The following is a 144,179-nucleotide window of genomic DNA, read 5'->3' on the forward strand; positions in this document are numbered from 1 at the left end:
ACTGCAGGAATTTGCTCTGGTTGGCCTGTGGGAACACACCTCTCTTCCTAAAAGCGAGAAATTCTTGAATTGGGCCACCTCTATCAGCAGATAGGTCCCTTTTATTTGCCATTCTATGGTGATCTCTGTAGCATGTTGGCCACTAATTTCTTTGTTTCTGTTTCTGTGTAGTTGTTTCCCCTCCATACCAAAATGAGGCAGACAGGAAGGAGAAAAACAGCCGGACTGGAGGAATTGGACACTCAGCTCAAGGCAGTTTTTTATTGGATTAGTTGCATGGGGAAGCAAATCTTCCCACAGGCAGCAAACACGGGCATTAGTGTGAGAATCCAGAGGAGAGAGGCGGGGAGGGGGGACATGCAGAGCTCTCTCTGAGGGGCTGTGGCTCATCTGGGGGGAGCTGCTCGGACACCCCCATATGTGCAAAGCGATGCTCACATCTCACTCCTCTCTGAAAAACAAAAGGTGGGGAGAAGGAGGTCAACGGTCAGCAAAAGTGGTCAACACCTAGATTCTTATCAGCTAAGGAAGAAAAACAAAATTCCCGGTGGTTTTCTGGCTCCCCTTTGGGTTCCAGCCGGAGATACAGGGCTTCTTCTGCCCATGCTATGTCCCCTGTCCCTTGTCTAAGCCCCAGGGGCTGCTGGGCCCTGGGGGGGTGCCACAGGACAGACCCCCACTTACCGATTCTTCTTGCGGTATTCCTGCAGTGCTTTCTCGGCCACGGTGTCCATAAATTTCGGGTTGTCCCTGGAGACCTCTTCCGGCATGATCACCGTGATGGGATCGGAGTCAAAGAGCTTCACAACCACCTCAGTGGCTCCAGATGGGGTGTCCGAGTCAGAATTGTGGGTCGACACCTAGACGGGAGAGGAGAAGCCATATGGTGTCACAGTCATGGGGGAGCAGTCTGCCACCATAGCCAACAGCATGGAAGTGCCCGGCCCCTCTGGCAAGACAGGGACAGCTGACTCCTGGCTCGGCACTGATTTAGACTCGCAGTGGAGATGCTTTGAGTCAGACACCACCTGTTCAAAGGGACAGATCCTATCCTCAAATGACTAGCACCGGGGCACCCAGAGAGTGAAAGTGGTTTGCAAATGTTTCCTTTGTGCGATTGTTGGCCAGGCTGGGGTTGAAAAGGAATCAAGGAGGAAAGTGGTTCCCAGGACTAGGAGATGATGTTCTGCCTACAGAGACTGATGTGCCACCAAGCCGTGACCATTCTGTGGCCCAGAGCAGTAAGGTAGATAAAGGAAGAGTCCAGGTAGCCAGGCAGTTCTAGTGACCCAGAGATCACTCGCAGTTCTCAGTCATGGAGAGCTGTGGCATCCCTCACTTCCTCATCCGGGAAACGGGCGCGTGGTATTTTACCTCCACGGGTGGTATTTTACCTCAATGCAATAGTCTGCACATGGCCTTTGTATTTCCTGCCTTATGGTTAGTGCCCCATCAAAAGCAGAAGTGCCCCTCTGTAACACCTGCAGCGCATCTCACCCTGGGAGCCTCAGGTCCCCTCCATCTTGGCCGGGACACACAGCACTCACCGTGGAGACATGGAGATAGGCCTGGTCGTCGCCCTGGGTGAGGTTAGCCAGCCGGGACACCCAGCTAAACTGGTCGTTCAGCTGGTTCAGCAGGGATGAGGTGCTGAACATCTTGCGCTGGTAGGACTGGAGCAGCTCGTTGTACTTCTGGGTCAACAGCTCAGCCACCTGGAGGGAGTCGTTCAGCTCCTGTCGCAGCTTCGCCTGTGCTGGGTTGTTGGCGGAGCAGTCTGCCCAGAGGTGGAAAAAAAACAAAAGGTAGAAAAGCGCAAGGTTAAAAACACTGCTGAATGGAAACCAGCACCCGCAGCGAGGCGCTGCTAAGTGGCATGCTACTAACTTTGCTCCTGACCCCCCAATAAAACGTAAGACTCCCCAAAGAGTAGATCAAGATGCTGCTTTCACCCAGAGTCTTGCCATGGATGAGGAGGTCGGCGACACTACACAGTGTGCTGAGCACCCGACTGAATCGCCAGCAGGCCCCAGAACTCATGCCTCCTTGGGGACTGGACACCAAGAGTGTTGGCCACACTTTAATACAAGGGTCTCAAGGGTGCCCCATCCTCGGGCCTGCTCTGTCCAGCCACCTCGTTCCCTGGAGAGGGGGAAGGTGCTAGCTCTGCTCTCCAGTGCACAGTGCTCTCAGTGTCCCTGTTCTGTCACAGTCACATCTGTTCTGATGGAAGCATGCTTACCCCTATTTTGCCAATAATGAAATTTAACACAGAAATCAGGGCCATGATCGAACTCAAGTCTCTAACTCAATCCTAAGCTCTTCCTACTCTGAGTCTGTCTGTGGTTCTAGAACCTTCTTCAGCATTATCTTTGGAGCATGTTTGGTTGATTCTGGTCCTGAGAGCCTATACAGCAGAACAGCTGGACAGGACCTGGGTAACAAAGCATCACAGTTGGGGTCCCAGTCCTTGCTGGCCTCCTGCCCTCCCACAACTGGCCACCAGAGGGCAGCAGGGAAAACAGAATTCATTCTTTTTGGTCCTTGAGCTCCCACTGCAGGTTGTTAGATTTGTAAGAAACAAAAATAAATAAATAAATAAACAAACCACAACTTTTTTTTTTTTCAATGCTACTGTTTTTCTCCCCTTGAGTTACTTCAAAAAATATACAGAAGAAGTACATTATCCCAAACAAACAAATCAAGAAAAATCTCTGCTCACTTCAGAGGGAGGTTGCAATCCTCAATTGTAAATAATAAAGAATTAGGTAGAATATAAAATAGAATTAGTGACAAGAAGCCAGGTCAAGAAAAAATATGATGAATAACCTCAACTCTCTTACCTGGAAATAACTAAAAATCAGACTACTGTTTGAAGACCGAGGAGGCTCAGTCTAGAACTAGAGACACCCAGTAAGTTCTGAAGACAATTTTGGTTGTCACACAGGGGAGAGGGCTGCTTCAGGCATCTAGTGGCCAATGGCCAGGGGCATTGCTGACATCCTGAAATGAATGCAGAAGCCAGCTCCCTATACGGCAGGGAATGACCCCATCCAAAATGCTGACAGGCTAAAATCTTGAAGTCAGGAGCTGGAGCATGCTCACACAGTCACCAGCACTTGAGGGTAACAGATAGTGGGTTATTGCTTCCTCAAGGTAGACCAGAAGGTCATTGCTGAGCTGTCCTATGAATGGCCACCACTCACCGTGGTGCAATCATCTGACCCAACCCTAGGTTTCTATTCATCTTCTCTTCTGACCCTGAGCTGGCTTTCTAGTGATGAAGTACTATGCCCCTGATGTTATTGTGATTCTTTTTTTGCGGGGGTGGGGTGGGTTACCGGGAATCAAACTCATGGCTTCGCGCTTGGCAGGCTGGCACTTATGCCGCTGAGCTAAATCCCCAGCCCTAGTCTGTGACATTTTTATAAGAAAAGCCCACGAGGCTAGTCTTATACTCATCTACAATGTCTTTATGCCCCAGCTTCTGATAGCACTAGTATTTATTGTACATTGGCTCCTAAGTTCGCAGGAGCGAGACCAGGAATATTTAAAAAGACTCCAAAGGCCTGGCCAGGCAAACCCACATGTTTTAAGAGCAAAGCCACAGATCAATAAGCTACAAGGGCACACAAGAACTTTCCTGAGCAGGTCTAAAGACTCTTACAGCTGTGGCGCCAAAGTAGGGAGAATTTAAAGTGCAGCCAGAAACGATCAAACAGAGGAGAGCAGCTGGAAGGAAATATTTCTTTGCTTAGGGGAACAACTCAACAAAGGGAATCCTGCTGGGACCCCTAGTTATAGCCAGTAACTCGTGTAGATGGAGGAACCGCTGGGCTGCTCAGGAAAACAGCCCCAAGCCCAGCCTGCGTAAATTGCTTAATCCCCCCAAGGACTGGGCTTCCTCTTCTGCACGAAGGAGCTCAGCTCACAAGGAAATGGGCAAACCCTTGTGAAGAGTTTAGTCCTTGGCCCCGGGCAAGTGTTTGTAACACAAAATGCGCACCAGGATGTCACCATCTGTGGAGGAGGCCTAGGCCTTGACTGTGCCCTGCGCTCAGGGGTAGAAGAGCTAGGAAGTCAAACTGAGGTGGTATTTTCCTAAAACCTCGCAGCCCCCATGGGGACTGCCTGTACCCCACAAGCCAGCCACCATGGCATCAAGCACAGAGCCAGACTGAGAATAAAGGCAGCCCCGGTGAGGTACTGGGGAGCCAGGAACAGAGGCAATGTGCAGCGCACTCCGACTCACCCACAGACAAGATCTCCCTGCACTTCTCGCACTGGTCCTTCATCCGCAGGCAGCCAGTGGAGTTGCGGCGGATTTCCTTGCACACGGTGCGGTTATCGGGAACCTCTGGGGAGACATGGGGAGAAAAAAGCAGGTTAAGGCCCACTGCAGCACAGAGGCGGCCTGCCGGCCTCTGGGAACCCCTCTGTGCTACTGTTTGTCCCTGGAGACCGAACAGTGGCCAGAGCAGATTGGAACTCACTTCTTGCTCACAAGTATGAGCCACACTGGGGGTGCCCTGGTGATGTACTGTGGCCCCTTGGCCGGGTCCAGCTACCCTCCATTTGGCAAGACCACTCCTGCCTCCCTGTCCCTTGCAGTCACCGTAACCACCTGGCAAGTCACAGACAGGGTGGCAGAAGTGCGTTCTCCTTGGAGCCCCCGCCACCACTGTGCTCCATCCTTGACAGAGCTGCAGGAGGTGTGTACTCTGTACAGGGCCCTCCCAGGTTTCCAATGCACTCCAAGCAAACTCAGGTGCCCACCAGCTCACACCATGCAGTCCAGCAAAGTGAGGCTAAAGGAACAGAGTCTGACCCTAACCCTAAGTGCTGGCTGTGTGTGGTCACTTTCCCCTTCATTCTTTCAGAGGAGCACTTGGCACTGAGTATCCACCTCGAGCCAGGCCCCAGGGTCCCAGCCACAAGGACATGGGCTGTGACATAAGGCACTGCCAGGAAACACATACATGACTCCCACACCAAGGGCCCAAGTTCCCAGGGGGAGCAGAGGCCCTGATCCTACAGGAAAACCAGTCAACGTCACCTAGCAGTTGCTTAAAGGACATAATTGCTGGCTGGAAGGAACTGACCCAAACCTGCAGGGCTCGCTGGAGCAGGCTGGATTGGATTTCCCTTTGTCTGTCAACTGTGAAACCTCAGATGCGTTCCTTTATCTGCCTGACTTGTCTTTTGCTCTTTAAACGGGAATAAGACCAGCCTCATGGGGTTGCCTGGAAACATAAAGCTGACACCCCAAACCTCAGGCCAGCCTAGCACCAAATGGGTTGCCTCTCACCCCTCCTTGGAAAGAAAGAGTCCCCATTCTAACCTTTCGTGAAGTCCTTGCCAAGGGGCTGGAAGGCCGGCCTGTGGAAGTGGGGCTCCATGGCCTCCTGGGCCTGGTGTATCATTTCGAAGAAAGGCTGGAACATGTCGTCATGGAAGCCCAGGGACCCAAATGGGGAGAGGGGCAGGATGCTCCTGACCAGGCGGGACTTGGGGTAGAGGAAGTGTGGCCACCTGAGAAGGAGGCCGAAGCGGGAGAAGTAGTGAGTGTCCTGGGGCTCCTGGGTAAAGAACCTGTCCTGAAAGAGTGTGTCCATGATGCCGGACACCCGGTTGAAGCTGTCCTGCATGGCATCCAGGACGTGGGTCTGCTGCCGGTCGCTTTCCAGGAGGGAGTCAATGCGATCACCATTCATCCAGAAGTAGGCGGGAGAGCTCTGGTTCAGGAACTCCTCGAGCTGGGGTACAGGCAAGAAAGTCAGTGAGAAGGCAGTTATCAGGGAAACCCCCTGAAGCCCATCTCTCTCTCAATGTGGTCCTGTAGTGACCAAGTTCTCTGCTGGAACTGGGCCCCAGGCTCCCAACTGTGAGACCAGTGCCTTCTGTCTACCTTGACAAAGGGTAGAGTTTAGAGACCCCTACGAGGTCACAAGACTCAAAAGTTTCCTGAGGACACCCACCCCTACTCAGCTGCTCAGCCTTAATGGCAAAGTTCAGAAACCCAAACAAGTGGGCACTGACATTTCTTCATTCTCCTCCTTAAGTAGGGGAGCCCTGCCATACCAGCAAGCTGTTTATTATGTTTTATCCAGATAGTCATTTCTGGATAGAGTCTCCTTAGAAATGGCAAACACATAGCGTGCATACTTGTGATAGCTGCACTCATGGCAGACATCACCAATCAATTATAGCACAGTGGGATGGGGGAGGAGTGGGGCAGGCAGCCAGCTAGTACTAATCAATTTTTTCTCGAGTATGAAATGGAGTGTACAGTATTTCACTGGATTCCCCTTACTCCCCACTCAGAGCCTGGGCCACGCATAAACCCCCTTTCACCTGGCGGCCAACCAGGCCTGAGCCACTTCTGCAGACACGTGCGTAGAACTTCATGCAGGTCTGCTTCAGGCAAGGCTTGCACTCTTCCCAGAGGGCCATCATAGTCTCATTGCATACTTGCGGCAACGCCTTCAGCTTGAGCTCAGAATCCTTGGTCTCCTCCAGGGCATCCTGCAGGGAGACACCAGGCCTGGTGAACCACACAGCCTGCAGGCCTCACCAGGCCAATGCGCCCAGGATCCAGGCCCTCTGCACCCACAAGCCTCGACGTGGTCTGGTCTCCCATGCGCTCCTTCCCAGGCTGCTCCAGCCCCGGCCCCAGCTACCTTCGATGCTCCCCGCCACACCCATGCAGCAAGGTATATCTGCTCCCCAGCCTCTCCCGGCCTCTACAACTCACACAGCACCGCTCACTGGATTTCACTTTTATCTCATTTTCTATTCTCCACTGCCAGTGTTTAAATCTGGGGGGTGAGGGGGTGCATGATCAAAGTTTGTTAGGTGTGTGCACAAATCTGCTGAAAGGAAGGCCATTAACCTGTTACCACCAATTTCAAAAGAGTGGGAAAAACAGGCAAAAGGAAAGCAGAAAGGTAGCCACCAGAGGGTGGTGCAGGAGGTGGGGCGGTGCTGTTTAATGGGTAGCGTTTCTTATCTCCAAGAAGAAAGAAACCCACAACAGCGTACCGTACTGTTCGCTTAAAAGTGGTTAAGGTGGCTGAGTAGACGTATAAAGGGTTCAATTAAGAAATGTAAATAAATGGGGGGAAATAAAATAAGATAAAGTGTCTCTTCCAAAGCAGACAGAGTCTCCCCGAATCTCATATTTCTGCTGCGTGCCAGGGGAATCAGCAGCCTGTCAAGGCCCAACTCGCATCAACCACCAGACCTCACTCATGCACCCGTCATCCAACCCGGTAACTCTCCAGGAGCTTATCTCAGGAGGCTGCACCAATAAAAAAAAAAAAAATCTGTATGCCTAGAGACATCACACTACGGTATTATGCAAAAAAGAAAAAATAAATTAATGATTTAAGTATGTATACATATACATACACATACATATCAGAATCAACTCAAAGCAGATGCTCAAAATAGAAGAAAGTTAAATTGTGGAACTGTAGGTCTCCTGATCAGCAATTTCAGCTCTCCACAGGTAAGCACAGTATTACCAAAAACACTACTACAGTGCAATGAGAAATTAAGATAACTGTTCTATTTTATTACTATTTTTGTATTACTATTTTATTTTATTATTATTATTAATCTTACTTGCCAAATTAATAAATCTTATCATATACATTATCTCTCTCTCCATATATATATATATATATATATATATGTGTGTGTGTGTGTGTGTGTGTGTGTGTGTGTGTGTGTGTAAAGAAATAGTTTGGTACTATCTGTGGTTTCAGACATACCCTGGGGTCTTGGACCATCTCCCCCATGAATAAGTGGGGCTACTTTGTACAACAGGAAGGTAATAGATGTTTACAGTAAATTTTAAATATTACAGTAAGCATTTTCATGTTAAAAATCCATTGCTGGGCATGGCAGAACACATCTGTAATCCCAGCACTTGGAAGGCTGAGGCAGGAAAATCATTGCCAGTTTGAAGCCAGCCTGGGCTACACAGTGAGACCCTGTCTCAAAAAAAAAAAAAAAAACCTGAAATTCATAATTTTGAATATAGCTATTGGCAAAAAAGTATAGAGAAAAAGAAGGGCAAGAAATAGATCAGATATCCTTATTTACATTTTTAGTTTCTCACACCAGAGAAACAATGTGATATTTACATGTGTGTTTGATTTATTTCACTTAAGAGTATGCAACTATTTACCTAGAAATGTCTCAAGCATGTCCTTCTTTATGGCTAAGTAGTACTTCATTGTATTATTAAATACATCTTTATCCATTCATTGACTGATGTGCATTTGAGCTGTTTTCAAGATTTGTTTGTTACAAACTGTTGCCATAAACATGGATATGAATATATCACTGTGGCAGGATGTTTTTAATTCTTTCAGGAAGATACCCAGGAGAGAAATAGCTGGGTCAAATGGGGCCTCTACTTTTAGTTATTTGAGGAATCTCCACACTGATGTCCACAGTGGCTGCACCAGTCTACACTCCACCAACAGTGGAGAAGGGTTCCTTCTTCCCCAGGCCCCTCCAGCATGTTATGGTTCACTTCTTATTGACAGCCATTCTTTCTGGAGTGAGGTAGAATCTCAGTGTTTAATTTATGTCTCTCTAATGACCAATGATGTTGAGTGTTTTTTCACATATTTATTTACTGTTTGAGCTTCTTCATTTGAGAAGCATCTGTCCATTCATTTCCGATGCCCATTTTGGAATAGGGCCTTTAAATTTGGCGGGAGAGTATCTGATAGTTTCCAATTCTTTGTGTGTTCTAGATATCTGTCCTTTGTGGAGCAGCTGGCAAAGATGCTTCCCCCCTCTGTGGATTGTCCCTTCACTCTGATCCTGGTTTCTTTTGGTATGCAAAAGCTTTTTAATAAGATGAAATCCAGGTACTGCTTGTCTGTAATACTTCCCATGGTCGGGGTTTGTTCATAAACTCTTTGCCTACACCGCTGCCTTCAAGAGTTCTACCTATTTTTCCTTCCAGCAGAATTAGTGTTTCTGTTTTAATATCGACATCTTTGATCCATTTTAACCAAAATGTACACCAGATCCTATGAAAAAGGAAGAAATCGCTCAAAGGGGAAGAGGAACTAGGCAAGAGGGAAGGGAAAAGAAAAAAAAAGCAAGGAAAGAAGGAAAAAATGTGAACAAAGCTTTGTGAATAAGGAGGGAAAGAGGAGTTGAAGGGAGGGAAGGGGAATGGGAAAAAGGAATCAAGACATCATGCCCAGGTGGAAATTCCCTATGATGAATGTGATCATTATGTCTATTGAAAACGTAACCAATAAATTAGAGACTTTCAAAAAAAATCAGTTACTGGTGTGTTCCACCAAAGAGAGAGGAAAAAAAGAAAGGAAAGAAAGAGATCAGATGTGAACAGCAATCTCCCCACCCTACCCACTCCCTCCCTAGAGGCACCCTGGGAGCCCTGCTTGGTCCAGCTTTAGAAAAATCTATTGAAATGAATCTGGGCACCTGGCCTCAGGCCAAACTTGTAACAAAACCAGATCCCAGTTCTCATCCCCTGAGGCTTTCAAAAGCAAATAAACTTTCCCTATTTCTCCCCTGCAGCGGCAGCACCAGCTGACACCGCCCAGAGAGGACTGCGACTCACCATGGCAACCCAGGAGGGGACCCCTGCAGGGTCCTTCTCTTCCAGCAGGCAGGGGCAGGGTGAGGGCCCTGCTCTCTGTCACCCTTACCTCTTTCTTCTTCTTCGCCTTCTCTAAGGTGGTCAGCAGGGTCTTGCGTTCCTCATTTGTTTTTTCTATAAGGTTCTTTATCTCCTTGACCCCCTTGACAGCATTCTGGATTTCCTTATTGATGTACTTACTGCCCTGGTTGGACATTTCTGCAAAAGAGAAAGAAATGAAGTTGGGGAGAGAAGCAAATGGTCAGAAAGCCTGTTAAAGCTGGGGACCCCCTAGCTCCACCCCAGGCTGGCAGCTGTCTGGCCCCTGCCTTGTGGGACACAGGTTCAGATCACAAGCCTGCGCAGTCACGCTCAGTGGGAGTGCACACGGCAGAGAAGGGATGGCAGTGCTGTGCCCATACTGCCTGCCACGTCACCCTGGAAACCGGCAGGCAATTTTCAAGGAACACACACAAAAGTATAAATGTGAAGCATCAAAATATACTGTTATTTTTGCCACAGATACTTTTGGAACTCAGTTTAATTGATCATCTGTGCTTCTCTGTCCTAATGCACAGTGGCAGGTGACAGGGAGATGACACCGGGAGAGTGTAACTGTCACGGAGGCACAGCACCAAGTGACAAAGGCAGTAAGACATTGTCACTGAAGCCCCACTGAGCCCAGTTGGTCTCGTGTCACATGGAACACTTCACATGCATTCCAGGGTCAGGAAGTGGAGGAGGGAGGTGCGGGGCAAAGAGCCTTTTTGTACAGTGAACCTGGTTCCTCCAGTACTGCAGCTGTTGCTGGTTGTTCTGTACAGTACAGTGCTGTAGCTTCATGTTCTATCATACACTGTATTGCACGTGAAAGTTATGCAGATAAAAAAGAAAGTCATCAAGTTGCAGTTTCCTTTGACCATTTGTTTGTGCTGAATATTGTAATGGTCACATGATCTACGCTCATTTAGTGACCAAGGCGCCTAACAACCAAGTCGCAGGATCAGAACCAGGTCATTATAGGAGTGATGTCTGTACAGTACTCATCACAAGCATGAAAGGAAGCTGGGTGAGGGGAGGGATATGCTGCCCAGCTGGATGGTGGCAACTGTCCTCCAGGATGTGCGTGTATCAAAGCATCAAGCTGTCTACCACACATTATGGTTGATACCTTGTGTCAACTTGACCAGTTTACAAGTTTAACTAAGAGACTCATCAGGAAGCCAGGATCCTTATTTTGTAAATATTCTCATCTTATGCAAGAGGAGGGCACAGAGATTTTGCCAATGCTGTATCTACCCTGGAGGAAGGGTGGCCTGTATACAATATAAAGGAGGAAAAGAGGCTTGCTCACCTCCGCCTCCGTTTTGCTGGCTGCTGCCTTGAAGCGCTGCCCTAATATAGTACCACCTTGCCTTGGAGCCAGCTGATTATGGACTGAAACCTCCACAAACAGTGAGCTAAATAAACCTTTCCTTTCTTCATTTTGGGTGTCAGGTATTTTGTCCCAGCAATGAGAGAAAGGATACCATAATAGATAATTTGTCTTTGCCAAACTGTCTTTGCCAATGATAGCTCAATAATGCTGGGATGTGGGAGAAGCATGAGATACAAAAAAACCAAGATAATAGTTAAGGATCTACAGTTAGGCAAAGGCAAAGCCAAGTCTGAATGTGAAGTCTGGGTGTCTAAGACACATAATTGGTCAGTTAGGAGCAGGAAATGGGACAGAAAAAGGCCAGGTTTCAGAAAAGGCCTCGGGAAGAGGTGGCCTCTAGCTGATCAGTTCTTCTGTCTCCTGGAGGCAGAGAAGTAGAACCTGGCTCTTGGGTGGTCAGGTCAGGACACATGGTAAGAGTTGGGGACACCACAAAGAGGAGAGGGACAAAGGCTCAAGGGCAAAACATCTCAGGAGGAGGTGAGGCAGCCAGTCTGGGGGACAGGGAGGGAACTGCTGAATGACAGGCAGCAACCAGAAGGGCTTGGAACATGCAGACCACAGCCTAAAAGGCCCTTGGGCACAGGGAGTCTAAGCTGGGAGCTGGGACAGAGACCCAGAGGGCTGGCACAGGGCCATAGACCCCAAGCTTTGCAGAGGTTGCTGAGCAGAGGCAGCAGCCAGTCCTGGGGCTGCCTGAGGGCCACACATGGTCTACTGACCCTGGAGTTCACTGTCGGAGACCAGTGGGTCACACAGAACTCTTCCATCTTCCGTGGCCAGCAACAAGGCCACACACAGCAGCAGGGTCTTCATGATGCCGCCCTGTCCAACTCGAATTCTGAAAGGTGTCTGTATGGAGAGAAAGGAGACTGTCAGGTAACAGTTAAGTCTGCCTCTTGGTTTCCTGCCACAACTTCTGGGAGCCTGAGGGCATCAGCTGCAAGTTTATCCTTGAAAAACTTGAGAAAAAAAAAACCCAGACCTGCCACAGACACCTTCAAAAAGCCAAGGGAGGAACCACAGGACAGCGGTGACAGGGAAACAGGATCCCTGGGGTCAGAGGAACTGGGCTCCAGCCCAAGAAGCAGGCTCCCAAGAAGTCCCTCGGGAGGACGAGCCCCTTGGCTCTGCCAGGTCCCTTTCACACGGCCCACTCCCTCTAAGCCTGCACCAGTGTGCTCTGCCAAGGTGCCCCTGCCACCACCGGGCTGGCTGCCCTGAACCAGGGGACATGGGCCACAGCCTGGGTCTTACACAATGGACCCTTTCCCAGAAGCTGAAGTTGTTGCATAAAATAGAAACCCCTCCCCCCAATACCCCTACTATATTCCAGACTGTCCATGGGAGCTCACCCACTTCCCATAGCAGTAGGATCAGTAAGAGAGGGTCCCCTGGTCCTGAAATGGGTCACATCTGAGAACTGCTCTCAGCCCAGCAGGCCCATCTGGATGCACCAGTAGATCATAATAAAGAAGGCACTGCTGAGAGGTAATTAGATGCACAGAGCAAAGGCATCGTGGGAGAAGAGTAGGCTGGCACCTCCCCAGTATTGGGTGGGTGGCTGGGCTAGCCAATTTCAGGTCTACCAGGCACACGGGCCCTGGCCAGCTGCTCTCTGAGGCCTGCAGTGCCTCTAGCAGGGACACAGCCTCTGTTATGCTAGAGCCATAGAGCTAGCCAAGAACACCTTTCCAGAGAGGACCCAAGAGCTTCTGGGAAATTCACTCCTGGTCCTTGGAAACAGGTTGGGACCAGCAGGGCGGGAGTCGGGCTCTAAAGCCAGAAGGGGCAGGGTCTAGAGGTGAGCCTCAGGATCAGGTCTGCCACTGGGAGGCTGGGTCTGAGGAGCTGAGAAAGGGCAAGAGCCCAGCTCTCCGGGCTCTTAGTCTAGAATTTCTTCCTGGGCGTGGAGTCATTGAAATCTTTGAGCCTGTTTCTTTGGCTGTAAAATGGCTCTAATACAAAACTCAGAGGTACGAACTCATTTTCACAAGGATCCTTCATGTTCCTAGTAAAGTCTGACTACTAGGCCCGTATTTATAGCACTCGGCTAGGCTAGCGTATACCCCCTTTGGGGCTGGCTGCAAACCTGCATGACTCACTCCCAAAGAAACTTCAGGATTGAGTGCGAGCAGTAGTAACATCTAACTGTAGCATCTGGAGAGGGGCAGAGGCTGCCTGCCTCCCCCACCACCCCAATCTTTAGTGCAATTCCCAGAGGTCTTGTGACAGTGCTGATAAGTTCGCAGGCAGAGTGGAGGCCCGTGGCCCAAGGACAGCACAGGCATCACTGTGTGGCTGGCTGCCCTCCCTCTGCAGACTGCCTCCCCTTATCTTGGCGGCCCCCAGCCCCACCACGGCTACCAACCTCCCTTCCCAGCCTCTTTCCTCTGTGGTATGCAGCCCTCTACTCCCTATGCATTTGTACACAAGCAAGTGTTCCTTAAAAGCACCCTGTTGAGGCTGTGTAACAGCAGTCTATTCACAGAAGTGTTAGAGTTTACCTTAACCATTCTCACAAGGCTGGGCACTGAAATGGCACTCTCACAAGGATCCTTTTATAGTATCTGTACTGACTCTTAGATTCCTATCCTGTCGCTTTAAAAACATAAAGTCATCATAAGCTTTTTTTTAAAAAAAGTATTGGGGCCAGAAGTTCTAGAAGGCCCAGGGGTTTCCGTACCCTACCCCCAGTTCTGTCTTAGTTTAATGCTGGAGTGGAGCCCTGTTCCTCTCCAGGCCACACATTAGATGTCTGAGGCCTGGTGGAGCTTGTGACTTCTCATTAACGCATTTGAGTGCATTAGAAAGAAGACTAAGCAGGATTTGGGTGGCTGTTGGGTTTACTTAAATCCTCAATATCGTATTTGTAACGCGCTCTCGGCAGAAATGGGAGACACTGACGCCGCACCCACGCAGCGCCAGCCGCAGCCAGGATTCGCACCCTCGCGGAGCGCAGAGAGCTGCAGGGGGCGCCTCGGTCAGCCGCGCCCCCGCTCACGCCCCTGCTCCTGCTCCGGCCACAGGCCTGAAGCTCTGGGTCTCAATTTACCCGTCTTTGCAAAAAACAAAAACAAAACAGGATCTTGTACGAGTGCCGAGTGACTGCTGTAAAATCGTGGAGGTAACGCGCACAGCGACTCCTGAGTTCCGGCCTGCGCGCAGTCCTTGCAGCTTGGTCCCTGGCTCAGCTGCCGGCCGACGCAGCTCTGGCTGCCTCCCATCCCCGGCTCCCCAGGGGCTCCCTGGAGCTGTCACTTCTCCCCACCGGGCGGGGGGCCAGCAGGGCCCCGTGTGTCCCTGCGCGGGGTCTGGGAAGATGGGCACAGCTCACCGGTCCGCGGCGCCTGCTCCCGTGCGCTCCTCCTGGCGACTCAGGGTGGTGAGCTCGCTGAGGCCCGTATTTATAGCACTCGGCTCGCGTACACCCCCTTTGGGGCTGGCTGCAAACCTGCATGACTCACGCCCAAAGAATGCCACAAAAAGCACGAGGAGCTTTCTGGAAGCGGGGAGGGGGTGCGGTGCAGCGCCCGGCGGGGGGCACCTGGGGGCGCATCCGTACTGCGAATGGCGTTTCAGTCCCCAGGGAGGGCGACCCTCCAGTGCAGCTGGTTCTACTCTGGGTTCGCCAGAGGCTCAGAGCTAGGGACTGTGCTCCAGAAAGAACCAGCCTTTGGGGTGCCTCTCTACATAGGGTTTGGGGTGCGAGAAAGCTGCTCTATCCTGGCTGGTTCCCAGTACCCAAAACCATCTCAGAGTCGCTTGGCCCTACTGGACGTGAATCTTTCGCATTAAGCATGCTCCACTTAGCTCGTCCCCTTGAAACAGTAATAATGAGGGTGAGCTGGCGAGGGCCATCGTGTGAGGCTGAGTATGAAAATGTGCAGATTCCCTGATCGGTCAGGCTGAGGTGAAGATCCTGGGCAGATTCACTGGGCCAAGTGGAAACATAAATGCTTATATTTGGGGGACCAAAAACCCTCTCCAGTGTCCATGATCTGTGATCCATGCAGCTTAAGCAATTATTATCAACCTCCACTGGGCACCCAGTCAAGTAGGGTGGCTTCATGGGCGTGGGATCCCTGCCACACCAGCCTGGGTTAAAGCACAGTGGCCTCAGACTTGAACTTCTCACTGGTTTGCAGTCACACTGAGGCATGCATTTCACAGAGCCCTCCAGTAGCTGATCTGTGGGTCCGGAAGGATTCAGTCATCCTCTACTGCCTTTTGCTGAGAGCAGGAACATTGTCACAGGCACCCAAGCCTGGCAGAGAAGGGACAAGTTCACAAGCTCCTGACGTGCAGCTGCCTCCTAGGGAAGCAGTTGAGCCACCTCACTGTGGACCAAGGATGGCTGAGCCCTGCCAGACAGGGAAGATGGGTGGGAGATAGGTCCAGGTAGCCTGGCTTGCAGGAGCAGACTTAGAGAACCTTGTGAAAGCAAAGGGCTAAAGGAGAGCTCTGTGGTCAGGGCCTGCATTTCCCTCTCCCTGTCTACTGAGGCACAGCCTGCAGGCCCCGGAGCTACTAGGACCTCCTTCCTTTTAAGGGAGACAGCTGGGGAAAACTTCTAGACCCATAAAGATGTGCAGCCCTAGGCTGGTGTATGGACAGCTGACCACAGTCCCAGTAACCTTGAACTAATAATCTCCTTGCCCTTGGGCCTTCTCCCATTTGGACAAGGAAGAATCTAGAATGTATCAACTCTAAGGCTTCCTTCTGTCTGACCTGATACAGTGCCAAGCACAAGATCATTGGCTTTGCGGGGGAGGGGGGGGCACCAAGAACTTGGAGCAGGATTTTTCCCCAGGAAGAGGCTTTGCTTTGTTTTCTTTTATAAAAAAAATGGAATTATCAGTAACAGCTACATTTTCTTTGGAAACTGCCTTCTCTTTAGCCTATCAATGCCTGGGGTCAGAAGAATTGTTTTGGAGATCGCTCCTTGTAACTTCTGTTCTATAGCTCCCCCAGCATCCTACATCCGGCACAGGAGGTATACATCTGTGACAGATTTTTAAATGTTAGATTTTGAAGGTCAGGCAGGGAGCTCTGCCTTCTTCAGCTGGGGGTAGGGGAGTAAAAGAAAGTAGTGTGATTCACAGCCATGACCAGGTTTGCTAGCAATAATTACTTGATTCTGCATCAAGCAAGGTGCAGAAAATTAAGTGGGGGGATCACAAATTTTGAAAGCACAAGAGCCAAGGAGATCATGAGTCAACTGGTTCAGCCTCCCCACACCACTCCAACACCTCCCCCCGCCAGGTGGTCATCCTACGTTGTTTGAATGCCACAACAGATTCCTCAGGGACGCTGTTGACAGAGTCAGGTCTTCCTGTATGGAGGCCCAGTTCTGCCTCCTGGATCCACACAAGAGAAAATCCAACCCCCCTCTTCCTCTCTGATGCCTTCTGCTGACTTAACCTGCTTCCTTAGTGACCTCAGAATGGTGGTGCCTCACCTCATCACCAGCTGCAGACCCCTCCCCAGTCCTTTGCCTTCTGGACCTTGTCTTTCTTGAAAGCTGGTGCCCAGCACTGGACCGCCAATGCCAGGGGCAACCTGACCATGCGAAGCAGAAAAGGATCACCATCCCACACTTCCTGTGCCCTAAGCACTCCAAATGAGCTTTTATCTAGATGCTGAGTCACGGACTGATTCATACAGAATTCATCACCATTTTGGCAGATGCTACTGGTTAGTCACTTCTCTCCCAAGATGGACTTTCACAGCTGGACTTAGGGCTTTAGCTGGGTTTCTTTCCTTGAGTGTCATGGGGCAGGGTCTTGAGAGTCAGAGGAGCAAGAGCTTTAGCAGCTTCCTCCTCTGGCCTCCATTAAGAATCGCTCCTTAGGATATGACTGTTTAATGTGTGCATCCCGTGATAAAAACTGCAGATAATAAAATCATATAACCAGCCCCTAGACGATGTAGTGGTATCCGTGGCTCTTTCTGGACCTCCTTAAACTCTATCACTTGATCTCCTGGCTCTTTCCACTTAGCATTTTTAGAGGAAAGGCTCGAAGTTAGTAGATTTTGTGTTGCTTGTCATGTGCCTAGAAATAGACACATGGTACCTAACTTAGCTTCCCCATGACTCCTGGTATAGACTGGTCGTGTGGTCTTGATTGCTCTTCAGAAATGTACAGCTCCACCCTGCAACTCCAACTGTTAGACTGATGAGCCTGGAAAGAAAAACTGGCCCCTGATCTGCCTCAAATGAAACCCACTTTTTCCACAGCTAATTATGATTCCCATCAGTTGCTAGTTCTCAGAGGAATTACACAATGGGTATGCAATGGAATTACCCAGGGAGCACTAGAAATTGCAGAAGTCCAGACTCCAGGGGCTATAACTGAATTAACCTGAAGCCAGCGTCAAGATTTTTTTAAGATTCTAAGTAAAGGCATAAAAAGCTAAGGAACATTGCTTTCGGATACACTGCTGGTTTGTGCTTTATCCTGTCTGATCACCACCAGCCTCTGTGTCTTCCTTCAAGTGTGTGGTTATTAACTCCCATTTTACAGAAGACATGGGATGGGGAGAGGAATCCTAGTAGGCTTTTCCATTCCCTGAGCTGAAGTCAGCCTCCTTACGACTTCTTCCCTGGGTCTTCCCTTATTTTTCAGGCAACATAGAGTATGGTATCCTGTCCTCTAAGATAGCCCTTCAAGCTTTTGAAAATCAAAGTTGTATTTCTTCTCAAATTTATTTCCTCATGTAGACTCTGACTCATTGTCATTCAATGAAGTTGCACATAGCTCACTCTCTTCGCCATTACCCCAGAGAGGATTCTCTTTGTCATTGTCTCTCTGATGTGACTTTCAAGTCTGACACGTGAGAACGCTCTGGCTGGCCAGGTGCGAAGGCAGCACAGTTGGGATTTCCGCTTGTGATTTGACACGGGCTCCCGGCATCCCCCGGCTCTCTGCTTGCTTTTTTATAATCTAATAAACTGTCATGCTGGTCAGATTGGGGCAGGCTGAGGGACCGAGGCACATGACACTGGCTCCAGGTTTCCCCAAAGATTTAGGGAAAAGGGCTAAAACGTAGCAAATAATCCATCTTTTTGTCTTTATCTGTTTTATTGCCAACTCTTCTTTAAATCTCATGTATCTGAAGTACTGGGTATCTATTTATATACAGATTTATATTTAGAAGATATGTATATCTATATTTATAAACAAATATATACAAAATAACATTTTGCTCTTTTATCTTCTTTTAAAAATAAATATTAAATCATATGATCCATATCCTGCTATAACTGACCCTTTTCCACTTACTAAAATACTATGACCATCCATCCAGGTCAATATGATACATAGGAAGAGACCTCACCCCATGCTTTTCCGTAGCTATGTGATGTCCCATAATAAGGCTAAAACACGCTGTATGCACCCTCTCCCCGCTTCTAGTGTTACCCTAAGTGCTGCAGTAAACAACCTTCTGCCTGAATTCTATCTTTCTGATGACCTCACTGCTTTATATAAGGTAACCAAGTTGCTGCAAAAGAGAAATGACATATTCTGAACATTCACGGGTCTTGGCTTTTGGCTTTTCCCAAAGGTTGCCATGGCTCCCAAGTCTCTTGAGAATGTCCATTCCCCTACGATCATCACGCTCAGCTTGAATCTATGCCAATTTGAGGGATAAAAAATAACATTTTGCTATTCTAACCCCTTCCTGTGTCCACTGTTTTCAACTATTCATTTTTAATTACAATTTTCTTTTCTGTGACTTCCCTCTTTGTATGGTGACCTCACTTTATCAGGTGACTTTTTTTTCTGTCAATGTTTCAAAGCTCTTTAAGTAAACAGAGAAAGCAACTCTTTGTGTGTCGTAAATTCTTTTCCTAACAGACTTCTTTATTTGCCTTTTGTCTTTCAGTATGAAGGCTTTTTGCAAATTTTTAGGCAAGTGAAATTTGTATCTTTTTGTTTATATTTTCTAGACCTGTGCCTTGCTTAAGAATGCCCCCTCTAATTATAAAATACAGCTATTCTAATTTTTTCTGGCTTTCTGTAGTGTTAACTTTTATATTTAGATATTTAATCAAAATGGCATTTGCAGAGGGTATGAGACAGGGAGGGGATTTCACATTCCTCCAGGTGTATAGGAGAAGCGTCCACCCAACTATTGGACAAGCTGCCCTGTTCAGGCTAAGTTGAAATGGCACTTTTTATACACAAGTTTCTTAAATAATGGGCTCTGTGTCAGGATGTTCTGGTCTATTCCTCTGTCTTTGCAATATATCATTTTAATTTTGTAGCTTTAAAATATGATTTAACATTGAGAAGCTAATCTTCCTCACTCTTCTTTTTCAAATGATCTTGGTTATTCTTGGACATTAATTCTTCAGTATGGATTTAAAATTAATTTTTCCACATTGAAATCCAGTTATTATAATTGCATTATTTTTACTTATTAGTTCTAAGTTTTCACATTTTTATATTCTATCTTATATATTTGTTATATTTTATATTATTTTTCCCTCTTTAGGAGCATATCAGCTTTTAAGTAATTTAAATGAGCATTTTTATTTTTAAATGAATTTTTATACAAATAGTTGATATTTTATTAAAAATACCAAATAGTGTAAACATGCCAACAGTCTTTTCTCCTGCCCACTTCTAACCATGCCATGCCTTCCTCGTTCATCCAGAAAGACTATTATTTTTATATCGAAAACAAATGCTCTTCTTTTCTTAGAATATAGGAGACATACAGAATAGCAGAAACCAAAAGATAGAAACACCAAAGACATCCAGAAAGAAATATGCAGTGTGCAGGATCACACTAGAGACTAGACAAGGATCTCTGCTAGGTTAACGTCTCGTGTCAGCCTAGCTGGGCGCTATGCCAGGCATCTGATGGAACCCTGTTCTACATGTTTCTCTGAAGGTGTTTGTTAAGTGACAGCAACAATTAAATCAACAGACTGAGTAAAGCAGATTACCTTTCACGATGCAGATGCAGTGGCAGGCCTCAGCAGGCAGTTGAAAGATGTAAGAAAAAATAAAAGACCATGCCAGATACGGTGGTGACACTTGTAGTCGCAGCCACAGTAACTGGAAGATTGAAACAGGACAATCGTAAGTTTGAGACCAGCCTGGGCCTACTTTCCACAGTTTCAGCTACTGCAGTCAACTGTGAGTCATAAACATTAAATAGAAATTTCCGAAAGAATGCATACACTTTAAACTGCAGGCAGTTCTGAGCTGCATAATGAATTGTCACACCTCCCTGCTCTGTCCCTCCTGAGTTAGGAATAGTCCCTTTCTCCAGTGTCCCCTGCTGTGCCTGCTACCCACCTGTGCTTATGGGGAACACAGAGGTATTTTGAGAGACCACATTCACACAATTTTTACCATATGCATCCTTGTAACTGTTCTTAGTAATCTGTTACTTCTTACTGTGTCTGATTTATAAATCATAGTTATTCAGAGGTGCATATATATATATACAGAAGAACATAGTGTCTGTAGGGTTTGGCACTGTCTGTGGTTTCAGGGATCCCCTAGGAGTCTCAGAACACATCATTGGGGACACCAGCGACAGTGGCTGTGTAGACTTCCTCCTGTTGGCTCTTTCTCTAGGGCTCTGCCTGGGACGTGTTCTTGCCACAGAGAGGCGACAGGTAAGGCCGTTACACTGTTAGCTGACCACAGGGAAGAGAATGACTTCTGTGAGCGCTGAGCCCTGCTGCCACCCCCTGAGGAGACTTAGAGGTGTGATTCAGAAGGGAGAAGGGGCCACTGCCGGGGGTGGCAGGCTGTGGGAGAGGAGCTGCTTGGGAACTGGTCGAGGTGCAGGTCCTGAGTGTTAGGAGGAAAAGGGATGTTTCTAGCCTGAACAGAAGAGAGATTGTGCCTGAGGGACCCCTGGGGGCTTGCAGTAGGGGACAGGTGAGAGCCAAAATGGGCAGCATTGCTTCCAACAAGGGGCAGACTCCACTCTCCTGAACCCATGGAGAGCACCACACCCGTGATCCCTGTTCTCTAGTTCTCCCCCTTTAAAAATCACCTCTGCTCTGTCTTTTTCCCATACTGGCAATTTGAGCCCAGGCCTTCGCACTAAGCTAAATCCCCAGCCCTTTTAAAATTTATGTTTTACTTTGAGGCAGGGTCTTGCTAAGCTGCTAAACTGCCCAGGCTGGGGCTGGAACTTGCCATTCTCCTGCCTCAGCCTCCCAGAGTGCTGAGATCACAAGCAAGAGTATTCATACTGCATTTGATCCCTGCTCTTTCCCATCGCCTTCCACCGCACATGGCTATGTGCAGTAATCAGCAGCCCACAGAAAGACAATGCTCCAGGTGAAACTAATTCTAGACAGTCTGCCCTCTGGGCACCCCACTCCACCCAATGCCTGCCACCTGTGCCTCCACCCTGATCTCCCAGCTTTGCCAGGTCCCGAGGTCCCCAGGTTTGAGCACCAGGGTGGTGTGGACCTTATAGTTGACCCTAGGTCCACCCCTGTGGCTACTGGTAGAACATTCCTGAAACTTCCCTCTGCACTGGAAGGTGGTCCCCCAAAGGCTAGGTGACTGTTAGGGGTCCTGCCTCTTTATACTTGGAGACTCAGCCTCACTCCTGTGCATCTTCCTCTTTCTGTCTTCTATGCTGTGACCACTCAGGTCCTTTGGCACTGCTGTGTCTTAACGCTGCACCAGCCCTTTCCTGTCACTCCACAAAACTGGGCACTTCTCTGCGGAGTCCCTCAAAACTTGGAGTTTATCATCTCCCACTGCAGGGCTGGGACTTGCTCTGCTCACCCAGGGCTCATCCACAGCCAGAAGCAACAGCTGCCAGGTCTTTGCAGATTCATCTGCGTGACCACAAGCAACAGTCCAGGGGCCAAAGATCCCAAGAGCCAGAGAGACAGTGGGAATGACACCCTTTACACCAGGAGTGGCTAAAATCCAGTCTTTTTTTTCTTCTTTCTGCGCACAAAGCCTTGAGCTCCTGTCAGCAGAAGCAGTGTCATCTCTGCAGCAGAGCACACATGTCCTGTATTTGGCCTGGCTGGGTTCAAACCCCAAAATCACCACTTAGTCGTGACCTCTAAGCACATCCTTTGGCCTCTCCACATTCAGTTTTCTCATTGAAGATAGAAGGCAGTGGTGCTCCTTATCTCACAGAGCTGCTGTGAGGAGTAAACAAGTAGATACACAGGGACACTCAAGGCAAAGTTCCCTTCCACCCTTCCACAGATGCGAAGGGCTCTCTGGGGTTTACCAAGCAGTTCCTGGGCACATTCCAGGATCCGGCAGTCTCAGGCTTATACGGCCAATTCGGAACCCCGATACCAGGCCTCGAGAGCACTTGGTGACTACACCAGGCAGGGGGCGTCCGCTCTGAACCCATCTCCTCCCCTGTGAGGTGGCCAGCGCAGCCCCTGGCCTCCCTTCATCAAGATCACTGAGATCACCCGAGAATGCGCTTCTCAAACTGTCAGCTTGCCGGGCAAGGTAGGACAGATGGGAGACAGCAGAGCGGCTGACTTTTCTGATCTACTAGGCATTAGGACGGAGCGGCTGTCCACCCTCCCGGTGGCTTCACTCCAGCCATAGATGGGGTGAGCCTGGAGTCCCCTTTTGTCCCTATGCTAACCTCCATCCCTCCTCTGTCGCGACAGTTGCTGGTGTAGTTTCCCTGCTCCCTTACCAGGCTGATTTTGTGGATTCCTCCACCTTCCCCGGTTTTCTGTACAACCTGGGACCTGGCAGGTACTCAGCAAACTGCTGAGTTACTGAAGAGCGTCGTTGGAGGTGCGTTTATGACAAGAGCCAACTCCCTGTTTGAGGTCACTTCCCTTCTGAGGTCACTGTTACACCTAAGGCCCACCAGAATCTGGGAGCTCAGAGGCCCCATTTCCTCTGGCGGGGTTCAGACACATGAAGTGGGTGCCCCGTAGTCACTGGGCTCCTTGAGAAAGCACCAGAGTGACCCAAGGGTGACCGAGAGTCCTAGTCTGTGATGGATGCAGTGCTGGAGCAAACGCACCAGCGGGGGCTGGGGCTGGAAACCCAGGAATCCTTCCAGGTCCCTAGGGATCCCTGGACCGCACAGATGGGTGAGAAAAGAGAGCAGAGATCAAATCCGGGGTTCCGCACCCCGCGCCCCGGGCCCCCAGCCACTAGTCGTCCGGGATTGAAGTCGCCACGAGGGACCTCGACCTCTGGCCCCGCCCCGCGCGCCCCCCAGCGCAGCCTCACAAAGAGGCCCGGCCGCGGCAGTTTTGAAAACACTGAGGAAGTTGATCTGGGCCGGGGCCCAAGGAGTGACGAGAAGGGAGGGAAGGAGGGAAGGAGGGAAGGAGGGAAGGAAGGGGGAAAGCGGCGGGGGAGGGGGGAGCGAGCGATGCGCGAGGGCGGAGAGGCGGGCGCGGGGGCGCGGGGCGGCGCAGACCTCGGGGTGCGGGCGGGCGGCGGCGCTGGGCGCCCGGCGGGGTGTCCCCACTGCGACCCGCGGGACCCTCGCCACCTCTCCCCGCGCCTCTCCGCGCCTCGGCCCCAGCATGACGCCCGCGGGCGGCGCGTAGGGCGGCGACCCGGGGCCAGGGGAGGACTCGCCGGCGGCATCTGCCAGGCTCCAGTCGCCCGCTGCGGGGCCCTTCCGAGGCTCCGGCCGAAGGGACCATGAAAGGTAAGCGGAGCTGAGGGGCTGCGCCACCCGGAGGACTGCTGCGCCCCGGGTCGGGCCAGCGCACCAGGGGGCGCTTTTCCGACCCGCAGGACTGCGTGGGAGCGTGCTCGAGGAGCTTAGGGGGACAGTGAGGAGCCCTGAAGTCCAAGGGCGGAGGACTCTGAGAGGAGAGAAAGGGGAGCGATCGCAGCGCCCCTCTCCTTTTTGCTCTCAGACCCTCACTGCCATTGCTCTGTCCCTCAGAAACAAACTTAAAGTCCAGGAAAGTTTGATCCCTTGGCGGGGGGGGGGGGGGGGGCGGCAGCGCAGAAAGGTGTCACCAGCCGAATCTCTTGTGCCCTCCCCGAGGACCCTTCCCAGAGGCTGCTGCAGCCCTGCCTAGCCCTCTGCCAGCCCAGGGCCCGGGAGTTTCCTCCACCATCTTCAGTTCCTTCCTTCCTTCGAACCCTGCCTGACCTCCCTACCCTACCCTCTGACCAGAAACAAAGCAGCAGGGAACAGAGCTGAGCTGTCCTTAACAGGGGTCGTCACCATGGTGACCCTGACAGCCAGTTCTTGAGGTGGAAATTAGAGTCTGTCTGACCCCATGGTCCAGGGTCCCAAGCTCCTAAGTGGCTGAGCAGTTTCTGGCTGTGGCTTCTCTGAGGCCCTGGAGTGCATGCTTGGTCTTCCACTTCATTCTCAGGCTAAAGTAGAAGCAGACTCGGGAGACACGTGTGGGATTTTTAGTGCCTCTCCAGAGCCTGTCAGTGGTCCTGAAGTGGCCTGCACAGTGCTAGCCATGAGAACCTCATGGCCTGCTCATGATCTGCTGAAATTTGAAACAGAATGACTTTTGCCTCTATGGACAGGGCTCTGAGCTATACCCTCAGGTGCTGCTGACAAAGGCCTGGGGACAGCAAGGTGGGGTCCAGGCCTCCAGAGCCAGCTCAGCCACAGCAGCTTTGTCCATAATGTGAATCTGAGGGTGCATTTGAAGGAAGGACTCAGGAGACAGAGAGCTTTCTGCATATAGCTTTCCTCTTTGTAGAGCTGACGAAGCTTGATGGATATGTGACCACTCAGTCCACAGGGCCCCTACTTGGCTACATGCTCTGGGGTGCCATCTTGAAATTCTTTGTCAATTTACAAAAAGGGACTTCTCACTTTCATTCAGCACTGGTCACCACAAATGATGTAGCTGACGCTGTGCGCAAATGACTTGCTTGAGCCCACAGCTAGTTGGGGACTCTAGAGTCCAAGGATCTTGACTTCCAGGCCAGGATGCCCCCTGCCTCTCTGTTGCTTCCTTCTCTCAGGGCTGGCCCCTTATGCCTATGCATCCTGATGGCTGCACCATGTCTGGGGTGAGCCATGCAAGAATATAATCAACCCTGAGGAGTTCTGTTGGCTGGCAAGGGAAACCTCACCCACAGAAGGCCCACTCCTAGCTGACACAGTCCGGAGGCTTAGGGCAGGCTATTACCAGAAGGTTCTAGAAAGTTCTTAGGTCATTATCTTACCACAGCCTGCAGGCCACGGGCTGCCCTGGTCCTTGGCAAGGATGGTAAGATGCTGCACATTCTCAGAGTGGTTTGGGCTCTACCAACATTCCAGACAAACACTGTAGGAGAAAATGCAGCGGTAGAAGACAAACAGGGGCCACTGTAGCCTGTGCAACAGAGCTACACGGAGCTGGAGTGAGTGACACAGTGGGAACCTCCGGGCTGCTGGCAGGTAGTTGTGGCTCCTAGAAAGCAGCCCCCAACCCGCTCTCTCATCTCCCTCCCCTGCTCAGAATTGCAGTTTCCTAGGTGCCAGCGGAACTCCCAGCCACTGAGGCTTGCTTGAAGCTCGGCTCTTGGGAAACCCTCAGTGATCTCCCATGACACCCCAGGGCCCTCAGAGTACATAGCTTCAGGGGAAGGCAGGCTTGGTGCCCAGCACACCTCACTGCCAGGCAGCCAGGAAGAGCGGCCATCTCCACCTGAGATGGAACTGGCAGGCCCAGACAGCAAATATTTGGCTTTGGGAGTAGAGAGAAGTGGGATTTTTCTGACTGGAGTGGGAAAAGCAGAGTGCCCCTCAGAGCAGGGCGGGGGCCACTTCCAGAGAGGCCTTTTTTGGAGGGAGGCCAGCTTCTTGTGCTCCTCCAAAGGCCGCACCAATCTTCCAGTTACATCTGTTGGCAAAGGGTCATGGTCCCCTGCTCAAAACAAGCAGGGTGATGTGATGTTTTTGTGAGGGAAAGGGCAGCAATGATCGTGAAGGTGCTTAAACAAGAAAACACCCTCTGAGTGGCACCGCCCACCAGGGCAGAGTGCCAGGGCCCTCTCTGCCCGCTTCCAGTCAGCCCTGCCCACCCAGCTCCCAGGCAGCTGCCTGTCTGATGCATGCTGGCATCTGGCCCCTCTCACATGTAACCCTAGGAGGCTCACAGCTGCCTCAGACCTCGGTGACCAGCCCACCTCAGAGCTCCCCTCTGATTTGTGTGAGCCATTACTGGCCATCTGGGGGATTGTTTCCACACCTCCAGTGACAGGGTCTTGACAAGAGAGCCCTCACAGATCCAAGAAGCAATCTGGGTGGCTGCAAAGATGATTGATTTGGAGTCAAAGCCGTGGGCACTGGTCATGATTCTGTCATATTCTCTCTCGGTGCCCCATTCTCCTCCTGGGTGGTCCCTGAGGCCCAGGAGCTCTGGGTGCCTGCACCACTTGGGGACAGAAGGATGGTGGGAAGCAGGGTTATTATGGGCCTTAGCCCCAGGGGATGTGTGCTCTGCGGTGACACAGTCATGCCAGGCGAGAGAGGAACAGTGCCCACACTGCATGGCAGAGTACAAGCAAGGAGAGAAGGGGTCTGTGAAAGTCCAGTCTGGCATCCCAGAGACGTCTCCACCCACTCAAGGGTGAACAGTCTGTTCCTCTATTCCTCTATTCTTCAGGGAACCAGGGCTGCAAGACAAGGAGCTGGCATTGCACATGGCCCAGCTCAGGGCACTGATGGATTAGGATGTTGGAGATCAGCTCCAAACCCTTAGTCATTCCCCCACCACCCAAATGGTCACCCTGCCATCCAGCTGGGATAATTTAGTAGCGGAAGACTCCTATCCTAGGCTAATTCGTGAGACAGGAAAAGGGTTCTACTTCACACTAAGCGTTGGTAGATAGATTAGCAGTTTCCATGGACAACAGCTGTTCTGGGCATGACAGCTGACACCCAGGGCAACAGACTGTGCCACTCGTATATGCTCTACCTATGCTTGGTTAGTGTGTGAGTGTGTGTGTGTGTGTGTGTGTGTGTGTGTGTATGTGTGTGTGTGTGCAGGGATCCCTGGAGTCCTGAGGTCAGCCTGGTCCTATCCCATCTTCAGCTTCCTTCCTAGGATAATACTGGACTCTGGACCTCTGTCCCCTTCTCCAAGCAGACTGACTCACCCCAGTGGTCGCAGGGTATGAGCTCCATGAGAGTGGGATCTGTGTCTATCTTTACTCTGGCCTCTAAAGATGATCACTGACATTTACTTATTGTACACATCTGGGCTCCCCACTGGGCTTTAGGCAGGGATCATGCCAAAGCATCCTGTCTCCGAGTCTGACATAGGCATTTGAGTCTGTTTAACATGTACTGACCAACTGTCAGATGCTGGGATTTGTACATCTACAGATGTCTAACTGCCAAGAAAGTGTCAGGATACTTAAAATTTGTGCCCCAAATTATTTGAAAGAGACAAAGCATGGTAAGTGGTGTCATGCTGGATTTCCCAAGGGCAGAGTATGGGGTGGTACTGGTTCTTTTGGAGCTCTTCTGGATATGGCATGGCTCCTGGACTTTGAGGTCCTTACTAGACTCTGTCTCTGGGAAGTCTCTCCAGTCTCGCCCATTGGGCATGTGGGGATAGGCTGAGCTTCTGACCCAAATTTCCAGTTGCATCCTCAACCTCTCTAGCTGGAATCGTGCAGGTACCTCCTTCATGGGTTAGAGGAGACTCCTCAACCTCCAGCTGCATCCGAGCTGGAAAGTTAGCTGGGGTGTCTGCATGATTTTCAGCCAGCCAACATGCTGCATGGGTTACCTGTTTTGGGGGAGTAGGCATGCCAGCTGGAAAGGAAACTTCCTGCCTGCAGAGCAGAGATGAGACAAGCACACCTAAGAAGAGAACTGAATAATCAAGATGGCTAGAACAAAAAGACAATCAGTGGCCTGGGCACTGCATTCAGTAGAGTCCCCAGATGGCCAGGGAGGATTTCAGAAAGACTGCAGGAAGGAGCTGCAGAGTGGGGGGAGTAGAGTCAGGCCAGGCAGGAGAGACAGGAAGAAGTGTTGGTGATAGCCAGACTTGAGGTCCTGGAGAAAATGTGTTTAGTGATGATGGCAGGAGAGATTTGCCTGGAGTAGAGACAGCAACAGAGGTGGCCTTAAGTGCCACCTAAAAGACTTCTGGCTGCGTCTTGTCAGCCTTGGAGAGTCCGGGAAGAGTACATCAGGAGACAGTCTATTGGATGCTGCTCCTTCAAGACATCCTTTGTGGACTTTAGCCTACCTTGGGAGCTCTCTGCTTCTAAGGAGTGGGAGGAAGAAAATGAGCTCGTGAAGGAGCCAAGAGGAGTGGTCACCGACGCTGGCGGAGAGCTAGAAGGCCCGTGTCAGGGAAGGTGAGCAGAGTTCCAGGACGCAGGAAATGGCCCATACATTGACAGCTGGTCCCCGGACAGCCTGAATTAGCTGCTCAGGGAAAAAAAGAGCCAGTCTGCAAAGGGGAGGGTAAAGACAGAGGCTGAGGTAAAGATCTGGACACCACTGGACTGAGAAGCTGCTGAGAAATGGGAGTTGGTGGAGGGAGAAGGGAGGTCAGGGAGAAGGGATCTGCAAGGTCAGGGTAGCACGTGTGATGTGAAGGCAAAGGGACAGTAAAGAAGGAAAAGGGCAGGCTGTGGCAGTGAAGGAGGAAGGGAGTGGAGATTTACCTTGGGGGTCGGGAGTGTCTGTGCTGGGACCTAACAAAGAGGGAAATGGACAGGCATAGACTTTTACATTCCTAGCTGCATCTAATCTGTGTATGACACATATTATTTCTGGAAAATTTAGGAATTCAGAAAAGAGAAAAAATATAGCATGCATATGTGCATCTACTCAGGAATAAGTGGCAAGATGTAGACGGAGATTCTTCCAGCAATCGTAGTGCGTACGTTTACACACGAACCTTTCCACACAGGCTAGGTGATCTTACCCATCTTATTCTGCTATACATATTGAATAATTAAATAAAAGCACCTGCATGGAGCTCAGTGGTGGAGTATATCCTTTGCTTGTACAAGACTCTGGGTTCAATCCCCAACACTAAAGGAATTTTTTTTAATTGACAAAAAACATAGGCATTTCTCAGACAATAAATATAGATTTACAATATTTTTTAGAAGGTTGCATAGCATTCTGTAGTTTTTATTTAACCAATTCTCTATTGATGGACATTGCAGCTAATCATGTATTCCCACAGGCTTATCACAGCATGCAGTGATCATCTCTAACATGCCTATGTCTTTGCCTAGTGTATAGTTATCCTCTTAGGAAAAGTTTCTAGAAGGGTTTCAGGAGTCAAAGGGTATTCTCTTTGAAATGCTGGCTGCTCCAAATGTGTGCAAGGGTCTCTTCTTGCATCCCTGCCCAGTCCTGGGCATGAGGTGTAGCCATCTCCAGAGAGGTCATGGAAGTCACAGGAGTTGAGACTTCATGGTCTTGATCTTTTCAGAGCAGGAGGAAGTGAGCTCACCTTTGGAGGGTGGGTGGGCTGAGGGGGGAAAAAACTCAGGAGTCAGAAGTGAAGATCCAAAGGGCAGGATTTGCTCGGAGCCTGGTCTGTACCATTCTCTAACACACTCCCATGCTGCAGAGCTGAACAGCAGGCTGAACACCGACTAGCTCCCCGTCAGGAGTAGGGAGGCTGAGCCTGCCTAGTAGCACAAAGACAGGAGCTGGAGACAGTGCAGGTGGAAGAGCTGTGAGCTCCAGAGAGGCCGGACTGAGCTCCAGCCAACGTGGAGATGAGACCTGCTGATCCTGGGTCAAGGAGCCAAAAAGAAGACATAATCCTGCGCTGTCATTATCCAGGACTGGGTCATCCCAAGGATGTGTGCCTCTGAACCTTAGTTCCATGGGGTTGGTAGGAGTGTCGTTGTTCAAGGCTGACAGGAAGCTGGAGGCCCAAATGAGTCTGAGAACAGGTATAATTTAAATGGGCTTTTTTTGCAGGCCTTTCCAGAATTTGCTCTGACAGTGTGACTCTCAGTGACAGCGATTGAGTATGCAGCATTTTTGCAACTCACTTGACCAAAGAATATTTTAGAATTCATGTTCCACAGGATGTATCTTGAAAAATGGGTATCTTGGAGGCCGTGTGGAGAGTGATAGGGTGGGGGCAGATGACAGCAGTGACTGGAGTAGAAAAGGAAAGTGACCTTACTGAAAGCCACTTATGCCCTTACGCATTTACAGTGTGCTGGATTTTCACAGGGGCCCTGGGAAGTGGAGGGGTAGCCCCCTACCTTATACACGGGGACTAGGAGGCTCTGAACAAGAAGGGAGACCCAGGACAGCCTGCACAGACCTCAAATGGTAAGAAGCAGGGCTCATAGAATTCGAGGGACCAGAAGGGACAACAGAGGCCATCAAACTGGCAGCTGCCCCAGTCCCATCCCACTAAATTTATAGGGTTCCTGAGAGCAGAAAAGAGGCTGGTCCCACTAGTATGGATGTGCTCAGATTCGCAGTTTGTGTGGAGTGAAATGTCCAAGCCCTGAAGCAGAAGTGATCCCATCCTTTGAGGTGCTGCTGGCAAATGGGGTCGACACATGGGGGTTTCCCAGTGGCCTGGGCTTGTTCCTGGCACTTAAAAGCAAGGCCAGGGTGAGGGTAAGAGTGTGTATCTGTCATCCCAGTACTCTGAGAGGTGAAGGCAGGAGGATTACAAATTCAGGCCCATTTGGGGCAATTTAGTGACCTGGCAAGACCCTGTCCCAAAAATTTCAGAGAGGGGAGGGGGCTGCTGGGAATCTAGCGCAGTGAGAAGGCTCTGAATCTAATCCCAAGTCTGTGTACAGCAGGTGATCAAATCTGATGAAAGCTTGTACAGCCTAAATATGCAAGTGAAAAACAAACAAAAAAAAGTCCAAAGACATCAAAAGAAAGGAAAGTCATTTAGGATAAGAAGGGTTTAGAATAGAGGGGACGACACTCCTACCAACCTCTGCACTTAACCAAGCACACAGGGGAAGGTGACAGAGAATTCAGAGGAGGACCCAGGAGAGGAAGCCCCTGTCCCAGGTAGCAGTTGTGGGTTTTAGGAAGGAAGAAGGAGCCTAGGAATGGGGAGCCAAAAGGAGGTGAGCAGGAGAGGAAAGAAAGGGCAGGACCACAGAGGGTGTGGGTCACAACTCGCCCGCCACGCCGGAGAATTCAAGTGGAGCCTCAGCCTCTCTGGAGTGGAGAGGGGTGGGTGGATTCCCACTGGGGTACAGATGAAGCCACCAAGGATGCCCGCAGAAGGGGCAGTGGCGGGAGGGGACTAATGAAAACAATTTTGCAGCCTTAATTACAGGATCTGCAACCTTAAACTACAGCTCTTTGCAACTTTAAATATAGCATTGGCTCCTGAGAAGATTCCAAAATCTTTATTTTCCCTGACCCAATTGGCAGTTTTGAAACTCGCTATGTGAACTCTGCTGAAGATAATCATCAAAATATGTTTCTTGAAGTGCCCACAGAAAGACCTTTTATTCCGTTCCTCGAATCTCTCTCTCCCCAACACCAGCGGAAGAAAGCAGCCCCGGAAAGTTGAAAGAGGGAATCAGCTGCACACTTTTGGTCAGTTGAATGAAAGACAGCATTTTTGAGGGTCTGGTCCATTTGCCACCCCATAGCAGCCAACGTGACCCAAGATCAACCCCGAGGACTGGGGTGTGGTGGTGTTTCTCTACAAGCTGAGCGTTTTGATAGGTGGAAGGAGGGAGACCATAAGTTTGAGCTCAACAGGGACAACTTATTTAGAGATTCCCTATTTCAAAAAATAAACTAAAGAGGGCTGAGGATGCAGCTTAGTACAGAGGCCTTAGGTTTAATCCCTAGGACTGAAAAACAAAAGACACATCAACCCAAGAGAGTCAGTGGCCACCAGAGCCCTGACCCAGGATATGTACTTTCAGGAAAACTTTTTACATGACTCTGGGAAGCAAAGGTTTAAAAAAACAAGCAATTCCTGCACTGCGGCTGTCCTCCCATGTTGGAGTGGAGGATTATGAGTTGGGTATTACGACCTCAGATTTAGGAGGAACAGAAGCCCTTTCAGGGCTCCTTTGGCTACCACTCTGTTATGGATCTGGGCTTGCAACATCAGCCTTTAAAGGCTTTTTTTCCCCTAAATACACTGCCTGCAATTTGAGCAATGATAGCCACATGAAGACGGAGCCTGGCAGCACTGTCTCTAGGAAATCTATGGGGCTGGTTTCCCTGTGACAGGGACTGAACCCCTCCCATGTCACAGCTGGGGTCTCTTATGGCCTCAAGCCCGGTTTAGAGTCTTAGAGGTGGGTTCCTTCGTGATTCCCAGAGAAGCATTCCATTCCAGCTGTGTCCCACAGAGGGGCTCATGAAAGTTTATATGTTTGAAAAATGCAATACAGTAAATGTTTGAGTTTTTAAAAAATATTTATGGCAATAAAGTACACATTGTCATTAACCCCTCTCAGAATCCTCCCTCTCACTTCAGACACACACTTCATGCTTGCCACTTTCTGAGGCAGTTCTGTGCTCTTTTGTGAGGGTCTTCATTGGTGTGTTCATGCTGCCGTGATGCCCTGAATAGATTAAAAACACCAACCCTTCATAGTCTTGACTTCGACTTCAGAGGAGAGCCAGATCCAGGGAATAAGGTGAGTTCCAAGATGCTTTTGAGGGCCTCTTGTCCTTGGACAGCACCTAAGAGCAGCATTCACTGTATCTTTAATCACAGCATGTAAAGACCCTCACGAAAGAGGACTTCCAGAGCTGCTTCAAGAAAGTGGCCAGAATGACGGGACAAGTGTGTTCATGTAAGGGGGAGTATTCAAATTCACAGCAATATGTCTTTTACTACATATATTGTTTGATCATCGCTTGTCTTCTCCAGTGTCATCACCCAAGCCACTCCCTTCTGCCCTAGCTCCTGAAATCAACAAAACAAGAACCAGGAGGAAAATGAGAGTGTGTATGCCTACATCTGCCACAGGGGCCCTTCTACCTCCTTGTGGTCTTGGGACACCTGCATCTATTTGACTCTGGGTTCTCCTCTGCCATCAAGATACCCAGCCACATGCATGTGTCTCACTCAGGTGCTCCCCGGCTTTGGGTATCTTCCAAGTTGTGAATTTTGTGTGTGTTTATGTGCAGCGTAACCAACAGCCAGAGAGAGCCTCTTCTCAGGAAGCTGCAGGATTACAGGCAGTATTCTAAGTGATTAACTGGAACCAGGATGGGAAAAAATAACCCCCTATGCCCAGACAACACCTACATACTCTATCTTGAGGACAGGACCATCATAGCCTTTGCTCTAGCACCACAGAGGAGAAGGAAGCAGAGCCCTCAGTCTTGCCTTGCCCCCCACTATTCTATTCGTTCCTTGACAGCTGGTTAAAGCCTCAGGCCTCTGTGGGCGTATTGTGTGTCTACATCTTTAAACCTTTGCAAACTCCAGGTATCCACACTCCCTAGACAACTCTAAAAATAAATTGAATTTAAACCATATTTTAAGCAGTTGATCTTCATTTTTTAGTAAAAATGAGCTCACAACTGCAAGGGCAGAGGGTAACAATTAACAAAGGTTACAGGCCTTAAAGGATCAGTGAAGCACTGCACTGAACACCCTCAGTGCTGAGAGGGGTTTGGGAGAGGGTTACCCAACCTCAGGAAGGCAGCAGACTGGGGGTGGGGGTTGTGGTGCATAAACAATGCCAGGCTGAGAAGGGCATGTCTTGTCCCAGCTCTGTGGCCTTCCTGAGGGTGTGTGACTCTGCAGACACCCCACATGCATAGTTGGGTCTCACTCCGGGTTCCTGAACATCTAAGCACCATTAACCAGCTACTGGGTCACTTACTGTCCCTGAGCCTCTGTACCATGACAAAAGTGGGGTCTGGAACTCCCCTCCTACTCAATCAGCCTGTTGTTCTCCACCTCTGCAGTCACTTCTGAGATCAGCAACATCAAAGGCACAGGAATAGGCACAGGGCAGGGTAAGAAGTTATCCTGCCTCAGGTGACCCTGCGTGGTCCAATGCCAGGGAGGTGTCCAGATCCCTGTCCATTCAATCAGCCCCTAGTAAATCACAACCCTGTCTTCTGCCAAGCTTTTCCCATTTTTGTGTCTGCATGTTTATCCGTTCTCTGACCGGAACAATCTTGGTGTAATGTGAGTACGCTGAGTTTGTGTTTGCAAAGGGTCCAGCCTCACAAATGCTTTGAATTATGTTCTCATTAACAGGAACGAAGCTCAAGTAGCAAATAGCTGCAGCATTCCAGACATAGGTGAATTGGGACTCCCTGATGTCTGGGGCTCTGTGCTGGAGAGCAGGAAGTCCGGGATTATGAAGTGGGGATGCTGTCTTTGGGGACAGGGAAAGGCTGTTGGTGCGAGAATGATGGCCAGATACTCATGAGCCCCTCATCTGGAAAGAGCTGAGCTCCAGAGCTGGCAGGTGTCACTTCCTGTCCCTTGGGCCACTCTTCACAGTACTGGCAAGCAGTCATCATTAATTCCTACTTGCTAACAATAGGTGGTTTAAGGGGCTCTCATTCTGAGAGGTCCAGGGCTGGGGGAGGTGCTTGCTGAAGGCTGGTGTCAGCCTTGCTTGAATTAAGTCATCCCAGAGTCCCTGCAAAGACTGTAAACAGGGAGGTGATGAAATTGGCCCTGGAGCTGGAACAGGGAGAGGCCAGTCACCAGGGAGGGCAGAGCAGCACCATCAAGCCCGGAGAGAAACGAGGCTGGGGGACCTTGGAGGTCCCAGCCTCTTGTTTCAGTGCCAGAAGAGGCCCAGGCAGGCTTCAATCAGACCGGCATGGAGGGCTCCAAGGAATTCCAGCCCACCTCTCCGGAGGAGGCATCGCCATATGGGAAAGAGATCACAACCCTATAACCATGCCGGGGCAGCTGTGCTTGTAAACTGCTGGCAGACTGATGATGGGCTGGCAGTGCGAGCTGCAAGCCTTACCAGCCCTCACTAAATTGCTTACTGGCTTAGCTGCACGCCCACACATGCACTCAGCACGCAGACACACTAGTGCTGTCAGGAAAAGCACTGCTGCTAGGGAGAAGAAAACCAAGATTCAGGAGCTCTACCCTTAGCTGCTCTACAAGTGTAATCCGGCGTTAAAGACTTCATCGTGGGCATAGGCACAGAAGCATGCACACACCAACTCAGTTTCCTCTCGTCGAATCAGATGACTCATTTCCCACCCAGTCTCTGCCACAGGCTAGTTGGAAGGGTCTGATGGGACAGCAGAAGTGGGAGTGCTTCCCAAGTGAGGATCCTTGACCTTGGTCCCTTGAGAGGCTGCCAGTGGCTCCAGGTGTAATACAGGTGTAATCCAGGCTCCAGGCAGAATACAGAATCATTCATCTACTGGCTCAAAATTGTGTTTGTTCCTTCCTCTGTGTCTGCCACCATGCTGGGGACTTTGGTTAAAGCAGAGAACAAGACCCAGGCTATTCCTCTTCTCAAATCTCACTTGTACAGCCAGAGAAATGTGGAGAGGTTTCTGCAGCCCTTAAAGACATAAGTCACAGAGCACAGGAACCACAGGCTGCTGTGAACTTGCAGAGGCTGGGGGCTCAAAGAAGATGTGGCTGCAGGGCTGAAGTCTGACCTGGAGGCTAAGCCGAAGGTCCTTACAGCAGTGACTGTGGCATCTTTAGTCAGGTGCCTTCCTCTGTTCCTGCCCTACAGCATCCATTCAGGGTGGCCCTTTGCCCATCAAGTGTTCTTGCTGGCTCTGCATCTTGACTTCCAGGCTGACCACAGTGGTTACAGTGCAGGATTCTGGGAATGAGGTTGCAGGTGCTGAAGAGTCCCAGGGTGCAACTCAAGGTGATCATTGGTTATTGCCAGTGCCCTTGACGTTCTGCACACCTGGTCACGACCTTTCCCTCCTCCTTTCTACTGACTCACCTGTGGGTGTAGAGTTGGGAATGCTCATACTTTGGAGAACATCTGCTCCTTACCTTGAGTCTCAGTAGCTGTGCTGGGAAAGGTTTCCAAGGGTGGTCCATGGATTTCCTTCCCACTTACACTCTGTGCACTATTAATCAGCCTGCCTAGCTTCTTTGGACCTCAGTCTTTTTGCCCATAAAAGGGATACTTTAGAGTTATGAAGTTTATAGAATTTTTGTAAAGACAACCTTTGAGGCAACACCTAATACTTCATTACATTTTTTTAAAAAATGGAAATAAAGAAAAGCAAACTTAGTGCTTCTGTTTCTAGTATTGTCAACCTAGAAATATTCTTCAGCTATGCAAGTAAGCAATTTAGTGAGGGCTGGTAAGGCTTGCAGCTCACACTGCCAGCCCATCATCAATCTGCCAGCAGTTTACAAGCACAGCTGCCCTAGCATGGTTACAGGACTGTGATCTCTTTCCCATATGGCGATGCCTCCTTTAGGTATTAGATAAATGGCAAACACACTACTTAATGCACTGATTAAGCTTAATGCACTGATTATGAAATAAGGAGAATCCCTAAGGATCAAATAAAAGAAGCACAAGATAGAATTAAATTAGGAGTCAAAACTACATGGGGGAATAAATACAGAGACTGGATCAGGGACATCGAGTCTTGGATGCATGAGGGGGTAGGGAGAGGGGAGCCGAGGCCAGGAGTGGTACCAGGAGGTGCCTCCCAGGCTGCTGTCACACTGGGATGGCCCCAGTCCCTCTTGATTGGTCACAACCCTCCCATAGATAGCTCAATGCCTAGCCCTCTCTGTTGGTAAAGATTCTGACTCAGGTTGTGGATTTAGCTCAGCAGCGTAAGTGCTTGACTGGCAAGCCCAAGGTCATGTGTTTGATTCCTGGTACCAAAAAAAGAAAAGAGTTTGACTCTCCTCTCAGCTACTCTTGGGGAAAAAGGGATAGAGCAAGAGGCAGGGAAATAAGATCCAACTTCTGGAAGCAGACCAGGAAACTTGATCTCTCCAAAGACTCCAGACAGTTTCGCTAACCATGTTTTACTGCTATTTTGTGATTTGGTTTAGTTTTGGTGCTAGGGATTGAGCCCAGGGCCTCCTACATGCAAGTACACACACTCCCACTGAGCAATACCCACAGCCCTTGCATGATTTTCAAGTGAACGGGATAAAATGTGGATATCTCTTGAGTTTAACTTAAATTGCATTTATTTTTATGTTATATTTTATTTTTATGTTAATACTCATCAGGATGGACTGATATAAGCTATGTGGGTTGAAGCATAATTTATGTTCTTTTTTTAATGGTAACTTGTTAATTAAGCAGAACATTAAGATGATCTTAAAATCTAATCTATTATATTTATTTTTAAGAAATTGAAGAAAATCATGTGTGCATAACATTTCATGTGTAAAGATTTTCACTGTAGTATTACACACACTGAAGTGTTATCATGCACACACAGGCATGTATATGCACATATATATGCACACAATTTTTTCTAAAGCATATAAGCATAACTACAAATATTATATATCATGATCCTTTATCTCTAAAACATGTATTTCCTAAGAATAGAATATAATCAGAAAGCAGCTAAAAATTTCTAGAATTTATTTTGGTACTTTGTCTAATCAACTGTTCATGCTCCAGTTTTGTTGGTTGACTGCATAATAACCCTTAAGAGTTTCCTCCTTCCAGCACAGGGTCCTGTTTGTGGTGAGGTACTGCATTTGACTGTCGTGTCTCCTTCACTTTTTATTTGATGGATATGACAGTTTTGACTAGCTGACTTTTCAAAAATAGGATGATCCTGGTCTTGTGCTTTCCCCACTTCCTTGTACACTGTTGGGTGCCAAAGCACTTAGGAGATGGTAACTGCTTTCCATGATGCCCAAACATCCATCCTAGGTAATGTTACTTTGTCAAGGAGCTTTCTGATCTCCCCAGTGGATCAGCACTGAATTTCCCCCTCCCTTGCAACTAACAAAGAATCATGTGTCTTCATCAAAATGACTTTTAATGACCTTTAAAGACAAAATCTACTGATGATTCTTGCTGGCCTAGTTTTTACCATGACCATAACATGCTGACCCCAGAGTTACTAGAACTCCAGTGCTGCTATAAGGAAGAGCTATCCCTTCTCCCTGTCTGTCTCTGAGTGTAGGTTCATGAATTTCCACTTTCAGAGTTATAATTGTGTTATTATACTGTGTTCCTTACCTTTCCATTACTAAGACAAAATAGCTGACCTACACAATTTACAAGAAGCTCTTGATTGGTCACAATCAAGCTCACAGCTTCAGAGGGTTTGGTCCATGGTTATCTGGCTCTGAATGAGGAACAGCATGGTGGAAGGGCACAGCAGAGGAACACTGCTCACCTTGCCACAGCTAGGAATCAGAGAGAGAAAGAAAGGGCTGGGGACATGACACACCCTTCTAACATACCCCTCAGTGACCTGCTTCCTCCAGCTGGGCCCTGTCTCCTAACAGCCCTTTCAGCTATGACCTGATCAGTGGAATAATTCATTGATGAGGTTAGTGATCATGATCCAGTGTGAAAGTCCCACCTCTGAACATGGGAGACTTTGGGGAAACATTTTAGATCTAAACCTGAACATATATTTAAGTATTTTAGTACTGAAATTGTCCCAGGTTTGGCCAGTGGAGACATTGTCAACTAGTTTTGGTGTTCCTTGTGGTATTTCATTTTCCCCCTTCTTTTTTTTTTTTTTTTTTTTTTTTTTTTTTTTTTTTTCCCCCTTCCTTTCTTTACTCCTTCCTTTTCTCTTGTTTTTATTTTAGCACTTCTTTGGAGGAAGTGTTCCAGGTCCATCGTCTGCCTTCCCTGATCTTTCTTAGTTACTTGCTTGTTGCTGGAGCACAATATGCAACACATACAGCTTAAAAGAAGAGAGATTTATTTTGGCTCTCAGTCTGGAGAGATTTGAGTCCATCACTGGCTGGCTCCAAGGCAGAGTGGCATGGCAGAGGAGGCTTGCATATGGCATGGCGGCAGAAAGCTGAGAGAGATCAAGGAAGGTGGGAGGGAGACAGACCCATCTAGGCTGTGTCCCCAGTGACTCACTTTCTCCAAGCAGGCTTCACCTTCCAGCATCACTTAATCGCTGTTAGTCACTGCCTTCAATATTCCACAAGGCAGGTGAGGCAAGATCAGCTGATTAGGGCTGGTGTTCTGATCTCTAGTTTTCAAGGCTAGGTTTTTTAGCTAGGTCTTGTTCTGGGGGGAAAGAGAGTTTTAGAGGTATACATTCTGGGTAAATTCACAGAAGCACAGTTGTAAGGTCAAAAGTAAATGCATGTATCCAATTCTCCAAAAGCCATGGCCAGTTTGCAGCCCTTCCCCCAACTTCCAACAGCCTAGCCAGCAGTGTTGCGTTGCTAATGTTTTATTGTCAGGCATCTGCTTGTTGCCATCCAGATGAGTGACAAGTGTCATCACAGTGTGACACTTGTGACAGATTGCATTGATCATATCCGCAAAGTTGAACATTTTTTCATTTGTTAAGGGTAATCATATACTTTTTGTTTGTTTGTTTTGAGACACGATCTCATTGGTCAGGCTGGTCTTGAACTTGCAACATTCCTCCTGCCTCAGCCTCCAGAGTGCTGAAATTACAGGCATGTGCCACCACACCCAGCTCTACTTGTTCATAAATTGTGAAGATCTTTGGCCAACTTTTCTATAGCATTTTTAGTTCTTTATTTCTTTGACTTTTAAAAGCTCTTTGTAAATTTGGTATAGTAGTTTTTTGTCTGTAGTATATGTTGTAATTTTTTTCTGGTTTGTCATTTGTCATTTAATTTTTCACTGTGCGTATGGTAGATTTTATTCTGTGCAAAATGTTTCCTTTTACTGCCATTTAATTAAATACACTGACCTTTGATTACCCCTAGATTCAGACACATAGTTTGACAAATGTCTGCTATAGACCTCTCCCAAGCAATTGAGGTTTCGTCATCAGCTTTCATCCCACTGCCCAGAATGAGAGCTCAGGTCAGAGGTCAGCTCTCATTTCTCAGGCGCCCCTTTGGGATTTGGTTTATTCTGCCCTACCTTAGGCACCTTCCTTTCCACTGTCCCTAAGAGGCCAGGCCTACCAGGAAAAGGAGCTCCGAGATGTCTAGGAAGGACAGACAAGAGAATGAGGAAAGGCACTGTCACCTAACGTCTTACGTAGGGACCACATCACTGCAGGGAAGAAGCATCTCCCTGGCCTCCTCCCAGGATTCCCTTGGGCACCCTGACACCCGTTGGGTCTGGAGTGAGGTATATATACAGCAGGCAGAGCCTGGTGCCTACTTTATCCCATCCCACCTCACCCCCTCTTCACACTTCACCCCGGCTGGATACCGAGTCTTGATGGGGACCATGCTGGACCCAATTCTGCCTCAGCCCTGGCAGAATCCTGCGTCTGTTACCATGTGTCAGGGCACGAGAGGACACTGAACCAGTTCAGTCAACCAGCTCTCATCTCCTTTACCCACCCCCCAGGGGCCTGAGAGAGATGTAGATAGAGTAGCTCGTGGAGTGGGCCTGTGTGTCTTTCCCAGCTGAGGATGCAGAGATGAAACCGGAGGGGTGGGAAGTCCTCGAGTATCATCTATGCCCTCTTTTACTCAGCTTGGACAGCTGGAGCTCAGACGGGCTGGTTTATTCCCCAGGGCAGCGTGAGCATAGGGTGTGGGGACTGGTCCTGGTGGATCAGCTGGAGAGGGTCCAGCCTGGGGCTGATGGCACTTGCTCCATTGCAGTGAGGTCGGCTGGTAGTGACAGGGATGCACTGTGCGTTACCGAAGAGGATCTGGCCGGCGAAGACGAGGACATGCCATCCTTCCCAGGCACACAGGCGGGTAAGGACACCAAGGCCACCCCGGCCTCCTCTCTGGGCTTGAGAGCTCCCTGCCCACTCGAGGCTGGGTAGAGACTTCTCACCATGTGGCTTCAGACTCCAGGCTCTCATTTCCTATCAACTCCTGGAGAGGGAAGGACAGAGCTACGTGACCCTGGGCAGTTCAGTATGGCTCATGCCAGCCTTTTGACAGAAACGCTACCTGTCTGTAGGGCAATCCAGAGGAACCTCTGCCCTCTCCCCCAGCCAAGCTCTCTGTGCTCCAGGGCCTGTCTTCCAGCCACCCCTTACTTTGGTCTGGAGGGTGAGTCAGGCACCAGGGTTGTCAGTTGTTTCTAGCGCTCCTCTCAGGCAGTCGAGTTCGAGTTCACAGAAGGAATTTCACAGCCATGACCACCACTGCCTTCTCGTTGGCCACTGGTCACCTGCCAGAGTTTCCAGGAATAGCGGCTCCTTCCTCCCTCCATGCTGGTGGCCCGACTGCTGGACTGTAAACTTGTGCCTCATTTCCAGGAAAATATCACCTACCCAGTTCAGGGACTGATGGCCAACTTCTAGTTTACCTGAAGGGGATTCCTCAGGGTGAAGGACTTTTACTTTTAACAATGAGTCTCTGCAAACCACCCTGCTTTGCTCTTACTGAGAAGTCCCCAGGATAAGAGATTTTTGGTGCTAAAATCTAGAAAGCTCGGGGTGAATCAGAACCAGCTAGTCACCCAATGAGGCTGCCGTGTTGTGTGTCATCAGTGGGGGCCGCTGCAGAGAAGAGTAATCTCCTCACCTGGGAAAAAATGGTGAGAATTACCATGGTGATGAGCGAGAAAGCTTTTGGTGGATGTTTTTGTTTTTGTTTTTGCAGTACTGGAAATTGAACCTAGCGCCTTTCCACTGAACTATACCCCCAGACCTTGTTTTGTTTTGTTTTGTTTTGAAAATAGGGTCTGTATAAGTTTGTTAAATTGTCCAGGGTTGGCTTGCAATCCTGCCTCAGCCTTCCAGAATGCTGGGATCACAGGTGTGTACCACCGCACCCAGCTAGCAGTTGGCACCTCTTTACAGAAGGGTAGGATGGGTAGAGAATGAAGGTGGAGAACTCCTGGAATGAGCCTAGTGATGACCCTGACTTTTCAGCTCAGCCTTTACCTCTGCCCTCTTCCTGTCCCCCACAGGCCAGCCAGGACCCCGCTGCAGCCGCTGCCAGAAGAACCTGTCTCTGCACACATCAGTACGGATTTTGTACCTCTTCCTGGCTCTGCTCCTGGTGGCCGTGGCCGTGCTGGCCTCTCTGGGTGAGTCCAGGGTTCCTCCAGCCCAGGCTGCAGAGGGATGTCTTCTGGGCCCCGCCCCCAAACTCCTTGTACCCAGAACCTGGGACCAGCATCTTTTCCACTAGAAATCTTAATGACTAATTCACACTGGGAAGACTGGTTCCAAATTTCTTCCACTGGGGCTCCTGAGCCCCACAGGTAAAATGAGACAATAGGAGGCAATTGGTGGTCCTCAGCTTCAGTTCCAAATAAGAATCCCTTGATAACTTGGGAAATACTGATGTCTGAGTCCCACTTGGGCAAAGGAACTAATGCACAGTCCTCCAACTCTGTGGGTGACTCCTGTGTGCACCCAGGGCTTTGGTAAGCTTCTTTTTTTTTTTTTTTTTTTTGTCTTTTTCCTTTTTATCGGTACCGGGGATCGAACTCACGACTGCCTGCTTGTAAGCCAGGTGGCTTATGCCACTGAGCTAAATCCCCAGCCCCTGGTAAGCTTCTGAGGAGAAGGGTTTGGGCTTTGGCTGCAGACTGCTGCTTTCTCATAACATGCGTATTAGAGACCTGTTTCTCTGAACGAAGACCCCGACCCAGTTCTCATTTCTCCCTGCAGTTTTTAGGAAGGTAGATTCTCTCTCTGAAGACATCTCCTTGGCCCAGTCCATTTATAACAAGAAGCTTGTGTCAATGCAAGAAAATCTTCAAGGACTTGGTAAGCATCTACTGTCCAAGTGTGGGTGGGGCAGGGCACCCCAGTGCATGGTACCAGAGCAGAGGGGCTTCACCAGACCAAGACAAGGACAGCTGTGGTCCCTGTTTCCCTCTCCAGTGAGCACTGTCCATTCAAAGAGGCCCTGGTGGACACTTAGGTCCCAAGCAGGGGTTTCTGTGTGGAGCAGATATCTAGCCAGAGTCTATTGGCAGAGAAGAAAGAATACTCTGTTTCCAAAATGTTCTCATGAGTGAAATGAGTTTTAAGACTTTCCAAAAGCCTCCTGCTGCATCAGCCCTTTACTCAATTTGTGATGCTTTTTACCCCCTGCTTTTTTACCAGAAACATTCTAGAAAGGGATGAAGTAGGAGAAGCCTCAATAGATGGGATTACAAGTGATTTGGTCTGATGCAAATAGAAAGTCCAGGTCTGCCTCTCACTAGCAAGCATGATTTGGCAAGCCGGCTTCTCTGTGCCTTGTTCCTTTTGAGTCACAAGGCAAAAATCCCTGAACCACCTTCCCTAAGGGGAACGTGAGAAGCTCAGATATGATGACAGATGTGAATGTATTTGCAGAAATTCCAAAATATAAATGGAAACTTCTCAGCTACCTCAGGAGAGCTATTAATATGTATTCTTGAGAATGCAGTGGTGGGGTGGAGAATATGTTCTAAGTCCTGACTTTCAGATCATATAGTAAAGATGTTTTGCAAAGATTCTCTAGGAAAGGATTTCACAGCAAGACTCAGGAAATGAAACAAGATCAGGAAGTCACTTGCCGATTCAGGGGACTCTGAAATGTTTAATTTAAAGACGTATCATTCTCCTGTAATCATCAGCCATTCAAAATGTGTCCCTTTCTCCTAAAGACCTGAAAGCCCTGAACAACTGCTCTTTCTGCCATGAGACTGGGCAGCTGGGACAAGAGATCAGGAAGCTGCAGGAGGAGCTGGAGGGGCTGCAGAAGATGCTTCTGGCCCAGGAGGCCCAGTTAGACCAGACTTCTCAAGCCCATGAGCTGCTGTCCACCACCAGCAATCAAATCTCGCAGGAGATGGGCAGTTGCGCCTTCTCCATCCACCAAATCAACCAATCTCTGGGGCTCTTCCTGGCGCAGGTGAGGGGCTGGCAGGCCACGACCACCAGCCTGGACCTCTCTCTGAAGGACCTCACACAGGAGTGCTATGATGTCAAGGCCGCCACACACCAGATCAACTTCACTGTGGGGCAGACTGCCGAGTGGATCCATGGAATCCAGCGGAAGACAGACGAGGAGACCCTCACCCTGCAGAAGATGGTCACTGACTGGCAGAACTATACCCGGCTCTTTGGCAGCCTGCGCAGCACCTCTGCCAAGACCGGGGAGATGGTGAAGAATATTCAGGCCACCCTGGGGGTGTCCTCGCAGCGCATCAGCCAGAATTCCGAGAGCATGCATGACTTGGTGCTACAGGTGATGGGCTTGCAGCTGCAGCTGGATAACATCTCCTCCTTCCTGGACGACCACGAGGAGAACATGCATGATCTCCAGTACCATACCCGCTATGCCCAGAACCGCACGGTGGAGAGGTTCGAGTCGCTGGAAGGACGCATGGCTTCTCATGAGATCGAAATCAGCACCATCTTCACCAACATCAATGCCACTGACAGCCATGTGCACAGCATGCTCAAGTACCTGGATGACGTGCGGCTGTCCTGCACGCTGGGCTTCCACACCCACGCAGAGGAGCTCTACTACCTGAACAAGTCCGTCTCCCTCATGCTGGGCACCACCGACCTGCTCCGGGAGCGCTTCGGCCTGCTCAGCGCCCGGCTGGACTTCAATGTCCGTAACCTCTCCATGATCGTGGAGGAGATGAAGGCTGTGGACACGCAGCACGGAGCAATCCTTCGCAATGTCACCATCCTGCGAGGTAAGAGAGGGGCTGGGCAGGATCGCGCCCAAACTTCCAAAGGCCTTGGTGATCTTCTCAGAGGCAGAAGCATCAGATTTTAGTGCTAACAGTCCTGTAGCAAATGTCCAGAACAATGGGTAGCTTTAAGGTGTCCTCGCAAACCTCTTTTGTAAGGGAAGTATGGCTTCTAATGCAGCCTACTGTACACATCTGGATTTTATATATGTATTCATTCAACTGGGTCCGCACAGGGAAATAGGAAGAATTTCTGTTTGGGAAACTACCTATGCTTGTATTTTTCCTTTCCCATCCCTTTATTAATGTTCTCATCTGCCTGTTCAGCTACCTGCCCTTCCCAGAGCTATCAGTCTGATGAACTATTCTCCACATGCCCACTTTTGGGTCAGAGTTCTCCAAGAACCAGAATCAATGACTGATAGATAGATAGATAGATAGATAGATAGATAGATAGATAGATAGACAGATAGATAGACAGACAGACAGACAGACAGACAGATAGATAGAGAATTGGCTTATATGCATGTGACAGCTGACTAGTCCAGAATCAGCAGAGCCAATGACCCAGCTGGAAGGCCATCAGACAAGAAGAGTTCTCTGGCTCAGGGAAGGTCTAGTTATTCAGGCCCTCTACTGCTTGGATGAGGTCCACCCACATTAGGAAGGGCAACCTGCTTTTCTTAGTCTAGCAATTTAAATGTCATTCGTATCTAAGGTGACCGTCACCAACACAGCCAGATGAATGTTTGACTGGGCACCCAAGGCCTGGTCAAACTGACAGTAAAATTAGTCACCGCAAGTCCATTCCTTGTTAAGTTGGCAACCATGCACATTTCCAAAGACCACCACACTTAATCTCCAAAATAAAGATAATAACAAGGTCATGGTTCTGCCTAACATAACGTAACTGTCCTGTGTACACCAAAAATACACTTGTCATTTCCCCAGAAGAAGAGCGAAAGTCCTTGAGTGAGTCTTATTCTTCTTAACCCCCAGAACTCAAATTCTATTATGTAAATTACCAATGCTTAAATGTACCATATGAAACCAACACAGTTTATGTTTTAAAGAATACAAGATAAGGAAGTAAGAGAGAGGAAATCAAGTTGTTCGCTAGACGCACACATACAAAGATATTCACAACAGAATGAGGGGGAGGTACTCACGACAAAGTCCTTATTTCTGTAACTCTTCACGCGGTCATAGTGAGTATTTATAACTACCCTCTTCCACTTCTCATTCCAAATTCTCATTGGTCTCAGCAAGCACCCCAGCAAGTTGTGGTTCTTTACCTGGCAGCATGATCCAGACCTTCTTTTCTGAAGGTTCTGGGCCATTAGTCTCCATGACTGGGTTGCACAGTTGAAGTTTTCTGTGACCTTGACCACCGGGCATGGTAATAGTATAGGATACCGAGGGTGTCTCTTGCACTTCAAGCATACGTTTCCCTACTTCCATTGTGGGGTAGTAGTGCAACTTCTCCTTTGTATTTAAGATCAATCCCTCAAGTTGGCACAGTGCTCTCTCTTTTCCTGCTGATTCAGTCATGAAGAGCCCAAAGTAGGTCGGTAGCAGCCTTCACATCCTATGTCATGTGTTCATCATTATGTCTCCCAGTGGAAATGCTCCTCTTGTTGAACTGGGACTTCTAACTCAGCAGAACACAAGCAGGAACAGGCAGCAATGATTTTACCAGTGGGGCACTAGGTAGAGTAGTAAGTGGTACCACTCACATTACCTCCCTGGATTCCTGGACCTATGAATCCTGGCTGTAAGAGAAGCTGTGCCATATACTGGATGCTACTCAGAGCATGTCCAGCCCTCTGGAGAACCTTGCCCTGTGTCTGCAAGGTGTGGGCACCGAGCTGGTGCTGTGTCTGAGTCTCCAACAGGCAGTTTTCTTGTTCCAGCAAGTCATTTACTTCGGGATGATGAGAGCCATGGTAAGACTGGTGAACTCTGAGCCTGAGTCCACTATTCATTTACTGTCAAGGAAATTCCTTGTCCAGAGTAGTGCTGTGTGAACACTGTGATGGTGGAGTGAGGAGCTGTGTAAGTCTGTGGGTAGCAGTTTTAACTGAGGCATTGCATGCAAGGAAGGAAAATCCATATCCAGAATAAGCATTTAGTCCAGTTAGAAGAAAATGTTGCCCTTCCATAATGAAAGTGGTCCAGTGTAATCACTGGCCATGTAGGTGGCTGATCACGCTGGGAAATGATACCATACCAGGGGCTCAGAATTATCTCTGCTCCTGGCTCCTTGGACAGTAGCTGTGGCCACACCTATTGGGGAGTGAAAGTCCATGTTGCTGAGCTCATGCATAACCTCTGCCCCAGCCATTACATCCACTTTGTTCATGAGCCCACTAGCTGATGATATGGGTGGCTGAGGAAAGAGGCTGACTGCTACCCACCGAGTGAATCATTCTGCCCACTCCATTACTAAAATTCTCCTCTGCTGAGGTCTCTCTTTGGTGAGCACTGATAAGGGATACAAACAACTTTCGATTTTTTCCCCCATTCAAAGAGAAGTATTCACGTACCTTTTCCCCCAATTTCCTTGTCACCAATTGCCTAATCATGTTCTTTCCAAGTCCCTGCCCATGCAGCCTAATTATTAACCAAAGCCCATGGATCAGAGTGTAAATGCACACCTGGCCACTCCTCCCGTGCAAAATGAACGACCAGGTGCACTGACCAAGGTTATAGGAGTGGCCAGACGCATTTGCTCTAGAAGGGATATCTCGACATGTCATGTCACTGGATCTCTACAAATCCCACTGGCGTAGAAGGGCTCTGAGTTTCCATCAGATTTATTTTCCACCCTCTGACACATAAATGACCTAAACAATAAGTCTAGGATAGGTTGCTGCCTCTCACTTATTAGGTCTGGTCAGCATTATGGTCATCGACATAATGGATACCTTGTAAGAAGATAAAGATTGTAAGTTAAAATAGCTGGAGAGCCGCCATCCCCCTGAGGAAGGACAGAGAAGGTACATTTCCACCTGGCCAACTGGAAGTGGTCTCTGTAGACAGGTTTGGACAAAAATAAAAACATTTTCCAGACCAATAGCTGCATACCAGATTCCAGCAGATGTTTTAACTTGCCTAAACAATGATTCAACAGCTGTAACCAGGGCCCCCACCTGCTTGAACTTATAGTAACCTTATATTCTGAGAGCCTGTCTCAAAATAAAAAATACAAGAGATAAAGCTGATAGAAACCCACTGCCAAGATCGACCTATCTTCTGTACAGGCCAAATAAGAGAGGTGAATGGGGTGGGATGTCCACCGAGTGGATAGAATGATCCACTCGGTGGTAGCAGTCAGCCTCTTTCCTCGGCCACCCATATCATCAGCTAGTGGGCTCATGAACAATAAGAGAGGTGAATGGGGTGGGGTGGGGTGTCACCTCTGCTTCTTTAAGGTCCTTGATGGTGGCTTTAATCTCTACAGTCCCCTCAAGCACTTGCTTTGCTTTGTTTTGTATTTTCTGAGGTAAATAGCTGGTACTTAAACTCTTGGGGATGCCACTTGACCTTTCCCAGTATAATAGCCCTCACTCCTGCATCAGGGAGCCAACAGGAGGACTCTGCCTCCTGCTGAGTGAAGCCAGTAGTGTGTCCTGGACCTGGGAAGAAATCACCGCAGCATGGATTCAGGGATCTGCTGTTACCATTATGATTTAGACAGAGCTAAACTTCCATTGACCACCCAACCCCCGTGAGCCCCTGCTCTGATGAGTAGGCCACCGTGAAGATAATTCTCCTGGAATCAGCATCCGCTCAGAACCAGCTTTTACCAAGGTCACTGTGGATTAGGAAAAGGAAGTGATCAGACCTTTCAGATCTGCGCCCTTTAACTCAGTATCTAAAAGACACCTACACTGGAGTCCCTTACCTCAGGGATTTGGTGGATGCCTTAAAGTCTTTCCTAGAAAGTGAGTGTCTTTGTGGGAAGGATATTGGGCCTGAAAATTTAGCAGCTTTGGCTCTAGAGACTACGGTAGGTAGCCATGGTGACCAGGCAATTCCAAACACTGCAGTTTATGTTTGGGAAGCAAAGCGTCTTGGCCGAGTCATCCAGGGAGCCCCAGGAAGATTGCAGGGAGCTCCATGATCCCACACAGCTCTTCCCTCCTCCCTCCAGAGCGCTCAGGCTCAGAACCGACCTCTGATTCTCTGCTACTCCTTGGCCGTTCAGTCTCAAGCCTGTGTTGATTTCACTTTCAATCCCTGAGCGTTTCTACTCCATGGAACATTTTTCTTTAACCTAGAGTGGTGGGGCGTATGGAGGATGATTCCATTTGCTTCTTGTTTTATTTTATTTTTGCAACAACTCATTACTGAGTTTTTCTCTGGTAGCTGTCACCTTCCCACGGTTTGTCATCTGACGCATCATTCACGTGGCCTCTGAGGTCCTGTGATCCAGGAAGGTCACTAGATGTTCTTATGGTTGATCCTCTGCTGAGTTTGTCATTTTGTTGAATTCAGCTTAAGAACAAAGGAAATTCAAAACGTTCCTGACTTCACATGGGCCTTGCAGTAACTCTTTACCATGCTCCCTTTATCCACACGTCACGAGCCATGGTTTCAACTGCTCAGTCAACCACAGTCTGAAAATATAGAATCAGAAATTCCATCTTCAAGAAACAGAGACCATAGTCACATAACTCATAACAGCGCATTGTGATAATTGTCCTATTTTAAGTGACTGCTGTTCAAATCTATCTCTTCTTATACCTAATTTACAAATGAAATTCTACCATGGGTAGGTATAAGAAGAAGCTTAATATCTCTGGTTTGGGTACTGTCTAAGGTTTCAGGCACCCATGGGGTCCTGGGATGGAGTTTCCGCAGAAAAAGAGGAAACTGCTGTACAGTAGAAAAGGCAAGTGTTGGTGTCTCTTTACAGAAAGGTAAACTGAGACTGGGAAAGTGGGAATGAGCTCAAGGTCAACCCTGGATCTCAAATCCTGACCTCTCCTCATAGATCTAGACACACACGTCCACTACCTACCTGGAGAGGGGGGTGCAGAGAGCGTGAATTTGCAGATACCCCAAAGACATGTCTGCCTGGGTCCTGCTTAGGTACCAGGTATGGGCAGACAGTGCAGGAGGGGACAATATCAAGGCAGGGGACAGGCTTGGAGAGGCTTAGAGACTGATGTTTGCTGCTCTCATCTTAGCATGAGAGCAGGGAGGGACACTGTGTGAGCCCATGTCCTGCCTCCCATTTTAACACTGCCTCTCCGGCCACCATTCCTGCTGCTCACTGAAGTCATCAGTGTAAAATGGCTTCTGTCTGAAAAAATGTCAGGGGTGCCTGGACACCCCATCCTAGAGGCCCCGCCACTTGTTCCGTCATTCAGAGATGGGCAGAGGCTGTGGCACTGGAGCCAGCGGCAAGGTATCCCTCTGGCCAGGCCCCACTACAGCTGGAATAAACAGGAGTGAGGGCAGAGGCTGCAGGCCACAGGAAAGGGCCAAGGACCAATTGAAGGACAGGAGCCAGGCTCCTCGTTTGCCCTGGCTGCTTAAGCAAAATCATTTCATGTCTCTGGACTCCTGCTCTTTTCTTTTTAAATTTAAAAACAAAATTTGCAGGCTGGGATCTAGCTCAATAGCACAAATGCCCACCTGGCAAAAACAAAGTTGCGAATTCGATTCCCAGTACCAAAAAAATTTTTTTACTTACAATTTTTTTTTTTTTTGATACCAGGGATCAAACTCACAACCTTGCACTTTCCAGGCAGGCAGGCACTGTGTCACTGACGCATATTCACAGCCCCATTGCTTACAATTTTTTATCTCCAGAATTTTTTGCTTAGTTCACGCTTCAATTCTTTCACGTCTTCTTCTGCTTCTCCCCTGCCCACTCCCTCAGTTTCTTGGCTCTCTTCCCATCTGGAAAAGATCATATCTCCCTGTTTCCTATCATCTATCTTTCACTTTTCTCTCTTTTTTTTGGTACTGGGGATCGAACTTGTGAGCTAGCGCTTGCCAGGCAGGTGCATATGCAGCTGAACTAAACCCCAGCCCCCCACTTTGTTCTTTATATTTTGGGTTTCTCATACACGAGAAACCTTATGATATTGAAGCTTGTATATCTGGCTTATTTCCCTTAATATTATGGTCTCAAGGTGCATCCATTTTCCTACCCTAGGCCTAAGTTTATCCCTCTTTATGGCAGAGTAGTGCTCCACCCTGTGTCGATACCTCATTTTCCTTATGCGTCCATCTGTTGACGGGCAGATAGGCCACTTCCAAGATTCAGCTACTGTGAACAGCGCTGCTGTAAACGTGAGTGAGCACGGACTGTAAGATGACTGCTCCTTGTCACCTGCAAAGGAAGGGGTAAGGCCAGGTGACCTTGGAGACCTACTCCCCGCCTCCATTTACCCTAGAGATAGCCGGCTCCGTGGTGTTTGTACCTATCCCCAGCATTTATCTCTCCCTGCTGTTAGGATAATCTGTGCCTCCACTACAGTGTCCATGCTAGGGCAGGAATTAGAGGCAAAACCCATTACCATTCATTAGCTGAGTGGGCTGGGGCACAGCCCTTGGCCCCATGTCCTCAGCACACTGAGCATTATTAACAGCTGCCCAGCCCCTTCCCCATAGGACAGGTATGAGGCTCAGTGCTAGCAAGAAGGGTGAACAGTTCCCGCACGTTATAGAAGGGCATCCTCAGCAAGGGGTTACTAAGCCCCGTGTCCGGCTCACCAGGACCCACAGCACGCTTGGCCCCTGGAAGGGCCTCAAGCAGTGTTTCACACATGAGTAAATAAGTGGAAGTATGACCAAAGACAGAGCGGGCACAATGACAAGGGCAAGAGGTAGAGGGATTTGATGGCCAGCCATAGGGGTGCCCACCTGTAATCCCAGTGCTCTGGGAGGCCAAGGCAGGAGAACCCCAAATATAAGCCTAGCCTGGGCAACTTAGTAGCTTAGTGAGACCTGGTCTCAAAACGAAAAATTTTAAAAAGGCTGGAGTGTAGTTCCAAGTGCAAAGGCCTTTGGATCTCAGTATGCCCCCAAAAGGTACAGAAGAACTTAATTTACAAACTTATTCCATAAGCACCATCTCCATCTTACTTTTGCACCCAAAGAGTTCCAGGGTTCATGTGTTAAGAAGGGCAGTGCAGAGCAACCCCATCATGCTGCAGCTCGGGGCAGGATAGCTGCATGGGCAAGGAAGAGGTGCCATAGCCCCGAGCCGCATTTTGGTCTCTAGAGCCTGTGACACTGTGGAGCTTGCTGGGCCGCAGCTTTTGCCTGGCTTCCTGCTTCTCCACCCGGCTCTGTCGCTGCCCCAGCAGTGACTCAGGAGAAGAGGTTTGCAGGGACTGGCTTCACCGAGCCCCTCTCCTGGGACCAGAGCCTCTCCCAAGCCCCGGGGCGATGCCTTGGCCCCCCCCCTCCCCCCATGCTGATTGCTTTCGGTGGGCAGTTCTGTGTGTTACACACTTGTCCATCCTTGCAGCAGTGTGTATCCACCGGCATGTTTCTCAGCACTCCTGAGGTGAGCACAGCCAGGACTGAGAATCCCTGGCCCTGGAACACTGGAGCCTGAGCCCGGCCACTCAGGGAGCCAACAGCAGAGCTCCCACAGCAACCGGTGCCCTCGCATCCAGGTCAGGACATCTTCCGTGGGTCCAGCACCCCGAGGGGTGCCCCTTCTGCCTCTTTCTGCCCTGGTAAGCTGGCTGGGCTCCTCCTGCTCATGCCCTACTGTACCCACGGCTGGACAGACTGGGTCCTGAGACCCTGGGTTTGGCAGGCCACCCCTGCTGACCCATACCCAGCTCAGTGAAGACCACAGGCCCTTCCCTGCCTTATCTCAGACATGCAGTCAGCTGTGGCTGGAGCCTAATTATAGCCTGTGGCTTCCTGGGTAATCATGGGCCACCCAGGCCCCTCTCTCAGCTGTCACCTCAGCCTCCACTGCTGGAGTTTCATCCTTGGCCTGAGAAGTGTCCCCTCCACACAGTGGCCCTGAGCCCTTCCCTAGGGGCTCTCAGCCTCGTGTTCTCCCTGGTTGAGGTTGTGTCAGCACCTAGCCATTGTCCTTGTGCTATGAGCTGTGCATTTGTCCCCAGGCACAACTGTCCCCACAGACTACTAATTCTCAGCTCAAGGCTGGCCCTATAGGCGGAGCCACACGGGGCACCCTTCCCATTCTGTGGGGACATACAGCACCCTCAGAGAAGGGTCCCAGGGCCCTTCCCCACTCCAGGAAGTACCCAGGCTGCAGGTCCAGGCAGGGGGAAGCCAGTGAGGCCGAGAGCCTGCCTCCGTGTGCTGAGGGCGGAGGCCTGGGTCTCAGAGCCTCTCCGACCCCGCTACGGACCTGGTAGGCACATTGGACAAGTTGCCACTTTCTGCACCATGGCTGCTATATGTAAAATGTACATCCATGGCACAACAGAGATTCAGTTAACAAACGTTGGCTGCTCCCATGTCCCCTTCTTTCTCAGGCCTAGAGCCAGGGCCATCGACAGCAGTGCTGTGTACCATGCCAACACTGTGCAGGCTCCGTGGCAGGGCTGCATATCCTGGGCATCTGTATCTCAAGAGCCCCAGACTACAGGAGAGATAAACAGACTTCTGGAACCTCCTGCCCTTGCTCTGCTCCTGGCTGCTGCCTGGGACCCTGCGAGTTCTCTGCAATGGGGTGGCAGTGCCCACCATGCTGGGGCCAGATCTAGAGAAGGGGGTGAGCTTCCCGTCATTCTCCTTGTTCCACATACTTGGGACAATGAAGTGGACAGTCACCAAGTCTTCTGTCCAGTGTCCAGAAGGAGCACGTGGGTGCCTCTGCCCTCCCTAGCAGACGGCTGCCCTGGGGAAAGAAGCCAGAGAGGACTGCTGGGGGCGAAGGACAGGAGCCTCTCTGCTTCTGAGAATTCTCTACTTTGTCTCTGCTTTTCCTCCTTCACTGCCAGTTGGGAGTCTCTCAGGAGCCCTCATAGTGGCCACAGTGCTCCTCAGAGCCAAGGAAGAGAGGTCATCACCAATGGGGTGGCCTCAGAAAGAAAGGATACCCTGGGAGAAAGCGAGAGGATGTCAGCAGGCCTTGGGGGCAGGGCAAGTGGCCTCAATCAAGAGACTTTTGAGGCTGGGGACATGGATGGGGTGGGGGTGGCGGCCACTTCCACCCAGACATCAGGAGCAGAGAGAAGGTAGAGAATCAGGGAACTGAAATTAGACAGGGCAGAGAACTCCACTCCCAGAACAGGTGGGGGATTGGCCTACTGACGCCACCAAACAGTAGGGACCGAGGCAGAGGGCATGTGGCAGGTAGGCTGTAGGAAAGTGTCCAGAGTGACAGGAGTACTCAGAAACCCTACGACTCTCGGTGGCATTACTTGTGGTTTAATTGCATGCATTAAATGTGAGTCAATCCAGTATCTCTGTTACACTAAATGCAATTCTCAGCTAAACCCAGTGCCCAGCTGTGGGGTACAGAATTGCCCAGCACAGCTCCCCCACCCACACAGCCTCTTGGGGCCTCTCTGCTTCTGAGTATTCTCTGCTTCTCCAAACCTCAGCTGGCCCAGGTGCCAAGAGCAGAGTTAGAATAAAGACCGATGCTGTGGCTCTGCCAGTGGCCCACAAGGCCTGCCAGGCTGGGGGAGGTGGCTCGGGCATGGGCGTCTGCCTGTGCCTGTGTTGTCCTGGCCTGTGCTGGAGACCAAAGGGCAAGTCCTGCCTCTGGCTTCTCAGAACCAGGTTGTTGTCGTTGTTGTTGGCTGCCCACAGCCGGCCCAATAGTGGACGCTCTGTCTCTCTGCTGGCATGCCACGTGAGCCATGCAGGGTCACAACCCCCTGGCAGCTGGTGGCAGAGAACAGGCTGGGTGGTTTTTATTGGCTCTGGTGGCGCTGACTCCATCTGAGCTCTGGTTTCCAGGTTAGGTCATAAGAGAGGACTGACATTGTTCCATGCAGAAACACTCAAAGAAACTGAGGGACACACTTAGGGCAGGGAGCTTGGGGACAACAGGTCACATCAGCCAAAGCAAGGATCCGGATGCCACTAAACTGGATACTGGCAGCCTAGAGGGCTCTGGGCTCTGTTTCCTCTCAGCAGCTATGGGGATATCACTTCAGCCCTCTGGGCTTTAGTCACCTCCTCTGCAAGCGAACTGGACTAGCTCCTACCGAGCCTCTAAGCTCTAGGATTCCATTGCAAAGGGTTGACAGAGATGGAGAGGCCTCAGAGACACCTGGCCAACTTAGGTCAACTCGACCCTTGGAAATCCAGGTTTGCTCTGGTTCGTGAAGTCACTGTCTCTACATACGGTCCTCATGGGCCAGGACATGTGTGTGCTCCTCTATGCTGCCCCTGTCTGCTGTGCATCCCTGGGGTTGGGACACCGCTGAGAGGTGGTGCCCAGCGAGAAGGACAGGAGATCAGGGTTCCACAGGGAAGGTCGTTCTCTGTCCTAAGCCTCCCCTAGACCCCAGTCCAGTTCCAGGCCCATAGCAAGGGTGTCCAAGCACACAATGAGCCTTCCAAACAAGGTCCCCTGCTCTGTGCCCAAGCCTGGGTCTCTCTGCCTTTCTGGGGCCACGCAGCACTGCCTTTCCTGAGCTGTGATTTAAATAAAAATCCAGAAGGTAAAAGTGCCACAGCCCAGAGAAGAGGCCGCAGTGATCAGGGCAGTCTTCTCCAAGGAACTGAGCTTTCTCTTGGTCTTTGTTTTTGTTTTTAAATCCATTTTATTTCAAGTATAAAAAGAAAAAAGGAAAAAAAAAACACAATAAAATTTCAAAACTCATCAGTCAGGGGCAAATAATGTACATACATTGTGCATGGTCATCCCCAAATCATTCACCCAGAGCATAAGACATCTGCATTCAATTGTTGGAACATTAGCAGTACAAATCATTCTCTTCGGTGAACTCAGGGAAATCAATATCTCATGGTCCCTGGGACTGTCTGGTTCGTGTTCCTCACCTTCTTGGTTTTCCTCTGACTCCACCTAAGGTCCCTGATACCTGAGAGGTTAGGGTTAAGTGTGGCAGGCAGCACCATGAGGAGGAGTGGAACCCTGGCCCAACCTCCAGAGCAAGACCAGCAGTCCTGACCTCCGACTCCCACTAGGGTCTGTTCGCAGCCAGGACTCCTGCATGCGCATACTCAGAGCTGTGAGCCTTGGAGTCAGAATGCCGAGTGTTACTTGTATCAGGCCTCACTGCAGACATCAGTGCATGTTGTCACAGAATCTGCTATTCCTGTCCCCAGTTCACCAGTGATAAAACCATCTGCCTGCACGCCCAGAGGTGGCACCCCTGGGCTGGGCTGCATCTGATCTTGGGCTATTACTGTGTCCTTCCTAGCTGACCTGTGCCCTCTTCTCTCCTACCTTAGGTGCCCCCGGGCCTCCAGGACCAAGAGGACTCAAAGGAGACTCAGGCGTAAAAGGGCCTGTTGGCAGCAGAGGACCCAAAGGAGACCCTGGCAGCTTGGGGCCCCCTGGGCCTCAGGGTCCTCAAGGGCAACTTGGGGAGCCTGGACCAGTGGGCGAAAGGGGACCGACTGGCCCACGAGGTTTCCCAGGCCTCAAAGGCTCAAAGGGCAGTTTTGGCACTGGAGGGCCGAGAGGACAGCCAGGCCCCAAAGGAGATGTGGGGCCCCCAGGCCCTCAGGGGCCACCCGGGTCTCCAGGACCCTCAGGGCCTCAGGGAAAACCAGGGATTGCAGGGAAGACAGGGTCACCGGGCCAGCGGGGGGCCATGGGGCCTAAGGGTGAACCGGGGATCCAGGGTCCCCCTGGCCTGCCTGGGCCACCAGGCCCACCAGGAAGCTAGAGCCCCTACTGAGAAGGGTCTCAGGCCCAGATACTGCTGCACAGAAAGGGGATGGGGCTTAGGAAAGCTCAAAAGCTTCACCTACTGACAATCAAAGTCCTTTGGTTCAAATGTAGAGGGTTCCTTAGAGCAGAGATCCCCAAAGATGACTGTACCACAGGAAAGCACATACACACACACACACACACACACCATTCACACTTCCCTGCTGGCCAGGGGGACAGGAGGAGAGGGTAGAAGACCACCCCCCTCCTATGACTGAGCCAGCCAGGGCGGTGGCCACCTCTGGACGGTGGCCAGCTCCTGTCTTTGCAGTGCCTTCACACCCTTGCTGGCTGGCAGTTTCCAAAGGCTTCCTTCGGTTGAGAAGACCCAGAAAGGGCTGGGGGTGTAGCTCAGAGGTAGAGCACTTGCCTAGCATATGGGACACCCTTGTGGGACATAGAGATAGAATACAAAAGGAAGAATACAAAAGGAATACCATCCCTAGGACCCCTAAAGGAAAAAAGAAAACACCGAGGGAAAGCTTTGCAGGGCATTGTAGTTGAAATTCCAGGGACAAGGTGGGCGTGGTAACAATAAGCCCTCCTTTTCAGCCTAGAAACCGAGCTCCCCCTGCCTCAGACAGGCTGACAAATTCATCATTTTCTTTCAAAGCATTCCTTACTTAAATCTTGCCTCTGCATCTCAGGAGCATCCCACAGGGATCCAAGCAAGAATTGTGTCTGCAGGGGAAGATGCTGCAGGCCCTGGAGCATTCTGCCTAAGTGCCGCCCAGTACCCAAAAAGCCTGCACAGGTGGCAGCAGGAGGCGGAGGTGGGCATGAAAGCTGCTCCTGAAGCTGGCATCCTTTGTTCCAGCGAAGGTGCTGTTTGGTGACCAAGGAGGACCAGAGTGTTGCAAGGACCATCCCAAAAAACAGAGGGCCTCTGCATCCAGTGTTCTGCCCGTAAAGCCATTCAGTGACCTGGCCTCACTGCAACCCAAAATGCCCCTCTGCACATGAGCAGCAAGCTGGGTAGGGATGGGGAGAGCCTGGACATCCACAGGAGGCTCCTTTGGGGGTTACTTCCGGTTTCCCATCAACCTCTGGTGCACACTGGCAGAAGAGGATGCTGGGAAGTTACCCAGCAGGAAGAGCATTTTCCTGGTGTGATCTCGCTGGAAAGCTGTCCCCCTTTATGTTCAAGCAGATTCAGACACTGCACTGTAGAGCATGGAGCAGCCTTTCCCCCAACACTGCCTGAAGGACCTGCACTCTTCGTGGCCAAGCCTTGCTGCCATCTTTCTGGTTGCCATAGATGTGCAACTGGTTTGCACTCCAGGCCCACCCCCTCCGCCATGTAATTCTCCTGTTGTCTACATATGATAATATCATGCCACAATATTACTGACCCAATAAAGAGCTGTTTCCAGGAAGGAGATATCTTCCAGTGCTTTCTGCCCGAGCTGGGGTGGGATGACTTGGGGTCTTCTGGTCAACCTTCGAGGGGGAACCTGTCGGGGATAAGTGTCCTACTGTGGAATCTGGATCTAAGCCCTTGGCCCCTCACTCTAGAGACACTATGCTGTGCCTAGAGGGCTCAGTGGTTTGCAGAGGAGCCAGGAACTGAACACTCTGGAGGGAATTACCCTAGAAGGAACCGTATGACTCTTGCAGTTCTTTGGTCAAACAAGAGTGAAAATTAGGACAGGTGTGGACCCTGCAGGGATACCTTTTGCTTCACCCTTTGTCTATAAGACACAGAGATAGAACAGGAAAGGAAGAAGCAACCAGGCCAGACACGGCCTGCTGCAGGCCTGGAGCACTGGTTTGTTTTTTGGTTTGGGGGTGGGGGTAGGGTGTTTTGTAGAGGAAGCAGTGAGGAGAAAGCACAAGGGTGGGGCCACCACCTACGGGCCTTGCCAAGTCCTTGATGTATGTGTTCCCTGAGGTCCTTGGCTTTGAGATGGGTGCTGTGGAGGTCACAGGGTGAGTGAGGCCAAAAGGCCATACTGGACACCTCTCCTAGAGGAGAGAAACAATGCAATAAAAGCCACCTGCCTGCCTAGGGCCATCTGCAGGACAGGCCAGGGCAGGGGGAGGGGGACATTGACAGATACAAATCTGGAAAGTGACGCTCAGGTGGTGGCACAAGGATGACAGGCAGAACCGGCTGGCAGAGGCAGCTCCCAGTCTGATGCTCACACAGCCAGTAGTTCTGGCTGTCGCATTTGGGTGGGTGGGAAGCTGGGCCAGGCCCACAGGAGCTGGCAAAGCCTGAGCATGAGGACCAGCCAGGGTCCTGGGTCCAGAAAAGCCAAATCTAAAAGAACACCAAGGGGGAAGTTTGGGTCTACCAGGAGAGACAAGGCCATAGTGATCGAAGGCAAAGGATTTGAGAACATCAGAGCAAAGACATAAGAAAAACTCCCAGAGCCTGGACAACTGCCACAAACTAGTTCCTGGCCCTGTGGTTTGAAGGGTTCACTTGATTTAAGGGCATAAGTGAAGGCAGGCACCATTCCGCTCACCCATGCAGTCACCAGGGACCCCTGAAGCCTCATCTAGGAAATAAGCAAGGGGGTTTGCAGTAAGAGTACAGCGGGAAAACTCAAGGCTGGCAAATGTGAAGTCCATCCAGGAAGCTGTCAGCATTCAGCATGGCTCTCCTCCCTCCTCGGAACTGACTGGTCCCTCGCCTCTCCATCTCTTGGTGCCTCCTGATCTCTCCTCTCTGCACCTGTGTCCTTTCCCTTGGCCAGCACCTTTTGTTTGCACAAGGCCCACAGGCAGCTACTCACCCCAGGGGACCTGGATCTTCAGCTGTTCCTTTCCACTTCCTCAGTGAGACATCCCATTGCAAGCCCCTTGAGTCAGCTGGTCTACCTGTGCACAGAGATAGAAGGAGAAAGTAGGGACTCATGGTGAATGACAGGCACAAAAATGACTAAGGGCAAGCTGGCCATGCAGTCTGCTGGGCACTGTAGAGACGAGATGGTAACAATGCCCATAGCAGCCGTCCAGCTGCAATCCAGCTGAGGGCCACTCTAAGCACCTCTCACACAGAGCTCTTTCAGCATTCACTATAATTGTAGTGTATTACTATTATTATTCTCCCCTTATAGCTGGGGAAATTGTGTTTGGGAGGGATTTGATGACCTCCCAAGGTCACAGAGATGCTAAGTTTTTAGATTTCCCCATGTTGAGGCTCAGCCTGGGGCAAGCTGCTTACCCACACTGTGTTCCCCCTTCCTCCAGGAAAGCTGAGCAGATGTTCTGCCCAGTGGCCCAGGGTCTCGGGCAGCTTGGCTGCCGTCACAAAACATCACAGACTGCACCCTTGAAGCGAATGTTATTTTCTACAGTGCTAGGGGCTGGGGAGTCCAGAGTCAAGGTGCCAGCTTGTAAATAGCTGTCACCTTCCTCTGTCCTCACAAGATGACAAGACTCTTCTTGGAAGGTCACAGTCCCAACAGATTAAGGCTCACTCTGTGACCTCACTTAACTGTCACTGCCTACTAAAGACCTAGCTCCAAAAGCTCTTGTCTCCAGCCAGGGATCAGGGTTGAGGCTTTGGTATGTGAATCCTCTGGGCTCACAGCGTTGCATGAACGTCAGCCATGGCTGCCATGGTGCTCAATTCCAGGCTCTCAGTGGCCCTGCCACTGTTGTCAGCACAGGAGAACACAAGCCCTGTACACCCCAGTTCCCAGGGGAAAGCCCCGAGAGATCAGGCACAGGTCAGGCTCCACCCTCTCCTCTCTTAGGTGGAGGGATTGGTGTGCCCCTAAATGGGAACCCAGGACTCAGTCAGGACCATCAAATGCCCAACCCTCACCCCTCTCTGCCCCATGCCACATGGCTCCTGTAGAGTATCCAGACATTTCTAGGTTCTGCTGAGATACAGAGAGCTGACCACGGGGCTTAGGGAGTGGGTGGCCAGGGCCATGAGGCCAAGCAGACACCGTGAGTCGATCCATTCATAACATCTGATGAGAGACATACACCCTTCTGGGAGTCAGGGACAGGGCAGGCTCCGTGACGTGGTCCCAGTAGATGTGGACCTGGGACACATCTTGCTTCTGCCCTTTAGCCCTGTGGAAGCACACACTTAGCACCGCCCTCACAGACCTTCAGAAAAGGTCTTTGGAGCTACTTTGGAGGCTGAGACAGGAGAATCACATGTTCCAGACTTATGTGATCCTGTTTCAGATTCAAAAGTGCTGAGTGTGGTGGCTCAGGCCTGTAATCCTATCGCTACAGGAGGCTGAGGTAGGAAGGTTATAGATTCTGGCACCTCCTGGGCAACTTATTGACTTAACCAGACCCTGTCTCAAAATAAAAAAGAACTAAAACGTATTGGGCTGGGAATGAAACTCAGTGACAGAGTACTGGCCTAGCAGGGCTCAATCCCCAGTGGAACAAAAAATGAGGAAGAAGAAGAGAAAGAGGAAGAAGAGGAGGTGGGTGTGGAAGAGCAGGAGGAGAAAAAAAAGTGAAGAGAATAAAAGAGGAAAGGAAGGGAAGCGGAGGGAATGGAGGGGAGGGGAGGGGAGAGGAGAGGAGGGGAGAGGAGAGGAGGGGAGAGGGGGAGGGGAGGGGAGGGGAGGGGAGGGGAGAGGAGAGGAGAGGAGAGGAGAGGAGAGGAGAGGAGAGGAGAGGAGAGGAGAGGAGAGGAGAGGAGAGGAGAGGAGAGGAGAGGAGGAGAGGAAAGGAGAACAGAGGGAGTGGGCAAGTGAGGACTCCACGGCACTTGGCACTCTGCAATCCTCCGTCCAGTGACTCTAATCAAGCATCCTTCCTGCTCACTCACTTGCTTTCCTGGAACTTCCCAGCACTGAAGTAATAAAGTCTGAACGCAAACTAAGAGGTGACACCTAGTAGAATTTCAGCTACTGGGTTAGAACACAGATGTGACCAAGTGAGGTCATTTGCGTCTCCGCAGCATTCCCGAAGCAGTGAGAGCATTCCTGGGTCTCCTGAGAGAGCGAGAGGCTTCCTAGGAGCCACAGGCCTGCGCCATGGCCTCCGGGGAGCTCTAAGCCCCAGCACTGCCCACTCCTTTCAGCAGTTTTACCGCCTCTGCCGCAGTCCTTCTGCCCTTTCTCCAGCTCCCCTGCCCAGACCAGGGCTGAGCTGGCAACTTCTGCTACAGAAGGCCTACACGCACCTGTCAAAATAGCCACAGGAGAGGAGCAGGGAGCTGAGAAACACTTTCTGACCACACTGAACTTTCCAGCAGGGCGGCCTGGGCTGGGCTGGGCTAGCCATTCCCGTAAACCTCACCCAGCTAGCTGAGTGGCCTTCCTGGGGACTGCTTGACCTGCAGAAGCACTGGGCACGGCTTTGCTTGCCTTCGCCTGCCCAGTCCTTTGGTTTTCTGTGCGCCTAATGTGGTAGGAGGCGTTGAGAGACCCGAGCAGTGCTTTCAGCAGGGAATGTTTGCTGAGGCAACGACCCGGGAGCCCGTGAGGGTGAAGATTGTGCACCTCCACCCTGGACCCACTGATTCCGAATTGCAGAGATGGGGCAGGGTGGAAGGAATAACACTTTATCCCAGGGAATTCTGATGCCCCAGAACTGTGGGAGATAAAAAAAGGAACATTCTGTCTTTTGAGTTATATATATTATCTCATTTATTAACCTCACAAGAACACTTTTAGACCAGAGAATCACAGCTCAAAAATGCTAGGAGTATGCGTTGGGTGTCCAAGATTCATAGAAGGTGGCTACGCTGAGCTACTTCTGATAGAACAGTGGGGTTAGATATCAATGTGGCCTGTGTTTGCACCTGGAAAAACCCCCAGAAGGGACTTGACCAAGGCCCAAGAGCAAGTGGTTATAGAGCTGTGACAAGGCCCAAGGGCTGCCAAGGCCCCTGGTTCCAACTGTCTATTGCTAAACACTGAGAGAAGAGCAGAGCTGGAAGGGGACTGGTGAGTGTCTCTCCCCATGAGAGCCAAAGGCTTCTCCAGGGAAGTCAGGTGCCCACCTCGGCCAGGCCAGCGCCCTCCTTGTAACCTTCTCTCCTGCCTAAGGACCCCACTACGGGGGCACAGTTAACAACCTCTGGGTGAGGAGCACATGTGAAATATGAGGACTTCTTGTGTTTCTGTGCTGTGTCACACTTGTTTCCACATCACAGATCTCCCATAAATCAGCCAAAAAGTCTGGGAGGACCAAAAAGAGTGTGACTGAAAGGGAAGAGCTATTTAAACAAATAAGTAAGTTTGCATGATTTGATTTGGTGTGACTGATTGATTTAGTGCTTCTGAAACAAGGTCTCATTATGTAATCCAGGCTGGTCTTAAACTTATACTGATCCTCCTGCCTCAGCTTCCCAAGTGCTGGGATTACAGACATGCACCACCCATGGCTGGTAGCATGATTTAGAAGGATGACAAAAATAAGAGTTGTTTGTCTGCCTATCTGTCTGTCTGTCTGTCTGTCTGTCTGTCTTACGACTGGGGAGAATGAAAATACAGTAGTTCAATGCCATCACCCAAAGCCAGTTTTACCTCTGCTCTCCCCAGCAGTGAGACAGAGTTCCCACAGGAGACCATCAGACTCGCCTGGACTTGGAACCTCCTGGCTCCGCCCCCCTGCAGAGCCTCGAGGTCATCCATCAAGCTGATCCCCAAGCTGACAGCCTGGGCCTTGCTTGCCCTCTGTCATCCCTCATCATCCTTACTTCGTTTTCACAGGGCTCCCTTCTCTATAAACCCTTAACAGACAGTGTGAATTCATTCACTGCCCAGCTGGCTGCCACCTGCCCTTGCAGGCAAAAGGAAGGTGAGCTCCAGATTCACTTTATAACTGAAAAATAAAATACATGAGTACCTCTTAGGACTCAGTAATAAGACGATAAACTACTCACACAGTGGGCAGAAACTCTAAACAGGCACTTCATGAAAGCAATATCAGTGAGTGAAAGATGACTAACTTCACTAACGATCAGAGAGATGTGAATTAAAACCCCTACATCCATACTGGAATTGTTAAAATTGTTAACTAGGGGCTTGGTCGGCGCCTCCCTGCGGCGGCCCAACCCGGCTCCGGCTTTAAAAAATTAAAAAAAAAAAAAAAAAAAAAAAAAAAATTGTTAACTCCCATAGAGTACTGGTGGAATTCTAAAATTACAAATTACTTTGGAAAATAGTTCGGTAGTTTCTTTAAATATTAGATATATACTTTCTTATTGTTAAACCACTCCACACTCAGAAATTCCTAGAACGAAATAAAAACATATATTTTAAAAAATACTTGGGGCTGGGGATTTAGCTCAGCTGCATAAGCGCCTGCCTTGCAAGCAGGCGGCTGTGAGTTCGATCCCTGGTACCGATTAAAAAAAAAAAAAAACTTGTACAAAAATGTTCATGAAAGATTTATTTATTAGCAATAATCACAACGTAAATGAACTTCATTGGCTACTATATTGCCACATGCAAAGCTGGAAGGTTTATTCAAACTATAAACAAACCCAAGTCCATCATCAAGAGAATGGATAAAAAAGTTGGATATATCCACACAATGAAATAAAAAGAAACAACATTAGACACAAAAAAAATGGATGAATCACAAAGCAAGAATGTTCACTGAAAGAAGCTACACCACAAAGAGTACCTAGTGTATAATTCCATTTATGTTAAATTCTAGAAGAAGCAAAAACAATTTTTAGTGAATATGATCATGGTGATCTGGGGCAGGGCTGTGGTATAATAGACCGTAGGGGAGCATGAGGCAAGATTGATGTTTTATATCCACTCCTGGGGGAGCCACTATACAGATGATTATGTATTTTTCAAGACCAAATTATACACTTCAAATTGCATACTTAAAATTTAGACTGGAATGGTGACGCATGCCTATAATCCTAGCACTTAGGAAGCTGGAGCAGGAAAACCTGGCATTCAAGGCCAGCCTGGGCTACATAGCAAGCCTCTGCTTAAAAAAGTACTATCGGGCTGAGGATGTAGCTCAGTGACTCAAGCCCTTTCTGGGTAAGCACAAGGTCAAGAGTTTGTTCCCCGGTACCAAAAAAAAAGTATTTTGCTGCATATAACATATATGTTAAAGACTGACTTTTAAGAACAGCTGAGACATCATATTTTACTCCCTAGAATAATATATATATTTATGTATTGTAATTAAGATAATTAAATGTATATTTTTAATTAAAATTAAAAAGACTAGCTGGGCATGGTGGCACACACCAATAATCACAGCACTCTGGAGGCTGGGGGCAGGAAGAGCATTGTCAGTTCGAGACCAGCCTGGGCTACAAAGTGAGTTCAAGTGTATCTTGGACTGGATATCAAGACCTTGTCCCTAAAAAATGAGGAGATTAAAAGCCTTAAAATGTCAAATGTCAAATGTCAAGGTGTATTTTCCTGGTAGAAGTATACATTGGAAAAATCACCTTAAAAAACTGGCTTCTTATAAAAGTAAATATACATTTAAGGTATGATTCAGCATTTCCACTCCCAGATATTTGTCCTAGAGAAGTAAGAACATATTCCACAATAAGACTTGCATAAAAAACATTCCTGGTGACTTTAATCATAATTATGAAACCTAGAAACATTCTCTATGTCCAACAACAGAAGAACAGATAAACACATTGCGATCATCCGAACACAAAGCATATGAAAAGACTAAACAGGGTGGGGTCGGGAAAGATGAGCTGATGAATAGGGTAAAAAAGGGGGAGGAAAACAACAGAGAAGCAAAAGAGGAAGCAGAATAATAGCGAGAGGCAAGCGGCATGAAGAAATGAACACCATAAGAAAAGGAAAAAGCTGGGCACCAAAGAATACGCGCGGTGTGATTCCATGTGTGCGGAATTTTACAGAGGCACAGTGGTGATGCTAAAACCACAGAAGAGCAAAGACTGACAGAGAAACCACAAGACAAGCTTCTGCTGTCATGGAAACAAACTGTCTCTCTGTTGATGTGGACGAATGTGTGATTTGCACAGCTGAATGCATTTGGTAAAACTAGGCAAAACAGACCCAGGATCTGTGGCCCTTCACACAATACAGATGAAAATTTACGTTTTAAAAAGTCGTAAAAATAGAAACTCACTTCCAAAAGCTGACAAGCCACAAAAGATAAAATTGAAGTTAGTTTAAATTAATATAGAAAATATTTTCAAACTGTTTTATAATGAAAAATTTCATCTCAGATGTTTAGGAGTGAGGCTGAGCAGGACTTGGATAGAAAGCTAGCAATCTTCAATGTTCGTACGGGACGGAAAAGTGTCCAGCTTTAAAAGTGTGCAGAAGCAGCCCAGCAACACAGCATGTAGAAAGAAGGGTATACCAAAGCTTAGCAATTCGTGAACTGGCAAGGAGAAAATTCAGAGAAGATCAACAAAGCCAACAGTTGGTCTTTTGAAAAACTAAGAAAACTGTTAACTTTCAGGCAATGTTGATCAAGAAAAGCACAAGAAAAAAAAAAAAAAAAAAAAAAGAAAAGCACAAGAAGGCATAAATAGAGAACATTCGCATGGAAAAGGTGACCTGAGGAAGAAATACGAAAATTTGATGCCAATACATTGAAAATTCAGATGGAACAAGCAAATTCATAAGGAAAATACAACTCATCAAATTAACTCAAAAAGTCAAAAGTCGGAGAAGTCTGAAACCATGCAAAAACTTAATCAGTGGTTGAAAATATTCCCACAAGGAAAACAGCAAACCCAAGAAGAAAGACTTGTAGGCAGATTCTACCAAAACACTCCAACAGGGCACACTTCAAATCCAGCACAAACTCTTCCAGAGAACAGAAAAAAGTGGGAAATACAGCCAGTTTCTTCTGTGTGGGTAGAATACCTGATTACCAGAATCAGAAAATAAAACAGACGAAAAGGTCTACAAAGGACATTTAGTAAGTTAACCACCCATTTGCATTTTTAAAACATCTTACCAATTTAGGAAAGAAAGGAAAGTTTTAGACCGTATCTATAGTATCTACAACCAGAGGCCTGCAACACCTTTTCTAAAAGGGAGAGATTGCAAGAATTCTCTTTATGGGAACTAAACCTTCTGTACAATGACACAATAGCAAGGACATCATCTGAGAAGTCAACTTTCCAGAAAAGGAAAAAGGAAAAAACTGATCCAAACAGAATCAGGACCTAGCTCTATCATCCGGTTTACAGATGACAGCGCCAAAGGTAACATATGTTCAACATCTCCACGACACTGAGGCATTGCCAGGAAAGCTCAGAATCACCCAGTTTCTTCAACAAATAAATAGCATGGAAGGAAAAAGAGGCGAGAGGCTGTTGCAGTTTATAAGGGCCGGTTGGGTTGTAACTCAGTGGCAGAGTGCTTGTCTAGCATGGGAGAAGCACTGGGTTCAATCCTCAGCACTGAAAAATAAAAATCTGACATCTAAAAGGGTCTTAAATTTAATGCTCAAATAAAAGTTTGTTGGAAACAAAGAAGGACTTAAGAGACACATCAACAAATATAATGTGTGAACCGAGTTTGGTCTTAGTTCAAACCAACTTATGGAAGAATTTTTGAGAAAAATCATAGAAATCTGAACACAGATTTGTCCTTAGACTATATTAGGAAATTATGCCAAGTTTGGGTATGTATTGTGTTTACAGTTTTTTAAAAAGCCTTTATATGTTAGAAATGTATACCTGGATGTTTAGGGGTAGGATAATGTGATGTTGGGGTGTTGCTTTAAAATATTCCATGAGAGAGGGTAATTAAAATATGATTGAAACAGTCATGCTGTGACCTCTATTGTTATATTGTTATGTCCTGTTTTATCTCAATCTCCCCCTTATTGTTTTAAAAAAAATTATTTAGTCATTTCTTATGTTTGTCTTAATTAAAGAAAAAATTCAAAAAATTAGGATATATAAATAGTAACTCTTTTTGATTTCCTATTAACTTGTTTTGAAGTCCTGTAGTACTCCCATGATCTTGTTTTGACTGATTAGACTCTGTTCCATTCTATATGATAGTATCAAGTTTGAAGACATAGGCAACTACTTTGAAGACAATAAGATTCACTAAGATACCCATTCTGGTTTGACTATTGTCTTCTTTGGAAGTCCTGTAATGTTTACAATGCCTAAGTTTTATTGGTCTTGTTCTCTACTGTTTTGTCCAACTTTATAATATCTAATGAGATAGACAATTCTTTTTAAGGAAACAAGGGACAACGTTGATAACCATTGTTGATAAACTTGTACTCTGTTCTACACCATGTGCTATGTCTATCCTTGGTATTGACTGACAGCTTTGTTTTGCCATATTTGACTGTATTCTTCCCCCCCCCAAAAAAAGTAATAAGCACTAAGAAGTAATAAAATCCAAAATGTGTAAATTTTGTTGTAAAAAAGAGAGGGGAAAAAAAAAAGAAGAAAAAGAGCTCTAACGGATATAACAGCAAGTGTGTTTAGGGGTGTTAAATAGCTGACTATATCAATGTTTTTGGATCATTGAACACAGCTGTTTGCAGTCTCCCTGTTTGAATGTCCACCTTGTATTCTTTGATACTGTGATTTGAGGAACTATTTTCAAGATGATAATATGTAATCTACTAACAGGTGATTTCTTACTGTTATGTTTTTTTTGTTTGTTTGTTTTGTTTTGTTTTGTTTTTTGTAGTTCTGTATTACGTGTACCCTTACACCGCTTTGGTTTGTTTTGTGTTTTTCTCTTTTTCCTCTTAAATTAAAAAAAAAAAATATGATTGGAAGGGCTGGAGATTCAGGTCAGTGGCACAAGCGCCCACCTGGCAAGCACAAGGTTGTGAGTTCGATTCCTGGTACCCCCCAAAAAATATGATTGGAAAAATAGTAATAACTGAACGTTGGATGATGAGGTTCATGGAGGTTTATTATCTACTTGTATATGTTTGAAGTCTTTCATAATAAAACCTCTAAAAGTGAAAAAAAAAGATAACAGCAACAAATGTTATTCTGAAAGGCAACAAGGGAGTCATGAATTCTCTCTGTGTTCCCCAGCATGAAGCCCACCTCCCCGAAGAAGGATTTGCTAGTTTGCCAATTAACAGATCTCCAGCTCATGGCAGGTGCTTGTCCCGCTTTTTCCTCCCAGAATTCCCTTCCTCTTGATTGCTGCAAATCCTGCTCTAGCTACCAACAGCAGACTGGGCTGATTGCTTTGTCAAGCACCCACCCCCTCTTCTTCAGGTAACAACAGCCCTATTCTCCTTTGAGTAAACACCTTTAATCCTATCATGGGGGCTGACCTCACCACCCACATCTTCCCCAGGTGACTCAGCTCTGACCAGTGACAATACCACTGTGACTGCAGAAATGGGATTGCTGCCCACGCTGAACCAATTAGCCAACCCGTGCCAGCTTCCAGACTTTTGCTAGAAGTATTAGAAAAGAGGCAACCCCCCCCCCCCACTGGATTGCTAATTCAGAAGCAGAAAGCCTAGATTTTTCTTTTTAAAGTCATTTGCCTACATAGGAAAGACCATCCAAAAAAGAAGCCACCCTACAATACAGAGACACAGCCTGACCCAGCATTACAGTCCCTGAATATAGCCCTGCTCCCACCAAACCAGTCTCCCCGCTTTGCCTCCCAGTGTTCATAAAGGATCTTTCTGCAAGGAGAGGAAGAGGCGGAGAGAGAAGGCAGACAGAATGCGACAGAGACAGCGGGAGAGAGATGACAGAGAATGCGTGAGAGAGAGGGAAAGGTGATTCGATAGAATGGGAAAGACATACAAACACAGAGAGACAGACAGAGGGAGGAGAGAAGAGCAAAACATTCTCTTTAGAATCAGGAACAGGACAAAGGTGTGTGCCATCGTCAGTGGCCAGGACATCCACAGATGCCATCCAGGGTAAAGACATAATGCTAAGGGGTCACTGCATGACACATTCTTCATGACACCGTTTACTTTCTACAATGATGCGTTAATTCAAACACCCTTTCACGATTTTTGCCTTCTCCCAGGAACTAAACCTACCTGGCTCCCCGGGTAAAAGAGCCAGGGGTTTCTGGTCTGTCCAAATCCACACCTGTGCTCTCTCCTTTAAAGGGGGACTCTAACTTCCCACCCAGAGCTCTTCTCTAAAGACCCACATTACATGACAGCACTTCATTGCTAAGAAACACAGTCCACAGCATTGCATACCTGTGCACATCCTTTAATACTGAATGTAGCTCTTCCTTCTAACGTTAGAAACACCTATAGATTTCAACATTTGGGAAAACTATCCTAGAAGACACAAGAACAAGTCAGATGCTTGTGCTGATTTATAATGAAACACTTTGGGTTTAAAACTAGTGAAAGTAGGACAATATTCCCCTGAACATTGATGCCTCTTTTGCTTTAATTTGTGATGGCCCCCACACATACACACCACCATTTACTGGAGATTGAACTCAGAGCAAATATCTAAAAAGGCAAAAGATTTGTAAGATTTGAAGAGAAACCAGAGTATCAGAGCAAATTTTTAAAAAGAGTCAAGGGTTTGCCATGCATGATGGTGTACGCATGTAATGCCAACACTTGGCGGGGCTGAGGCAGGTGGATTATCAAGGCCAACCTGGGCTACATAGCAAGACCCTGTCTTAAATAAAAATAAAATAAAACAGAAGGCTCGGGGGTTCTTCCACTGCCACCTTCTTGACAGTAACTCAGAGGATGTTTCCCTGTGCCCCTTCCCTACCTAGAAGCAGAACAGACCTGGGGCACCTGGTGTCTATTGAATCTTGGTTCTGATCAGCTTTCTAAAACTCACTTTCCTCACCCGAGGAGGAAGGGTGATGTCAGTGTCCCACAGGGTTAGTGAGAGATTTCAGGGGGATAATATCTGTGCTCACACACGCTTCCTGGCACACACTAGTCTTTCTATTTCTATTCTTGCTGCCAGTCTCCATGGAGTGTTTGCTTTTAGCACAAATCAGATGGCTCCTGTTCTGTGCCTAAAACCCTTCCAAAAGTTTCCCACCTCATGGAATAAAATCCAGACTCTTTCACAAGCCTCTTTCCTAGACTCTGTCTGCCCTGGACACCGCTGACTTCTCAAACCTCTGGGTCCTTCAGCCCCTCACTGCCCTCCCAAATCTGTCACCTCCCTGGTCTTTCTCAGATGGGCCCAACAAGTTCCATCTCAGGGGACAAAAGGGTGGCAACAATCCTCTCCCAGACTTTATAGGGCTGACAACTTACCCCCAACTCCGAGGGGGCTCCCCTGATCAGTCCTAAAAGCAGGGAGAACTTGACAGTCTGGGGGAGGTCTGAGCTGTGAAGGGCAACATCTGGCTTGTCCTGCAAGGACCTAATGCTCCTGGGCTGGGCCGCCAGATTGTGAGTGCCCCAGAGCAGACACCGTCCCACATGCTGGCCTTGCTTCTCCAGACAGCGAGACAGTGTTTAGTCCATGTGAGCTGTAAGGGGCATGTACTTCCCAGCCCTACTGGTCCTAGGGGAGCTGGTCCTGGGTTACCCTTCAAACCCTCTGTGCTACTCACTAAGCTATTATCTCTTGGCCCTGATTCTGTCCTCCGAGTTGAGCCTGATTTATGATACTCTTATCCACCGGGCTCTGCCCAGGAGACTGGAATGCTGGCGGAGGAAAGGAGACCACTCCTTCTGGTCTGCTTGCTGTGGACTTGGGTTCCTGCGATCATTGCTCCAGCCTCCCACCACTGTCTGAAACTATAGAAGCAAATCCTTCCTATGGCAGCACCAGTCTGAAGCTTCTCCACTGTGGAGTCAGTGTTTCCATATCCCCTGTCCTGTTGCAGACATCAGCACCTCTTGGCCAGTGGTCCTTCTCACAGGCCTGGCTTCCCTTCTCTAAGACCAGAGGCACCAGCATTAGCTGAGCTTAGCTGCCTCCTCCTCCTCCTTAGAAGACTGGTCCCTCCTCTGAGTTTTAATAATCCATTCTTCTCCTTTGTTCTTCCAGCCCAGGGCGGGGAGGAGAGGAAGCTACTTCCTGCAGCTGCTACTTCCATGACATCTTAGAGTTCTCTCTGCGCCTCTGCTCCAGTGGACAGCTTTATACCTGTCAACAACTCTGTATTAAATTCTCTCCATCTCAATAATTCATGTGGCTTCTGCTGCCGCCTGGATCCTGAGAGGTACAGTAACCCAGGACATAAAGAAGAAATCAGACCATTTGGTTAAGATAGGGACTGAAGTGGCCAGAGGATGCTCAATCCTGATAACAACGGGAACAAGGAGAAACTGGGCAGGTGGCAGACTTCTCTAAGGTCTAGGAGAAAACAAATTGTAGGCCAGGGTAGGGCAGGATGATAGGGTTGGGCCCAAGAGAATTTCATTCAAAAACATACATGAAAAGCCTCCTGAATTTCAGGTATTCTAACTAAAATGATAGGCAAGACTGAATTCCATAACAAGTCTTTGTACCTGTAATTAGTGGCCTGTGTGTGGTTCATGCTCTGTAATTACTTCTACCTCCCGGAGGCAATGTGCTGTCTTCATGACTGGTGGTCAGTGATGACTTATGATGGAGAAGGAGGGAGAAAGGGGAAAGAAAGGACACAGGAAAGAGTAGGCAATGGCCAAAGATCTTGATATTGGGCAAAAAATATGCTGAGTTTTAATGAAGAGAAAGTATAATACAGAAAACCACCTCTACTTCGCTTATGCATTTTTATGTTTTAAAAAATTATTATTTTTTCAGCTCATATTTCTTCCTAACCCAATTGAGTAGCAAGGAAAGAGGTCAGGGGTTGACAGCGAACAAAGTTTCAGAGTTCATGAGACCTGGAAAGAAGATAGGGACTTACGTGATTAGGCATAAGGAAGACAAAAATGGTGTTCAGGAAGTAATTTAGTGCTAATTCAGTGTTTCTCAGACTCGCTTAAGGATGTGTACTAGTCAGCTTTCTCTTGCTAAACCCAACATCCAGCCCTCACTTAAAGGAAGAAAGGTTTGAACTTAAAGGAAGAAGTGTTTGATTTAGCTCATGGTTTGAGGTGATTCAGCTCATAGCCTGGCTCCAAGGCAGGAAAATCATGGCAGAAGGTCATGGAGGAGCAAAGTTCATGGTGACTGGGGACAGAGCAGTGGAGCAGCCTCCAGAATCTTATCTGCAACTTAAACAGAATAGACTGGGAAGGGGGGACCCTTGTGGCTTCCAGGGATTGTAATACGAACACGCTATTTCTTGAACTGGATGAAAATTCTCCAGGTATCAGCTTTATAATTATTTTTTAAATCTTCATATAAAAATGAGAAACAGAGCTACACTCTGTGGGCAGGGGTGTATAGGGCTTGGAGGAACAGTTGGATGGCTCTTGTATTAAGAGAGAAAGAGCTTTATACCTGGCCGGGGAGGGGAAGCCCCTGAGGAATGAGGAAGTGGAATAAGAGGAGCCGATCAAAAGCCTGATTACCCCGTGCTTGTGCTGACAGAAAGAAGCCGGTGACCCAGCCTAACACCAATGCGATGCACTGAGCTGTGGCTTATTTCTCCCTCCTCATCTTCCCATACTGCAGACCCGTGGGAGAACAGGATTCCCACAGCTCTGTCTTTGGGAACAAAAGTCCTGCTGTGCTTTGGTGTGGGAGTGCAGGCACTCAGAAGACATCTAATTGCTCTAAAAATTTGGGTGCCTTATGTTTGGGGTAGGGGTTCCACCAGGTCACCTTAGGCAGGGTCCCAGGGCCTCACAGAAGCTGAGTGGAAGCAGACATAGATGGGCTGTCTTGACTCTGCTCAAGGTGAGTTAGACCTAGTGAAGGATCCTGCACCTATGCCCAAGACCAATCTGGACCAGGATCTGGCTTCAGTATTCATCATGACCAACACATCCTTCTAGAAACAAAGTATCTATACATTTTATCCAGAAAGATGCTAACATTGACACCATTAAAGACCAGTTACAAAACCAGTTACAAAGCCCTTCCTGTGAGACAGTGGCAGGTTTGCAGGGCCCCGGAGGAGAAACAAGAAGCCAAATCACCCTTCCCATGAGCCAGACAGTGTATGGGCTGGGAGATAAGAAACACATCCCCAGCCTCCCCACGCCCCAGTAAGCAACAGGCTGATACGGAGGAACACAGGTTAGTTGATAGCAACTGAGGTACAAAAACAACTTAATGCTCTTATTGTTTGACTGACTTTGCAGACCTAAGGCTGGTAGTCTGAGCATCTATTCAGAGGCTAACAACATGCAAATAGCAACTATGGGGGATTTCCTTCTGCCTTGTTTTTGAAATCTAACATTGTTCTTACTGTTTTGATTAGTTCCATCTTATTGTTTTGTTTTATCCAATGTTTTGTTTTGTTTGGTTTTATTCTGTTCTGTTTGGTTTGATTTTACTATGTCTGATAGTATGGGCAGCAATTTTGAAGATAACAAGAGGCATTATGGTAGCCATTGTTGATTTCCTATTATCTTGTTTTGAAGTCTTACATCACTTTCACTGTCTTGTTTTGATTGGCCTTACTTTGTTTGATTTTATTCTCTTTAAAATAAAATGTTTTTAAATTAAAAAAAAAAAAAAGACCAGTTGCTTTGGAATTCCTCCCACCTTCTGAGCTTGGGACAAGCTAGAAAATGTGATTGCAAAGTAGGATGAATGTTTAATTTTTGAAGAAACTTATTATAGTAAAAGATACTTTAGCCAGCTGTGGTGGTGCATGCCTGTAATCCCAGCACTTGGAGGCTGTGGCAGGAGTTCCAGAGCAGTCTGGGCTAGAAAATGAGCTCAAGGCCAGCCTGAACTGCATAGAGAGACCCTGTCTCAAAAAGACAGGGAAAAAAAAAAAAAAAAAAAAACCACATCGACATTAATCTCCTTTGAAATACACTCTCTCACTTCAAAACTTATCCCATCATTCTTGCCACTTTCTGGAGCAATTCTGGAAATACTGTTTTGTGAATATCTTTAGATGCATGGCCATGGCTGCCTGTATGTCTTGAATAGATACAAACTATTTACCTTACATGGTCATTCTGACTTTAGGGAAGAGCCAGAAGTCACATGGTGTCAAATCCAGTGACAAGATGGAAGAGGACACACTGGAATGTTTTTACAAACCTGCTTGGATGGCACTCAGTAGCTAATTCACTGTATTTTGGACCACGTCTTGTTTTTTATTTTTATTTAATTAATTGTTATTCCTATACACTTGCAGTTCATGATGACATTAATTGTGGGGAGTTGGTACACGTATGTAACGCATCTTATTCTTTTTACTCCCCTTTCCCCTCCTTTGCCTCATTACCCCCTTGTAAAGACACAAAAATATACTTCCAAGACTACTGTAGAAAGTGGTAAGAACATCAGCAGAAGTGTCTTCAAAGGAAGGGGGACTATTTCAAGGAGTATTAATGGTAACATGTGTTTTACTGTGACTTTTTAAATTTAAAAACACACCATATTTTTTGAGCAGCCACTACATGAGAATTACTTGACTCTGTACCTCACAGCACTGTAGCAACAGCTGAGCCAAACAGCAAACAGAATTCTACCTCTCATCTGCCAGATGATTTTCCTCCTATCAGCCAGGTAATTTTCAGGCCAGCTGCACCTGTTCACACATGAGCAACCAGCACACATTGAGAGAGGGGGAACAAACAGAGTCCATATTTTTAAATGCTCACTACCCTTTGACCCCAGCTGCACACCCACTCTCCCATCTCCCACTCTCTGTGTCCCTGTGTCCCCTCCCTGGCTCTCTTTCTCTCACACTCACAGGAAATCACATATTCAAAGAAGCGCATTGCAGCGAAAGATTGGACACTGACCTCAGTTCCAATCAGAGCAGACCAGACAAAGGATGGCACGTCTATAAGATGAAGAACTGCATGGCTGATAAAAAGCAGTAAGGCTCCTCTCTCTGCACGATAAGGAATCATATCTAAAATATATTTAAAAGTTTTAACTGTTTAAGAAAGCAAATGCAAAAGAGCATGTACAGCAGGCTCTCGTTTGTATGAAAAGTACCACTGTGTACACAGAAGCTCTCCAATGCAGAGATTACCTGTGGTAGGTGTCCGACAGTTGGGTACTAGAAGTCACCTCTGGAAAGGGAGCCTGGGGAGTAGCAGTAAGAAGGGAGGCTGGTTTTTCCCCCAATATACTGTTTTGCTCCTTTGGATTTTGTTAATGTGTGACATTATTGTTTTGATTTTTTAAAAATTTTTTAACAAAGGCAGGGTGTATTAGCATTTCATCCAGACTGAGGAGAGCTTAGAAAGAAATCCATCTGTTCAAACACGCCACCCTCTTCCCTTCTCTGGCACTTGCCATGACATCTTGCTTCACTTAAATGCTCTTCCCTCAGCCTGCTGGCATTTCCCATCTGAGTGCGCACCTCAGGCCCACATGACTCACCCTGGCCCCCACATGTGAGCTGCTTCTGGGAAGGCCTTGTCTGGCATGCTGCTCCTATGCCCTGGGGATTCCCATCAATGCCAGGGCACACTTGGCCCTTTTGTCACCGAAGGGTTCTGTTTTTCCTCTGACCTCATCCTCAATCCCTAGACTTGGGCCCCTTCCTGGTAGGTCCTATGATTCCCTTTCTGTTCTTCTCAATTATTTAAACCGCTGATTCTCGTAGCTAAATTCTGCCATCTAAATTCTCCTGTATGTGATCAAAAGTCCCCCCAATCACTTGGGGTTAGGGTAAAACGTTATAATAGAGGAACCTTGTGTCCCCACCCACCCAGGTCCAGTAAGTCAGAGCTGGCAGAGCAGAACCTATGCCTCCATGGGCATAGGTTCTTTTTTCTGTTCTTTTTTCCAACCTCATGAGTTTGGGAACTACCCAGCTTTTGTTCAAATTTCTTAACAGGCTGTTTCTGGGGAAAAAGTATTTTAAAGTGAAACAAGTCCAGATTTGAGGCAGAGAAGTGTGTGTGGCTTTGAATCCTTACTGTTAATTACTAGCAGTGTGGTTTCAGGTAAGTTCCTTCTACCTCATTCAGCTCAGGGTTCCTTCTGAAAGGCGAGTCTGAGAGTCCTTACTTCACAGGGCAGTAGGAAGGATGAAATGGGATTTGGACCTAAGGGTGTAATTTAGAGCCTTGACTCAGAGTGGTGCTTAGTAAGCGGTACTTTCTCCTCCTGCACCTTCTCCCACCTCCCTCTGCCAATGTCCCTCTATGGAAGCAATGTCACACACGCACTCACTCTACCTATGCGGGAACAGCTGCTCATACTTATTTATGTACAAATAAGCCCACCTAGAGATACAGAGATGCATGTTCATGTGGCTCAAGAAGCAAGAATCTTTTTTTTTTTTAAAGAGGAAAAGCAAGTGTAGAAGAAGAAAAGAATGAACAGGCAATTGAAGAAATGGACAACTTAGAACTAAAAGCTCAGTTGAAGGAATGAGAAGAAAAAGTCAATAGAACTCCAGTGGCTCATAGGCACCTTCTCACAAGGAATGCAAATTTTATTAGTGCACTGCAAATGTGCACTAATAAAAATCATGTGAATAGTAAAGCTACCAAGAATAGAATAAATGATGATAAACACGGCATATGTAATCTTGTAAGATGATACTAAAGCAGTTTTAGAAGGAAATTTATAGCCTTTAATGCTTAACTTAACATGGTGAAAGACTATAGTCAACCCTAAGTAGGTATATATAAAAGAGAAAATTAAACTCAAGGTAAATAGAAGAGGAAGAAGAGAAGAAAACAAATCAGTAAACAGAGAATATATAAATGATAAAGTCAATCAAGCCAATATTTGGTTGAAGAAATTAACAAAAGTAGTAAATCTTTACATAGACGTTGAAAAGAAAATCATATCCCCGGTACCGATAAAAAAAAAAAAAGAAAATCATAAATTCCAATGAGTGAGAAATATAACATAGGCACTACAGATATTAAGAGGAATATGAGAGAAAATTGTGAATAATTTTATTGTTTATGAACAAATATCTTAAATAACACATTTATCAAAACCCAGGAAGAAATAAAATTCTGAATACTGCTATACATATTAATGAAACATCATTTTTAACTAAAGAAAACCTTACACAAAGAGAATAACAGTCTCTGATGTTTGCATAGAAGTATTCTGTAAGATATTTTAAAATGGTATAATACTATTTTTATGCAAATCAGAAAATAAAAGGGGAAGAGAATCTTCTCAACTCATTTTATGAGATCAGCATAAATCTGAAAAAAATCAGACAAGAACATTACAATAAAGGAAATTACAAACTACCTTCATAAACACAGAAGCAAAATTTCTTAATGGGTACAATCAACAATACTGACAAACTGAATTCAATGACATTAAAAATAATAATGCATTATGGCCACAAAATTTGTTCCAAGTTGTAATATTAGTTTTCCCATTTTAAATCAATCTATAGAAATCACCATAAGACGTGAACAAGGAGGAAATTTATATTAACATTTCAATAAAAAATCATTTGACAAAATTTAGTGTCCTTTCATTACTTCAGTAAATTTCAGTAGATTATAAGTAAAAGGAAACTTTCCCAAATTAATAAAGTGTATATATATATATTTTAAATCTATAGCTAATTTTGTATTTAATGGTGAAAGGTTAAAGGGTTAATATTTAATGGCTAAATATTTTCTCTCTAAAATCAGAAATAGGGCAAGAATTTCATTTCTCACCACTTTTATTCCATATTTTACTGGAAATCTTCAATGAAATAAGGTAAATAAAGAAACACATATTGGAAAAGAGTTATATTCACATATAGCATAGCTGCATATATAGAAAATCCTAAAGAATATACAAGAAATAATTATTAATAGTAAGAGAATTGATTGATGTAACAATATATAAAACATTGCATTTCTATATACTGGAGCAACAAATTAATCACCTAGCAACCATGTAAAATTGTAAAACTCATAGGCATGAATTTTAAAAAATGTTCATGATTTTTATATTAAAAACTACATAATATTGCCAAGAGAAATTTTAAAAGATCATTATAAAAGGAAATATATATTTATGTATATAAAGACAAAATTATCAAGATATCCATTCTCCCTATAATCATCTATATACCTTACTTACTCACCGTTAAAATCCTAGTAGACTTTCTCATAAAAATCAATAAAGTGATTCTAAAAATGTGTATGAAAATAAACGAACCTGGAAAAACTAACAGGATTTTGAAGAAAGTTTAGTTGGAGCCTACTTCATTTTAAGGCTTGCTCTAAACCAACAATAATCAAGACAGATGTATGGATCAACTAAGCTGAATAGAGAATCCAGAAAAAGACCGATACATATATTGCCAGTTGATTTTTCTCAGAGACACCAAGATTTTAAATACTTAAAAGAAAAACCTTTTCAACCTGTGATTTTTGCCATACGGAAAAAGCAAATCTTGACATTTCTTCATACAAAAATTTATCTGAGATGAATCACAGACTGAAGAGTTGTCTATAGAACTTCTAAAAGGCAATATAAAAGATCATTTTCCTGATCTTCTAGTAGACAAATATTTCTTAGTATTATATGTGAAAGTCACAAACCATAAAATAAAAACCTTGATAATTGGGACTTTATCACAATGGAAGCCCTTTGTTCTTTTAAATATCCCTTTAAGAAAATAAAAATGTCAGACAAAGAACTTGCATTCAGAATTGTATGAGTCACTTTTTCATTGTCAGGACAAAATATCTAACATAGGCAACCTAAAAGAGAAAAGGTTTATTTTGGCTTATATTTTCAGATGTTTGGTACATGGCCGGCTGGCCCCAATGCAGAAGGGCACGGCAGAGTTTTCGAAAAGTGCCCACCTCCTGACAGCCAGGAAGCAGAGCCACGGAGGAAGGGACCAGGGGCCAGATATAATCCTAGAGGTCACTGCCCCATGACCCTCCCAGATGCACCCAGAAATGTGCTTCACTAGTCTCCCGGGTTTGTCTCAAGTCAATCAAGTTGACAATCAAAATTAACCATCAAGGCAAGTGCAAAGCCCTGAGTTTGATTCCTGGTACAAAAAAAGATTAACCATTACAAGAATATCTAAATAGGGCTGGGGATTTAGCTCAACGACATAAGTGCCTGCCTTGCAAGGGCACAGTTGTGAGTTTGATCCCTGGTACCAATATAAAAAAAAAAAAGAATAAACAATGCTTACAACTCAATAAGAAAGACATAGAGTCCTGTTTTAAATTTTGAAGCTGAAGGTACGTGAATGATGTATAATTCATGTTCAATCTCATAAATCATCAGGAAGTGCAAATTAAACTACCATCTGATATATGAGAGTGGCTACTTTCTTTTAAACTGACCATATCAAATATCTAATGAGGATGTGGAGCAACAAGAATGCTCCCATGTTAGGGGTGAGAGTGTCAGACTACACAACCACTTTGCAAAAGTTACACAATTTTCTATAAATTTCTATAAATTTTCTTAACCTATGATCCAGTAAGTCTACTTCTAAGTATTTACTGAAGAGAAATAAACATGTGCCTACACTAAAATTTATATGTAATACTCATAACAGCGTTATTCATGATAGCAAATAAACTTGAAACATATGAATGCTCCTTAATGGGTAAATAGATAAACGAATTGTGGTGAAACCATATTCTCAGTTTTTTAAAAAAGAATACACTGATACACTCAAAGTGGAAGGACTCTCAATAACATGTCAAACAAAGGAAGTCACACTCCAGAGAGCAGTCTGTACAATTCCGTGAAAATGAAGTTCTAAGAAGATGTAAAATGAATCTGTACTTAGAGAAATCAGATAAATGGTTCCTTGAGATAGAATGCTTTGGATGAGTCTGACTGTGAAAGAGACCCAGGGCAGTTTCTGGGGAGACGTAAACATTCTGAGTAGTGTAGCAGTTACATAGGTGAACATTTATCAAAATTCAAACTAGATATGGTGGTGCACCTCTAAGATCCCAGCACTCTGCGAGGCTGAGGCAGGAAGATTGCAAGTTCAAGCCCAACCTGGGAAGTTTAGCAATTCAGACAGACTTTATCTCAAAGTAAAATAACAATGGTTTAAAAGGGGTTAAGAGACATAGTTCAAAGCAAAGATCCTGGGTTCAATCCCCAGTATGGAAAAAGAAAGAAAGAAAAAAAAAATCATCAAACTATACATCGAAGCATGTACATTGCATTGTATGTAACTTATGTCTCAGTATGATGATTTTTTAAAATCCACCCATCTCTCCCCATTTTCCACATATACCACTAAGTGGTACAGTCCTGTGAGGTGCTTCCACCCGGCTGGAGTTCCCAGGCCTTATACCTTCACGGCACTGGGCCTTAAGCATCTGCCGTGGTTTCTACATCAGGGGCTGCTTACTTCTGGCTCCCAGGGACAGCTCTCCAAGTTTGCCCAGGCCAAGGAGTTTACTGGGTGTCCTGAAACAAGGAATGCTCAGTGCTGAAACTGGGGAGCCCAGCCACACTGGGACAACTGGTCACCTGACCTGGGACCTTGTGCTACAGATTTCTTCGCTCCCAGCCATCACACCTGATGGGGCACCTGGTGTGTGCTAAGTAAATGTTTGCTGAGAGCCTGGAATAGACCTCAAAGTTCTGCTCTGGTGGCCCCGGCACAGAGAGGCTGAAAAAGAAAGCTGCAGATATGGGGCTCACGCGGGTCCCCCGGGGGCTCCAGCCTCTCACTACACGGTCAGGGTTCTGGAAGGCAGTTTCAGTTCAAGCCCCATTTCAGTTTCTGGAGCAGGCAGCATCCTCCAGGGCCGCACCTCCAGGAAGCTCCCCTCCCGAGCCCAGCTTGCTATTCCCACTCCAGTGAAGTCATCCAACCCCAAGGGGCCACCGTTTCCTCTCCACACCCTCAGCCCGGCTGCCCAGTCGCAGCCATGCCCGGGATGAGTGCTGACCTTCCAGGGGCAGTGTGCTCAGAAAGGGCCTTTAAGTCAACAAAAACAGCCTGCAGGTCTGCCAGGGCTGGCTCGGTTTCTCCCTCTAGTCCCGGGTAGAAAAACAACCAGCGCGAGGAGGGAGGGAGAGGCGCAGAGCCGCGGCCTGCCTCCCTAGACCTTGGGCCTCTGTCCTCTCAGCGTGTCCCAAAAGGGCGAGGGTGCCTGGCCTCTGTTCCCACTGGGGGGCAGCTGGACGGAGCGGCAAGGCGGTGGCTTTAAACAATGCCACTGTGTCTGCCTGCTGCGGGGATTAGGCTCAGCGCTCAGGGTGGGCAGGGGCCAAGCGGGCTGCAGGACCGGGCTCGACCCAGGCCAGCGCCGCTCGCATAATGCACGAGGGCCTCTGCTCTGAGCCGGACAGGACAGGCCTGTCACCTGCAGGGCCCCCTGGTCTGGCCTCTCCTTCCAACCCCCCCCCCCCAACACAGTGTGTTTGTCCCGCTTGTGGGGCTCCCTGCCCGGCCACCAGGCCCAGGGACTCCAGCTGGCTCACACTTGAAAGCCTTCCTGTCCAGCGGAGCCATGGCCTCGAGGCCGCCCAGCCGGCCCGGGGACCCTGAACCCGACTCCCCGCAGACCCTCCCCCTGGCACCTGCCTGCCCACGCTGGGCCCGGATTTGTTGGTGCAGGTGGAGCAGAGCCTGCAGTTTCCGCCCTGGCCGGAGGAGGGAGGGCCGCGGGGGGTGGGGGGGTGACTGGGTGGGCGGGGGCTGAGGTCTGTCTCGTTCTCAAAATGATGGCAAAAGGCTCCAACCAGGCTGGGCTTCCCTGAGAGAAAAGCTTGGTCGCCTGGCCTGCAGGCCATGGCCTGGTTACGGCTGGCACAGCCCAGCTGCAGGCGCAGCCCCGGGAGGCTGAGGCAGAAGCATGGGAGTTGGTCGAGGGCCCCACAGCTCATTGAAAGCGGGGCCTGAGCGACAAATGCCCCTGACTCCTGACTGCCAAAGAACCTCTTAGTAAATCTGGAAATTTCATTCTTAGAAATCTGGGCGAATACACACCAAAATGTCAACAAAGGGTATTACCAGGTAGCTTCAATTTTTCTTTGCTTTATACTTTTCTTTTTTACTATGAGCAAAAATGATATGGTATTTATGCCTGGTGGAGTACTACTTTGCCATAAATAAGGTTAAATTTGAGTCATTTGTAGGAAAATTCGAGTTATTTTTAAGACAATCGAACCTAAATTTCACATGATCTCTCTTATACAAGAAATACAAAATATAAATAAAGAGTAAAATAAAAGATAGATAATAGGAAACAAGGAGAAGGAGACCAAGAGCTCCTTCTCCTACAGAGTTCCAACTCTTTCAAGGAACATAATAAGCATAGCTCTGATGAAACAACACAGCCTTTAACTACGGGAAAATAGGGCTTAGAATTCATTAGGGTACAATAAGGAGAAGGCAGGAAGAGGAGGCAGGAAAGCACACACTGGAAGAACGTCTGAACAAAGACAGCAAAAAGGCCCAGGGCAGGGCGAGAGGATGTGAATGGGAGGCAAGAATACTCTCCTCGGAGGCTCCGTGCTCGGCGCTGGCCTCTCAGGAGCGGAGGAGATGTTGGTCAGGGGCCCCTGCTTTCCTGTGATCCAGGACTGAAGAGTCTGGCCCTGCTGACCAGGGTGCAGTTCAGGCTGCAGACAACAACTTTTAATAAAAGCATTTGCAGAGCTGTGTCGAGCTTCTGGGTCTGTGTCTGTCTATCTGTCTCTCATTTCTTTCACCGTTCCCTTTCCCTCCCGCTTACACACACACACACACACTCGCACGCACGCACGCACGCACGCACGCACGCACGCACGCATGCACACACACTCTGCTTAGAGAGGAGCCCACCTCTTGCCTCTCTCCCTGAGGAACCCATGCGGGGGTGGAAATGGTCTTGGCTACCAGTGCAATGAAACCAACCAAGGTGACGTCATGTTTTCTGAGTGGATCTTTGCTTTAAAAGCTACAAAATAACCCAAAACTTCAGCCCCAGTTTGGTCCCAGCAGGCAGCATCCCATGAGTTGGCAGGAGCAGAACTCATGGCCCTGCTCAGTAAGGCAGCAGTTGGTAAGGGCACGTATTAGCGAGGGCCTCCCTCACACTCTGCACCCTGTGTCTCCCCAAAAACCCACAGTTTGTGTTACTTTAGGGACCGAGAAAATGAGTGCCCTGAGTGTGTCCATGATACAGGCTCTTGGCTGACAGGCTTTCTCTGCAGGACCCTGGTAGCCCTAGGAGAGCCTGCCTAGAGATCACAGATGATGGTTAAACTACCCCAAGGACCCAAGACGTCCATCGTCACTGGACCAGAACAGCCTGGTCCACACCTGGAAGCCACAGGCTTTGGGCGAGGAAAGCCAGGCCCTCTCTAAAGATGTATCCTGGTTCCCAGTTCCAGTCGGGTGACCTCAGGTAAGCTTCTTGACCTCTTCACACTGCTCATTTTGTATCAGAACATGGAACCCAATTAATGATTCACACATTTATTTTTCAGCAAATACTCTCCAAGTGCTGACCATAGGTCAGGCGCTGGGGAACGAGCAGTAGCCAGACTCTTGTCTCTGCTATGAAGCAGCCCTGAGAGAGGACAGACCACACCTTCTTGTCCTAACCAGGTAAGAAAACAGGATTTTTTAGAGACACTGAAGAGTTTCCAAAAAACAAAGCCTTTCTGACATAGTCACAAAGTGCCTGATGACAAGGGTCCATTCACCTGGCACTTTTGTCATTGTGCAAGCCTCAGAGTGTACTTACACAAGCCTTGATGGTGTGACCTACTACGCACCTAGGGTATGTGGTGTGTGTGTATAAATAGATATATCTATACAGTCTATACAATATAGCCTATTTCTCCTGGGGCCATAATGGGAATAACATAAGATTGAATCAAGCCAGGCTTGGCAGTACAGATCTGTACTCCCAGCACTCTGGGATATTGAAGCAGCAGGATCGCAGCACAGGCAACTTTACAACATACTGAGACTCAACCTCAAAATTTGTAAGTAAATAACTAACTAAATAAATAAGGGCTAGGGAGGTAATATAACCCAAAGACCCTGGTTTTAAAAAAAGTTTAAACTACAATTAAGAGAAAATGATGTAATCAAGAGATACACTAGGGGTTGAGGGTGTAGCTCAGTCGTGAGCTTTGCGCTTAACATGCTCAAGCACCAGAAGGAAAAGGAGGGAGGGTAAAGAGGAGGGAGGGAAAGAGAGAGAGAGAGAGAGAGAGAGAGAGAGAGAGAGAGAGAGAGACAGAGAGAGAGAGAGAGAGAGAGAGAGACAGAGACAGAGATGCAGTAAACATCTCTGAGCTATACGAGGCTGTTTCCAGTGTAACAGGTCACACTGTGTTACAATCAACTTGTTTTAACAGGCAGAAGGAGCACACTCCAAAGTAACAATTAAAAAGTATAGTATTGCAAATGTACATAAACCAGTAATGTAGTCTTCTGTTATTACCATACTGTGTATGATTGTGTATACTGTATTTGTGTAAGACTGGCTGCACAGTAGGCTTGTTTCTATCAGTATCTTACATGAGAAATATGTTATGCTTTCATATTTCAACAGCTACATATCGTTATGCAATGGCAAGTTTTCAGATCCATTATAATCTTACAGGGCCATCACTGGTCACTAACTGAAATACTGTTGTGAAGTACCTAAGTGTACCAATATTATTATATAATATTTTGCTGTACTAATATTTTACTGTACTGACATTTTTATGTAACTGTCTCCCAAAGAAATGGCAGTCTTCCAAACACTCCAAGATGACAAGCAGCACAGACTTCCAATTAGCTTTTATAGTTGCTCATTCTTAAATATAAATAGACAACCAATCTCATTAGAGAGGAGGCTATGAAAGAAAAATGAGAAGCTATTAAAAATATAGTCATTTAATAAGAGAGAGTTGTTGGTAATGAATAGGTAAAAACAAAACAGTCCATTGAAAAATTAGAAGATAATTTTGAGGCTATCTTCTGGAAAACAGAACAAGGGGATGAAAAATGAGAGAAAAAAGAAAGTTAAGGAATCAATAAAGGAGATTCAATAAACTACTAACAGAAATTCCAAAAGGAAAGAGAGAAAATGAAAAAAAAAAAAGAAATTACCAAATAAGTAATATGATAAAATTTTCCAAGCCTAAAGAGTATGCCACTGAAGTAAGAGAACTTTCCAAAAGCTTGGCACAAAGAGTTTTAAAAGAATTTTTTTGGTAGGAATTTGATCCTGAAATTCCAGAACAGCAGTCCTAAAGAAAAGACCTTGACAACATCCATGAGGGAAAAAATAAAACAAAAAATTACACACAGAAGAATAAAAATGATACTGGACAGCTCCAGAGGAAATGTATCATAAAATTATGAGAGAAAAATTGTTTTCAACCCTTGTTTCTGTACCCAATATATTTATCAGCCAAGTGAGAGGAGACAGATGTTTTCTAAACATGCAATGGTTCAGAAAAAGTGTTTCCCAACTACATCATGTCAAGAAAGGTTGGGAGAATAAATGCCAGCATAACAAGAGAGTAAACCCAGATAAAAGAAGTCATATATTCCAGGAATAGGCTTGCACTTCAGAGATGTGTAAAGACAAGTTTCAGAGGACACTGTGTGCTAGAACTAGGGTATAACCAGGACAGAATGGAGAAGAACAAAGTGCAGGCAGAAGAGAAAACACAGGATGATAACATAAATGATATATACAGTAGATTATGTGATGGAGCTTTTGCAAAAAACTATGGAAAATTATTCAGGTAAAAACAAAGGTAATTAACAACTCAAGGAAAAACAAAAAGCTACACAGAAAAAAGAATGTAATCATAGTGTACTACTTGACCCTGTCCATACATATTTACAAAGTCTTAATAATCCAGACTTTGATTATTAACTTAAAATAAAAATGTGTAAGCCAATTATATTGAAAGGATGGAGAGATGGAAGGTGGGAGGATTAACAAGAAAGTCAATAGCTCATATTATAGCATATTAAAATATCTATACGTTCAAAACTGACATATCAAGAAAAGACCAGAATTAGCATATTATTTTTACATTATGGAGATAACCATCAAAATAAGTGAGAGGAAATGCTGTTTTGTGTGGGAGATGAGAGGATGGTTTTGGAATGTGGGGAAAGTAAGGCAGATTACTACTTTTCCATTACAGACTTTAAAAAACACACATGGATCTTTCTGTCATTTTTTAAAACTTAAAATAAATAAAATAGCAAGAAGAAACATGACTTTCCATTTTCATCTTCCCTTCTTTGAAGTATTCACAACAGAATACCTCTTTTCCTTAAAAATAGAAAAAAAAGGGGGGGGGGCAAGGAGAGGCAAGTAACTAAAAGCCCATCTACTGCTATCCTGCGGGCAGGAAGCCAATGTAAAGTCAAAAGGCCCAGCACAAGAGGGGTTCAAGCAAGTGCTGACTTTCCTCCCAACTCCACCCTGCCCACCTCTGGGAGGATCACTTTTCATGTTTGTTAATTAAATGAACACAGTCTTCAGAGAAATGCATGACATCAGATGGGAACAGGATCCAAAAATAAAGTTGGAAGAAATTCAGTGACCCTCCTCTGGTGGAGTGCATGGCCTCTGACCTTTGTGATCATCAGAATCACTTCGGGAGGAGTGGGGTGTTAAGAAGAAAAGATTTCTGGTCCATACACAAGACCTGGGGTAAGTTGGGCCCAGAGAGGAGTAATGACTAGGTCAGCAAGAGGCAGGACTGGATTGAGGACCCTCAGTCTTCTGCCCACAGCACTGTACCTCTGCACACTCAGCGTGCAGACCATCCTAGTTTTCTCCATTTGGTCCTGGAGGCTCCAAACACCATGCATCTCTTTGGATAATGCTATTGAAATTCAAAACTGGAGCAGGTGGTGGAGGTGAGATTTAAGTCCTATGAAATCAGGCTCAGATTCACCTGCCCACCCTTAAATTCCTCCAAACCCATAGGAGCAATGGTGTTCCTTTGCCAGATAGTCATCTGTTTGGCTTCCCAAGATGCCCTTCTCTACCCAAGTGCTGATGCTTGGCTCCAGCCATCCATGATGCATACACTTCATTATTTGGCCACATCCTGTCTCCTCTCTCTTCCTCCATCCACATTGCCCATCCTGCAGGTGGTTGGTGGACTGACCTGGGCTGTTTTGTCCTAGAGCCAGGTGGAAGCATCCCCAGGTAGCACATTGGTTGGTACCAATTTACAGAAAATCAAAGAGAGACTTCTTTTATCCTTGAATGACTCCCCATGTTCCTTTTTCCTATATTCTTATAGCTTGGAGCCAAGAAAAACCTTCTTTAGGAGAAAGAACTGAAAATAAAAACAGTATCATCTTACATTTCCATATAGTTTTGAATCTACAGAGTTTTGTATATATTATCTCAGATATTCGACCCTCAGCCACTCTGAAAGTTTGTTATTGAAGGCTGCAAGTCCAAGAGCCTACACAGCCCCCCTAACCACTGTTCCCTCTTGCTTCTGCTTCCTTGTCTGCAAAGAAGACATGAAAGAGGAAAACTGCTCCTCATAACGGGTAGGATCCGGGCTACGAGCAGCACCAAGCCTGGAGGAGTGAGGTCAGAAATCACAGTAGGATCCACTGGTTTTGGTGACATTTAAAAAAACATATTATAAGAAATTTAACACTTGGCAAAAATAGAGAATAACAAACCACTTAGTCCTGGCCACTCAGATAGAAGAAAATCATCAAGCTCGTCCACACTTCTTTCAACATTATCGTTGACAACTGTACTTCCCATGGTCACAGATGAATTGTTTTAACACAGATCTATAAAGAAAGTGTCAAATATTCAGTCAGTGCTCAGATTTCCTCCAAGTCTATCTATTACATTTGTTTGACGGTTTTTAAGTTTCTTTGAATGTATACCAGCTTCCCCTTTCCTGTTTCCCTGTATACATTATTTGTTGAGGAAACCATATCATTTCTCCTGTAGAATTTCTCATTCTAGGTTACACAGATTGTGTTTTAAAACATGTTCGCTATCCTAGGTATTTCCTCAGAGTGATGGACCTGTAGATCTGACATGCGACGTGTGATTATGGAAAAGGATATGTCCAGGCTGGGTATCAGTAGGAGGCACCTAATGGCTACTGGTCTTTCTGTGGGATGCTAGTAGACACTGGTGAGCATTGCTGAAGTCCATTCGGGGCTGGTAAACTGGTGATCCTAGGGTTACAGCTTTATGCATCAGCTGGAATTCTTCCAGAGTGGCTTTTCTCTTCAGTCCTCCCCAAAAAAGCAAATTTAATTTTTGATCTCTTTCCTTTTTTTCTTTTGCAGTTTTTTTCTTCATTATTTCTTTATTTTAAAGAGATTAAGACAAAAGAGGACATAACAATGCAAGCCAGAACAGAAAAATATAAGCAACACAGTATTTCACCACAAGACAACCTGTAATAAATAGTAACTACCATAATGTCTCTTTCTTTGAAATAGTTGAGCATAAATTCACATACAATGGTATCAAACATAGCAAAATAGCATAAAACCATTAAAGAGAATGAAAGTATTACAGGGCATTCAGAACCAAATAACAGAGAATGAACAATGGCTACTATATTGTCTCATTTTCCATAGAAAATTTGTTTATACTATCATGTGTAATACAATCCAATAAAATACAGCATGATAGTACCAATGGAAACAGAAGAGCAAAAGCTTGGTAGGGACATCAGAATAAGATGATATTAAATCAGCACTGGCTATTATACTGACTTGTTTTCTTCAAAATAGCTGTTCATCTTTTACAGTTTTCAAAATAAGTTGATCCCCTATTATGTTGTCCTAAAATGAGCTATAAGCTGATGATGTTTAAAAACTCAACTCACAGGTTTTCTGGTTTGGGTTTGGTTCTTGGGGTTTTTATTTGGGCTAGGGGATCAGGAACTGAACTCAGGGGCTGGCTCATGCTTGCCAGGCAGGGGATGCACCACCGAGCTGTGTCCCCAGTCCCTACTCACAGGCTTTAACACTTCTGATGCATTTTCTGTCCTAACACACCTACTATTGTTGTGTCACAGAGTCATGTCTTTGGCTTTCTCCAGGTCCTTCTACAGCAACCTCAGTTGCCTTTGACGTTCCTTTTTTTTTTAGGAATGATAGAAAGTTCTCGGGTTATGTTATACATTTCCTATCTTTGTCCTGTAATCTGACAGTTGTTTAAGAATGACAATTCCTTTGGCCCTGAATCAAGGCCAGCAGCTTCCTGTCACTGTTGGTTTCAAGCAGGAGCCTAAAGAGATGTCTTTCTATAGTCTGCTGGTCATTTCAGAACTTGGACAGTGAAATGGTCAATTCATTAGAAAGAAACAGCTTGAAGCAAGGTGAGCAGCTGTGAGTGTGGCAGGCTGCAGTGGCCCAGGACAGGAACCACCTGTGTTTACTGGCACCCGTGCCATGCTGGGACCTGGAGTGCCAGGAAACCAAGCAACCCTTCCCCACAGCCTGTTTCGTTTTGTTGAACTTCAATATACATGAAAGTATGGACAGCTATTTTGAAGAAAACGAGAGACTCTACAACAGCCATTAGTGACATCCCTATTGTCTGGTTTGAAGACCTAAAACACCTTCCTCATTCTGTTCAGATCAGTTTTATACTATGTTATTTTGTATGAATTCTCTGTATACAAAGACATGGATAATATTTGGAAGAAAACAAGAGACAGTATGATAGTGAAGCTCTCAGGTTGTCTAGCTTTGAAATCTATGTCTCCTACATTGCTTTCTTATGTCCTATTTTGTTCTGTTTTGTTGTGTTTAATTTTACCCCCTTTAAAATAAAGAAAAAAAGAATGATGATTCCTTTTGGTGTTTAGGACCTAAGATCAGGATGCTAACTAACTGAGTTTATTATGTACAAAGTGTATGTTCTCTCTCTCAATGAACATAGGTAGGAGATATAAACACACATATTTATTTTTATTTCAATATTGTGTGTCTTACAGGATCAGAGGTTGTTGAGGTCTGTGCCTAGATCCCCAATCCCCCAAAAGCATCCATGGTGAAGGCACAAAGGAATGAGAAACAACATGATCTTTAGAGCTCCAGGAGGACTGAAATCCTTGTAACTCTGCTAGCCGGCCAGCTGACTGCCCTGGACAGCCCACATTTAATCAGAACAAGCAAAGAGTTGAGTGGACAATGGAGGAAACCTGAGCAGGATTTTGGGAGGGCATCAAGGAACCCCACACAGCAAACAGATGATGCTAATTAAGGAAAACTGTCCAGAAAGTCTCCAGGTAGCCTCAGCTGTGGCCTATCTTGCCCCCTGAGGCGTCTCCTCCTTCTCAGTTCAATCATGCCCTGGCCACTCCACAGCCCTGCACATGTGTTCAGCTTCAATGCTCTCCAACGAGAGGTAGGTCCTCCCACAATGGTTGCCAATATCCTGGAAATCTGGAGCACCTCGAATTTGTTCAGCCCAAGGCTGAAGAAACTGGAATCTAATGTCCACAGGCAACAACAGCAAAAAGATACACCCACTCAAGCAGAATGGAGCTTCCAATCTTGCAGCAGATTTCCTCTTTCCTCTCCTTACATAGCCCCCAGGCTATTTAGTACCACCCAGTCAGGGCAAGTCCTCCCCTCTGGTCTGCTGGCCCACACCAATCATCTCTGGAACCATCCCGCAGACATACCCAGAAGTGTTTCCAATAATCTGCCAGGCAAATTTACATATCACAACTAACAGTCACAATTTCTTTATCTATTTATAAGAAACCATGAGTACATTTCTGTTCAACACCACAAGACCCATTCATTCTCTTTCTCCCTTCCTGTATTCGCAGTACCCTTTCCCAGTGGTTAGAAAGCTGCCTCCCACTTTCCTCAACACTTCCACTATTTGGCTAACTCTCCTTTTGACTCTCATAGCTGCTACCCACCTCACTGGCACCAACCTCCTGCCCTGGGATGTCATAACTGCCCCCCCCCCCATGAAGACACCATCCTAATGACACCCAGTGTTAGCTGGTCCTCTCCAGCCTCTGCACTGGGCACCTGCACATCCACAGGGAGACCGTGTGACCCTCGGGCTGCTTGGCCCCAGTCCCCTGACACGGAGAGCTACTTTACCAAGACTTACCTACTGGCTTCAGTACTGAATTGCTCAAGAAAAGAAAGAGGATGCTAAGGAGGAAGAATATCTACATTTTCTTTTTAACAAAAGAAAACATTTCAAGTACTATTGAAATATATTTCCAGGATCACACAATTTTCCTTAGAATCTTTGACTATATATGTATTTTATATATCTTTTCCCTTAAAATGTAAATATTGACTCCTAAGAACATCCACATTATGATTCACTTTATCTTACTGAAGCTTTAATAGTTTTGGAGAAGTAGAACCAGTATCGTTATAAACAATATGATGATAAATGCAGTATAAGGGATTTTGGAGTTCTTTCTGTCTTTGAAGGACAGCCAACTAAGGATGTACAGACAAATTACTATATTTTGGAGTTTTTAAAATAATCACTCTCCCTGCGGTTAAGCCACCAATTTAAAGTGTAATTACGTTTGTTTGCTTCACTTTTTTTGAATGTTAGGGATGGTTTGAGGAAGACAGGGAAGATGAATATGGTAAAATAAACAAAACCAAACCAATCTCAAGCAGAAAAAGAATTCTAAAGCAGCCTAGTTCCGTCTTAGTGCCATGAAGGAAAATAAAGGAGGAGTCCAAGAAGTGAGGGGAGGGCATAGAATAAAAAGCATTAAGATGTGTTATATAGATGTACCAGTTCCCCGTGAAGAATGTGATCATTATGTACTACAAGATGTACTAATAAAAAATAAAGGCTGAAAAGAGAAAGGGACTGAGGAGCTGGAAGGCCCTCATAGCCCCTTTGAGAACTGGGCAACTTTCCCCACCACCCATGTAGACTTGGCCACTGGCCCAGCAAGCCTACTCCTGAGAATCCATCCCCCAGAGCAGCGCAAATAGTACAGGTTTTCATATCTACTCAATGCAGCATGATTTGTCATAGAAAAAGATGAAGGAAAAGGTAGGGGTCCACCAAGATGCAGAGAAACTCATGACATAGGCATAGACACAGACATAGGCATAGACATGGACATAGGGCCATGAGGGGTCAGAGTGACACAAAGCCTGAGGAAACAGAAATTAGGGAGAAACAACTTAGAAGGGAGAAATACTGAGCATGAGAAGAACAAAAAAAACTAAATCTCTCCTGGAGTTTACCAATATTTGTTTATAAACAAATAAATCAGCTGGATCAGGAGGAAAGAACTGATAGAGAGACATAGCAAAGCAAAACAAAACCTTGCAGGCGACAAAAAGGGACCCAAGAGGAGGACTGAACTTCCTTTTCCTATGCACCACCTTCCTAAGATGCTTAAGGACTTCCCCGTTTCCTGGGATCCAAAGATTTAGCTCGAGTGGAGGCAAGATCTGTGTTTTTGCAAACTGTACCCCTGTCCCTCTTGGCTCTGGAACGATCAGAACCATAGTACAGTATGTCACTCAATTGCTAGACTGTCTCTCTCTGATAGGTGAGCTATAATAACCCTTTAGGTTAAATTTGCATTTCCTTATGAGGAGTAAGGTTGGCTGCGTTTTTACGAATCTGCCACTCAGTGCTCCATCTCCTTTTCACACATCTAATGCCCAGAAGTTCACAGTTGCCTGGTGTGGTAAGATGAATAGTTAGCGGGCTCCCCAGTAAATTCCATCCAGGCTCATGACCCTTGCACCCCCAGGGCAGCCAGGCCTCAGGAGACAATGGGGGAACCTTGCTGCGAGCAGAGCAGCACCATCTGGCCAGAAGCCTAAGTTATTCTCATTTCTCCCTCACCTCACACCTTTACAAACTAGTGTAACAAGTGTACATTTGTGTAACAAATGTACCCCTCTCCCTACCCTCTCATGAGCAGTCTCAGTGCCCTACCCAGTGGCCATTGGAGCAGGTGGCAGAAGAAGCCCAATGTGGATGATGTGCCAAGGACTGGGTAGGTAAATACAGTGTGTGACTATGTTTAAATTTTTTAAAACTTACTGTAAGAGTTGCCTTCAAAATAATCTCCCTCACGTAGCACACATTTAACCCATTGTGTGTGCCGCTTTCTGAAGCAGTCCTGGCAGTCCACTGGCCTGTGTGTTTTTGTGTCATCAAAAATAGGATGATCAAAGCGTCACCCAATGGATAGGCAGGTTCATAAAGACACTGCCATGTGTCCTTACTCACTTTATTCACTGGATCAGGGGGTGGGGATTTTTGAGTCTTCCCCAAAGTCAAAATGACTGTGAAAGATAAGTATTTTAAATCTGCTCAAGGCAGCCACAACAACCCAACAAAGACACTAAAGGAGACTTCCAGACCTGCTTCAGAAAGTGGCAGAAATGAAGGGATAAATGTATTCAAAGCAAGAGGGAGTGTTTTAGAGGGAATTAATAACAATGTGCCTTTTACAGAAATACATTTTTTAAAATGTAAACATTTTTTGATCACACCTGGTACACTGGAGAAATGGGGACAATTTTCCTGCAGGCTGAGAAGATACATGTAAAGATGAGAAAAAGGAGAATAAGAAAGAGCCCTGCAGTAGGGTTAGAGTTGGAAGTGGTATGTCACCTTCTGGTTTAACGGACTGGCAGACAGAGAGAAAATAAACAGAGCTGCCAAAGGAAGAGGTGTGTGAATGTCCACCGAGAGCTGCTGGACACACTCCAGTGAACGTGGCCCCAGGGATGCTGTGATTAAATAGCACTTTCTACCAAAAGGAACCAGTAGTCCATGAAGGAAGGGCTGATCCCAGGGCTGAGCAGAGAAAGTACAAAATGACCCCGGAATGTTTCCTTTTTTTGTACCAGAAAATAAAGAAATGTTCAAAGAACAATGGGGCTATGTCAGAAGGACATAATAACTGGCTTTACAGGACTCCCACTATCCAACTAAGGAACATTCTGAACATCAAAAATGATTAATAGACTTTAATCTTTGCATAAAGTAAGAAACCCTCACAGGTTCAAAAAAACAACCCACAAATAAATCCATATAAGGAAGAGAAAGCTCTTCTTCAGACTAAAATGTAGAATGATAACTTAGAAAACCATCACATTAGAGCCATCATGATAATGTAATGATAATTCGGGCTAAAACATCAATTAATACTACAGCTAGCGGTAAAAGTGAGAAGAAAAATAGAATAAGTACATCATTTTAAAGTATCACCATGCCAAGTACAATTTCAAATAAATTCAAGGAGGCACAAAATTACATAGAGGTGGAGGCATAGGTCTAGATGAAGAAGGATCCAACATACTGGGAGAGTAAGTGAAGGCAGTCAGCTCCGGGGACCAGACTTCTTGCTGTGTGCATCTTTTAACATAATTTTTATTTTGAATTATACAAGTGTATTAATTCTTTCAAAAATAAGCCACTTTTGAGACATATAAAGCACAACGCTGCCCCTGCCCCTCCTCTACCTTACCCTGGCATTCAGCCTTGTTTGTCTCAAACCTTCCTTGCCAGCCCTGTCCCCTCTCTCACTATGGGGGGTCACTATGGGAAAGCTACTTCCCCTGTTGTACCCAGCCTTTCCACTCTAGTGACAAGCACAGGTTCACGAGTCCCTGACGGTTGTCACCTCAGGGAGGCCCACTCGGACTTCCTCGCCCCCTCCTGCTCTCTGTGCTTCCTCTTGCAGAGGACACCAAGTCCCTGCACCACATCGTCACCCTATTCTGCGCCCCCATCTCAGCCCCACATTCGGCACCTTCTCTTCCCCACCGTAGCTCACTTAACTCTCAGACTCCCAGTCACACAGCCTGTCCTGCTTTCCACTGCCTATGCGCCTTCCGTTTCCATCTGATGTCCTTCCTGCAGGGTCGAGGGCCTCTTTGACGCTGCCCTCACCACTGGTCTGAGCTTCTTCCCTGTATCTGCAGCCCCAGACTCTCCTGTCTTCTTTCTTCCTCCTGTTCTAGGTGGAGAAAGTCATCACTCCGTGCTAAGTGCACTGATGAGAGAATCATTCCAACTCTGCCATGCCACTTCCTCTGGGCAGTCTCTGGCTCATTTCTTATGAGCACTTTCCTTTTTTTCATCACATGATGACTCTCTCACCCTTTCCCCTTCATTCTCAGACATTTTGTTTTGTTTTAGTACTAGGATTGGGGCTTGGGGCCTCATGCTTGCCAGGCAGGCACTGTGCTGCTGAGCTCTATCCCTAGCCACATCTTCAGATCTTTTCACCTCACTCCTGCTGCTGATTTCTTACGAATAATTTTATCCTACACAGCTCTGTCCAATCCCTTTTCTGCACTAAACATGGCTCCAGTCTTTTCTGAGTCCTAGCTTTCTGGCCCACAAAACTGAAAACTGCAGGGAAATCTTTCAGTTTGTGAACTTTAAAAAATCACGGATATCAAAGCAAGGGATCCAAAAATGTGGCTTTGATTTTCCAAAGGTCAACAGTGAATTCTTACAATGCTGGTCTTGGCAAATTTGCCATCAATCTTAGACAAAATCACAGAAATCAAAAGGCTGCTTTATATACACATTCTCTAAGCCTCATTTCCTTTCGTTGACAAGATTGGTTCTGGTAAGTCAGGAAGATGCCATAAATACACTTTATTGGGATTTCAAACAAGGAGTGTTTTGATACCCAAATGAGCAAGAAGGAAAATAGTGTCCGGATTAAGATAAAAGCAGGAGGATTTGTAACTGGCTGTGTGTGTCCAAAAATTCTGACTAGCGGATTGGTCTCAGTCATAAGGGTTGAGTGCTAAAGGCACTACTCAAAATAAAGAACAAGAGAATGATTATCACGAAAGTCAGGAGAGGTGGGGGAAGAAGGCATGTGATTACAGAAGGGCACAAAGAGGGCTCCGAAGGGCCAAGCACTGTCCTATTTCTTGACCAGGATGATATTCACAGGATTTGTATGTTGTTTGGAAATGAACATTCTTTTCATGTGTTTTTATGCTTTTCAAAGATCCTTGTGTGGATTTGTTACAAGAAAAAAATTCAAGGCATAAATCTCAGATTTTTACTTCAGTTCAAAGGGGAAAAACCTACCCAAAGCCCAGGATAATCTGATCAAAATGATCTGTAGAAGAGATGGGATCTGGTCAACAATGGAAGCCGAAGAGTTAGCTGATCCAGACTGCATTTGGCGAAGAATTAGCTCTGCCCCGCTCTTGAGCCATGGGATGGGGACCTGGCTGGACAGCTTGGGTGGAGCCTATACTTTCCTGGGAGTTGGCAAACAGGGAAAGGTGTGACATGAGGAGCCTGCTTTTCCTGCTGGGTCATGTTGGATGTCATGACTGGGAGGTGAGGAGCAGTTGCAGATAGCAGCTCACCCTGTCTTCAAACCTCAAAAGCTGTTTCATGGGGAAGAATCCAACCTGCACTCCAGAAGACCATGACAGCCAGGAGCCACTATGCGGCTTCTGTGGAGTCACTTTCTTGAATTCTTGTCACTCTCTAGCAAACAAATGGCTTCAGCAAGTCGTAAGCATCCATTCACCGCCCGTGTCCATGCCAAGGCTGAAGCCTCCCACTTTGGGTGTATTAAAGTTTATAGGTGAGTTAATGAGCTCTGATGACCTCTATGGTCACTTCCAGCTTCTGCGGGCTTGTTCTCTCCTGCCACCTGCTGGACCAACCCTTCAGCTCTTGCTTTTCCAGGACACTAAATACAGATACTGTGATTCTGGGAAGCTGTCACAGAGTTCAACCCAGGAGTCCCCAGAATCATAGGCTTCCAGATGGGGTGGGCTGAAGAGACCTCAGAGCTCATCCCAAGCAGAGCTCTCAACATGTGAAAACTCGGAAATTCAAACTACAAATCTGGGTTTGTTGTGTAATATAGTATCGGATAGACACAGTCTCAAAGCAGAAAGCAAGAATTGGTGAGCACATTTATATTCCACGTGCAGAATACACCAAGACAAGACAGCAAAGCCAGTCTACCCAACAGCTACACAAGGAAGGGTGTACACAAAGGGACCACACTGAGCTGAATCTATTCTTTCCACTCCCACCGTCCCAAGCCAAATGAAGGACCTTCGGGAACTTGAGAGTGGAGCTGGTCATGGTGGTGTACACAGGGAACACAGCATAGGGGAGGCTAAGGCAAGAGGACAGAGGTGAGTTTGAGGCCAGCCTACACTACACAGTGATGTATAGCCAGCCTTTACTATATAGCAACACCCTGCCTCAATAAACAAACCTGGGGTGGGACATGCAGGTCAGCAGGAGAGGTGAGCATCACCTCCTCTTGCCAGGAGCTTGCTGGGCCTGTAGGCCCATCTTTAGCATGCCCTCCCATAAAGACCTCCTGCTTCTCACCTGGGGGATTCTAAAGGTAAGAAGCTGGCCAAGGAGGTCCACAGTGGCAGGATGAGTGGTCAGTAGGAGCAAGTGGGATTGGCCAAGTGGGACTGGCTTCATTTGGAAATGGAGTGTTCTGCTGGTGAAATGGAAGCAGAGGGAGAGGGTGGACTCCAGGCGACACCTACTTCTGAAACTGCACTGCAGAGGGCAGCCTGCCATGGCAGAGGACACGAGTCTCAGGGAGACTATGGTGGGCAAAGTTGACGGGACCCAGCTTGGAAACATGTTCCTGGAAGCAGAACTATGGCCCTGGAGATCCTTTTAGCTAGGCAGAAGAGCCCCAGGAAGAATGGTGTTGAGGCCACTGCTGCTGCTTTGGGATCACTGTTATGATTTATATTCAGATGTCCTCCCAAAGTCTCATGCAAACGTAGGTAGGGTTCACGTACCCGTAAGTGGGGCTTTTGGAAGGTGATTAGTTCCTGGGGGCATGATACTCATAAGTGGGTTAACCCCCTGACAAGTTTATAGGAAAATATGATGTTGGGAGACGGAGGCTGCTTAGAAGAGGATGGTTACTTCACTAGGGATGTGGCCTGGAAAAGCATCTCCCACCCTGGCTCCTGTCTTTCCACTTCCTGTCTGCCATACTGGGAGCAGCTTTCCACTACCAAAACCGCTGCCATACCAGTCTGCCTTGGAGCCAACCATGGACTGAAACGTGAGCTAAAATACAGCTCTCCTCCTTCAGGCTGTGGTGTCAGGTGCTGTGTCTCAGTGATGAGAAGGTGACTAAGACAGCCACCAGTAGCCAGATTATGCCAATGCTTATCACAAAAGGCTTTCTCCTTTGTCTCTAACCCTAGCCCACTTCCCCTGGCTTAGAGCAAAGGCTAATCCTCCTTACACCTATCTTCCCTGGCCCTTTTCCCAGTTCTGAGGGAGCTGGCTGCTGAGGAAGAGGCAGCGTAAAGACTCAGACCCAAACTGAGAGGGCTGAAGTTTTGAATTACAGGAGATTCTGAAATTTGATTTGAACAAAAGATTTTCAAACCTCCAAGGCAGCTGCTCTTTTTAAATGGAACTGTTTTTGGATCTGAAAGTCAGGAAATCTGATCTGTTCTTCCATAACGTCATCAGAGTGGGAAAGAAAAAGCGGAGTATTACCGAAAAATGTGACAGGGAGAAAAAACCGTTTCCTTTTTTCCTATTAAAATTCTTGTTCAACGAACCACTTATTTATTGGCTTCTCTTTTAAGACTCAAGTTCTGTGTGGCAATCCATGGCCACCCCGAGGTGGGCACACCTTTAGGAGAGTGACACCCTGCCCCGTTCTCACACAGCGTGAGCTCTCGTCTTGCCTTCTGTTGTAGTCAGGGGTTATACACAGAGAACAATTCAGATCAGGACATGGAGTTTATAATATTTTTATAATGGTCACTGGAAGTTAACACAGGAGAATGCAGGAAATCTATCCGCAACACCAACGACATAGATTATTTAGTCAAGAGTCTAAACCCCACGGCAATGTCCCACATGAGTCCAGATAAAAACCCAGCACTCAGGACAACGCCTCCACGAGTCCAACTGGAGGTCCAGAGCCCACAAGGACTCACGCCAGTCTCTTTTACGGATCTGTGCCGGGAAGGCCCAAGGGTCAGCGGTGGAAGCCAGAAAGTCTATGCCAGCAGAGTGAAGGACCTGGGCAGGTGGGATGAGGGTTCTAAGCTGGAGCTGAGAAGTCACACTCACAACAAAGACTGGGCTGTCCTGAAAGGCACCACAGCCATCCTCAGCGACACGGAGGCCCCGAGCTCCTCCGACGACAAGCACAGTCGGGTACATGCCAGGAAGCAGCGTGACGAATTCATCCTGGAGACCAGGCAGCACACGTCTTCCCCTCCGGAGCCAGGAAGCAATGCTCGATGTGAGGACCAGAGCTTCTCCAGGAGAACCAACAGCTCAGACAGCAACTCGTAAGAGTACCCACAATGCCTCCTTCACGCCTCAATCCCTCCCAACACCTCTCTTCTTCACCTATTTATCCTGGCAACCCTCCTCAGGTGGAGCATCTTCTCTCAATGCATGCGGATGTAATCCACCTGGCATTAAGTTGACCACCAGTTCTCAAACCATAACACCTTCCTTGTGTGTCACCTGCTTGGCCCTGCAGTGCTAGAATTTAGGGTTTCTGCTCTCCTGCTCCTCCCTTTCCAGCTGGTAAACAGAAGCTAACAGGGGACAAATGGTTCATCATGGGCACAGTTGTAGAAAGAGCAGCATAGCTGCCTGTTAAAGTCTACCCCACCTCACCCCAGGGGAAATTGGGGTAGAAACAGAGTGGGGCCCCTTTTCTCCCATCTGCCATTCCTGCAGATCCTCTTCCCATGCCAGAGCTCTTCCCTGTGCTTCCTGATGGGATGAGAGGAGATGCCAGGGCCTTGGTTAGTGACGGGAGCAGGCTGAATGTAGGGGAGAATCCAAGGGGAGATAGCACCGAAGTCTGGGGTCGCCTGAGACCAGTCTTGTGTACATACACACACACACACACACACACACACACACACACAAACACACATCTCCACTCTCAAGTACAAACAGATGAAAATAAGTGACTTCCTCTGTTTGGTTTGTTTTCCACTAAGCTTAGATTTTTAACAGACATAGGAGTCTATGAGGAGACCAATTGCCCCACAATTTGATGTCCAAGCAGAGGCTGGTTTGTGACACACCACCAAGGGCCACCTAATCACTTCCGGACTCATTATCTGCTCCTCAGTGCCAACTGCCATGTGTGATCCCCAGGAAGCTGCAGTGTTGTCTCTTGAGCTAGATGCTCCACGAGGCAAAAACAGAAAGAAGCCCGTCTCCCCTCTCTTTGGCTGAGCCACTGATTCCTCCAGGACAAGCAGCAGGCAGAATCCCTGGGCTCAGCTGACTCTGATCAAAAGCTTCTGCCTTTAACTGACACACAAAAAACAAAAACCCCACCAGTTGCCTTAAGAAGCAGAACTGGGAACAATTTTCACCATTTACCCTTTTTGACCTTTTGAATTCTGAACCATGGACTAACTGAACTAGTGGACTAAACTGGGAAATGTTAACAATTCTCCCAGACCTTGAAACCCAGAAGATTCTCTGTGGAGTCACCAAGGTCTAGAGGGAGGTGGCAGCTGCTGAGATGAGAGGCTGTGTGTTTCTTCTACTCTTTGGTCTTTATGATGGAGCATTAGCCTCAGGGACTATCTTGTTAATAGAAGAGAAGAAAAAAAAGTCTGGGTAGTTAAGGTATTGTTCTATTGACCAAAGTTTTTGCTCTGTTACAAAGCAACAACCAATCATTGGTTTTAAACATGGCACCATAACACTCTCTTCCATGGTAAAATAAGTAAATACATAAATAAATAAGATTTTAAAAGGGACAAAGCAGGAAGCAGCTTCCCTTGGGCTGGGGATGGGAACATGAGTCACTTTGTTTCTTCTTGTTGAAAACAGACAACATTTTTTACTTGTAGGCACCAGGAAAATGTTTTGGGGATCAAAGTTAAGTTTTGGCTATTTCAGATTACCTTAGTCTCTTTTGTGCTGTTATAACAAAATTCTCGAGGCTTGGAACTGTATTAAAAGGTTTCTTTAGCTCACAACTCTGGAGGTCAAAGAACACAGCACCAGCTTCTGCTTGGCTACAGGAACCATGAAATGTTAACAGTTTCAAAGGGATGCCGTCCTATGAAGCCAAGAGCTTCATAATTAAAGATAGTTCTGGCAAGGCTGGGTTGCCTAAAAGACCCTGCACAGTCAGTACCTCTCATTTTGTCTTTTTCAGCCTGTGGTTTGAATTTGTTGACCCTGGATTGGGTCTTCACAATAGGAGTCAAAAAGGTTCAAGACCAACAGACTCACCTTTACCACCTAAAAAATCCCAGTTCTCTCCTGAGATCATAAGCAAATGTCAGCCTTCTGTATGTGAAGCAAACTGCTAAGGCAGAAAGCAAAAGAGCAGCAGGAGCCTGGGTTTCTCAGGGCTCTGCCAGGCAGGATGTGACATGTCAGGCCATTAGTCTTCTATTTTTACTCTAGTGGTTACAAGATGATGGTTGATGTGGAAAGGCAACACAATCCTGACTTTGGAGAATTCTTCTTGGTTTTTTTTGTTTTTGTTTTTGTTTTTTTTTTTCCCCAGGTTTCCATATTGACACCTACTCACCAGGTTTGAGGACCTGAGAAATCTGCATGAGTTTCTAAAGTGAGCAATTATTTCCCCTGGCTGCCATTCCTGGGCTGTTCACAGATGCAGAAAGTGCTGAGTCAGCAGTACCCAGCAGCATATGCCAGGGGCAGAGAGCAGTTTCTTATTTCATTTGGCCACAGCACCAACCTACAGTCACACTGAGATGGAAAGCTTGGAGCTTCCGCAGGAGTTGACAGTCATGAAATCAGAAAGACAAAATGAGCCACTTGGTATGGGACAGAGACCTCTATAACCTATTGATAAACCATGGGTAGAGGGACTTAGATGTCTGTATTTTTAGTGTACTAGTAAGTCCACCTAGTATGTACATGGATCTTTACGTCTGCCTGCATGAAAACTCTGATTCTAAACTCCATGCCCTTTATAATTTATTCAAACATTCAAACCCCAGAAATCTAGTCAGGCAGCTAAGAGCCAAGGGGTGCAACTGTTGCCCTTATTAGAGAAAAAATAACTCGAATGTCCTCTGATAAACATTTAAAAACACACACATGCTTTTACAGATGAGAGAAGAAATTCTAACACTGTAACTCACCATAAACACTGAGTGAACAGTACAGTAAGCTCTATAACTACAGGGTAAAACTTGCAGAAGACACTAATGCAGAACCCTATCTTTAGCAGGGAAGCTGCTCCAGGAAGTCTCCACACTTGCCGTGGCCCGGCTGTCATAGTTTAGATATGGCGTCGTGCTAAAGGTTCCCTCCAGTGCTGTTTGGTCCACAAGGCGCAGTTGAGAAAGTGGGACCCTGAAGGGATGGAGCCTAGCAGGAGGTAACTAGGCAACGGCAGCTCTCCATCCTATCAATGCATCAGTGAGTCTTAGTCTTTATGAGAGTGGGCTGTTAAGGGGCAAGGTGACTCTACACATTTGCCCTGTTCTGTATGAAACTGTTTCATTTCCGCTTCTCCCCGTTGTGATGTGGCCACTGGGGCTCTTGCCAGGATGCCAGCACAATGCTCTTTTGACCATCCTACCTCCAGAACCACAAGCCAATAAGACCTCTTATAAAGCCTCTGGCCTCGAGTGTTTTGTTACAGCAGCACTAAACAGACAAAGGTACCAGCTGCAATTTCAAGCAGACCCTTAAGAACTTTGAGAGGGCTGGGGATCAGATTGCAAAATCCAGACACTGGTCCTCAGACACAGCCCTAGGTTCTTGGTCTTCCTCCTGGAATTCTTGGGAGAACTTTTGGCTGGATAGTTCTCCCCCTGCTAAGGAGCAAACGTAACTTTGTTCATAATGTGGAGCACCAGAAGTGCTTTCTTTCTACTTGGCTAAACTCAAGGTCCAAGTCCCATCAGTGAGCCTGAGCCTTCACTAACATTGTGAAATCCCACAAGCCAGGGTGGTGGTGCATGACTGCAATCCCAGCACTCAGGAGACTAAGGCAGGAGTATTATTGTAAATTCAAGGTCAACCTACGCTACAAAGTGAGCTCAAGGCTACCCTGAACTACAGGGTGAAAACTTTGTCTTAAAAAAAAAAAAAATCCACAGACCTACCTGGTCCTACTCAAAATTGTAGTTGGTTATTTTTACACATCATTTGTCCAGTACATGCCTTACCCGTGGTTGACATCACTTCATTCTCCAAATGAAAGTAAGCATAAACATCTCTTTTCGAGCTGGACTCAGGTGTGCCTGGCAGAGCGCTCACAGCATGGCTTGGACAGGAACTGGCTTGGGCCACACCTGTGCTATTCTTGTTGCTGAGCAGCCACACCCCAGAGTGAGGAGGGTCAAGATTGACCTTTAGTGTGGCATTTGTTTTTCTAATTTTATATTTTTGATTATAGCTTTATTTTTAAATATTCTACTTCAAAACCAAAAGGTCCCCTGCACTCTCTAGTACGGTCCCTTTGAATACAGGGAGTTTATCATGCACACACTGTACCTCACAGTGAACAAAAGACAAGCAGGCTTCAATGTTATGACTCAGGAGAAACTGGAAAATTGTTCCATTTCTCCTTTGCCACCCTGCTCAATTTTCCCTATAAACAGTTCCAGCTCAAAAAACAGGAACTTCCTCTTTTCAGACAGACGGCGAGTGTGGGAAGAGATTCGGTCTCCAACTGGAAGCCAGGGGCTGTGTTCTCCCTCTCTGATTCCTGAGTGGGGGGTGACGGCCGGCTAAAAGGCTCACACAAATCCAGGTTTCTAGCTAAAAGCAATCAGGGAAGACACAAAAAGATATGGAAGGCCTTCCACAAGTTTGTCACATATGCCATCAAAATCTTTGATAGCCTGGAGAACTTTCCAGTATGCGTCCTAACACAAGTGCTGGCAAACCTCCCTGGCCCAACGACTGTGCCCCGGATGAGCAAAGGTGGGTAAGAAATGTGGAGCCTCAAGCTATCCCAATAGAGCAGGAGCATCTCATGGAGTTCAGGGCTGGTAACACAGGCCTCACTTGCGTGCAGTTAGAAGCCGAGAGCTGGTGGGGGGCCCTGGATGCACAGGTGGGATCAAGGACACGGTTCACATGGAGTGACAATTTGTCATTTCCTTATCAAACCTTTAGAAAACACGCCCATGGCAAGAGAGATGACTTCCATGGCAACAGACTGACCTGTCAGCAAGTAACCTGCCATGTCCTCACAAGAGGGCGCTGCTTTTCCCTGGCACTAAGGGAGCTGGGAAGATAAACCAGGCATAGGGAATCAACCTAGAACTAGAGAGCTCAACCCGGAGAATTCAGTAGAGGCCTTGACATTCTGAAGCAGGATTAAGCTGAGGCAGGAACTACCTACTCTTCAACAGCTCTACACGCAGCATTGTGGGGCACAGAGGAGTCCTGGGCGGGAGGCTGAGGGGACACAGGCCACACTGGAGCCTGTTATGGCAGGGCCAAGGAACAGGCGGCAAAGCGGTGCACAAGCCACCGAGTGTCTGAGGAAGGCTGGCCGCTGGGATACAGTGGGCAACGGGGAGGCAGGCAGTTACCAGTGAGGATGCCCCAGAACCCCTAGAATGGGTCAGTCTGCCAGGGTCCAGGCTGCAGGCAGCAAGGGGTGAGCACTCTGCCTGGCAGGCAAGGGGCTTATAGAACAAGCCTGTGATAAACGAGGCCTTTCACAGCAAGGTCACTCTTGACCTCGGATAGTCCATTTAAGAAATTACGTATCAGTGTCCACCCAGATTAAAAAAGATACTTTATTATAATTCTTAATTGCAGAACTCAAGACTAAATACCACCCCCACACATACTGATCTCTGGTGCTGTCTTCCATACCCCTCAACATCAGGCCAATGACTAATGCCTCCGGGAATTTTCCAGTTCAACCCCGTACGCCAACTTGAAATAAAAGGAACTGCTAGTCCTTTGGGTTTTACCCACAGATCCAAAGTGCTATGACAGCTGGAAGGTCTGATGTAGATCATTTTGCTGGGTTAGCAAACAGCGCCGTGGGCAGTTTCCTGGGAGTGTCACAGTATGAACCTGCGCCCTGCCATCCTGCAGGTCTTCTCTTTTCACTATTTTCTTTTGGCTCTTCCTTTGGGGTTGCCTCATATAGCACAGTCAGAATTTATTTTCTGGCCAGAAACACACTGAGTAGCAGGTGTTTCTGATGAGTAGTAATTACATATTCGGTTACTGAGTCTACAATTGAGAAATTAGGACTCTGGGGTTATAAAACTTCAATCTATTCCAAGGTAAGGAAACAAATTACTCAGCTGGCTGAAGAAATGCTTCATTTTTCCAAAATCATAATCCAATATGGACTTCTGCATCATGCTATAGCCAAACACAAAGTCAGGTCACTGGTCTTTCCCACACAATTCACAGAGCACCCCTTCCTGTCTTCCTCTTTGCAGAGACTACAGATCCTGGAAGCCGTCACGTCTGTGGCCGGGGTTACTTGGTGCTCAGGGAACAACCATCTCCAGGCCCACATGATTAGGACCAACTGTTTCTTTACATATGACGCTGCTAGACCTGGAGCCCCAACTCTGAGAAAGCGAGGACTCTCTGAGTGGGGACAGGCCGAGAGCTGAGGTCACACCACCAACAGAACCAGGCGCTACTGCAGCTACCAATCCTTTGAAATATCATTGTCATCTTCAAAACTCATATTCCTTTTTTTTTTTTTTTTCCTTTCCTAATCAGGAAATCAGAAATGTGAACATGAGCCTGAATTGCCCACAAACATATTCTTAGTGGAAGTGAGGATATTTTAGGATATGGAAAGCATTTCAAGACATCTGTTTTCAGGAACAGACCACAGCCACACAAATACTGCTTAGAGCTGGTTTGTTCAATGTCTGTCTCAAGAGCAAGGGCGGTCGGCTTCCAGGAGGCACTGGGACTCGATCTGGCAAAAATACTTTCGCTTTCCTAAAGTTATGTCATCTTCAAGTTCATCTCTCTCACACACACACACACACACACACACACACACACACACACACACACAAATATCTATCCCTTTCTGTCAGCAAAAAAAGGGAACATTTTTTTAAAACTCTAAAACAAAGAATCTCTGTGTAGAATGAAGGCAGAATTTTGGTTGTTTTTAAAATTCAGAACAGAGATGAAATCAGAAAGTGTGCAATGGTCTCTACATTCACATCTTTCAAGTCCTTGTCTCCTTTCACATGAATTCATCTGAATCATTGCCATCCTGTGGGAAATAAGAAAAGAGAAACTGTAAAGGTCTGGAAGATAAAATACTTAATATTTTAAATTTACCATTACAAACTTAAGCGGTACGCCTGCCTCTCCTCCCTCACTCTCAGGGTACAGGAAGCACAAAGCATGCTGTTTCTGGTCTCCCTGGTTCCACTAGCTCCCCGGAACAGTTGGACTAGCAGGTGCCACCACACAGCCTGAGTCACAGTGGTGAGTTACCATGGTTCCCAAATGATGACGCACAGCCCACGCCACCCAGCACAGGCTGTCACTAATGTGACTGAGAAAACGTGGTTCTACGTTAGCATAAGCTATGAAGTACTAACTTAGCACGAAACCCAAATATATACATACATATTCTTTAAATTAAGTAACTATGAGACAGTGGGTGTGAATGTTTCATTACAGTAATTTTTACTATTCACATGTACCCTATAACATCACGCCGCACATCTTAAATGGACAAAATAAATATTTGTTTTAAAAAAAGGAACGATGAATCTGTCAACAGCAATACAGAACACACACTGCCTCAATACTTTCCTGCCAGTGAGTGACCTAAACTCTGGTTTGTTGAACCCCAGGATAGGGGTTTTTTATTTCTGTTTTTGTTTTTGTTTTTGCATGCCAGGCAAATGCTCTGCCACTGAGCCACACCCAGCTCTCAAGGTTGTCAGATCTGTGGCTGCATGAGGTGGCCTCATAGCCTCCCTCCCTGTCTTCCTTTTCCTCTGTCTCTCCCTTTTTCTTTCCTTTCCTCCCCTGAAAAGACCTTAGGAAGCCAAGTACGAGGTAGCTACCAAACTGGCCAGCTTGCCAGGTGGGATTAAAATAGAACCCTCCGTGATGGGGCAGAGTGAAGGCACCAACTTTGTTCTGTGGCTTTGTCCTGTGCTCCTTTGCTGCCACATTCGCTAACAGGGCCCTCAGAGTCCTGGTCATGGGCTTGCCAAGGCCACCGGCTGAGCACCGCACCAGTTTCACCCTGACACCAGAGTAGTTAGAGACAGCGACAGACTTAGGCTCACATGTGCTCCTCTCCTGACAGCCCATCTGGGGCGGTAGGGAAAGGTCAGACATGGGGCACAGAACAGTGGCAACTCCAGAAGTCTGGGTTCACCTCTGGCTATGGGCAGTGGCTCTTGCTGTGCTTCTCTCCCATGAGCACAGAGAACTAGGCCACAGTGCAGGTGCCTCAGGTAACTGTAGGGAATAGACAGTCTGGATTCTGTCCAGGCACCAGGCTGCCTGCTCCAAGGTCCTCGACTCAGGTAACAGCATTGGCACTGTCGGAAAGGGTTACCATGCGTCTGTGAGCGTCAGCTTTCTGTCCCAGTCACTCTGGATGAACTCCTGGGCTGGTGACAGTCACAGTGACAGTGCTGCTCCCTGCAGAGGCTCCAAGTGAGATCTACAGAGGTCCCTCCTGTCTGAGGGGCTATGTTCTGGGGTCAAAGAAACTTTAAGTACTTATCTGAGATTTGAGACTATTTGGACAACGTTCCTATTTGAGATTCCTTCTGCTTTGAGTCAATATGGTTTTCAATTTAACAAAAGGTTTCTTGTTACCCAGTGAAATACTGATAAACCAAAGGAATGTTACAAGTAATTGTTTATGATTCCTAATAACAAATTTAGAAAGATTAGAAAGAAATTATAAATTGAAGAGATTATCCTAAATAGAACACTGATAATTCAAAATGAAAACCAACCTCAGGGTGAAAGTATGCTTCCCGATAAACTTGTATAAGCGAAACAATCAAGTCTTAACTTGCAAAAAGAGCCCTTAAATAAAAATCAGAACTGACCATGCTGCCATGTTAGAGCAGTTTCCACCTCCTAATAGAAGATGGTTATGGGGAGAACTGAAGCTTCTCCTTTTGAACTGTGGGTAAGGGAGACAGTTGGGTCTGTCCACTGAAGGAAACAAAGAGGCCCAATGCAAAGCTTCCCTGGGAACCTGAACTTGATTCAAGCCTCAGGTACAGGGTATCAAGCAGCAGAGCGCAGGGAGGGCAGCAGCGCCACACACTCATCTTTTGTTCTGCAAGTTCACCTTCTAGTTGTGGAACTAACATTGTCACTAACAGGATGGTGTTTTTATACATACAGTACACGGTCGAGCCTCTGGATCTCTGGATTCAACCAAATGAGACGGAAAATGTTTTTTTAAAAAAACTCTGCACTAAACTGTACATGTATATTTTCCTATCATTACTTCCTAAACAATACAGTACAACTCTTTATACAACATTTACATTATACTAGCTATAAAGAACCTAGAGATGATTTAAAATTCAGGAAGATGTGTGTGGGTCTGATGCCAATACTTTGCTATTTTTATTTTACATAAGGGACATGGCATCTCCAGATTCCGGTAGGGGCTCCAGCATCAGTGTCCCACAGGCATCAAGATATACTGGCGTGTCTGTGTGTATAGATTTTTCAACCACAGAACAACATGCACATTTTTAACATTCATGGTAATGAGTGTGTCCAAGGTCAGAACATAACATGGAGGCCAGATTTTTCATAAAAAACGAAAAAACAGCTTCTAAATGATAGATAATTGCAAGCTGGATGTGTGCCTCAGGCCTGAAACGCCAGCACTAGGGAGGCTGAGGTAGGAGGATCACCACGAGTTCCAGGCCAGGGCCTGGGCCACATAACGAGTTCAAGACCCTGTCTCAAAAAACCAATAAATGAATAAACGAATGAATGAGTGAAAGAAAACTTCAGTTAAATGACAATAACCACAGCACAGACTGAAGTAGTGGACTTAATTTAGCATGAAAATTTGATTTGGAATATGTTAAAACTTCTGCCAAACTGTCCTGAGTTTCAAGAAATCTATGAATAGCTTTCAAAAAGGAACATGTCTCAGCTTTTGACACTGGCATTTTGTGGGGAGCTAACAACTGCAGACTAATAATGACTTCAGTAACTAAGCCTGGGAAAACTCTCACATGTGTCCTGTTCACATTTTGAAATGCCCAATGAACTGACGGCTCCACTTCGCCGGTGAGGAAAATACCCCGAGAGGTCACACAGCTTTGTTAGATTTTGTTCTGCGGACACTGTTCCTGAACACTTTTGGAAGAGTATTACATCTAAATCATGGCTAAAATCTTACTCATTCCAATTTACACACTGAGTCAGGGGTCTGACCAGGAAAGGGGAGCAGATCCGCTTCACAGGACTTCCTGCAGCAACAGAAAGCTCTGTCTGCACCCACGCAGCACCCCTGGCCATACACAGTGCTATGACTGAGGAACACGAGTTCTAACGAGACTTTATCTAATTTAAACAGCACATCAGTTAGTAGCTAGCAGACAGGGTGCTGATCTGAAGTATGTACTTTAAAACTATACAATAAAACCGCAGTCTCCAAATACATCCACGCGGCTTCAATTCTCTGCAGGGACCACTGCTCAGTACCAGCTGAATTAGGCTCCCTCTGACACGGCAGCCCAACTCTGGGGAACAAAGTCCTCAGGGATCAGAAGTCTCTAACTCTGTTCCAATGAAACAGTCAGCTGTGGACGTTAAAAAGATCCTTTGGCACTGGCCCTGGGTCACCATTTCCCCTGTCTCCAGGAATGTGAAAACAGCAGATTCTATCACTTAGGCTACAGTACAACATCTGAGGGTCAGAATTTTTATTTCTTTTTTAATGAAAGCAACAATTTTATTCTTGCGCAGTTAACACTACAGAATCGAGTCACATCAATACAGAAGACTAACAAATCAAGGCTCTCTTGTAGGTCTGAGAATAGAAAAATGGGGGAAGTGGGAAAAAGTCCTGTGCTAAAGTCTGGATCTGGAATGGCCCCAGAGGCCCAGGCGCTACAAGCTTGATTTGCAGCCTATGGCACCACTGGTAGGACTTTTCAGAGGTGGGGCTGGTGGCGGAAGTTGCACTGGGGGCCTCAGCTCCTTCCTATCTCCCCCCAGTCCCTTCCTTCCTGGTTGCTATGAGGTGAGCAGCTTACTCTGCTGCCTGCTCCCACCATGATACACTGCCTCTCCGCTGGCTCAAAAGCAGCGAGGCCAATGGACAGTAGGCTGAAACCTCCAAACAGTGAGTCAAACTAAACTTTTTTTAAAGTTAATTGTCTTGGGTATTTTGTTACAGCAATGGAAGGCAAGCACAGCCTGTATACTAATGGGCCTGTACTTCACAGTAAACAAGGGATGACAATGTCTTTCTAAAAGTGAGCTATATGAAAACAGATAACATTGGAAAGTCCATAGGTAAGCCAGGCAATGCCTAACAGAATTCAGCATAAAGTTTTCAATAACAGAATACACTCTATAATGTGTCTATGACCAGCAACTCATTTATTAAAAAACTTAGTGAATTATTTCAAGGCACATTAGAGCAAATGACTTGAACACACCTGATTTGAAGACATATTCTCAGCTTTCATTAGTGATGAATAGCTCCTTAGGAGAAAAGAAAACATTTAAAATGAGGTTATTCAGTCAATGAGCATTTTATGAACATTCACTATCCTGGCTTAGGATCACTGGGCCAGAATTCCCACCTACATGAAAGTAAAACACAAAGTTACCTCTTTCTAGGTCACATGTTTCCTCTGAGTTTCACCCATCAACCCAACTGCCTCTATGACATCTATTTTAGCTGTCATAAAGATATTTTCAAATTTCTGCATCTAATGCATGGTCCTGCCCTTACCAAAACCAACTGGATTCCTTTGTCCTGCTGCTCCCTAGCTCAAAGAGTGACGCTGTCCATTCCACTTCAAACCCGAAACCCAGGAGTCCTTTTTAGCAACCCGCCTTGTCCAACTATCATTGGGTCCTACCATTTTACCTACAAATGTATCTCTCACTGGGCCGCTCGTCACTGTGTCCCACCACAGTCCCAGCTATCATCACCTGTGGACAACTGCCAATCCCTCCCCAACCACCCACATCTCCACGGGCTCCCTCTGCAGGACCTCCTGCGCTCAAGCCTCATGGTACCACCCTTCTGCTGGAAACCTTTCGATGATGTCTGAGACAAATACGGCCAGTAGGGCCCTACAGGGACCAGCCCCTCCATCCATCTTCCTCCCACTCTCGCTGGCCCAGTCACCCAGGACTTTGGTCCTGTGTTTTGCCTTGCTGCTTCTCACACAGCTTCCTCTGCCTGAAGCACTTCCCAGCCTTTTCAGCAGCTGTGGGAGTCCTGCCCTCAGCATCACCACCATGGCAGAGGGAAGCTAATCCTGGTCACTCTTTACGTTTGCGACACATCAATTAATCCTCTGTGTATCTATGCAAAGCACCACCAGGAATACAGGGATGTAACCACTGCACAAGCCCTTCTTTAAAGGTGCTCATGATTAACACAGAGCATTACTGGAGAAGGCGACAGCAGTGTGCATGAGGTAAAGAAAAGGAAGAGCAACAAAGCCATTTCTTTAAGAGGCTGAGTAATCCTTTTAATCAGTGGCCTCATAATTACCTCTTTTACATGTGGTTACTAACTTCACCCTACAAGTCTGTTGGTACCCAAGTCCCATAACTCCTGTAAAGGCTTTTTTATTACTTATAATAAGAAACCACTGTACAATATAATTTTTCAATCTCTTATTTGCCCATGGATAGCCCAGTTGATCATTTCATTCCTTCCCTCAAAGGCAGCATTGTACAGCGAGGAAGGCAGAATTAGAGGCTTCCTGCTTTACCACTTCTTAGTAGTAACTATCCCCACATTAATTTCCTCACTGAAGTGATCTCTTTCAAAATCTCCGCATTCTGCACACTTATCCTATTTTTCTTGCCTCTTTTTTCCCCTTGAGGGGATGGGCTTTGACACATAGTTCATGCCAGCCTAGACTCACTCGGTACCCCAGCCCAGTCTTGAAATTGCAGTAATCCTCCTGTCTCAGCCCGAGTGCCGGGATTATAGGTGTGTATAACCATGCCCATATTGTCACTTTCTGAAGCAGCTCTGAAAGATGTCTTTCGTGTCTTTACTTATGCTGTTGTGGCTGTTTCCATGTCCTGAATCAATTCAAAATATTTCCCTTTCATGGTCATTTTGACTTTGGGCCAGAAGTCACACAGCACTGGATCCAGTGAACAAGGTGGATAAGGACACAACAGAATGTTTTTATCTGACAGAAACTGCCCCTCAACATTTTGAATCAATTCAGGATACTGAGGCAGCCATGTCTGCACAACTGAAGACTCTCAGGAAAAAGGACTTCCAGAGGTGCTTTGGAAAGCAACAAGAACAATGACATAAAGATGTCTGAGGCTAGGTGAACATTTGGAGGAGGATCCATGGCAATGGGCTTTTCACTGTACTACATTTTTTGAAGCACGCTTTTTAAATCACATCTTGCATGATAAATCAGAAGTTCAGAGCCTGATGTTGGAATTTCACAAATGTTGCAGGCTCTAACATGCAAACCGCAGCTCTGGATATGCCATGCCAACCCTTGATGTGCCCTGCATCCAGGCCTGCACGACAGCCTCATCACGGGTTCCTGTCTTCCACAGCAGGTTACAGGGAACCAGCTGCATGGCACCTGTGTAACAGCCATAAATACAAATTCTTTTTTGGTTTTCTGAAGCGTATAATGACTACTAAAAAATACAAGTGACTAGTGACAGCTTAGAAAATGGCAATGATTAGATAACGCATGAGGCAAAGATTTTAACCTGATAAAGACTGGTATTTTAAATGTTGTACTTACTACAAAAGAAAGCCCAGAACACATGAAGTCTTTTAGTTGATGGTTTCTTTGACTTAATTGCTTATTAACTTTCAAAACTAGTGAAATCATACTAAATGCAATATATTTTAGTAATATGTATCTGAATTGAAAACATAGAATGTACTGTTTTTTTCAGGTAAATTATAATGTCTATAAATTACTTGATTTATAATGAATAAGTACTACTTTGAAAGTGAACTGAATAGAGGGCAGAAGAGTACAGTAACTTATGTGGACTTGAGAATCAGACTATGTGACACAATTGCTTCTCAGATGTAGCTTTTCTTCTACAAAATGGAGACAACAAAAATACCCAGCTGATAAATGAGAACACAAAGAAACACTATTAGTGCAGTATTTGACAGAGGCTAAATGTTCAAAAGTTGTCTAGTCTCCCTTATTTAATCTTATATGCAAATAAGTGCTTTATGTTTCTAACATCTAACATTCATGTCATATATATATATGAAAGGTACAAAAAGGCATGTCTTCAATTTTCCCCTGTTCTAAACTACAAGCAAAAATAATGAACTCCTCTAAATCATGCATTGCTCAGAACTGCCTGACTCACCACACTGGCAGAGTTGGCGATTTTTGTCTGACGCACAACCCTAGGCCATGCCATACATTTAAGTCTTTGCATTTGTCTGTGTCTTGATAGCAGATCATTAACTCAGAAGAGCGCTTCCATTTTAAAGAGGTTAATCATCCTACGTTAGCAGGACCCCCAACGGGACACATATGCGAACTTATGAAAATGTGTACGATGTAACCCCTACATGCCGGCCCAACACCTTTTCTAAGAGTTGGGGCTACGCTAAGGAAACTAGGTCAGGACACAACAAGACTTATCATTTCCAAAGGTAGTATGTGTTATTTACACTCTATTTTTGGTATACTTATAACAAATGGTACCTATGGAAAACTATAGGAAGAACTATGAATAGAAACTGCAGGAATAATTTCTTGAAGTTATGAAAAAATAAAGCATCTGACTAGAAACAGCAGCATGTATTTATGTGGCCGGTGGAGTAGCTGAGGGGGCCCCCTCCAACCCCCACCTCATGCCGCCCAGGGTAATCTCCGAACGTACATGTCTGTTACCGTACAGACTCAAATTAAGACTTTGCAGAAGCTATTAAAGGCTTTAACGTGGAGAGCTTATCCCGGGGGTGGGTCTGATCTAGATACTTGTGTTTAGAGAGGGGGCAGTGCATGTGCCTTTGAGAGGGAACAAGGGGCCAGCACACTGTGGGCAGTCTCAGAAGATGGAAACCTCTCTCCAGAACCTCCGCAAAGGAATAGAGGCCTGTAACACCTTGAGGCCAGCAAGAAATCCGCTGGTCTTCTAATCTATAGGACTACAAGACAATAAATTTCTGTTGTTTTAATCAAATAAATGTTTGGCAATTTGTTTGAGAAAACTGGTATCATCTGTATCTCATAGCTTTATCTGCTAGTATTTTAGGAGCCAAATTAGATTTTTAATTATTGTTCAAAAATGTAGGGCAATGAAGCAGACTTTCATTAATTACTTGCAACTGTCCAAATGTAGACCAATTTTAAATCAGCTCTGGGACTTAGTAGTGTCCTCCTCTCAGGCCAAGACGACTGCACTCAAGCCTGCAGTCGCGCAGCTGGTCAGTATCGGGTGCTTAACACACAGCTGGACACGGCTCTGCAGCAGAGCTCACCAAGTGTGCAAGAGGCCTGGGCTCTTCGCAGCAGCAAATCAAACAAAGCCACCACCAGCCAACCACTCACTACAGAGCTGTTTACAAATCGGACGCTAAAGAAAACCCACTATGCTTTATCTAACACAGTCAACTATTTCATTCCACGTTCACCCTGCCTGTGTAAAATGGCAATTCATCTGACTGACACATTACACAAATGCCTTAACGCCTCAAGGCTCTGAGGTGGTCACAGCCCCTCCATGCACTGATGACACTCTTGGGGGTGAACACATGATCAAATCAGCAGGGAACACTCTCAGCCCACCCGGTGCCACGGCTCCCACATACCTCAGTTCATCCATTTCCCTCTTCTTCTTCATTTCTTCTTTTTCTCTCCGTTTCATTTCCTGAATTTGGGCTTTTTTCTCATTCCTCTCCTCGCGATCCCTGCCTTCCTTCTCTGCTGCCAGGTCAGGGAATCGCTCCAATTTGGTCTTTTCTAATCGGTTCAGGATCTCATTCACCTTCTTCTCCACTGTTACGATCTTTACCTTGGAGAGAGATAGGATTGAACCTTTATGTTCTGTTTCTTCCCCCAGGAGAGGGGCAAGGCTTTCCAGGGCTTCAGCAGCCCACTTTGCTCCCTTAGGGAACACATCACACTCGGCCCTCGATGACTGCGGTGCTGGGGGGTGGACGCGCACCAGAACTCCGTTTCCCGCAGAACACTTACATCCTTCTGCCTGTGGAAGCCTATCTGCCCCACGTCCATGTCGGCTGTCTTCTTCAAGTTCGACCACGGCGTGTATACCACGTTGACATTGTTCATCTTGCAGCCTGCAGAGAGAGAGAGAGACCGTCTTTACCATGCGGGCTGGAGCAGATGGCCCACCTCCCTCACCCACTGCACGGGCATCCAGCCCGCGAAGCCAAGCCTTCCACTGTGCAAAGCACCTAAAGTTTTTCAGAAACCACCCACAAAAAGCAAATGGTAAAGCCCACATTAAACAAAAAATGGCCAATGTATTCTGGTGGAAAGCTGGGGTCTGAGCAAACTACAATTGTGTGCGTGTATTTTTTTTTGGCAGTGGGGATTGAACTGTGATCTTGTGATTGCTAGGCAGGTGATTATGCTGCTGAGCTAATCCCCAGCCCTGTATGTGTGTATTTTAAAGGACCAAATAAGGTTCCTATTTTTTTAGAGGTTAATATCAGTAAAGGTTATGCAGCAATGCAGTGTGGGGTTCCAGAGATCAAAACTATTCTGGCATCACAATAAGCCAGCTGTGGACCTGCAGGAAAGTCCTCAGGGCTTCCTGAGCCTCATCTGAACTGGGAGGCAATGGGTTAGTTATAGTAAGGTTTTGCTCAGTGTAGCTGTTTCAGTAGTAGAATCCTTTTCACCAAAGAAAGCAGAAGTGGTCATTAAAGCAGGGTTGTTTTGGAAGAAAGATGCCAGGAGACCACACTCGGCCCACACCTCCCCTCTCCTCTCACCATCTCCTCTGCCACAGGCTGCCCTTTACCACTCTCCAGCCCCCCCCCCCCTTACCACCCTCTGGCAGTTCCAAGTCTCACAGGAATCTCACTGGTCTGAAACTCTCTATTTTCTCTCTGCCTTAGATGGCTATAAACTGATGCTGACATCCTTGCATATGCTATAGAAAACTGGCGAACCCCAGCTTACCAAAGATCAAAAGGTAACTCCCTAAAAATGGAGCAAAATGACATCACATGCTCCTGACTACAAAAAGTGAATTTCAGTTATATGCTACTACTGCTCAAAAATGCACTCAAGATCCCAGTCAAGAGGACACATCAGCAAGACCCAAGCCATGGACTACTCTACAGCTTGTCTCCTCTTTAAAAGCCAGTGTCTTGGGGTGGGGAGAACATGGTGGACAGATAACAACAGCTACGGAGGCTCTGTGAGATAGCCAGCTTAGATTCCAGGAATGGTGCAGTGTGGGGAGTCCTAAGCAGGGGGAGATATACCCTGCAGACCCAGGAACGAACTAAGCTGAGAGAAACCAACTGGAAATGCAATCCCAGTGCTACAACTGGAACAGCTAAAGTCTCAGTGCCAAAGCTGGAACCCGCGTCTCGGGAAACCACAGCTTGAATTTCCTGCCGCAGCCACTGCATCTGAATTGGCACAGCAGGGATAGAGACGCGAAAGCTCTGAGAGCGGGAATCGGCGAACTGAATTGAGAGCAGAGCTGGCGGGGAGCCCTGCATCAACCTGCAGTGAGTGAGAGGAATGGGGACCCTTCCATAGACTAGGAGGCTCCAAAAGAGGACATTCTGGGATTGGGCAGATTAGCTGGAACAGGATGCTGCAGTGACTTCAGTCACATATTCCCCTCTCAAGCGGGACTGGTGGGGAGCGCTTGACCTGGGTGACGCCACGGACTAAGACCCAGTAGACTAGCCCAAACTAGGTCCCTGCACCTGGCAGTGCACCCTAATGCAGTGAAGGCTTCAGCAGGTTGACTGACCTGGAGGGGCAGGCCCAGCATAGACTGCCCAGGTCTGTGTCTCCCTAGTACACGGCAGTGGGTGGGAACACCTAGCTGGCACGATTCAAACAAACTGTAACCGACAAAGAAAGAAACTGGGCTTCCTATATACTATATGTATGGAAGGAACAAAAAGTATGGGAAGACGGAGAAACAAGAAAGGGTTCTCAGTCCGCAATCCTGAGAATACTGATCCAGGAAAGGTAAATGCAAAGGAGAATGATGAGAACAGAAAACATGCAATATCAGACACAGCATCAACAGACATAAAGTGGTATCTGTGGGACTCATAGATGAGTTCAAAAGTGAATTATTTAACCAAGTAAAGCAAGATATAAGTAGAATAGTTAAAGAAATGCTAAGCACCTCCCAAGAAAAAACAGATGATAGAATGGAAGAACAGAAAAAAACGGGAGAATTGTTTGATGGAGAAAATAGAGAAAACATAGAATACATGAAGCAGGATTCAAAAGGTTCAAAGAGATTACCAGGAAACTAAAAACTCTATTGAAAGTTGGCGTAACAGCTTGAAAGAAACTAAGGATAGATTATCTGAACTGGAGGACAGATTTGTAATGTGGGAGCATGAAATGAAAAACTTCTTAAAAAAATAACAAGGAAACAAGCAGTAACAATATAAAGGCTAGAAGATGATAAGAGGATCGATCTATAACTTAAGAATTAAGAATGTAAAGGAAGAAGCAGGGATACAAACAAATGAACTGCAAAGGCTATTCACAGAAATAATCAAGGAGAACTTCCCTAATATGGGAAAAGGTAAAGATACTCAGATCAATGAGGCATACACTACCCCAGCCACCTACAGCCCAAACAGAACTGCACCCAGGCATATAATAATCAAAATTCCAGAAACCCAATATAAGAACAGAATATTAAAAGCTGTCAGAGACAAGAAACAGATCACTTACAAGGGAACACCCATTAGAATTACAGCAGATTTCTCAGCACAAACCATCAAATCACAAAGAGCGTGGGGTGAAATAATTCAAGCTTTGAAAGACAATAACCTCCAGCCAAGATTGATATATCCTGCACAACTGTCCCTAGAAATTAATGGTGCTTGGTCCCTAGAAACAAGGTGCTTCCAGGATAAAGAGGAACTAGAGGAATTTGCAACCACCAATTCAACTCTATAGAGAATACTGCAGGATATTTTAAAAGAGAAAAATACCAAGATTCCAGAAACAGTGACAGAGAGGCCACAATGAATGGAGCAGAAAGCAAAATGAACAAGACAAACTGACAACTAATGACAGAAAAAGAGCTCAACATAAATGAGGCAGAGAAGGTGGGATGGTATGAACAGCTATTTTGGAGAAAACAGACATCATAATAGCTAGTGCTGATTTAATATCATCTTGTTTTGAAGTCCCATCAAGCTTTTGTTCTTCTGTCTCCATCGGTCTTAACATGTTGTATCTTATTGGATTTTATTATATGTGACAAATAAACAAAAACTTTTATAGACAAGGAGATAATACAGAAACCATTGTTCATTTTCTGTTAGTTGGTTCTAAATACCCTGTAATACTGTCATTCTCTTGAATGGTTTTACATTGTCTTGATATATTTGATGCTACAGTATATGAAGTTATACTCAAAGATTTCAAGGAAAGAGACACTACTATGGTAACTACTTTTATGTCGGGATATCTTGTGGCAAAACACTATTTTGCTTAAATGGTTATGTTCTGACCTGTGCTATTTTGTTGTTATGTCCTCTTTTATCTCAATCTCCTTTTTTTATTATTTATTTTTTATTTTTATCTTTTTAAGGGAAAAAAATAAATAAAAAATAGCAGGATATATTATAGTAACCCACTTTGATTCCCTATTAACTTGATTTGAAACCCTGTATTGCTCTCATCATCTTGTTTTGACTGATTTTACTTTATTCTGTTCTGCTTGATAGTACCAAGTGTGAGAGTATAGGCAACAACTGTGAAGACAATAAGATTCACTATGATGCCCATTCTGGTTTGACTATTATCTTCTTTTGAAGTCCTGTAACGTCTCCAGTGTTTTGGTTTTATTGCTTTTGTTCTCTACTGTTTTGTTCAATATTATTATAACTGATGATATAGGCAGTTCTTTTTAAGATAGCAAGAGGCATTATGGTAACCACTGTTGATCACCTTGTATTTTGTTTTTACATTATGTACTATGTCCATCCTTTTGACTGACTCTGTTTTGTTATGTCACATTTGGTTTTATTCTCTTCAAAAAAAAAGTAATAAGAACTGTGGGAAACTTGATAGTACCAAGTTCGAAAGTATAGGCAACAACTGTGAAGACAGTAAGATTCATTGTGACACCCATTCTGGTTGACTATTATCTTCTTTTAAAGTCCCCAATGCTTTGGTTTTATTCTTTACTGTTTTGTTCAATTTTATTATAACTGGCAATTCTTCTTAAAATAGCAAGAGGAAGTATGGTAACCATTGTTGATCACCTTGTATTTTGTTTTTACATTATCTATTATGTCCATCCTTTTGATTTGACTGACTCTGTTCTGATACGTTGCATTTGGTTTTACTCTCTTCAAAAAAAGTATTAAGAACTGTGGGAATAATAAAACCCAAAATGTGTAATTGTCATTGTACAAAAGAAAAGAAAGTGCTCTAAAGGTTATAACTGCGTATATATTTAAGTGTATAAGATAGATAACCATATTACTGAGTTTTTTTGGATCATTGAACAAAACTGTTTGCACTCTCACTGTTTCAAAGCCCACTTTATATGCTTTAATTTTTTAACTTGAACAACTATTTCTAAGATGAGAATATGTAATCTATTAACTAGTGATTTCTTACTGTTTAATTTTTAAATTTTGTATTACTTGTACCCATTTTCTGTTTTTTTCTTTTTCTCCTTAAATTAAAAAAAAAAAAAAAAAACTGTGGGATGGGAATAATGAAATCCAAAATGTGTAATTGTCACTGTAAAAAAGAGAGGAAAAGGGGCTGGGGATTTAGCTCAGCAGCATAAGCGCCTGCCTTGTAAGCAGGCAGTCGTGAGTTCGATCCTTGGTACCGATAAAAAGGAAAAAGACAAAAAAAAAAAAAAAGAGGAAAAGAAAGTGCTCTAAAGGATATAACTGCATGTATATTTAAGCGTATAAGAGATAACCATATTACTGAGTTTTTGTTGGATCATTGAACAGAACTGTTTGCAGTCTCACTGTTTGAATGTCCACTTTATATGCTTTAATTTTGTAACTTGAACAACTATTTCTAAGATGATAATATGTTATCTATTAACTAGTGATTTCCTACTGTTTATTTTTTTGAAATTCTATATAACTTATACCCTTTTTTTGTTTTTTTTTTTCTCCTTAAATAAAATTAAAAAAAAAAAAAAAAGCCAGTGTCTTGACAAAGTAAGGAAGACTCTACAGATCAATGGAGGTCAGAGATCTGTGACAGATAAATCCACTGCACCATCCTGCATCAAATTTGTACCAAGCGAAATTTGCTATAAAAGGCACCAGGACAACTGGCAGAACTTAAATATGGACTGTGTATCAGGTAACAGTATTCTATTCATACTAAACTTCCTGAATCCGATCACTGTAATACAGTTATTTAAGACAAATCCAGGTTTCTTAAGAGACACATGTGGAAGAGTCACAGTACCTACAATTTTCCTTCAGAAGCCTCAGGAAAAAAGTTAACAAACATGATATTTTTAGAAAACAAAATATGAAAAAGTTTTTAAAATTTAAATCTAAATGAAGAGCATATGTGAACTGTAATTTTTGTGCAACTTTCCTGTAGGTTTGAAAGATTTTTTTTTTTCCAAAACAAGTTTTTAAAAAAAAAAAAGCATATGCAAGGTACTGGGTCGAGGAGTGGGGACCAACCTGACCAGGTAATAGCCCTACCTACCAAGGCTCTAGAGGAGACAAGTTCATAAGTCACTTCAATTAGGAGGAGGAGGCGGCAAAGGCCGTGGAGAGATACCCGCGTGCCACGCAGTTCAGGGATGGCAGGGAGGCAGGGAGCCCTCCGCACTGCAGAGGGAAGGTACCCAGGAGAGGGGCTCCAAATAGAGGCCTGCAGTCAGATGGCTCACTTCAAATCCAGCCTCCGCTGTCTGGCCAAGCCCTGAAACTGTGGGCAAGGTCCTTCCTCCTCTTTAAGTTTGGTCTACAGAATTAAAATAATCACAGTTAGCTACAGGAGTGATAAAATCATCTGCAAAGCTTCTAGTACAGGGCCAGGCAGCCCATCAGCATCAGCAGCTGCTACTCTTACTATGACCACACATGTACCTCGGTGTGGACATGCTCGCTGAGGCCCTGGGAGGATGCAAGTGGGGGCAGAAGATAAAACAGAAAGATAGGTAGAAGCTCGGAAAATGATAAATATCGGCTGTGGCTGAAGCATGAAACAAATGAAGAGAAAGAATCTGTAGTTAGATCAGAGATGCCTATGAGACACCAATTTGAGACATTTGCGCTCTACAGGCAAAGGGAGTCACAGCCATCTGCTAGGCTTCTCCAGGTTCATCAGGTGACAAAGAACAGGCTGACTTGTGCCTCAAGGCTCAGAAGCCAAAACAGGCTGATTCTACGGGTATAACCTTCACATCGCTGGCGCTAGGCAGGGACAGTGACCAAATGGAAGGACATTTTGAACTCCAGGTGTCCAAGGGGAGTGTCTGCTGCAGCCTCCAGCAAACATCACCCCCTTTATTCCACAGCAGCAATCTCTGCCGGGCTCACAAAGCAGCCCTGGGCTCAGCTCCTCGTTCTGTGAGCTGCTATCAGTATGTGCCTGCCCCATGTGTACCCTCTATCCACACCACACTTCTTCAACTTCACAGCAAACCAAAACTACTTTCACCCTCCCTGGCCTATGTGCTGCATCTAAAATTCAGTCTATTAATTTAGTCAATCCTGAGACCACTGCCACCAAGGTCCCTTCTTAATTGCCACCTCACCCAACAATCATTCTTCTTGGCCTTTACTGGCTTTAAGTTAAACCTCATATGCTAGAAACGAGTAAGCATCAGCACAGCAGAAATACGCATGCACGGAGGCCAACAGCCCGCAACCCTGCGTATCAGAATCACCTAGATAACTTTTTTACAAAAATAGTGATACTTGGGGCTGGGGATTTCAGCTCAGCGGCATAAGCGCCTGCCTTACAAGCAGGTAGTCGTGAGTTTGATCCCCGGTGCCAATAAAAAGCAAAAAGACAAAAAAAAAAAGTGATACTCAAGGATCATTCCAGACCAACTAAAATCTCTGGGGAGAAAGGACAACATGATCAATTGACTTTACAGCTTCACAACTTAAAGAAAGAAACAAAATAGGAGGAGGAGGAAGAGAAAGAGGAGAGAAAGAGAAATTAGAAAAAGATACAGGATTTAGAGACTCTAGTTCCAGCACTAAAAATAAAGCTATGACATATCTCTCTTACTTAGCTAGCATTATCAAATTTCCAAGTCTTTTTAAATATAAAAACTTAAAACTGCCACCCATTATACAGGTAAAATTTGATGCTACTTCCTTGACGCAAGTCAAAATCAACAGTACATTCTCTAAAACGCAATACATTTCAGACGTCAAGTCAGAGCTGATGCTGAGAACACCTCCAGGAAAACTGACCTTGAATGCTATTGGCCTTCACAAGCTGGGCACAGTCCACCAGCACTTCCTTGGGAATGTCTTCTATCTTCTCTCCCTGAAACACAAAAGCCGAAAGGTCCATGCCCCTGTGGCCTCACTGCACACAGCAGGCAGGGGCTCGTTTAACACAGACACTGAAAAGCCAGGTCAGTTTACTGCATCCCTCATGCGATGCTTATTTAAACCCAGGGAGGCCAAGGATATCAAGCACTACACTTATTATAAAAAATTAACTGTAACTGTAATATTAACTGCAATTACACCTAAATTTTTCTCTCTCACACTCTTTTTCTGAAAACCTGGTGGGGAAATGCCTATTTGTGACAACTAGATTCCTTACTGGCTGAGGCCACTATGACCTTGATCTCCAAAAGACAGCTCAGTGCTCTGGGTGTGGAACCTCAGGGGTAATCAAGAACAAAGTTCCTGTGTTAGATCTCCAGCATGCACCGGAAGATGGAACACAAAGATGCTATCGATCATTTTCCTCTACAGAAATCTATTTCAAGATGATTGAGCACTTCTGTTCTCTGCTTACGCAGGTGTTCAAAAACAATGAAAATATCTCGGAGGCAAAAGCGAGTGGAAATCAGTTTGGAACTGGGTCCTATTAGGCACAGGAATACAGGAACACCTGTCTGAGAAACAATGTGCCCCCTAAACTAACTCCTAAGTTTATTCTTTTATGTCTCTAAAACTTTTTACATTAAAAAAATTTTTTTTGGTGTTACAGATCAAACCCACGGCCTCACACATGCTAGTCAAGGACTCTCTACTACTGAGCTATGCCCCTCTACCCCGGGCACCAAGTTTTACATGCTGTAAGTGGGAATGTCAAATATGTACATTTGAGAAAAAAAAGTGAGCTGAGTTCATCAGTACTTTAAAGACATTTCAGACTATGCATTTCCTGGATCATTTAATAGAGGATTCTGAATTCAGTATCTTATTAACACAATGCCATTATTGTAACTCTCTCTAAGACAGCAAACCAATTATCTAAAACTGGAAACTGTCTCACAGTATTATAGCCTCTCGTAAGGCAGTAGGTGGTACTGTAAGACAGGGATAAAATATAGAACAAGTGACTGACTGTACAATAATGAAATCAAAGTGATTTTAAAAAATAAAAACAGGCTGGGGATATAGCTCAGTGGCACTAGCACCTTCCAGCAAGTGCAAGGTTCTGAGTTCAATTCCTAGTACCAAAAAAAAAGTAAAAAACAAAAAAATACCACTGCCACTTTTTGACTGCCCACCATGCAGGGTACAGTCCACTGCCCTATAGTAGCCTGGATAGCCTCACCTTGTCAATGAAGAAACCACAGGTAGGTGACATTAAGGAGCTAGGCCAAGGTGACAGAGCTGAAGGATGAACTGGGCAAAACCCTGCGCTCTCAAATTGGCTGTGGACAGCAGTGCTGGCAGAGCTCTTGGGGCACAGTACAGTTTCTTGATTCTTGCTGATGTCTACATCCAAATTTCTCCCTACTAACCGTGGCTGTCACTTCTCCTAAAGCAACTTCTTCCTGTTTTGCTACTTCCAATATGTTATGAGCAACCAAAAGACACACAAAAAACTAAGAACCTCCCAGTTTAGTGTTCTGCACAAAGCCAGAATAAGTATGTTCTAAGGGGCTCCCAACATCCCAAGGCCAGAATTCTGAAGGTGGGCTTTGTGCCATCTTAATGCTAAGAGAATAGGAAACCTGTAGACAGTTAAGATTTTTCTGCGGGTTTTAAAAAATAAAAAACCTAGGAAAGAATATTGCTGAATGTCTATGATCTTCAAGGGTTGAATTCAACAAAAAACCAATAACACATATATATAGTGGTTAGCACATGCCTTGCATTGTTCTAAGTTAAGATACATTGGCTCTGACAGATGTGGTGGCACACACGTGCCTATAATTCCAACACTGAGGGAGACTGAGGCAGGAAGATCGCAAGTTGGAGTCCCACCCAAGAAACTCAGTGAAGCAGTCTCAAAGAGAGGAAGCAGAAGGAAAGGAAATGCAGCTCAGCAGCAAAGAGTCCCTGGTCTCACAGTGACCAGTCAGATAGGACTGGCCTAGTCCACAGAGCAAACGGGCACAGCTAAGCAGCAGCGAAGCCAGGATGAAAGCCAGCAATCCAGCCCCATCTGGGCTCCCAACCACCTGTCTTGCTGTATCTCAGCACTCACTTGGTACCTGCCAATCCAAGGGGCATGAGGAAGTAGCCCTATATATTTATGAAAAGAGCCTTTAAGTTTTAAAACAAAAACTTTGGGAAAACGTAAAAGACATTTCAAACTGGCACAGTACTCTGGGCAATTTGACAAAAAAGGAGTTCCTAAATTATAGACATCTTCTGACCTAGCAATTACTCCACAGCTGGGCACAGCTATCCAGGAGGCTGAGGCAGGAAGATCGTTTGCACCCAGGAGTTTGAGACCAGCTTGAACAATACAGTGAGACTCTACCTCTAGAAACAAGACACAAAACACAAAAGAACATTATTTTGTTGGAGATTCATAATACTGAAAAATTGTAAACCTATATTCTGATAAGGGAGCTTTCATGTTTTGATTTTGATTTTTTGAGACAGTCTTGCTGTGTAGTCCATGCTGGCCTCAAAACTCAAGAGTAATTCTCCTGCCTCAGCCTCCAGGTGCTGGGATTATAGAGATTCACTACCACACCTGAGTTGGGAGCTTTTGTATTAAAACATATGAAAATAATACAGTAACATGAAAAATTTATAAACATCACCTGAAAAAGTAACAGCATCAATCAGGGGATGCTGGGATGGATACAGGGACAGAATCTAACTGCATTACAAGTATAGGAATCACATCACTGAAAGGTCACGGGAACAATAGTAGCATATGTGAAACTCGGGCAAACAATGCATTCACTGGGAACTATAAAAGGCAACGTAACCGCACACCCAGCTGACAGACAAGAGACAGGCTGGCAGTTCAGAAGCCCCACACCTGCTACAGTCAAGTACGTAAACAGAAGGCGGACGGGAGCAGAGGGCACTGGGAAAACGCTCAATGGGCCTTACAACGGACTAGAGCCAGAGAGACCAACAGGAGAACGTGTGCAGCGTGATAAAGGCCCACAGGAGATCCTGACATATAAGTGGGCCAAGAAATGTATGGAGTGTGACTGAAGACAGTAAGTTTAGATTTAAAAAATGTACTACCGTAAAAGCACACGGCCACAAATCCCTCCCAAACTCCCCCTCACTGTGCACACACTTATCCTGTCGTTCTTGTCTCTTTCTGAAGCAGTGCTGAAGTCTTCCACAAGTGTCCTCCGTAGCTGCCTTCATGTTCTGACTGACTCAAAACATTTAATTTCCATGGTCGCTGGGGGAAAGCCAGAGGTCACCCAGTGCTACATCCAGTGTGCGAGTTGGCCGAGGACTCTGTGCTGTTTGACTGCAGTTGTCACACAGTCAGTCAATGAGATGTGCTTCCACTGACGTCACCTGACAGCAACACTGACCTGATTTTTGGTCACACCTCATAAAGGATGTCCAGAACTGCTTCCGAAAGGGGCAGGAAAGGTGGGAGGGTGTTCAAAGCAAGGAGGATTGAGGGGGACTAACAGCAATGTGTCCTTCCCTGTAATAAATATTTAAAAATTTAAACACATCCTATTTTTTGGTCATATTTTCTAAGATATGTAAGGTCTGTATGTAAGTTGAGTATTCCTTACCTAAACTGTGTTTCAATTTTTAGGATTTGGGGATATTTGCATATCTATGAGCTATCTTGGGGATGGAACCCACACCCATATCTAAACACAAGATTTACTAATGTTTCATCTGCTCCTCATACATAGCCTGGAAGTAAGTTTGTACCCTATTTTTAGGGCCCTGGCTTCCTGACAGTGACCTGTGGCATGAGGTAAGGACAGCATTTTCTACATGTGGTGCCTCTTCAGTGCTCGAACAGCTGATTTTGGAGCATCTCAGATTGTGGATTCTCAGGACAGGATGTTCAACCTGTGTTTCCCAGCTCTGTCAGCTCACAGGGCCTGGGATCAGTGACACTCTAGGACTCACTGGTACACCCAGAATCCAGGTCTTGATTTCAAAACACCATTCACCAAGAAAACAAACCAGGTTCCTTAGAGAAATGGCTGATTCTAGAGCTTGGCTAGGAAAAACACAAGATGCACCTGAAGCCCCTGTAGTACCAGAAGGTGAGGATGTGCGCAAGAAGCAAAAAGGGCACGAGAGGAGCACAGGCGCCCAGCTGGAACCACCCGGAGCACAGTCCTGGAAGGCAATGCAAGGTGGGAAGGCACACAAAGCCACACTGGCGCACTGAATGACCACGTAAAAGCGGCAGGAGACAAATCCTCCTTCCTGAAGAATTCCAAACCGAATCTATCCATGTTCCCCACTCTGGAAAGCGGGGCTGAATTCCACTCTTAATGGGGGCGAGACTTAGAGCCCTGCTTCTACTTAATCAAGGCTGGAAAGGGAAGGAAAGAAGCTTCGCAGAGGAGAAAGCTGGCCAGGCCACCAGCGAGAGCAGACTCATGAATACACCCACCCTCCGACCTGAGCCAGCGCTGGGAGACTCTTCTTCCTAAACCATAACCTCGGTCTTTCATAAATCCAAATGGAGCAACATTCTGTCTCTGGTCAAAGTGCCCGGGTCATAAAGAGCAGGGGAAGAATGATAAACTGTCACCGGGGTAGACGTGACAACTAAACACAATGTGGTCCTCTAGACTGGATCCTGGGAAAGAAAGACATCAATGGAAAAACTGCTAAAATTCACAGAAAGCCTGGAGTTGAGTTAGTAATAATATCCCAAGGCTGGCTTTTTAGTTTCTTACTATCTGCCCTAGTAAAATAACCTAGCAATGGAGGAAGCTACGCGGGAACTCTGCAGTATCTTTGCAATTTCTGTGTTATTTTCAAATTGCTCCAAGTAACAAGTTTATTTTTAAAAGGGAGTGGCTGGGTGTCATGCTGCATACCTGGCATCCCAGAACTCTGGGAGGCCAAGGCAGGAGGTTCAAAAGTTTGATTCTAGCCTGGGCAGCTTAAGTGACCCACTAAGGCCCTTCTCAACTACAAAAAAAAGGAGGAAGGATAGGGTGGAGGTGTAGCTCAGTGTAAAGGGCGCAGGTTCAACCTCCAGGACTAACGAAACACAAACACACATAGCACACACACACATGCACACACACATAACATATCGTGTGTGTGTGTGTGTGTGTGTGTATACACATGTATATATATATACGTCAAGCACATAATCCACGACTCAACTGTGTAAAATATATGAATAAAGACCCACTGGAAAAACAGTGGTGACGTGCTGTAGAGAGTGTTAAACCTGTTGCCTTTTGTTACTAGCACGCTGTTTCACGCTACCCGAAGAACTCGGATGCAGAGACTGGGAATGTCTGGTCTCAGGAAGGGAGGAGACTCACAGGAGCTGGGGCAAAAGGAGCCGCTGGAGAGGACAGAGCCTGGCAGTGGCCACTGAACCACGAGGGACAAAAGCAATGGCACAGACAATACATTCAACTGGCAGAACAAGGACACTTCTAGCTGGGGAACAGCTGCTACTCCTGACCCTCCTAACTCAGAAATGGCCCAGATTTCTCCATAATGATTTTCTGGTCAGGCAGAAGACAACTCTTCATTTACTAACTTTTACACTTTTGAACATAATTACCTGAAGCAATTTAATTTCAGAAAAAGAACAGGCTACGCTGCTCATCACTAAGGACAAAGCCATGGATCCATGTTTCAGTGCGTTTACCTTGTGCAATCGAAGGTATACATGAGCCGAAGAGATTTTGTCCACATGAAACCTACAAAGAATATAAACCATTTTTAGCAAGAGATACAAGATCACTGTCTCCTCAACCTCTTGCATCTGAAGCACCCCACTCCAGAAAGTATGACCCAGGGCTGTTTTTCCTTGGGGCTTCCCACTGCTGGGGACCGTGGGGTGAGGAAAACAGTCACCATCTAAAGGTCTTGCTGGCAACTAGAGTCGCAAGCTCAACACCAGAGTTATGTAGCTGTGTGTGCATAATCACCAGCTTGAGCAATGGTCCATATTAAATGCCCTGAGAGAGTAGTTTTTTCAGGTGACAGAGCTATCCAGGACCTAAAGCTTCACAGAAGAACTGAGGTTTGGTTGGCTCCTGAAGGAAGCACAGGGCTGAGAGGAAAAACAGGGAAACACATTCAGGTGAGAAGTGAAAGAAGTCTTCAAGATGCCAAGGTTGCCTAGCTGGCAGGTTCACAGCCCACAGGTGGGTGAAATGATGGGGCTTTTGGCTGGGACATCTTCAATCTTCAGCAATGGCAAAACAGCCCAAGGTCAATGTCAAGCATAGATTTAGAAAAGTTAGTTGAGGCCTGAGGTCACCAAGCAGAACACATCATTAAATAGGTCAGCTAAAATATGTCCAGTCCTGTACATAACCCATCTCCTGGGTGGACACGACCCCACAAACAGTGAGAATGCTCCCCCGCCATGTCATAATTTTACCTTTCATTAGGCTCTTAACTTAAACCTAAAATTGATGCGACTTTTGGAATATATTATGTTTAACAGCTCACCAAATGAAGGTGACTTTCTCTTTCTGCCTCCAGAATCCTAGCACCCAATGATGAGGTAGCACCCTACCTCAGGGTAGCAGAGGGCGAGCCCTTTGATGCTGTTAGCCCTTACTTTTCCACACTAAGAATGCTCAGTAAAACCCAAGAAGGTACCATTACATCCCATTATATGTTTTGCAAGACATTTTCATGCATCAATGTATGTTTTTAAATATGAAAATGGTCACACATTGACAGAACAAAACAGAGACCAGTAGGGTTCAATATAAAGGCTACATTGTTCCCAATTCCCTCTTTGGAAAAATTAAGTATCTTATTCATTTTGGCTTCAGAGTATCAGGAATTTTCTGAAAACAATCAATACTGATTGTAGATTTTATTTTTAATCCTTGCTGACAGCCAGAAATGGGCTTTACATCAGATTTGATTCATGTTTCTCCAAGTTGGTCATTTACCCATTTTTGTTCTCACATACGAGATTCATACTTTAGCTGGCGTTGTTTTATTCTGAAAAAAATATGCATTTTTTGCAAATCTGGAAATTATATACTTCATTATGCTCCTTCAGATTATTAGGCAGATACCATGCTACTACCCATGCTCAATTTTCTCTCGTTCTTTTACTTGCTTTAAGCCAGTTCTCTAACTCTTTCCTGTATACCCATAGGAGCTAAGCTACTCTGATTTTTATTTTGGGTTTCTGATGTGGAATTCTGCTAAATGAAATACCCAAAAAATTCAATATTTACCTAATAAAATCATACATAAGACCTGGGTGTAGTGGCACACACCAGTAATCGTAGTACTCTGGGAGGCTGGAGGCAGGATTGTAAGTTCAAGTCCAGCCTGGGTAACCTAGACATCCAGTGAGACCTTGTCTCAAAATAAAATTAAAAAGTGGGGGATGTAGCTTGAGGCAAAGGCTATGCATAAAGAAAACAAAAGTTCATACATAATTAAAAACCCTGAACACAGGAGCACCTGGGGCAGTGCGCACCACCTGTGGGCCTGTGGTGTGCTCACACACCTCTCTCTCCGAAAGACAGAACAACTGTTGGGTTTTGGGTGAAATGAGAATTAAAAAAACCAAAACCTTAACTCTATAATAAACAAACCATAGACAGTGAATTTTCTTATGTAAATCCTTCCTAAATTGCCCAAAATGCGTACTTGGAAGTATAATTACTATCCTTGTTAGGTTGTCTCTCTGTTGAATCCCTGTTGCCCTTTATTGAAGGCAAAGACTGGAAATGTCAGCAACAGGGCATCAAACACCTAAGGAAGCAGAGGCACGGAGCCCCAGAACCTGGCTCTTAAAACCTTAGTGCAGGGTGTATGAAAATAGTGTACAAATTAATTCCATTTTCCTTGTTTAGAAAATTAGTTTGGTTCCATCTGTGCTTACAGCTGGGACAATTCTTTGCTGTAAAGGTCTCAGGACCTGTAATCCTACCATACCACCACTTGGGAGGATGAGGGATGAGGTTCATCCCGAGTTTGAGGCCAGCCTAGGGCTGCACAGTGAGAGACCCTCCCTAAGTCTTGGGAGGTTTCCTGGGATGAACTACAACGTTGACATCATCTCAGAGGTAAAGTCCCAAAGGCTGCAGCAGAGTAAACAGGTTAAAATCCTACCCTGGAATGCAGAACAACTGGGAACCATTCCCGGCACTGCCTGGAAGATAGCCAGGACTGACAGTTCATCAACCGGAACCAGCCTTGGCTTCAGGCCGATTCCAGCGCACAGTGCTTCTCAAGTGACTGTGAGAACAGAACTCAGTCATGCCTAACCGCAGCCAGTAATCTCCAGACCGTACAAAAGTGTTAAAAAGCATCACTCTGTGTTTATAAATCCAATCTGTTACCTACTGACCTTAATTTCTGACTCAAGCTGTACTTTTCTGGGTGTAGACTGTAAATGCGAAACTTCCATTTATTTAAGGCAAAAGGTAAAAAGGTTGAGGTCTACTGTCTTGCATGGTGCATCTGACAATATAACATTTCCAGTGCAGGTATTTATGTCTCAAACCAACTACATTTAAAAACATCCAGCAGGGAGCTCCCTGACACGAACAGCCATTTCTAGCTCCCAGGGTGGAGCTAGGGACAGTTGATATGCTCCAGATGGGGGTGACAGGCCCTCAGAATGGAGGGAAGCAGAAAGTGGACACTAGGAAGAAACCACCAGCAGGGATGGTTACCAGGAAAGGAGAGAGCTAAATTCAGTAAAAAGTGACACATATTCACATACTTTGTGCCATGACCTATACTCAGTACCAGAGATGCAGCAGCTAAGCCGAGTAGACCACTGGAGGGCATCAGGGCCGTGCCCACAGTGCAATAACGGGTCTAGGAAGAGCTGCAGCAATGACCCTGGGGAAGAGCTGGACTGGGGCCTGATGCCACCACCAATGCATTCCATGTCCCTTAGCTTTAGTTTCCTGAGCTGAAAAATGGGCATGATAGCCAGGTGTGATGGTGCACACCTGTAACCCAGCACTCAGGAGGCGGAGACGGGAGGACTGCTGCAAGTTTAAGGCCAGCCAGGGGCACACAGTAAATTCAAAGCCAGCCTGAACTACAGAGCGAGACCTTGTCTCAAAACAAACAAACAAACCCCAAATGCACAACAAAACAAATGGGCATGACATTAAAACTTATTTACAGGGTGAGTGAGAAATGAAATGCAAGAACAGAGATACAAACACTTGTTAGTATTTGTCATGTAGTTAAGTGCATGAAAAATGTTCACCATGACTATCGTATCAAAGTAAATGGGGTCTGAGCACTGCTGGCCCACGTTTGGTCAGGGGTGTTATAAACTGGGGAGATGACCCCCACTCAAAAGGCAGGATTAAGGCCCAGGAGGGAGGTCACAAGGGTTAGCGTCAGTGGCAGAAGATGAAGACAGAAAATCAAAGCAACCATGTGTAAAAGCACTAAAAGAGACAGATCCGGAGCGTGCACTTGCAGACGGCCTGGTCTGAGCTAACAGGGAGGAGTCCTTTTGTTTGTTTTCTGGACTGGGTTTGGTAAACAAAACAAATCATCTGGAGGGAAGGTAAGAAGCCCGTATCATTATTGTTTAAATGGGTTCCTTCAATCTTTTAGAAAGAAGGCATGGGGTTGGAGCAAGAGTGGCCCGAATCTCAGTGTGGTGGCCCCCGAGACTCCACAAGACACCAAACGGCAGTCAGAGGACATTAGTGGTCTGGAAGCCTTTGTTCTCCGGCCTGCAGTCAAACCCAAGCCATTACTGCCAGCTTTTAGCCAGAGGTAATTATAAGTGAAGGCAATCGGCAGGAGGTGTTTATACCCGGACACCCATAAACACAAGTACACAGTACAAGCTCCAGCTTTAATCACAGGAGTCAGTTTGCTGCTAAGTCTAAGAAAGTTAATGATGATACGCAGGAAGCAGAACCAAAATTGTTACTTACCAAATATCTTCAGGCCAGCCATACTTTATCAGGTCTTCATCTACAGTAAGACATAAGAGAACACAGAAAAATTACAAACCGTCAAATGAAGGTGCGCCAGGGTTACAAGCCGGGAAGGGAGAGGTATCCACCCTCCCACACTCCTCTCTCCCTAACCAAAGAAGACAGTAATTCAGAGGCGCTGAAGCTTGAAACGCAGAAAAGTAAAACAACTTTCATAATTAGAGGATGTAAAACGCAAAACTTGAATACTCCTAGTCTACAGATATTTGTTTGAAGACAATGAAAACGCCAACAGCAAATCAGAGCAGCTGAGAAGTGAAATACATCAGAAAACTGACTCACTGCAGTAATACTTAATATGTAGATGGTTTTGTCAAAACAGTGACAAAATGGATTGCATTTTAGTGCAAGAAAAAAATAACTTGGTTATATAACGAGCATAGAAAACTAGGAACAAAACACCAGAGGAATAGGAAGAAAATAAAGATCTAAAATTCTATCCCACATGGAAATCAAATACAGAAGAAAGAAGTCAAAGAACGAAGTGTTTTGGGAGGTGATGAGAGGAGCAGAGCACTGCAAGGACTGGCTGGGAACTAATGTTTTTATTATAAGCATTCCACTACGATTTAATTTCCTAAACTATGTGGTAGATAAGAAATAAAGCTTTTCCTCAGGATGTGGCAGCACAAGCATGTTAGCCCAGCACTCTGGGTGCCTGAGCTGGACTGCAAGCCTGAGCCAGCTCGGGCACCTGAGACTCTGGTTAGTGAGACTCTGTCTCTAAATAAAAAGTTAAAAAGGGGTTGGGGGATGTAGCTCAGTGTTAAGGTCCTGGGTTCAATTCCCAGAGCAAATAAAATAAAATAAAATTTAAAACTTCTTGGAAAAAAGTGACTATAGAAAATTTATATCAATATATACTTCTAACAGTCAAATCAATAGAGATAATTACATTTAGTAGAAATATTTAGGTGTCAAAAATCAATTAAAGAATGGGAAGGTAAGCAAAATGATTCATACATGCCTGACTTGAACCTGAGATGACATGAACATGGACAGGATGTGTATGATTCATGGACGAGGTTGCTCTTAGGGCTGTGGGCACCCTGCGCTCACCCTGGCTTCTACCAGCTTCCAGAGGAAGCTGCGCCAGTGGCCAACACATGGCAGGACAAGTAGGGGAAAACAAATGGCCTCCCTCCCCCAACACCTGTCACTTTATTTTCTGTGGCTCCCTGGTGACATCTGCTGGCCAGGAGAGGAACAGACCTGACAGCTGTTGGGTGAAGGTAAACCCCTCATTTCAGCTTTGCCTGTGTTCCCTAGCCTTGGGTCTGGAGTGACCAGGCTACAGACTTTAAAGTGATGCACTGGGTGCTCCCTCCAGGAGGCCCAAAAGTGCAGCACTGTCTTCCACGGTGACTAGGAGAGGTGACACCTCCCACCATTCCCAAGGGCTCCAGATTCCATATGCACGCACATCAGTTGATGTAAATCTATCCAGATGTGAACCCACAGATGTAAATTCTACAACAGGTGTAAAGGGCTCCACAATCTGTCCCAGCTCACAGTGCCCTCAGTTACAGTTCCCACCTCCAGCCCCTGTGCTTCTTCAGCATTTGCTGTCATTGTGATTTCATTCTGTCCACTTTAAAATCAGATTTTATGTGCACAGCAGTTTTAGTTTTGTAACAAAATCCGCACATACTTCTTGTGTGTAAGTTCACCTAAAAAGGGAGAGCCCAGACCAAATCTCCTTAAGACATCACACGGGCTGGCACCAGCCCCACCCAGAGAGGCCCTCAGCAAGCAGTAAAGTAACACAGAAGAGCCAGGGCGGGAACACCAGCTGTGTGCAGCAGAAATAAGACAGTCCTTTGTTGTAAGAAATATGCAAAGCCCTGTCTTCCACAGTTGCACAGTGCAAAACCTACACAACCATATACAGAGGTTTGGTTGTAGGTGTTGCTCTGTAACAGAAGTCTTAGGTTCACATTTTAAAGTGGTAGAAAGCAAAGTAGCTTTGGTGAATAGCTGTGTGTTCAAATCTACTGTGGACAACCAGGGCTCTTGTCGCCGTGCCTAACTGCTCAGAAAGATGGCATCCCCTCCTCCACAATATCACAAGGATGCAAGCTGAATAAGTTACAAAAAATGACTGCACATTTGAACCTTGTCATGGCAATTTTGTGATCTAGAGACTGACACAAAACTTCAATGAATATATATAAAATGGCTGGGATGTAGCTTAGTGTGAAGGTCCTGGGTTGAATCCCCAGTACTGAAAAATTAATTGACAATTTACGGGCTACCAGGAGAAATCTAAAACGCAAGCAGTAACATTCTGCAGGCTAAAGTCAATGTCATAAATTCACTTCAAAATATGAATTTCTGCATTTTGTTGTGGTGGTTTTCTCCCCTGGCTAGGCTTCTGTTTCATGAGATCCAGTTTTGGTCTTGTTTGTTTTGCTGCTGGCAAATGTCTCCCACCAAACAATGCTACCCGTGCCTTTCCTGCAGCACAGGGAGTCATCAATCTGAACTGCTGCCCTGCCAAACTACACCTGACTGGACATGGATGGTGAAGAGGGGGAGTGGGACCGAATGACATTTTTCTTTTGGTCTTTTTGAGACAGGGTTTCGCTCTGCAGCCCAGGCTGGCCCTGAACTCACAGGGATCCTCCTGCCTCACTCTCCCAAATGCTGGAACTACAGGTGTGCACCTCTTTCCACAGCCAGGACCTGATGATTAACAACAGGAAGCTGCAAGCAGGCAGCAGATGGAGGACAGGAGGTGGAAGAGGAGGAGCCAACATCTCAGGTTGCACTTGCAGGCACCAAGTGGGCTGGGCCTTTTCACAGATCCTTAACCTTTAGCCCTGAGAGGTAGCCGAGGTTCAAAGAGGTTAAGAAACTGTGAGCCTGTTAAGGGCCACTGTAACCCAGGCTGGGCCAGCTCCAGAGCTCTCCCCAAAACACCACACCGGCCCCAGGTGCAGCAGCTGTTTTCCAGGCTTGAGAAACACTGCAGTCCAGTCCTCTGTGTTCCCTGCGGGGTCCAGCAGCACCCTCCAAGTCCCACACTGTGAGGGCTGTGAACTCCCGGCACCGCTGCTCATCAAGGAAGCTCAGTGGCAGAGCTGCTGGAGTGGTGTGCATACTTGTGATCCCAGCACTTGGAAGGCTGAGGTAGAAAGATCACTGTGAGCTTTAGGCCAGCCTGGGCTATAAAGTGAGACCCTCAAAAAAAGTAGAAAACAAACAAACAAACAGCTCAGTGGTAGACGTTGTACTCAGCATGCATGAGGCTCTGAGTTTGATCAATTTACAGTCCTGGGTTCAATTTCCAGCACCAAGGCCAAAACAACAAAAAACCTTAGTTTCTCTTTGGTCTTCCTCCTTGTACAGTCAAAATACTTATCCCCTAAGACACTGTGGTTTTTTTTTTTTTTTTTTTTTTTTTTTGCTTTTAAACTTTAGCTCATTCACTGGTGAGCCCCTGCTAAAAAATTTTTTTCAGACTCAGTTTTTAAAAATGAAATTGAACAAATAGGACATAGAGGGCTGAGATGTACTCAGTGTGAAGAGTCCTTGCTTCACATGTTCGAGGCCCTGGGTTTCATCTTTCCCCCACCCCCAAAGGAAAAAAGAACAGCAAACAGTATGGGTATTTTCTGTAAATTTTGTTCTGGCTATATGAATGTGTTTATCAAGATATATTTCAGCCAGGTGTGGTAGTATACTCCTATAACCCTAGCACTTGAGAGACTGAGGCAGGAGGATTGCAAGTTAAGAGACCAGCCAGGGCCATATAGCAAGAGCCTGTCTCAAAAAAATCTAAAAAATCAAATAAAATTTTAAAATAATAAAATCAAAATTTAAAAGATATAATGTAATTCATATTGAGGAGTGTGGTCAACAAAATTTGAAAAAAAATGTAATATTCCATGATTCAGAAAAAGCATCTTCATGGTAAAAAAAAAAATTCAGTAAGCCAGTCATGGTAGTGCACAACTAAAATCCCAGGGTGAAGATCACTGCAAGTTCAAGGCCAGCTTGGACTATATAGAGTTTAAGGTCAGAATGAATTATGGAAAGAGATGGTCTCAAAAAAAAAAAAAATAGATATAACTCTCCAAATTCTAAAAATTAATAATAATAATAATATTGAAAATGATTTCTTCAAAGTCTAAACCACAGAGACTGTGGCCCTTCCAGGGGAAGAACCAGCAGCAGCTCCTTAGATCCACGCTATGTTGGAACTTAGGACCCTGGGAAGCCAAGCAAGCACCTCCCCTCCCTGGTAAGCAGTGGCTGTTCAGCAGACTGCAGCCCTTCCAGGGGGAGAACCAGCAGCAACTCCTGAGATCCGTGATGTTGGAACTTAGGACACTGGGAAGCCAAGCAAGCACTTCCCCTCCCTGGTAATCCTCCCTGGTAAGCACTTCACCTCCCTGGTGGTGGTCTGCAGACTGTGGCCCTTCCAGGGGGAGAACCAGCAGCAGCTCCTGAGATCCATGTTGGAACTTAGGACGCTGTGAACCTAAACAGCCAGCCTGCCTCCCTGCTAGGCAATAGTGAACCTACTGATGCACAGCCTCGAGTCAAACATCCCATTTCCCCTACCTCCCTTCTTCTGTACCCTCCCCCCCCCCCGCCCCGTTAGCAAATGGGAACCAGAAATCTGAGCATCTCCTGGGAGGTTAACCATAGCAAATAAGAGGGACTTCCTTCTACTATCTCTTTGAAGGCAAATATTTTTATTACTGTTTTGCTCTATTTTGATTAATGGCACTGCTCTATTCAATATTCTGTTTTGATAAGTTCTATAATGTTTCGTATTTCATCTCATTTTGATATATATGATTGAAAGAACAACTATTATAAGGATAACGAAATATACTGTGATACCTATTACTGTTATCACAGTAACCTGTTGTGAAATTCTGTACCAATTTCACTGTACGATCTTAGTTGGCTTTATTCTGTCTTGTTCTGTTGTATTTTACCATTTTCAAAATAAAATTAAAAAAAAAAGTCTAAACCACAAAGGCTTCTGATATGATCTAAATTAACGTAGATTAAACTTTGATTCAAGTTACTCTAAATAACTGACACCAAAAAATTCTTTGTAAAGATTTCTAATCAGTAACGATGAGTCTAACTTAAGTAGTATTTGATATTACTAAATTCTAGAAGGAAGACTTCCTTATAATGGTGGTAACCTGGCAAAGTAGTGGAAAATCCACACCCTGTGAAGTCTAAAGCAGCAACTGTCAGGAAGCAGAGGTCACCAGAGGCCTGGAAGGTGGCAGAGAGAAGGAAAGGGTTCATCAAGAAAAGCAAGCTTGCAGTCATGTGGAAGAATGAATTGTGGTGTTCTAGGGTACTGTGGATAAATACAGTTAACAATAATTTCAAATTGTTAACAATTTCAAAAGTCGAAACCACAGCAAAGAAACCATAACTGTTTATGGAGATACGTTATTTACTTCACTTTGATCATTACACAATATATGTGTATACTGAAATATGAACAGTGTGCCCCACAAACATGTGCACTTATTACTTCTCAATTAAAAATTTATAAACCAATTAAACATTTATTAAAAAGGGGAAACTCACCCAACAAATCGGGGAGGGGGAGATAACACTTACCTGGTGGAAAAGTCAAAATCGAAAGCTTTTGAAAACTTACTTTCATATTTATCCTTTCCCATGTAAATGGTGTAAGTAGATGAATTAACTAAGACAAAACAAACATTAAAAACCAATTAGAAACATCATCACTAAAAGACTGGTTCATGGGTAAAATAAGTGACACATGCTTAGATCAGGGGCTGACAAATCACAGCTCATGGGACAAACCCAGCCCACATGCCTGGGTCTGAACGGCCCTTGGGCTGAAAAAGACTTGTGCATTTTTAAAAGCCTGATAAAAAGGAAAACAAAGACTAAGCTATAGAGACTCACAGGCCTGAAATATTTTCTATCTCACCTAAAAACAAAAAGTTTGCTAATTGTTCTTAAATGGCAATTCTGCCTACCCCTAACCCTAGCCTTCTGAGATGCAGTTTAATGGTGATTCCCAGTTTGTTCCTGCATCTTTGTTTTCCTCAAGAATTAAGAGAACCAAATCACAATCTGTACATTAGTTGTTTTAAAACAAATTCCGGCCCTTAGCCAGCTTTTATTTTGCACAGTTTAGTTATATTTCAAGGGTGCTGTGAACTATAATGAGCACCCTGTCCTACTCAGGGGAACCACACTCCCAAACGTTTTCAAAATCTGTGACCCTGAGCCCACTCGTGGGTTAAAATCACCCAGTGATGCCCAAGTTCCACTGAGGACCAACTAAATCCAAATCTCAGGGCAGCTTGCACACCGGTGTCTTTTAAAAGCCTTTCAGGTGAATCTAATGTGACCCTGGGGCACGGAACCACTGTCCTAAATCAGAACAGAACACTGTGAGCGCACTCATCTTAAGAATGACATTTGTGTCACACCAGGACGTTGTTCTACATGGGCATTCCTCATCTGGAATCACACGAAAATTTAAGTTTCCTATACAAATTATAACTGGATGTTGGGACGCCAAGCTAGTCTATAAAAACTCTTTTTCTCCAATTGGATTTGATATGTGAATCAATACTGTATTCAGCAGTCCAGTGATGGTAAGTCTTCTTGTGGAAGACAACTCCTGTGACTCCCCTTGAATGCAAAACAATTGCTGCAACTTTTATTATATGGAGACTTATTTCCTTATACTGACACATAGAGAGCTGACTATGGTATTTCCTTCTCTCTTCAGTTGGCTCTAAGCATCGAAAATAAGGCTAGCTGAGGTACTGGTATGTAACCTATAACGCCATCAATCAGTCTCCTGTTTCCTGCTTAGTATTCTCCGTGTATAGGATATGAGCACAGCGGGATGTTAGAGGCAATAGCTCTGGGAATGTCAACTGGGTATGAGCCTCAAAGTAAAGAGGCTATAACTCCCCAGGGCACAAAAATTTACGTATCAGTAATCTAAGCACTCCTAAAACAATTCAGTTGTTACCTTAATTGAAGTGCAAATCGAACCTTCAGCATATCCTTACCTCTGCATTTTGCAGAGATATTTTTCTCCTCAGTGTGACTAGCCGGCTCAAGTTACTCAGGTAATTCCCGCCATCCTCACTGTCACTCATCCCTGAGCCACCCAGCTTCTTCACAAGATAATAAATTCTGGGAGAGGCCTAGGATCAGGGTCTTTGTCCACACATCCTCACAGGGATTGAATTTACCACCCCTTGGCTACCCTTAATTTAGGACATGTCTTGGTGCCTTTACTCTCTCGGTGGGTTGCAGTGGAGGTGGTAGATTGGAATTAACTTGCTAGGATTACAATAACATCTTAATGGGATAGTAAATATAACTTTTTGGATTGTGAGGAAGATTACAAAAGAGATTACAATTCTTGGATGACTGCACACAATATTTTGGATTACAATACTTCTAGAGCTTTCAATGACACAAACAGCTCATGGGGCCACACGTGCTGCAGGTTCCCCACCCCTGCGGTAGGCTGTTTACAAAGCTTACTAGACAGGTACAGGCTGAGCTGCTGCCGGTCCACAGAACAGCAGCCTGCCTCCTACGCAACACTGGGAAGGCGGTGCAGTAGCAGTGTCTAGTGTAAATCCCTAAATCAGGAACCGCCTGCACTTCCAGAAATGAGAACCTTGTTACATAAGCAACTCTAGCTGCCTTTCTTGGGGAGGGAAAGCTCCAGACTCCTTGGGTTAGCAGCTCTGCCTACAGCCTGTAATTACCTGGCAGCAGCTGAGACATGAAGGGCAGCCATCTGCACAGGAGCTGGAGGCTGGGCCTGCTGGCCTCACTAGGTCCTGGCAGAGGATTCCACCAACTGGATGAGGCTCAGCCTGGCATGAAACCAGCGCCAGGTTAGAAATGGAACTAGAAAGCGCTTCAGGCTCTCTCTGCATAGCCTGGCAATAACTCACGCATCCACTCTTCCAATCCTCCATCACCAGGGGGAGTGAATTCAACTGAAGCAACCATCACCAGACTGCTGAATGAATTAAAGAACAGCCAGACACAAAATGCCATGTACTCATTTTTTAAAAAGGATAGGTGAAGAAAACAAGTAGTAGAATAGTACAATATTTCTTTTAAGATTCAATTTACAGAAAAATAAACTATAAAATTGGCACGGTGGCACATGCTTGTGATCTAAGCAGCCAGGAAGCTGAGGCAGAAAGATTCTGAGAGTTCCAGACCAATCTGGGCTGGATAGATACCAAGCCAACCTGGACTACGAGCAAAACTCTGCCTCCCAAAAAAGAAAATTAATAAAATAAATGATTACACCATGGTATCTACATATACATTAGATGATACACATATTTTGCTTGTATGTATGACACACATCAGTTAAGGATAGTTACCTTGGGTTCCTTGCTTATAAAGTATACAGACTGCTTTTGTGACTGGAACAAAAGTAGTTTTAAAAGTAATTGGAATAAAGTCATCTCCACACAGGCTCAGCTATCTAGGTTATAGGTAAGAGAATAACACGGAAATATTGATGGTTTGCCTATTAAAAGAGACGAGTAAGAACAAAACTGCAAAAAAAATCCATACAAAATGATTCTTCAATTACAAATGCTATGACAAATGCAGAGGTCACCAAGAGATGCAGGGAGTGGAAGTAAAGTAAAAGTGAAAACAATTAAGATATGTTACATGCCTATACCAACTCCCCATGAATATAATCATTGGGTACTGCAAACATGTACTAAAATTTTTTTAATTAAAAAATCTAAAAATGCAAATGTCATGAGTTGGGGCATATAATCCAAGCAATTGGGAGACTGAGGCACAAAGATTTCGAGTTTCGGGCCAGCCTGAGCAACTCATCTCAAAAAAATAAAGGCATGAAAGATAAAAACTAAGCCAACTGTTCCAGATGGAGAGGTCTAACAAGTAATAACAACTGAATGAAACAATGATTTATAATTTTATAGAGTAGCACACTGATGAAAACTTAATAAAACCTGTTAAGTAGTACTGCTGCAATGTAAAAATTTCCTAAATTTGATACTGAAGAATGTCTTTTGATAAGAGAATACACTTGATTTTAGCAAATAAAAATTAAAGCAACTTAGTAACAAATGTGAGGAGGGGAATGTGTATATATAGAGGGAAAAAGAAAGGGAAAGAAAGATGGCAAATGTGGTAAAATGTTAGAATTTGGGCTATCTAGAAAAAAATATACAGGAAATTTTTACTATTCTTGCAAATTTCTTAAAGACTGAAATTATGTCAAAATAGCAAAGTAACATAAAAGGAGCACAATTGTTAATTATGCTCCTTCCACCACTAAAGAGATGAAAAAGAAATACTTTAAAATTATTGTACTCTAAGTTGTTTTTTCTCACTCAAATAATATGGTTGCTTAGTGTGCAAACTGGTTATTTAAAAAGGTCTGCTTCATAAATGACAATTAGACTTAAAGGCCAGATGTATCCCCCCAAAGTAGCAATTCTGACCATAAAATGAAAGCTAATGGGAAAACAGGGCCCAGATTACTAAAGGGCACCTGTGAGAGTGTGATTCCCTCTTACAGAATTCAGGATACTTTGAAGGAGAATAAAGCTGTCAACATGTTTGTAACTATATTCCCTACCTACACGTTGTTTATTCTGCTGTGGGTCTGGAAAGGTTAGTGTGTTGTCAGGGACTCTATGGCTCCAGGGAGAAGCTACAAAGAGTATGATTGTACTATAAGCAGAGGAGGAGGAGGAAAATGTTCTTGGAACCTGTAACACTGGAAAGGGTGTATGATTTTTCAGGCTAGTTTTCTTTTTCATGAGTTTAAATAATAACTTGGGTTTTAAGAAAGAAACAAGTCAAAGCCAAGCATGGCAACAAAGCACACGCCTGTAAACCCAGCAGTCAATTGGCTAAGGCAGTAGGACTGCTGTGAATTCAAGGCCAGCCCAAGCTACATAGTTCAAGACCACTCTTAACTACTTAATGACAGTCTGTCTCAAAGTCCCCACCCACCTAAAAATCCAAAATACTTAACAACCAAATCTATAGACACAATAATATATTGTGGAAGCCTAAACTGCCAGGAAGTACAGTGAAGTGACAATGTGAGGGAGTAGGAGAACAGATGTCTACAAGTTAAAAGTTTCCTGAACTTCAGTTTTACCATCTCTAAAAATAAAGTTTCATCCTACAATCCCTGCCCTCTGGGAGGCTGAGGTAGGATGCTCACAAGTTCAAGCCTAGCCCGAACAGCTTAATGAATTTAGTGAGAGCCATGCTCAAAAAAATAAGAGTGGGGGTAGCTGTCAGTGCAAAGGCCTGGGTTCAATCCCCAGTATCGCTGAATAAATAAATAAACAGTCCTCATACAAATAACACAATGCTAGTTTTACTTAAGGCTCACCTTTTACAAGCTACTATAAGTGACACAATAGAAGGTGTTATAAGTTACAAAATGCTATTCTAAAAAAATAAAACAAACAGGACAACAAAATGCCATTTGTTTATTTAGCAAATAATCACTGAGAACTATTATGAGTCAGGCACTATGCCAAGGAGATAAAATGAAGAGTCCCTGTCCTCAAGGGACTTACACTGTAGCTCAATCAGACAGCATTTAACACCGTGATAAGTGCAGTGCTAGAGGTACCCCTGGGATATTAAGAAGGTCCTGGAAGCAGTATACTTAATCCTGGTGTGCATGCTAGGCCAGGAAAGGCATCTTGGGAAATCTGAATGAGAACTACCTTAGGGTAATACTTAACTAGGCGTTGATTTTAGACAAACGACATGCAGAGAAACTCAATGGAGAAACAACTCTGCCTGGAAACTAAAAGCATCCTTTCCTTGCCTACCAAAAGCAAACCCGAAGTACAACCACGTCTGCTTAGTGTGTGGCTGTCTCGACCTTCCAGAATCTTGCTATTGCTCTCACTC

The 144,179-nt window shown here is 46.0% G+C and overlaps 3 protein-coding genes and 1 non-coding gene across 7 annotated transcripts in view; 2 read left to right on the plus strand and 2 right to left on the minus strand.

Annotated features, from left to right (window-relative positions):
- Positions 1–226: 226 nt before the first annotated feature.
- Clu (clusterin) lies at positions 227–14,445 on the minus strand (the record flags this gene model as incomplete). The annotated part of the gene is given in 9 exon segments (NM_001281793.1): positions 227–451; positions 685–860; positions 1,548–1,777; positions 4,253–4,357; positions 5,342–5,756; positions 6,355–6,525; positions 9,705–9,853; positions 11,795–11,924; positions 14,410–14,445. Coding segments are annotated over 8 exon segments (1,350 nt in total). The 3' UTR covers positions 227–441.
- A 9,029-nt stretch (positions 14,446–23,474) lies between these two features.
- Positions 23,475–57,919, plus strand: Scara3 (scavenger receptor class A member 3). The gene is made up of 6 exons (XM_003479679.5): positions 23,475–23,720; positions 40,690–40,788; positions 41,957–42,076; positions 42,666–42,764; positions 43,634–44,677; positions 56,060–57,919. The coding sequence occupies exons 1-6, from the start codon at positions 23,714–23,716 to the stop codon at positions 56,497–56,499; spliced, it is 1,809 nt and encodes a 602-aa protein (XP_003479727.2). The 5' UTR covers positions 23,475–23,713; the 3' UTR covers positions 56,500–57,919.
- A 31,629-nt stretch (positions 57,920–89,548) lies between these two features.
- On the plus strand, positions 89,549–89,685 carry LOC111754562 (small nucleolar RNA SNORA2/SNORA34 family). Its single transcript, XR_002789237.1, has one exon. It is a non-coding gene; the product is annotated as a small nucleolar RNA SNORA2/SNORA34 family (small nucleolar RNA).
- A 15,378-nt stretch (positions 89,686–105,063) lies between these two features.
- Positions 105,064–144,179, minus strand: part of Ccdc25 (coiled-coil domain containing 25) — a 39,703-nt gene continuing 587 nt past the window's right edge. The window contains exons 2-9 of one of the 4 annotated variants that reach the window (XM_003479680.5): positions 138,883–138,930; positions 133,179–133,218; positions 128,927–128,978; positions 123,124–123,199; positions 115,703–115,806; positions 115,318–115,520; positions 110,960–111,005; positions 105,064–106,551 (exon numbers count right to left, since the gene is read on the minus strand). In XM_003479680.5, the coding sequence (XP_003479728.2) occupies positions 106,522–106,551; positions 110,960–111,005; positions 115,318–115,520; positions 115,703–115,806; positions 123,124–123,199; positions 128,927–128,978; positions 133,179–133,218; positions 138,883–138,930 (599 nt within the window). In that variant the 3' untranslated portion in view covers positions 105,064–106,521. Of the gene's footprint in view, positions 106,552–110,959; positions 111,006–115,317; positions 115,521–115,702; positions 115,807–123,123; positions 123,200–128,839; positions 128,979–133,178; positions 133,219–138,882; positions 138,931–144,179 lie in introns of all 4 variants that reach the window. The other 3 variants (XM_063234915.1, XM_013143580.3, XM_063234916.1) reach the window with 3 other exon arrangements.

The sequence above is a fragment of the Cavia porcellus genome, unplaced genomic scaffold (assembly GCF_034190915.1).
Source record: "Cavia porcellus strain 051 isolate PalLab524CR breed Dunkin Hartley unplaced genomic scaffold, mCavPor4.1 scaffold_24, whole genome shotgun sequence".
Taxonomy (NCBI): domain Eukaryota; kingdom Metazoa; phylum Chordata; class Mammalia; order Rodentia; family Caviidae; genus Cavia; species Cavia porcellus.

Coding starts and splice junctions, on each gene's coding strand:
- Scara3 (XM_003479679.5), top strand. Junction 40,789..41,956: donor CTTCCCAGGCACACAGGCGG/GTAAGGACACCA, acceptor TGTCCCCCACAG/GCCAGCCAGGACCCCGCTGC. Junction 44,678..56,059: donor CAATGTCACCATCCTGCGAG/GTAAGAGAGGGG, acceptor CTCCTACCTTAG/GTGCCCCCGGGCCTCCAGGA.